At 40.7% G+C, this 122,270-nt stretch overlaps 6 protein-coding genes, 4 non-coding genes and 1 pseudogene across 12 annotated transcripts; 3 read left to right on the top strand and 8 right to left on the bottom strand.

The window, feature by feature from the left end:
* Positions 1-3,324: 3,324 nt before the first annotated feature.
* Positions 3,325-11,660, bottom strand: mdm4 (MDM4 regulator of p53). 3 transcript variants are annotated; one of them, XR_007449370.1, is made up of 12 exons: positions 11,465-11,660; positions 10,752-10,839; positions 9,647-9,721; positions 9,330-9,463; positions 9,166-9,215; positions 8,623-8,687; positions 7,275-7,371; positions 7,028-7,188; positions 6,688-6,885; positions 6,470-6,538; positions 4,735-5,855; positions 3,325-4,654 (listed from the first exon to the last, which is right to left on the bottom strand). XR_007449370.1 is itself a non-coding variant. In XM_049576491.1 (11 exons), the coding sequence occupies exons 2-11, from the start codon at positions 10,821-10,823 to the stop codon at positions 5,286-5,288; spliced, it is 1,491 nt and encodes a 496-aa protein (XP_049432448.1). In that variant the 5' UTR covers positions 10,824-10,839; positions 11,465-11,660; the 3' UTR covers positions 3,325-5,285. The 3 variants fall into 3 exon arrangements, 2 of the variants coding, with proteins under 2 accessions (XP_049432448.1, XP_049432459.1); XM_049576491.1 differs by having other exon boundaries at positions 3,325-5,855; XM_049576502.1 differs by having other exon boundaries at positions 3,325-5,855; positions 6,688-6,870.
* Positions 11,661-13,330: 1,670 nt separating this feature from the next.
* On the bottom strand, positions 13,331-36,602 carry LOC125892408 (sortilin-like; annotated as a pseudogene).
* Positions 36,603-38,727: 2,125 nt separating this feature from the next.
* psma5 (proteasome 20S subunit alpha 5) lies at positions 38,728-43,543 on the bottom strand. Its single transcript, XM_049584879.1, has 10 exons — positions 43,448-43,543; positions 43,089-43,139; positions 42,512-42,578; positions 42,265-42,391; positions 40,193-40,260; positions 40,002-40,109; positions 39,791-39,849; positions 39,576-39,678; positions 39,305-39,391; positions 38,728-39,080 (listed from the first exon to the last, which is right to left on the bottom strand). The coding sequence occupies exons 2-10, from the start codon at positions 43,115-43,117 to the stop codon at positions 39,003-39,005; spliced, it is 726 nt and encodes a 241-aa protein (XP_049440836.1). The 5' UTR covers positions 43,118-43,139; positions 43,448-43,543; the 3' UTR covers positions 38,728-39,002.
* A 512-nt stretch (positions 43,544-44,055) lies between these two features.
* trnae-uuc (transfer RNA glutamic acid (anticodon UUC)) lies at positions 44,056-44,127 on the top strand. Its single transcript has one exon. It is a non-coding gene; the product is annotated as a tRNA-Glu (tRNA).
* Positions 44,128-46,451: 2,324 nt separating this feature from the next.
* LOC125900986 (matrix remodeling-associated protein 8-like) lies at positions 46,452-59,012 on the top strand. Its single transcript, XM_049596357.1, has 12 exons — positions 46,452-46,724; positions 47,348-47,374; positions 47,476-47,781; positions 49,864-49,965; positions 50,054-50,187; positions 50,321-50,500; positions 53,026-53,167; positions 57,657-57,815; positions 57,905-57,929; positions 58,017-58,102; positions 58,186-58,257; positions 58,362-59,012. The coding sequence occupies exons 1-12, from the start codon at positions 46,673-46,675 to the stop codon at positions 58,382-58,384; spliced, it is 1,308 nt and encodes a 435-aa protein (XP_049452314.1). The 5' UTR covers positions 46,452-46,672; the 3' UTR covers positions 58,385-59,012.
* A 2,025-nt stretch (positions 59,013-61,037) lies between these two features.
* Positions 61,038-78,503, bottom strand: per3 (period circadian clock 3). Its single transcript, XM_049596255.1, has 22 exons — positions 78,330-78,503; positions 73,455-73,892; positions 72,052-72,212; positions 71,823-71,941; positions 71,438-71,636; positions 70,775-70,826; positions 69,450-69,598; positions 68,911-68,989; positions 68,702-68,808; positions 67,629-67,785; positions 67,316-67,424; positions 66,949-67,077; positions 66,745-66,853; positions 66,540-66,651; positions 66,246-66,385; positions 65,985-66,146; positions 65,521-65,772; positions 64,556-65,424; positions 64,250-64,442; positions 63,924-64,110; positions 63,345-63,495; positions 61,038-62,586 (listed from the first exon to the last, which is right to left on the bottom strand). Exons 2-22 carry the CDS (start codon positions 73,751-73,753, stop codon positions 62,464-62,466), a joined length of 3,858 nt encoding a protein of 1,285 aa, XP_049452212.1. The 5' UTR covers positions 73,754-73,892; positions 78,330-78,503; the 3' UTR covers positions 61,038-62,463.
* Positions 78,504-79,993: 1,490 nt separating this feature from the next.
* Positions 79,994-90,396, bottom strand: vamp3 (vesicle-associated membrane protein 3 (cellubrevin)). The gene is made up of 5 exons (XM_049579302.1): positions 90,277-90,396; positions 84,408-84,486; positions 82,574-82,732; positions 82,321-82,372; positions 79,994-82,049 (listed from the first exon to the last, which is right to left on the bottom strand). Coding segments are annotated over exons 1-5 (309 nt in total). The 5' UTR covers positions 90,279-90,396; the 3' UTR covers positions 79,994-82,032.
* Positions 90,397-96,116: 5,720 nt separating this feature from the next.
* trnar-acg (transfer RNA arginine (anticodon ACG)) lies at positions 96,117-96,189 on the bottom strand. Its single transcript has one exon. It is a non-coding gene; the product is annotated as a tRNA-Arg (tRNA).
* A 566-nt stretch (positions 96,190-96,755) lies between these two features.
* On the bottom strand, positions 96,756-96,828 carry trnar-acg (transfer RNA arginine (anticodon ACG)). Its single transcript has one exon. It is a non-coding gene; the product is annotated as a tRNA-Arg (tRNA).
* Positions 96,829-97,870: 1,042 nt separating this feature from the next.
* Positions 97,871-97,943, bottom strand: trnar-acg (transfer RNA arginine (anticodon ACG)). The gene has a single exon. It is a non-coding gene; the product is annotated as a tRNA-Arg (tRNA).
* A 630-nt stretch (positions 97,944-98,573) lies between these two features.
* ccdc3b (coiled-coil domain containing 3b) lies at positions 98,574-114,603 on the top strand. Its single transcript, XM_049579184.1, has 3 exons — positions 98,574-99,373; positions 104,128-104,302; positions 111,830-114,603. The coding sequence occupies exons 1-3, from the start codon at positions 99,021-99,023 to the stop codon at positions 112,121-112,123; spliced, it is 822 nt and encodes a 273-aa protein (XP_049435141.1). The 5' UTR covers positions 98,574-99,020; the 3' UTR covers positions 112,124-114,603.
* Positions 114,604-122,270: the final 7,667 nt, after the last annotated feature.

Below are 122,270 nucleotides of genomic sequence, written 5' to 3'. Positions count from 1 at the left end.
AGTTCTGTAGCCCAGCCATGCTGCTGCTCACTGGGGCTTTTATCGCAGGGTAATCCCCTACAACAAACAGAATGGCCGGCATGTGCATACGCAGCTGTTGCAGTCTTAGTGCAAGTGGTGTCATGTTAAATCACAGGAATGGACTGAGCCCCATGAGCCATCCGCTGCCCTTCCCTTCACTGGCATCCCGCTCACTGCGAGGCTCCAGCACACATGGACAAACACATATACATACTCATACCTACGTACATAACCCACTTCCCACTAACATACTTTGCAGCACATGGTAGCCCTAAAGTTATTCACTGTAAATAACCCCGTGCTCCACTGCTTCAAAACAACCAGATTATTTACGGGACTTATATTCCGATAATGCCACAGGCTGTTTGATAACTCAAGATAGGCATCAAAGTCCAAAAAACACCCATCCTTCTGAGACTGCCAGTTTCACTTGAGTTAATCATAAAGGTATCTGATAATGTGACAGGTTAATGCCAGGCCCTCATAAAATCTATCCACTTTAATTTGAAGGCAATTTACACCCTAATGTGGCCCAAGTGTAAACCACAATCTGCATAGCTCCTCTAGGAGACATGTCTGAATCCTGTCTGAGGCCAGGGATGTACACAACAGTGTTGTGAGATCTGAGTGGACAGCTATGCGGGAAACTATGCCCTGAACCCAGCCTCCATATCATCTTCCATATCAAACTCCCTGCTGTGGGTACAAGGGAAGAGACAAGCCCAATAAAGGTTCTCCTCTTATCTCATTTTCATGTCTCACATTACCTGCTTTGCCCTTAATTCTACTCCTACTTTGAAATTCTCTTTGTCTTTATGGCTTTTTCTGTTTCTCCAGCTCCACTGACCTTCTCCCGTGTCAGCAGTGGGACAAATTTAGCGGCCTGGTTTCTGGAGCGACCAAATAGTCGGACACAACAGAGGGAAAGTGTGGGTGGTGTGTGTGTGCATGGAGGTGAGAAAAAACAGTCCTGTCCACACAGATACGGTTACAGATACCCAGACACACAAGCAGAAGAAAGCAAAGGAGGGCAAACAGGTATGCAGATGCAGGAAGAGTAACACAGAAATACTACAGGTATTTATAAAGGTGCTTTAACAGGACGAGAAGGACTTTAAGAGCAGTAAAATGATAAAAATGGATGAAAGTATGAGAGCAATGTTCAACAGAGAGCTTCCATCCTAACTATTTTCCCTCCAGGAAGTATTGCATACGCCATAGGGGATAAAGGGAGAATGTGTTAAGTTATTCTGGGATGTTGGGATGGAGGTGCTGTCGCCATGGAAACATGCAGATCCCCTACCACTCCCTGGTCTGCGCCATTCTAGAGCTGCCAAGCTCTGGGTGCCATGTCACCAGGGGTGTTATGCCATTCTCCGTCTCTGCGCTCTGTGACGTGCCAGACGCCACGGACAAAGCAGTATGCCATTCTTGAACTGGAGGCAGAGCAAGGGAGAGTCACAAGCACTTAATACTGTAGGACCAATCACTGGCAACTCACGCCCTACTACGTGATGTTTACCATTGGTGGAATGTAACTAAATATTGTATTAATATTTATCAAAGTTCTGTACTTGACTACAAATGAAAGAAAATTTGATTTACTTGAGTATTTCCATTTTACGATACTTTTTATTTCTACTCTACTAAAATAGTTTGCCAGTTATATTTCACAAATTAAAGGTCCAGTGTGTGGGATTTAGGGCCATCTACTGGTATATTCATAATTTTGTTTTTATTGGTATATAATCACCTAAAAATAATAACTGTTGTGTTTTACCTAAGAATAAGCCATATATGCAGTGGGTGCTCTCCCACATAGTCTGCTATGTCATTTTACAGTAGCCCATAATGGACAAACTAAATACCAGCTCTCCACCTTAATTCTCCTACACATTCGGCACATGGGAGGAGTTTCACTTCTGCAGCCTCACCACTAGATGCCACTAAACCCCACACACTGGACCTTTAAGATTTTACATCTAAACATGCAATGATCTTATATGAAGCACTGCTGTAGATTTAACTACCCAACAGTATAAAATCTTACAGCTGAAAGGATTAGTTGATCAACTGATTAGTCGACAGACAGAATTTTTTGATTATTTTTTATTTGTTCAGCTCATTCCTCTTGTAAATATGTCAGTTCATGCTTCTCAAATGTAAGAATTCATGCTTTCCTCATGTTAAGTGAAAGCAAACTAAATCATTTAGAAGCTTTGGACTATTGGTTGGACAAAACATGCAATATGAAGATGTTCCCCTGGGGGTCTGAGTAATTCCGAGTGTTTCTATTTTTTTTTTTTAAGTTTTATAAACCAAAATAGTTTGACAGAATAGTCATTGGTTGTAGTTCTACATTAAATAGTTAAAAAGTTAAAAATTTGCTCCATCTCAAACAAGTACTTTGGAACCAGTGGTTTTGAAAAGAGTTACAAATTTGATGACTTTAGACTTGACCTGACAAAATAAAAAAAGGACTTGTGACTTGACTTGGATTTCAGCACCAATGAGCCATGACTTCACTTGGAGTTGAGCCTCTTGGCTTGAAAATACCCGATACTTTCCCATAAACTTAATTCAACTTCTTGCTTACACATTAATGCATTAGGAATAATAATCCCAGGATATAATATATAATTACAGTTTGGAGTCATTTTTCTGCAATTGGTACATTTAATTTTGATACTTTAAGTATATTTTCTTGATAATTATTATCAAGAAAAGTACTTTTACATGGGGAACATTTTCACTGCTGAACTTTTACTTGCACTTGAGTGTTTTTTTATAGCGATTCCACCACTGTTGGGCAGTTTTTAAATTGAAACATGCCCCCTGTACAGCACACTGAGTAAAGCTACAGCTTTAATAATCATTTCGCCTTTCTGTGGGCTTTAGTAAACGCAGTGTGGTTTCAGATGGTCGAGAGCTTCACAGGGGACTTTCCACACTCAGGCAATATTCCCTAACGGGTAATTATTATCTATATAACACCCTGGGGTAATATAGCTGCAGTATCTATGCACAAGTTATAAAGCAGAAGTGTTACAGCACCACATACTGTAGAGGATAGGGTGTCTGTCCCAAAAATAAGGCGGACACGAGGAAGCAGGACAGTGAGTAAGCAGAGGCGAGCTGCAGGTGCTGGAGCCAAGTCAAGACGAAGAGGACACATGACAGCTGGCCTGTCATACAATGACTTATTCTTCAGCCAAAACACACACACACACACACCACACCACACACACATAGCTCGCTTTAGCAGTGCGTACTGTACATGGTTAGAAAGTGAAAATGAAACAATTCACTCTTAACTCTTTATTGCTTTACAAAACAACATATTTTATTCCATGACAGGTAGAAAAAAACAACTATATTAGCTGTACCATGTTTGAGCACATTATAGTCTTTATGTCATTAATAGTCTGTCATTCTGAGCCAGTATCACTGGTACAATATGTACTGGGCCATTTTTATGAGGTCTGTATCTAGAGGAAGGTTTTATCATCTCAATGCACAATATTGGCGATAAATACAACAGGCTACATTAATCATTTATAGTTTTTATATCGCTAAAATAGCTCGCACACCAGCTCAGTGCCGGCTCTAGTCACGACGGGAGGCATGCTCTATATATGCTTTACATGTTATCACTGGTACTGTACAACTTTTGTGGGCACCAGATACAATATTGAGACTTCTCCCCACCTGCTGGCAGAAAGATTAAGCGCAAGTGAAGAGCAGATCAAAGAACTAGAATATTCCCTCTACGCTAAGCAGAGCCAAGAGTTAAATGCTTACTGTCACTGAACATCTTACTTGTGAGCATACTGTATTTGTAGAGAGCTCACACACTCACTGAAAATTATGTGGTCCAGCAGTACAATCTTCAAATAATGCAGAACCATCCAAATAAAATCTATAATATACAAATTAAAGTTCAGAGTCATTACATGGCAGTGTAACGCTGAAATCAAACCTCCAACTCCCAATAAGTACTACATCGTCGCTTTGACCGAGGGTAACCCGTTTCATTAGAGACTTTTCCTTTATCGTTCATAAAATATTCATGCTGTAAAATTACACATTAGAGCTCTGTAACATGTGCAGCCTTCTTCTGCGTCATTAGAGGTGGTGGTCATCTAAACAATTAAAACAGAATCATAAATAAATTAAATACAAAATATACAGAAATTGTTCATTTACTATATGTTGAGGAAGAGATGTGCCCTCTCTGACTGATAACATTTAAACATTAACTGACAATTATATGACATAACTTACTGCAGGCATTACTGTCATCAGAGGCTTGGCAATTGTAAATACGGTATTGAATACATATTAACATCAAATTACTACCCCAAGAGGAAATTACAGTAAATACTTCAGCTGTGCATTCCTAAGCAGGTTAAATTCAATTCTACATTTTTAAAATACTATGTTGAGAAACAGGACTTAAGCCACCACATTTGTATTTTACATTACATTCAATTATGCTGAAGCACATTTTTTTAAAAGCTTAAGAGGACACTTTCATGGAGCTGCAGCTGCTGACTAGAAAATCATAGTTTTAAATATTTCTTTCCTGTTCTTCCTTCAATCTTGTCTTCATAACTCAAATGAGCCACAATACCTAAGAGGATATAACAAGGGTTAAACAACCAAACAAAATAGCCTAGCCGATGCTCAAAGAAATGTTCTTGCAGTCAATACCTGCACTGATCTTTTCTAGTTGGTCCAGATGATGACTGAAGTGAAACTATAGGGAGAGAAAGTCAAACAAAACTAACAGAACTGAGGCAGGCAATACTCATTTTAAATAGCACCTTTCAATGCAATGCAAATACAAATGAGAAAATTCACACAGCCTGCAAAAACAAGCCTTCATGAAATCAAATAAAAGCTCACACCAACGGTGCATTCCTATGTGTTCTCCTTATAAATAAATAAATACGTATGCCTTTGTGTGTCCCTTATTTAAAGTGTGGCACCAAAACAAACATTTGGTATGACAAACTCTCGTGTCCAAGGTTTCATCTAACAATACTTCAGAGGCAGTGTGATGCAGAATAAACCATGCAACCAAGAGCAAGCTTCACCAAGTGCTGAGTATACCTCTGTAGGTTTGAGGGGTAAGGTGTATGTTTTGTGTGTGAGTGTCTACGAGCAGAGTGCATGCATCTTTATGGTCAAATGTGTTTGAACATGTGTGTTGTATTTTATGTTGTTGAGGTCCCCAGCCTGAATGATGTGTGTGTGTCTTTTTAGAGAATGAATATCTTAATAACTTTTTGAATGATCTTCCCACATCCTGGACAAGGAGCCTGGAACTTGTGCAGCCTCCTTGCACATGGGAAGCAGGTTAGCAGGTGAGCTGTGCGCCCGTGTATTATGTTTCCGTTGCGTGGTCTCACTCGACAGAGCTTGCAAGGCTCCAACAGTGCCTCAGGCCTAACTTCTTCAATCTCCATTCCCAGATTTTCCTGACTCTCCCCTCCTGAGAGTTGCTCATCCTTGTGGAAGCTGGAGGGCCAAGGCCCCTTGCCTTTCCCTGTTATCATGGTGGGCAGTGGTCGGTCAGCAGTGGAGTGAGAGGGCAGGATGACGGGGTCAGAGACTGTCCTGCTGCAGTCTGGGACGTCAATGCCTGCGTCGCTGTCATCTTCCTCGTCGTGTGTGCTGAGAGAGCTGCATGCTGGGATGTCAGGGACAGAAAGGGAATGGGCGAGTCGGGGGACATCTTTGTACCAGTTCTTACGTAGAGCCCAGCAGCGAACACAGTACCTTTGGAGAGGGGTGTTATACTTCCTGCACTCTGTGCACTGCCACGCATCCTGAGGGAAGAGGTGCAAAGTCACACATCTGCTTTGTTTAAAGGTCCAGTGTGTAGGATTTAGGGGGATTTATTGGCAGAAATGGACCACCATGCTTCTACAGTGGCTCAGAAGTGACAAACGAAACACTGGCTCTAGATAGGGCCATCTACATTTTTGCATCGGCCACCAAAATTAGCAGCCCCTCAATGACGAGAGTGTCAGAGAAACAGGTTTTTTTTAACGTTAAACTGCTTTATTCAGTGTTTTCACCGGTTTAAATTACCAGGTCCTTTTGTTTTGAACAGGCACAGACCTCTGCAGATAAAAACCTCCTGAGCATCTGGATTTTAACTTATCAGGGAAAAATTGTAAGCACACATTAGCAGTAGCTGAGCTAGCTGCCGGTCTTTGTAACGTCAAACTGCTTTATTCTGTTTTTGTTTTTTTTTTTACAGCTTTTAATCGCCTGGTCCACTTGTTATGGAGAGGAAGAGACTTTTGCGGATAATCTAACTGTAAAAACTTCCAAAACAATGAACAAATAAATTCTAATCAGGAGAAATTTTAGTTGGTTGTGGATCCCAAATTTTACAAACTGTGACTCTAAAGGAGAAAAAAACCTAGATACAAACCTGTGTTGAGATCTCTGTATCAGTGTCATCGCTTAAACACTGTGAGTCCTCATCAGGATCCTCCTGCATCTGAATTAATATACGAGACAATTTATCAACTATCTCATAACATTATCCTCTATCTCCATACATTTATTTCTCTTAAAAAACAAACAAAATAACTTAAATCAGTCGGTATGAGCTTGAACAACGGCGACACACTCCTAAAAAGTTTTTACCTCTCGATCTGCTTTCTCCTCCTTCCCGCCTCCATCATCATCCTCAGGTGGAGCCTCCCCTTCTCCCGCGCTGCCTTCCTCCAGTGCAGCTTCTTTCATCTCCACGCTCACTTGCTCACTCCCGCCCTCAGTCAGGAACCAGAGGTCGTCAGTGGTGTCCGACACGATGGCCGTGTCCTCCTCCTGTGCAGGAGACAGCTGACACATCAGTCAGACCACCACTGTTAAACTCCAGTTTTTGCCATTTGCCAACAATTATGTCTGTTAAGTGTTTTTAAGCTTGAAATTTCCCAAATTTACCCCAAACCAGCTGTTAATAACGTCACATGAGGTTTCTTACTTGGTTTGTATGGATGTCAGTAGAGCCATTGCTCCTGCGGCTGTAGTTACTACGGAGATTACCCAGAAACCACCAGGGCAGGCCAGAGAGGTCCCATTCGTCCAGAGTAACATCCAGTTTGGGCCGTTTGCAGGCTGACCGTGGCAGGCCTTCAAGGGAGTCTGGAGAGGTTTTGAACCGTTAAATTCGGCATTTTGAGCAGGTCCTATCTCGGGCATGTTGCAAAACATACAGACTATTTCCTTACCATCGTCTGGCTCCCGAGGTCGTCGCTGGGAGGTGGTCTGCAGGAGAGGCCCTTCGCTGCCAGCCTCCAGCCCTGCTTTGACCACAGCTCCACACATCTAGAGAGAAAACGTCAAGGACAAAAATTAGAACACAGAGCCATAACTGGGTAAATGGAGGACTCGCAGCTCCTTTTCAAGATGGCCTCTCAGTATGGGGTGGTGGTACAAGGAACAAGGGGCTGGGCAATTAGGGAACGGGCCGGTGGGGAGGGAGGTCAAAACAAATTTAGAAGATAATAAGGCCACCTAAATCATGTGGAGGATAAAAAAAACACAGGCGGACAGAGAAAGGTGAGGCAATGAAAGCCAGCATACTGATTAACAGAGTGATGAAACTAGAGGGTCAAATTTAAAAAACTCCAGTTCAAATATGTAGTATGTGTTTGCTAAATTAAAAGGACTTAAGTAATGACTTATTCTAAGATATTATCCATAGATACAAACTGTACAAGTTAAATGTTCTTGTACAGAATATATTTATGGGAAAGAGTTCACAATCGGAAAATAGGATGTTTTCAAGTAAGAAAGGAAACAGAAGCAAAAATAAATTAAGAGTGCATGTAATGTTTGTCACTGATAACTATTAATCACAGCTGATAAATTAAATATGGACTTTTGAAAAACACACTGCAAGTATGATCAGATGTTAAATTTGGTAACAACCTTTAAGTGGATTTAACACATGCAGTAATTGGAATTATAGTAACTCCCTCGATTAATGACTGTGGCTCAACAATGGTTAGACAAAGTCTTAACATTAAGTGGATTTTGTAGGTAGTTGGAAAGACAGGTGTAGGAACACGGGGTTGGGTAAAGAGGTTTAGGGTTATTGTTAGGCCTGTGGCTGGATCGGGAGCTGCGAACCTCCAGTTCGAAGCAGAGAAGAGAACTCTGAGACAGACAGAGAGAGTGACTCTGCCCACCCCATGCACTGGGTGGTGCTGGTGGATCGCAAAAGAGTGCTGAAAATACCACCAGACCAAACCAAGGATGGGGTTGTACAGAGACGGTGCCACTCTGTACAAATGCACACCAGCGAAGACAGCAGCCTTTACCTCCCCTCCTCATCGCACACAAGCAGACAGCAGCTCACTTTAAAGGCTTGGTGGATCAGTGATACACCAAAACCTACTGGTCTCAGTCCAGCATTGTGAGCAGTACACATTAACGTCTTATGACAACAAGATAATATTCATCAGCAGCTTTACACTGCCAGTCCTGTCTACTTGTATTCACAAGTGTTGTGTGCAGTGAGGTGGGACAGGCTGGGGGTCTCTGTTTCTCCTTAGCACCATGCTTCAGTTTTACCTGACCACGATCCTCCACTCCGCCCTCTACACATTCACGGCCCACAGAAAGATTCTCTGCAGCGTCTGCATTTCAGATAAGACACAGTAACAGAAAAAGGACACCCCCACCCTTTAATTATGGCATAATACACTCTCTCACTAAGGCCCTCTTCTGTAGCTTTGTAGGACAACCTGGAAAATGGTGTTCTGGTCCCCTAATCCCCAAGAGATGCACTAACTATCACAAGCACTCACACATGTATGCAAAAAGAAAGCTGAATTCAGAATATATGTATATTTTGGAATGTAACAGTAAGATAATCACCATTTACCCAGGGATCTGCACTTCAAAAAGTATCATGTTAAAGATGCAAATGAATTATTGAATACATCAAACACAAAGGGAAGAGGACAAAGACACAATCGAACTTTAAGTCATGTACTAACTATACAAAACATATTCATATACAACATGCTCTTTGATGGTGCCCTCTGACAGAAACATTATTTCACATAAGAAATGTATAAAGCATATAATAAATTCCTGCAGATAAATACTTACCAGAACAACCAAGCACGACTAAGTATTTCTTGAGCATTTCATACACTGGGCTGTTAAAAAAAAAAAAAAAAAAAAGACTTTAGAATGGACCACCTTATTTTAGATGTATAATCAAGCATTACTGAGTGTTGAGCAGAAGCTACATTTTTGATGCTGGTGAATACCTCGGGTTTTTGACGGAGAAGCTCTCCACCTCCAGCAGCTCTCCCAAAGGGTCATCCTGGCAGTGGACGATGTGCTGCCTCTGTTTGTCATACAGTTGCTTCCCCATGATGTATTGACCCAAGTAGTGCATCACCTACACAAAACACAGATATTTGATATCACAAGGCACCTACAGCATACACTGTTACCGATAGGAACTCAGAAGAAAGGAGTACTGAGCACTGAAATAACCACTTCTCAGATAACGCCTTGTTAAGAGCCAGTGAAACAGGCTGCATACTAACAAACATACTTGACATTTCACCTGACGGCTCACCTCTTTGAGTGTGAAGACTTCTTCTTGGGCTCCGGCAACACGCAGAATCTGCAGGAGAGGGGCTTTTGGTTGTACCTGCGAGGGGAAAAACAGTACAACCACTTAGCATTAAATATGAGCTACACATACTGTTGGATAATTGGACAGCACTCATTCTTGAGTATTGGGACAAAACCTTATTTTCTGGGTTTTCGATTTTTAATCTTCAATTAGGCTGGAAAAAAATATATTTTTATAGATCAGTCGTGACTTTTAAACCTTGTAATGGGCCAGCCTCCTCATGATTTCTTTTTTTCTCAAGTAGCAACCATGGTGAATGTCAGAGGTAAGATCTGACAGAGGTAAGGTCTGACACAATCAAGTTATACATAAGAGTTATAAATGTATTCATTTCACAAGATGTAGTGAGTAGCCTTTTTATTTATGAAAGTTGTTAAGTGTTCTCTTAATGCTTATTACAGTACTCATTTTTAAACCATAATTCTTATTAAGTTTTGACTGAGAAAGGCCACAAGGTGACATGGTATGGTTGAGACACACCTGATACCTAGATTATTTTATTAATTTATCAAAAATAGAGAGCTTACCAGATCTTAAGTATTCCTACCTTTTTAGAAACCAGGAAGGGAGAAATGAGTCCTAAGGCTATAACTAACCCCTTTTATGCCCTATTAAATTATGTTTTTGTAGAAATCTGACAGAGTTTACACAAATCTGGGACACATGTTTAAAGAGCCAACATTTTCACAAAATAACTAAATAAATAAAACAAGACAACAAAGATTATCATAGTACATTTTTTTTACCTTAATGTTATCAGTATGTACTGTTTGTTTATAGGTATGAATTCTTGTCTGGGACAAGGGTGTTTTATGGGAAAGGGAAAGATTAGAAGTTAAAAACATTAAAGCAGATCAAAAACATTTTATAAATCATATTATCTTCATGCATAGTAATCCTATAAAAATGAAATTTTACCCCAGAAATGATATTAGCGTGTTGATAGCTTATACTTTTTAGGGTTTTTTGATGGGAAATGATTTGTCCCAATGCTCAAGAATGAGTAAGGAGCAAAGCAGTTGCCATAGTTACTGTTAAATATTACCTGATTTCCATCTCCAGGTAGTGTCCTGCATGATGAGCCTGATGCCGGAGGCTGGGCTGATAGGGAGCTCATAATAAACCAACAAAGTCTAAAATACAAAAATATAACATGTAAGATAAACCAGCGTTGCATTTCCCGATCAACATCATCATCATCACATAACGCTGGTGTCCTGACTCAGAGGTTACATGTAATACCAACGCCCACGAGGCCAAATCAACTTATTATTATCAAATTATTGTGAACTTACATATATTTAATAACGTTACATTTAACAGCAATACCTACGACGCCAAACCAATTTAGCTGTGTCCGTTATCGTTGGTCTAATCTGTTTGAAGCTCAACACACTGCACCAAAATGAGCTAGCTTACCAAACAGCTGCCTGGACGGGTTCGTTACACCACTCCACCATTACTTTTGCTTTTACCATAGCATTTAACGTTACTGTCCTAAAATAACAAGGCCAAAGTTCCTGTCAAACCGAGCTACAGTACCGTTTAGTAAACGGATGAGACAATACAGCACAACTGCAAACTAGCTAGCTACTGGCATGTGCTAACTGGAACATCTGGGTGACACTGGCAGGTGACAAATCTGCTATCGTTACTAGCAAACGTGTTAGCTAGCTAACGTAACGAAAGGGGCTAACGTTAGCAAAGTTAGCTGGCTAGCTAGTTCCTCAACAATAGGACCGTTGAAAATGGTCTCACCGGGATGAGTTGACATTACTTCGCAGCTGCTACATTGTTCCTCGCGCACCGCTGCCTTAACAACCAGTCGACATCTTGTAAATATACATGAGGTTGATAAATATTTAGATTTCCAAGTGTAGCCTACTCTAACTAACAGCGGAGAGTTAGCATAACTGAACTACAGATTCAAAACGATGAATATGGCCACACTACTTCCGGCTGCACGTCTACGTAAGCAGAGTATGGCGCCCCCTACTGTTACATAAAGCACTTAGGGTGACATCATGCTCTTCCAGCAGGCTCCCAGAGATGTAACTAAATTGAGAACATTCATGCAAAGTTATCAAATAGTTCCTGTTGCTTAAACAGAGGTGAGAAGTAGCTGGGGACACTTAGGGGGGACACTAATATATCTGAAAAACATGCTATGTTTCATCAAATATGATGCTCTGCTAGAATGTAAACATGACTGTTATGAATGCTAATGCCACTTCCTAACAAGGCACCCATTTAAAGGGTTTTTTCAATAGTGACTAAGGGCTTTATTATTGGTCAATAAATCAGTATACCATAAAACTTAAATTAGTAGCTCAGGCTATTATTTGCCTTAATCACTGAAATCAACAGGCTTATATTTGGGACAGGCATGGGACAGGCCTTTCACACAAAACTTGCTCAGCAAAGATCAGGAAATACAATGAAATTGTTTATTTAAACCAGTATGACTATTACTTATTTAAAAATTAGGCTTCAGATAATGTATCAACTATGAATCATTAATTTGATCTGGTTCAGACAGACAGAGCATCACAGAGAGGGTGTGTTATGTCACCCAAGGATTACGGCATCCAGCATACCGACACAACACCACTTTATCCCAATAAAACAATACTCACAACTTGGATTCATTTTCATGAAAAACCCCTTCTGATTCTTTTGATCTGAGGTAATCAAGGAATGGACACATAATTTGAGGTAGCCAACAACCCACTTTTATACATCCAGAAAACCTATATAAAGACAGTTAAGTGCTTGGCGACCAGACCAGGCCTATAATTGAAACAGGTGTTCATTTCTCAAAATGTGTAGCCATACCTGGCTAGTAGAGGGACTGGGCGTTTATTTGAGACTAGGCTTTTAATTGAAGTTTTACGGTAGTTTAATTATAAGCTATATATAAGAAAACAGTTTGGTTGCCAGGCTGTGAAAAAAATCCATCGTTGGTGTTTTACTTTTAGAAATGGTAGTAATGCAGTTACACAGTTAGCAATTTAGAAATGCTTAATAATAGATGTTGGTGGTCATGTCCTCCAGTAATTCAAGATTTATGAAACATTAGTGAATAATTGTGATGATCACGAGCTATTAATAATGCTTTAACTCTTTATAAAGGGTGCTTTATTTTAAATGGCAGCCTACCATAACTTTGTTTGCTATTAAGTAAACACTGAGTTAATAATATAACTCAACCTTCAGTGAGCAGCTAATGCAGATATTTTCAACCTGCCTGTTCTTATTCATAGTGGTTGTTCCATCATATTTTATTACCTCAGTGTTGCCCCATAGTTGTGTTGCGACAGTGGGAAGGAGGGCACTGTGTCCTTGCACATTTTCTACAACAACACCAGCAGTATACATACATACAGTGAACATTGAGGCCAACTGAAATACTTCTCACCCATTAATGCAATAGAAATACAAGTTAAATGTTACCACATCTTCCAGTGGCTACTTGAACTTTCTACATTCTAATAGGCCGTACTTTGCTATGAACATACTTTGCATGTTTTTGAAATTGACTTGACTTTGAATCAAGTATTATTTGGTTTGTAAAAAGTGTCCGTTAACAAAAACACAGCTCAAGAGATGTGAGAGAGATCGTGTTATTTAATTCAATAAATGAAAACAATGCTGAAAAAACATTTGTGCTAAAGAACAGTTTAATTCAGAGATACTCATTTCTGATATTCTAGCAAATAGTCAAGAGAACAAGATGGAATGAAGACTCATGGCCTGAATACTTTACAAAAATTAGATGTACAAGGAGGCACGAATGCAACTTATTTTTCTTTCACAGATCTGTAAATACAGTGCAAATATAAATCATTGAATCCAGTAAATAGCTGGGTTTGTCCTTACTGAAAGTTGTGTAAATAAAGAAGCATCAAACATACAAATTTGCTCTCATATCTGACAAAGTCCACCCAACATTCCTTGAGAATATGCCTCTGTATTAGGCCAGCTTATTAAAATAGCTTATTCGCTGGGATATTATTGACTCTGCTGGAAAACACAAGCGTTGGCTGTACACCCTGCACGTGTCAAAAGTTACGTAACAGAAATGGCAGCCAGCAAACATCTCATCCTTACAAGTCATATCACACAGTGAAGTGTCAACTGGGAAAATCATTGTAACGTAACTGAATATAGTTTACGCTTGTTACAGCCACGAGACGCATGAATCTGATGAATTAGTTCTGTTATTGTGTATATTTTGCATTACCTGTGAGATCATTAAATTGGGATGCACCAATAGATCAGAAGGCTGGCTAACAGTAGCTTTACAAAGCAGTATCAATATAATTCTGTAAATGTTTGTAAGCTGTACAAACAGCATGTCGTGACTGTTATTCTGCTGTCTTGCTAGTAACAGAAACAAGCCAGCGTAGTCTCTAAAAACACTTGATTATCTTGGTGATTATGCCTGCACCTGCATTAAGATCATTACAAAAATGCATATTGGTATTGGCTGATGAGGCAAAAACATCAGCCATATTAAAAAACAAACAAACAAAAACATTAAAACACAACAACAGCAACATACTGGTGCACCCTGCTAAGTTAAAAAAAAAAAAAAAAAAAAATCTGAAAGTTCAAGTAAAGGGTTTGGGTTAGCATTACCTCTATCCTATTCTCCTATAATGCTGGGCTAAGGTTAGGTTTCACCTCGACAACCTCACCTCTACAATTAGAAAACTACACAATAAAAGTGCTTTGGCAATAATTCAAGTCTTTCATTTTCACCACACATACAGGGGAGCAGAAGATATCGCTTGCATGAAGCTGCACTGTATAAAAAACTAGTTTGCATTTTCTTATCTTCACAACAATGGCAGGCTCTTTTAACATTTATTCCAGAAGTCTCACAAGGCACTACAAATGAAAGACTAGCATTTATTTCTTAGTGACTTATTTTATTGTTTTTCTTAAAGGTATACTATGCAGGGTTGTCAGTTACTGCTAGTGAACATGCTTGCCAGTCAAAGTAAAAGCCAACCTCAGATTCACTCGCATTTGGTGCTATATGCATTTTTCCTGCTGATTATGGTCTGGCACTTGGTCGCTACCTTTTTTGTAAAGGCCCGACCTCACCTTAGCGCTGTGGGGGTACACGCCCATTAACGTCCCAAGCACAGAAAATAAGGAAATGAGGAAGTAAGTCTTAAGTGATGATTGAGAGGGGTTACGACTGTGTGAGTCTATACGTTGTATTTTAGGAAAATCCTTCATAGTATTTCTTTAAGCACTAGATACTACTTAATAATCTAAAAAGTATTTGTACTTATTTTGATGTTTTGGTTACTACTCCATTTTAGTCTGACTCATCCATCAATTTAAACTACTGAATTGTAGCTGAAATGATAAAAGCTAAAATGTTGACCTATTGTCCTGAGACCCCGTGTCCTCATATGAGGACATCACATTTTGGGTTTACTTGGCCTTAGACTTCATTCTACTTAACTTAGGTGGTAGTAAGAGCACAGTACACTAATCAATGTAAAAACGAGATGGCAGCCATTTCTGCCAAGTCAGTCTGCAGCTGATCCCGACACAAAACTGGACAAGGTCCAAAACCTGATCACATTTTATGGTTGAAACTTGTTTATTTATGATAAATAATGTTTGCAGTTTGATATGGCAACAAATTTAACCAATCTTAGCAACAGTAACACTGACGCTGTTAATTAGGAAGTACTCGTTCGAGGACAGTGGGACTTCATCATCGTTTCATTTGAGGACATTGGGGCTTAATTATTGTTGACAATGTTTAGTTTTTTATACTTATCAGGTCCTACTGATTCCAAATAGCTAGGAGAAATTAAAAATGCATACTAAACAAATGTTTGGGTCTCAGGAGGCTATGCATGAATAATAATAATATTTGACTATTAAATATTACCTACTTTTAACAGTGAAAGTTGCTTTAAATACAAAAGAATAGTCTATTAAAAAGTTATTGCTGTTATACTGTATTAAAATAGCCATCATAGTGTACTGAAAGGTTACTATCTAAAGTGCATCACTTGATTAGAATTCTGGCCCATTTCTACCAATAAAAACTAAATACTGTGTAACAACGAAAAACACTAGTCAGAAACAGTGACTCGTAATACTAAAAGAGGCACTACTGCTCTCAGTAGCTGCTATTAAAATTAAACATTCTTATTTCTAAAAACGTGTGACTAGCAGGTAACTCAAACAACTACCTAAAAACATATTAGTGCTTAATTTTAGTGGCTGGTGAAGCTGACAAAATGAATGTTAAAATGGCCGCCGTGTACAACAGGATCTTGTATAAAAATACTTAAAGGACAGCAGACGTAGTCTCTGAGCTGAAATACTGTTTATTATAATGTTCTGTTGCTTGGCTGTTCCCTAACTCTTTATCAAAAATTCTGTAAGCTTCTCTATCTATTCTGTATTGTGCTCCTGCAGTGCATCCCGATATGAAAGGCCATCTTTTCTCAGGTCAGCATGAAAGGAAACATACAGAGCACAAACAGAGTGCGTATTCAGACTCGATGGTCTTTACAGAACTCTTTGTGACAGAAACAACAAAAGCTCTCCAGGGACCCCAGAGGCTCTCCTCTGTTCTGCGCTGGGTTTGTCCCCCTCCCCAAAACCAATGGTTGGCCTTTTTTTATAGGGAGACTCAACTGGTGCGAGGAAGCAATGTGAGTTGCTGCTGAGTCCTCCAGCCACCAGGGGATAGCAAGAAGTGAGAAGCAGATGTTAATCAGCATGTGGGAGCAACAGGAGTGCCCAGGCGTCATGAAAGACTGCGTTAAATTTAGTCTTGGAGTGGGAGAAACGTCCACGTTATTCTAAGAGGTCCTGTGAGGAGACACAAACAACACAAATAAGTTAATAGATGATCATGACTAAAAACAGGGCCTTTAAACAGAATCAGATACCTGATCTGAGTCTTCATTGTACTGTGCTTTTCCTGTCTCCATGTAGTGAGCATCAACATCATCGACTCCTTCTATTTTATCAGCCTCAACATGTTCCCTCATTACAGAGTATCGGTGCACGAGGAACCTGATGAGGACACAGTTGCATGTTAGAAACAGACAGAGATTAAATACAGTATTCAAAGTGTTTATTTGTGTGTGTGGAAAGATGAAACATAGTCAACTGACCGTCCTCCGCATACATATTTCTTAACCAGCCAAACGCCTGCAACAGCACTCGTCAGAAGCATCGCTATGACAACCATCACTATGACAGCAGTGTTGGGTGAACCGTTTTCAGTCTGTTGGAGTTACAGAAACAGAAAGGGCTGAAAATGTGAAGAAAACAACCTTTGAAAATGCAGCGAATCGTGATTTATCAGGTTTAGTGTCTCTAGGCTGTAAATGTGCTCACATTGAATGAACTGAGATCGTCCTGCTGAACCCTGACACACTGTATCACTGTCATAAGGACCTGTAGCACTGCAGGTGTTCACACAGTCCCCTGGGCACTAATGGAAGCTGGACTGTCTACTCACTCTGCCTGATGTCACTATGAATTCTGCTTTGCCAGCTATTAACAACAGGATTTGTTCAGGAGCTGGGGGATGTCAGGTTGTAAGAAAGAATATAAAAAAAAAACTTGACAATCCTGATACAGCCCAGGTCATCTGAGCTACTGCATATCTTACTGTGTTCAGGATTTAATTCACAGTGTTTCCATCTTCTTGGTTTTATGCACATTTTTTTATTTGAGCGTTTAAAAAAAAAAGAGTGGAAATGCAGAAAAATCAGAAAAAAATCTTGCAAAAGTAGTTTCACGATTGGCTGAGTGTATTGCTAAAAGCAAAACACTTGTCGGTTCAAGTCCCCATCTGGACCAAACATGGAGTGTGGACTGGTGGCTGGTGCCTGGGCACTGCTGAGGTGCCCCTGAGCAAGGCCCCAACCGCTTGGGATGCCTGTCCATGTGCAGCCCCCTCACTCTGGCATATCTCCATGTAATGCATGTAAAGGTCCTGTTTGTGCATGTGTGTGTATTTCGGACCTGTGTGTATATGTATATGGCAACGGAGTGAATAAACTAAATAAACTAAATAAGAATTAAACATGAAGCATGTGAATTAAACATCTACTGAAGAGACAAAAAATTGCAGGAGATAAAAATGAATGCAGCAATGAGAGGACTGCGACCTTATTCAAATTAATATATGAGAAAAACAATGGTATAAAAGTAACAGGCTAGAGTGTTAGCGCCACCAACTGTTTATCTCAATGCACCCAACTAATACTTGCATAATGGATGGAAACATTAATTTGCATTTTTTTTTTTATTTTTGCAGATTTGTTTTAGAAATTTAGTTAAAATTTGCACTACAATTGGTTGGAAACCCATTTCACACTGTTTCTACATAACCAACTCACACCTTCATGCCAAACATCAGAGAGTCCCCTATTGATTCTCACTGTGTCCCAATATACAGTTAACTAGTCTCTGTTGGGTCTCTGAAAATCAAGTATGTTCTATGCTCTTTGTGAAAAGTGTCCTGAAATAACTTTTTTTTAATGTTTTGGTGCTGTACAAATAAAATTGACCTAATTTGCTTGGACTTACCAGAGAATTTGGATAAAGAGCATTGCTGGTGCACATCCTCTTCAGGTCTGTCTCCTTCCTGTCTGGCTGGAATCCTCCTTCACACTGGTCTCCTGGAATCTTCCGGTAGCTTACAGAAGGGGAGACGAAGAGACTTGTAATGCATGACAAATTTCAATGAAAGGGACACAGGGCAGGCAAGGAGAGCTGGTAAACTACAGATAAGATTCATACCAGTAACGGAGGGAGATGTTAAGGCAGAAGAGCTGCAGAAATGGAAACATATTTGAACTGCATCCTCACAGAACAAAGGCTTTATGTAGGGGTCCTAGATGACATTCGACACTTAAGGCCAGTTCATAGTGAAAGCCTTTTTAGAAGCGTCCCTCCTGCATCTCACGGTCAGATACAGTTTAATTACATTGAATATATTGAGCCACACTGACATGTGGCTCACAGAGAACCCCCAGTTTTTTTACACTTCCAAGTCTATTCATGCTGCATTTGGTAAAGCATTATCTGCATAGACATCTGTTATAATCACACAAATACCCCACTGTATATGTGTTTCCTACTTATTACCAATACCTACATTGATTGATCAAGGCTCCCAGTTGGTCTGTGAGCTTGCCAGTTTCACTACAGGCAGATTCCCCTCACTCGTTATGGTGGGCGGGGGAATATAATCAATGAATCAATAAATAAAGACAGTGTTGATTTCTTCCCGTTGAGCCGACATGAAATTTCTGCTATCAGCATCCACTCAGCTCCCCAGAGCTGCTACTGACAGACGGCTCAGACTTTAACAGAACACTGAGTCAGTGTGGACTGGATGACAGGAGGCTTACGTGGCACTCACATCTTGCTTACGTCTGACTTCCAAAGGGGATTCCCAGTTAGACTTTAATTGAATCATCTGTAATGGGTTTCTGGAAGTGAGGTGGTGAGGTCAGGTCACCGTTTCTGTCAACACTTGTATCTGAATTACTGTTGGCTTGTCTGTTGTGCATATAACGCAGAGGTAAGACATGTACCTTACATTATCAGAATTATGCCTGTTTCTTGTCTCCTAAAGTACAGGCGAGGAAAGAGAGAGCAAAGATAAAGTCATGTGTCCTCACCCGCTGGTCTGTAGCTGTTCGGTGGTGCCATTTAAACAGAACTCCAGAGGACGACCCTTCAACTCCTCCTGCTCCACACACTCTGAGCTGTTCTCTGGACGATAATATCCAAAGTCACTGTAAGACAAAACAAGTTACTGAGACAAACTGTGTCTGAGTCTGTTCTCTTTAGTCTCATGGTTACACTAAATGCAGTTTGAAAATATACTTTTTGGCATTTCACAACAACATACCAGTGATAGTCGTCCACTGTGCACGGACAGGGGGACAGCCTCTTAGTAATTGCATAGTCCCTTCCGTTCCAGCAGACAGAGTCTTTCCTCAGACGTAAGAAGGTCTCTTTATAGCCCAGAACACAGCCATCACTAGCTCCACTGGGGTCTGCAGAGTGAGCCAGCCACTGCACATAGTCCCCTTCACTACCTGCACAGAATATATAGACACTAAGTAAGTCCTCAGGTGAAACACCAGCCAGTCATCACTCGTACTGTATTCCCTCACATACTCACAGTCTCTGGTGAGGAGCTTCTTGAAGTCAATGGTAATCACCACCCATTTACTGAAATCGTTCCTGTAGCCCCATAGGCTGACGTTCATGGAGCGAGAGCCCGGCTCACTGTCCATACCGCTGAAGTGAAGTGGGTCGTTGGTGAAGTTATATGAATGCCAGCACTGCCCCTCATCTGTTGAAAACCTGGAGGTGTAGGGGCAAAGAATGAGAGAACAAAAAGAGCCCATGAAGCAAAAAATAAACTGTTAAACTGACAACTGATTTAAAAAAAACTAAGTATACTAGTTATACTAGATAACTACTAGTTATATTTACTTGATCTGGTTGACAGGTGAGTTGGTGTGCTCCACAGCCACCAGCAGCCCTCCAGAGTCCAGTATAGCGTAATGGTGTGGGCCCCTGAGAGCCAACATCCACGAGTAGCCCCCGTCATCAGACACGTACACGTCAGGGGAGAGAGCTGACTCTGCGTCTCCAACGCTCCCTACAGAAATAGAGGACAATGGTGTTTTGGGACATTTAAACATGCAGTGAAAGGATTAAGGGTGAAGAAATCTGTGTGTTTTTCTTACCGTGGGCCAGAATGAGGCCCACAGCACTGGGCTGTGACAGAGGCAGCATGGGGACGTTCATCTTCATGGTGGTGCTGTAGGAGGCGTGGATGTGAAGTCTGCACTGTAAGACATGATCATTAGGGTAATGTTGGTTTAAAGTCAACAAGCTCACTGCAGACACTCATACTAATTCCACAGAAACAAAAACAGGACAGATTTAATGACATGTCAAGCACTGAAACAGCTTGTAACATAAAACACCCAAGACATAATGAAAAGTACATGCACACAAACATGTATAATGCATATTCAAATATGATGTATATAAATCTGTGGGTGTCTTACTCTGTTAGGCCTGTTGGTGGAGGTCTCAGTGTCACACTGGCTGTTCTGCGGTCTGCGCAATGTCTGCCATTTTGCTCCTTGGTCAAAGGTGATCACCGTCTCCACAACGCCATCTGCAGTCAGTAAGATTCACCTCAATTACCATCAGGATCCATATAGATATTCTTTACATGTTTAGCCCATAGCCTGCAGACTATAAAATACAAACTTTACCTGACCCTTAACAATTTATTAAAACATTTTCTCAGTTTCTGGACTGATGTACTGCCTACTAGTTCATATCACTATAGGAAGAAAACCAGAGAGAGCACACCTCTCTGCCCTTCCATGTGCACACAAGGAAAGCCTGAGGCAGAGGGAGCAAATTTCCCTGCCCTTCCATGCGCCTACATGGAAAGCTATTGCTAATGTATGGTAGGCATTAAAAAACATACAATACGTACATGTGATGAGATGTTCAGTGTGGTTAACCACCTGTCCCTAGTGTCATGTGACAGCAAATTATTTTTCATTTGAATACACTTTTCACAAATTAGGAAATCAATCCATCAGTCCAAAAGCAGCACACTATTTTGCCCCACATTAAGTATGTCTTGATGTATGTATTATATGCAACTTAACGTAACTTTTTGAAATTAAATGGAAAGATAAGAATATCATATTTTAAAATGTTGACAAACATTAACTACATGAGTCATCTTAAATGCTGAAGTATTATGTAACATGCTGCTGACCCACCCTCTGTGAGTACGCTGGTCATGTAGACGCCCCTGAGTGAAGTAATGGCAGTGAAGTCAGTGTCACTTCCTGTGGTCGTGTAAAGGTGGCGCTCCAGAGACTTGGAGAACACAGCTCCTCTGTCATCTGACACGTAGATGGTTCCAACACCAGAGTCTGGACGACACAGTACACACACAGACACAGCACATGAGTTTGGAGGAAACACTGTATGACAGCCCAGAGGCTTCTGCCCAGTGATCCCCACGGAGAAACTTCCTGCAGCTTCAAGATCTTTCTCAAGGACATCTAATCAGACTGTCTGCATGAAGGTCATTGTGCCTTATAAACATTATTGTTAATCATTAGCATCATCTGTAATTATCAACGTTGTCAAAATCATCATCATCCACATCAATCATCCCTGTCCGCATCCTCACTGGTTCTGACCTCCAGGGTCGTCCACGTGCATGAATATCATGTCCTGATTGGCTGCCAGGATGGAGTAGAACTGCTCGTGGTTGACAGTAGGAAGCTGAGCCATGTTCCACACCTCACCACCGTCCACTGACACGTGGATCATACGCTCTGTACCCTACACACAAACACAAATGACAGAAATATTAAATGTTAAGCCACGTTAAAGGGCCACAAATAATCTTACACCTGCTTGATCGTGGGAGTTTGTTACACATTAATCCTGAACATATAATAACAATTTCCCATTTAAACCTCCTGTTAAGGTATATATACATATCTGGGCAGTGACATCCAATCTACCTGCCTTTGCATTTGTACCTGCTATAAGTAGTGTTTTCATTGTCTCAAATCAACCTGCCACAGTCTAAATATGTAAATTAGAAAGGTGGGTCTGACAGTCAGCAAACATGGCTCATCCCAAGTCATGGAAAGCAATGCCATGGACAGGGGTCACTTTGTGCTGGGGAAAACTATCTCTACAGCTACTAAATGGAGCTTTAGCCCGTCATCTTCAGCCAGCAGGAAGAGACGGAGTTAGGTTTTTATCTTCAGAATGTGGTCACGCTGTACAGACTGCATCAATCGACCTGGCTGAGATCTGATCACAATACGTGAGTAAAAAATACCTCCAGATGTGGCCTGGCTGATCTGATCACAATGCATATTGCGTGCATTTACACCATGCATTAACATATGTTTTTCCTTAATCTCACTACACATCGCATGTCGACAACAGGTGAAAATGGGGTCAAGGATGGCTAGATACCACTTGTGATAAGTGAGAAAATATGTTTTTGGCAATATGAATAAACTGGCCCTTTGAGTCTTTACCTTCTAAAATGCACAGAGGAAGGTTAAATCTGTACAAAAATGTTACTGAGTGTCTAAATATATACAGACCAGGAGGGCACAAACAGGTATTACGCAAAATGTAAAGGCCACACACCTTTATGGGGGATAGAAAACCAAAACCTATAGATGTCAATGCAATTTGATGTGTGTTTGGATAACAGTTTCGACAAGTTTGTGCACATTTATTTCTTTTTAAACAAACATTTGTTTTATAGACATGCCTTTTAATAATTTTGCGACCTTGCCTGAACCTGAGTATTCAGGATATCTTAATAAATTAAAGTCGATCACTGTCATCTCCATTGAGTCTTCCCTAATTCAAGTGCATCAATGACAGAACATCCCAACTTCTTTATATATTTGATTGAATCACCAGGTATTGTAGGCTAATTATTGTCTGTAAATAACCTACTGTTTGACCCATAGGCTGAGGTTTAGTTGGAGACAATAGTCTGATGCTGCTATGACTGTACTGCAGCAGCCTGGCATTCAAGCTAGCTATCCATCAGTAGTAACTGTCACCAGCATCGATCAGCCATTTACCACACTGGCTTTGGTTATCGTGCTACCCAACAGTTTTTCAGCATTTTCTTATTTCTCTTCTTATGTGACAGCGTGTTTCTTTCCCCCAAAAGGGGCCGTGGCCCTGGCTAAGACGCAATGCTGGTCTGGTCTATTGTGAATGACCAGACCATGTAGGTATATAAAGAAACATTATACACAGACAGGGTTGCGTGAATAAACACACACAAGTGCATATTTCAACAAACTGTATGCATCAGAAAACGATGCAAGGCAGATTGGAACACACACATCCTGCTCTTAGATTGAACACTTGCACGCACACACACACATACCATGCCAGTCATGATGGAGGCAAAAACAAAGCGCCCTCCCAGTACAAAGGAGTAAATTCTTGTTGCAATGGTCTTGAAACTTCGACCATAGTCTGCTGTCTTCTTCAACTCCAACATTCCTTTGTCACCTGAAAGAAAGTAGAGTTACTAAGATGTAGTTCAGAATCTTAAATATATGTGTGACTATACTATCTTCACTTACTGCACGATCCATTGTAGTTTGTTGTGAAGTAGATGCTGTTTTTTGGACCCCTGTGTGTGAGAAAAAGAAACGGTGAAGAAAAGAATCTCGAGGAAGGAACGATCTTAGAGTGCTCGCATGTTTTTGAACATCTGAAAGCTGTCTGAGTTCAAATGTAAATCCACTTTTGGAATTTGTAGCGATCACAGATTATGGTTGTGGTTTCTTCTAAGTGCTGTGCGAGCGAGGCACATATCGACCCCCGGGCGGCGGTCCAGGCCCTCTCTGGCTTTGTTCGCTGCCAGAGGGGACGGAGGTTTTCACACTGCAAAGATTCTGCCGGTTCAAGGACTGTGGGCTGAATAAGAATGCCGTTGCTGACTCATGATTCACTCTGACAGCAGCCTCAGCCTCTCTCTCTCTCTCTCTCTCTCTCTCTCTCTCTGCAGTCAATTTAGGTTGGGGCCTAAATAACAGCTGTGGTCACGCAGAGCTATCACAATGTTCCCACAATGCAGCGCTAACAACCGCAGGCTGACACTACAACCTCATGTGAACTCTGGTGCCCAAAAGAAACCAGAGACAGGAAAACGATCCAAACTGTGGGGAGAAAAAACAGCTGGAAAAACAAAAATTGGACAAAAAACACACACAAACACACTCCTGTTGTAGCAAAAACAAAGATGCACATGGTGGCTGTTTGGACACAAATATGGACAGAGCTGTTTCACACCCTGTCAGTGTGTTATGTCCTGCTTTGACAACTTTTTTTTCACTCTAAGCCAATTAAGTAAATTATATTATATATAAAAGTAGTGACATGTATTAAGGGACTGTATGAAAACTATTATTGGTGAACTTGGTGGTCAGAGAAGGAGAGGGGGTTTTAGTTCTTTACTGAGGGGAGGGTGGTCCAATTTTATTTGGAGAATAAAGAATCTTTAGAGGAAAGGGTATATAAATTTTCCATGATGCAAATATATATATTTCATTTCATCCTTTTCCACCGAGATTTAGTGTTTACTGATTTACTAAAGTGTGTGTGCCATGGATCATAATGGCACTTTTTGCCATAAGAAGAGAACATTAATCATGTCCCAGCTATAGTACCAAAAATCAGTTTAGTGAAACAGTAGATGTGTGTCTTTTTAGTTTGAAGATTGTGCCATTTTTATAGTGGCCAACAGTTGCCTTAGCTTCAGTCTGCATTACAGCAGAACTACAGTTAAGTTAAATGCTCGATGAAGAGTTAAAGGGACAGTTCAACCCAAAATCAACAATACATTTTTCCTCTTACCTGCAGTGGTATGTATCAGTCTAGACTGTTTTGGTTTGAGTTACTGAGTGTTGGAAATATTGGCTGCACAGACATCTGCCTCTGATTTTTGGTGCACTCAAAGCACCAAAAATCACTGCACAGAAGGAAGAGTGTGTCTGCTCATGGATGAGAGGCTCGTGCTCCTGACAGCACGAGATGTGAATATTGTTGGTGTCCTCTTCAGCTCAGCTGTAACATTAGCTAGCTCAGTGGTGCTAGATGAGCTAGTTGGGTAACGAAAAGGCCTAGAAATGTCAGACAGTTAAGGCCAGGTTAATGAGAGCAGAATGTAGAAACAGTTCTCTCTCTCTCTCTCTCTCTCTCTCACACACACACACACACACACACACACAGACACAGACACAGAAAGTTAGGTATGATGTCTTATCTAAGGAGGAGTATAAGAATGTTTGGTGAACTGCTCTGCATGGCTCTCTCATTGTTGCAGTAGATGCACACTTCCTTCTGTCCAGTAAAATGGTTGGCAGGTGTACTTTGGTACAAAGAGAATAGTTCTTACATGAAACTGCTCACAACAAGGTATGTGGATTATCTTGAAGAAGTGGGTCATGATTTCTGGAATCTGACATTGTGGTTGAGTTTTTCAAATGTTTTTGGGCACTCTGAGCACCACAAGCTGAGTGCCATTAAATGACAGAGGGCATCTTCACTCTACCGTCAACATCACTATAACACTAATAACACTATTCAACTCAAACCAAAACTATCCAGACTGATAAACAGCACCACAGGTAAGAAGAAAAATATGTATTTTTGATTTTGGGATGGACTGTCCCTTTAATGTATAATATCAGGGTTGTCAAGAGGAAGGACCAAGCCAAATATTAAAAACAACATTACTTTTTTTAGCCATAAGTTTCAGGCCCCCTCCTCCCTCCAATCATTTTCTTAGAATCCCTTATGTTTGTCTTGGTTCCTCATTATGCAATCCACTACATGTTTAGTACCAACCACAAACCACAGGTCTCATGTGTATTTATAAGCTATTACAAAACTGACAGATGTAGAGGACATTTCTCACCATCTGACCAAACAAACACTGTCATGGATTTTCCTCCAGGTGGCGCCAAAGTCCTCAGACAGCCACAGGTCCAACTGGAGGGAAAAAGGCTTAGTCAGTAAAAAAGTGTCCATAGACTTTGGAGTATTCAGTTATACCTAATTAGGAATTAAGTAACTTGAAATAGGTATCCAATTAAGGGAGGTAGGAAAGTCTGGTGTAATTTACTTTACTAAAATTCAGACCTGCCGACAAAAATTTGAGGAGGTTTGGATTGATCTAAAGAGGAAAGGCTACTACCGTGATACTGAGCGTCAGCAGTGTGTTGCAGTCTCCAGGGTTGTACAGCATCTGAATGAGGGGCTCAAACGGCAGGTCGGTTGGAACAAAGGTCATGCCAAAGTCCTGCGAGCGGAACAGTTTAAACCCTCCGATTTCTGACACGTCACCAGTGAGCATCACCTAAAACACACAAGTTAAGTGGAGCTTTATGATTTTCTGTCACTATGAGGCAAAGGAATGCACTTCTATATAGATCAACCACAACAAAACACAAAGGTCTATATGTGCAAGGTCCTGCATCTTCAGCACTTCAGAAACTAAAAATAACACACTTCAGCTCACCTTGCCCGAGTGGTCGGGACTGATTGCGATGCCAAACTCGCTCTGAATGAAGGTGTGGTTGATCAGGTGCGTCACATCTGTGAACGTCTTCCCATAGTCTTCACTGACACAGTGACAAAATTGCAGTTAGACCGTCAGACCACAGCTATGACAAACAATTTTCTGTTTCTACTTAGTGTTGCCATCAACCACTTCTCACCTCCTGTAGAGGTTCGACTGGCCGAAACGCATCATGAACAGCGGCACCTGAAATGTCGTCAATACCAGGAGCACCTGGGAGAAGAGAACAGGGGTTATGTAACAATCGCCATACCATCTTAGACTCTTGGTTTCGTTTTTTGTTGTGTATTTTCACTCATATAAACAAACTCACCCCCGATCCATCTCCCACCCAGGCCAGTGACAGTGAACCCATGGTCCTCACTTTGAAGGTGAACTGGAAGAGAAGAAATTTTTAGACAATCAGTGAGTAATCCTGGCTAAAGGCTTCTTGACTAGCCCCATGTAGGACTATTTGAAGTACTTCTTAGCCTCGTGATATTGTTTGTTTAATACTGTTTCAGGACATCAACTAAGGAACACACACATAAATCCAGAGTCTAGTTTGAAATATACAAAACACAAGAGTGTTTGCGTGTGTGTGTGTGTGTGTGAGTGTGTGTGTGTGTGTGAGTGTGTGCGTTTACGTCACACAGAATGAATTGTTCTTACTGTCCAAAGTAACTCGGCCATTTGGATGCACTCTGCGTGTGTGACCTACATTCCCGCCTAAATGACAAAGCCGAGGCCAGAGAACAAGACAATTACCGATGTCCCGAGCACAGCAAAAACACACACACACACACACACACACACACACACACTCACACACATTCACACAGACTCACATACATACAGTAAAAGCAGACCAAAAGTATTCTATTCTGACAAGAAGAGAAATGCAAAATCCTCACTGTTTACACATTTGTTCATACATTTCAGAGGTTATGAAAGACTTAAAGTTAAAAATAAAATCCAAACACAAAACCTCAGTGTTGCATAATATTAGAGGTAATGAACAGAAAGAGTTTGGACCTGAATTCTTATTTCGCAACAAGTGCACTGACCGCAAACAACATTCCAAGCTATTCATCCAGGGTGACGTTCAAGTGTTTGGTCATTTCATCAACATATTTAGCGACTGAAGTTCTCTCCCCTCCTCTCTGTTACTGGCAGGGGCAGAGATGTTTACAAGGTGAGCCCAGCCCCGGAGAGTCGGCATACAGCTCTATAAAGCCACAGGAGACGGCCAGGTCTGGCTGCTGGAAACTCCTTGTAAATAGGTCCAGTGGAAACTGGCCTGTCCCCAGCTGTCCAAGTGTGTGAACACAACTTTCCATCACTCCTCTACATAAATCATTTCATCACACCCTCCCTGCATCCAACTGTTCCTTCATCTCTTCATCAATTGATTGCATGACAACCTCCCCTCCTTTGCTGGTCAGTCTGTTGATCAGTTCAAAAATGTAAAGCATGACGTGTCCGATCCTCCCAACAGTCTCATACCATTAAACCAGTGTTTTGGCTTCAAATCTGTGAAGGAGTACTGTTACATGTTGGTTTTCCCTCTCTCCATCTTTCCTACTCTTCTTTCTTTCCATCTATGTAGAAGTAGGCATAATTGTAAAAAACAAAAAAAATATTAAATAGTTAAGTGTTATTATAGCTTGTGAATGTGGGTTAAATGTCAGTGTTATGGTCACATGTGAGATTTAAGGTTTAACTCATACTGACATCAGTGGTCAATGTCACTCTAGTAAAGTGTTAACAAAAGACAAGGGTAAACTATGAATATTCCTCTGCCCTCCCATCTACACATACATGCATTGACTTCCAGTACTTATACTCAACAGTATAGCAGCTGACAATCAAATCCCCAGTTTTATGTGACTAAAAACAGCCATTTCCTGGTCTTAGCCTGATTAACTGTGCTCTATTATCGCAAAAATAACATGTATCTAAGGTTATATCTGATGTTTTTAAAATGTATTTATTTTGTCAAAAAACGATGTCGCCCATTTGTCGGTAATAAGTACACTGAAAGTTAGGATTTCGATTAAACTAACCAATCTATCAATCAATCTTAATATATGTCAGCTTTCGCTTTGGAGAACAGATAAGCCTATCCCTTAACTAGATAAAATATATGAATACTGGAGATTTAATTTTGCCTTTAAGAAAAGTCCGGACACTAACAGCAGTCTCCAGGGTGAAAGTCCTGTGTTTATCTAACCAATCAACCCCGACTTACAGCCTATGTAGACTTTGTCGTTCTTACGTCACCTTACTTCCTCCTTTGTCATAATTGCCACTTAACAATAAACATAAATATAGGAGGTAGAGTGGGGCCACACTACATCAAATCTATGCTCGCAATGACAACTGATGACAGCCATTTAATCGACTGATAATATTTGGGGCAGGTGGGGATGCTGAAGGCTACTTTTAATGCTCAAAATCTCATACTTAGTCTCAACATGCAGTATTTTTTGAAAGGTATAATGTTTACTGTGTTCACCATGTGTTTTAACATGTAAGCATGTTAACATTTGCTAATTAGCAAACACAAAGTACAGCTGAGGCTGGTGGAAATGTATTTATGTTTATGTTCAGATTTTTTAAAACTCAAACATTGATATCAAAAACCTTCTATCCTCTCTTATGTTAACCCTAAAGGGGAAACCCATTTAATTTGGTCATAATCATAATGCAAACAATGTTGATAGGCTGAACGGAATGGCAAGAAAAGGAATGGCAAGAAAAAAGTTATCTAGCCAAAAAAAAGTCAAACTACACAAGTTTCACACTGACCACTTTTAGGGTATACAAGAAACTAAAAACACGGCCTGACATCTGGCCTAACCCCAAGAATCCATCCTAAAACCTGAAAATGAGTTAGCATTTTTGCACTCCCAGTTCCATCATCTCGAAGTCAGTGGGTATTTTGAATGGGTTTTTGGTTAGATGCCTGGAATAAGGTCCGTGGTTAAGAGCTTAAGAGACTTTCATGTTTTGTTCTAGGACATAAAATACATCAGTAAATACCACACTCATGAATTTTGAAGCTTTTATGTATCTTAAAAAAGGCGGTTGCTAAGAAGTGGCTAAATGAGACTACAGAACGAAATTCACACTGAACGCAGCTTTACAGCTGTGCTATGGGGGTGACGTTAAGTCATGCAACTGTGGCGTAGTTTTATAGCCTAATGTTAGCTTCGATTACATTTAGGCTTTAAAGTTTTTAAAGTAGTGTTCATTTGTGAAGATTATCTTGCTAACCAAATGTGTAGGTATCATCAATGTTTAAAAAATTAAAATCAAATGAAAAATCCGATAAGCTTTTTGACGAGGGATCCAAGGCGACACCAATTTACACCAGCAAGGTCACTGCAGGTCAACAGGTTTCATGTGGTGTATTATCTCTGGCCTTAGGAAATGTTTCTGCCAGTTGCTTGTACACCTGTGTTAAATCTGTTTTCCGCATCTGTTCCTCTGAAACTCCTGACTGGAAAAATGCTGACTTGACCGGCTACAGTTCACTGAGACTGAAACCCAAACAATCAACAAATGCACTTTAAAGCAGGCCAGCTGAAGCAAAGGCTGCGAAAGTTGTGTCTGAGTGAAATCTGCTGTTTTATATGACTGGGAAAGGGTAAGGCAGTATCGGAAAAGGGAGTCAATGTAAAGTTTAATAATCACTCTGTTCTGTTATGAGATGGGGAAAACAGAAGCGTCGAAGGAGACGGTGAAGAGAAAAAAGATACATGTTAGTCAGCGAAAAATTCAAGAGATAAATGTCTGACCTGGCTAAGCGTGGCCTCACAAACCAGACATGACCTCATGCTGTATCACATGTTGAATTTAGGGTTCTGCTCCTAAAAGGCTCCTCTAAGCTTCATCTGCACAGTAACTCATGATGCATTCAAGGTGTGTCGGCCAACTCAACTTTAAAAGGTGTACAATAATGACGTGCAAGTGAGTATCCCATATGCTGCTGTGGGTGAACAGACACATACATCCATGCAGACTCAGTAATACACAGTGTTGGTGGGTGGGAGCACAGTGAAGTCCTCTCTCAGAGGTCAGACACCAACACAATGAGCTCCTTATTCCCTCTGCTCTGGGTTTTAACCTTTCTGCTTCAGCCATGTTTACACACATAAAACTTCAGAAGAGGAGGTCAAACACTCTGGGCTCTGATCTAACACATGACGCTGTGTTCTCTAATCCTCTGATGCTTGGCTAAGTTTTGTGGGCAGAGATATAAGCTGGGTTGCATTAAAGTCCTTCATTCCCTTATTATTATTAAAGAAAACCAGGACGAACATTTTTTTTTTTAATTTGTTGATAGAATGGTCAGTCTATAAAATATTAGAAAAAAGTGAAATCATGTCCACCAGAAATCAATCTACTGCTAAAATGATTTGTTGCTTTATCGGTTATTCAATTGGCAAAAGGTTATTTTGATGACTGATTAACTGCTCAGCTTGATTTAGCAGTGCTAGCAGCATTAGGGCTTTGGGGAAGGCAATGCTGTTCTGTTCTATGGGTTAGGTGCTAATTAGGGCTGCAACTAACATTTATTTTCAGTGTTGATTTATCTGTTGATTACTTTCTCTATTAAATGATGAGTTGTTCAGTCTATTAAAGGTCAGAAAATGATGAAAAAGGTTGATCAGTGTTTCCCAAAGTCCAAGATGTGAAGAAGTGTTTTGCTTTGTTCACAACCCAAAGATATTCAGTTTACTGTCAGAGGAGTTAAGAGACAAGAGAATATTTACATTTTAGACGCTGGAATCAGAGAACTTTGACTTTTCTGTCCTTAAAAAATAACTAAAACCAATTAATCGTTAATTGGCAGATTAGCTGGCTATCAATTTAAAAGCTGACAACTAATCAATTAATCAAATTGAATTACTAGTTGCAACTCTTGTGCTAAATAACATATATTAGCATGCTAACATGTTAAACTAATATGATAAACATGATAAACATTTCCTGCTAAACATTAGTATGTTAGCATTGGAGCCACTGGCATGGCCAAGTAATACGTACACTCTGACTCTGCTTTCCTCGGAAGCTGCAGCTAGGAATGACATCACAGGTCTGTTAATAGATGTATTAACAGACCTGGATACAGCGCTGGGGGTGGGCCCCCATTCATTCCTTGGGAAGTTGCTCAGCGGCACGTGAAGCCAAAAAAGCTGTGTTTCTGGGGTATGAAAATTACCTAGATGATTGGTGCTGCTTCCTTATCATGGGAACTGCCCATTGGTTCGACATCCCATTGTTCCGACCATATTAAACTCATTGTTCCGAAGTCCGTTCCGAAATCATCATGATGCCCTGTGGTTAAGGTCTGGTTAGGTTTAGGCAGAAAAACCACTTGGTTAGGGTCAGGAAAAGATCATGGTGTTAGGGTTAAAATGAAAAAGAAAGTGACAAACACATAAGCCGTGAGCCTGCTCTGCCTCAAGCCGATCGCGGCGCACCATACGCCCGCCGTGAGCCGTTCAGCACCGCGGACAGTCGGACTAATGGGATGTCGAACCAATGGGCTGTCGAACCAATGACATGGACCCCTTATCACTGGGCCCACAGAGCAAGCACACTAAAGACTTCCACCAGCAGAACCAGCTACCTCTGGTTTAGTGATACCCTAACTTGAATGGGGATAAAGTGCTTTAATCATGTGGCTCTTCTAGACTTTACAAATGTTATTGAACCGAATGGTCAATGGGAAAAAAGTCTTTTTGGACTCAGTGGCATTATGTGACAAACTCACAAGTTGTAATTCCACTATAATTCCATTAAGAAAATTGGCTTCAAAGCCTGGCACACTTTGTAGGGGCTTGCGTCACACCTAAGTTGATTGTGTTCCAACACAAAAAGTCGGAAAACCAAGCTGTTGGTTGCAATGCCAGTTCAAGCCAGGATAGCCACTGTTAGCAATACGAGCTGATATCAACACATCCCACTGTATTTTGTGCATCCAAAAACCGTAGCAACATGTCCACTGATAGAAGTTGGACAGTACTGTTTGTACGACTTTTTTAATGAGATTAAGACATTGAATTAAGACAGAACTGCTAATAAACAGTACATTACTACAGCTTTCCCTACTGTAGATGAGCGAAAAGCCATCTTTGATTATGAGGTCGGGGTTGGTCAGGTTCCTCCAACTTTCCAAGTCCAACTTCAGAGGACATTCCAGTTGAAATTTCCAACTGGGAACTTGAAAATTCTAACATCCTAGTACAAATGGAACACACCATACATCTTGTTCACTGTCTCCTGATGTTTTAGACCAAAATATTAAGTTATCAATCAAGAAAATAATTAGCTGTTTATTGGTTTCAGCCCTTATTCTATATTTATTGATAGAGAACAGAGGAAAAAGACCAAATCCTGACATTTGAGAAGCTGGAACCAGCAATGTTTTGGCTTTTTTGTTTGATGGATGACTGAAACATTTAAGTTAACGATGATTGTGGTTGATTAGTTTTCTGTATGCTCATCAACTGTTAGCACTGGTGGATTGTGGTACACAAAACACAGATTGTACACATACTTGATCATTTCTCCGCTTTCTATGACTGACGATGACAACTTTCAAATACAAGTCTACATCCGACTCTACAAGCGCCTCTCTATTTTCACTAGTTTGTTGATCTGAATGGACGACTCTCCCTGTGTATCAACAAACCCATACTTTCCATAACTCTCCCCCTCGCCCTCCATGTGGAACATCAACTCTGCTGCTTTTCTTGGTGCTCCAACAATTGGCTACGACCCAGTTACGTTTCACCCTGAAAACAGAACATGTTTTTTCTCTACGTTCTTCTGGCCGGAGGGGACAGAGGACGGAGGGATGGAGCGAGGAGTAGAAAAAAGAAAAAAAAAGAAACAGCAAGCCAGTTTGTAAACCAGACAGAGTCAGCTAAATGAACCTTACACAAACATACAAGGAAAAAAGGGAAAATGAGGCAAAGTTTGGGCTGGCTGACAGAACACATCCTGTGTAGTCTATCAGGGCCTAAAATAGCATACAAATAAGCGTAGGAGTAAGTTAGGCTGGTCTGATCTAGCAGTTTCCACAGCAAATTAAAAAATAGGGGGTGCACACTAAGTGATCTAAATGCTCAAACTACCTTGTCTGACCTAACCCTGCAGCTCGGATAACAGAAAACTTAAGTCCCCACTGACGCTCAGACCAAGTCCAGCAGAAAAAACGTGGGGAATGTTTGTGAGGGATAAAGGCCCAGAGGAGACGGGAGGGGTCTGCTCTCTCTGTGAGCACGCCGAATCGTTTTCATGCTCAAAAAGCTAGCCCAGGTGTCTAAGCCACAGAAATGATGTAACGTCCACTTCACCCATCACTCACATACACTCTCTCTCTCTCTCTCTCTCACACACACACACACACACACACACACACACAACAGGAAGACTGCCCTCTGAAGCTTTGGACCAAGCTGTTATTCTTGAACATTCCTCTGGACATCTGGGTTGTTCTTGATGTGCTTCCTATTACAACATGTTCAGTACTAAAATAACGGAAGGTGTCCTTTGGTCTATTATAATGTGGGATCAGGGCTAGAGTTCAAGACTGGAAGAAGAAAGAGACAACAACAACAAAAAAATATTGTTCAAGCTATCACATCAGATTCGGATGCTAAAACCAATTCTAAACATACAGATATCAGCTGACTCTTCTAAGTAGAGCTGAGGGATGTATTGATAATATATCCATACAGTAATATGAGACGAGATATTGTCTTAGATTTTGGATATCGTAATATTGTATGTGTTGTCTTTTCCTGGTTTTAAAGGCTGCATTACAGTAAAGTGATGTCATTTTCTGAACTTACCAGACTGTTCTAGCTGTTCTGTTATTTGTAACAATATCATTGAGTAAATATTTTGTAAAGGCACCAACCCTACAATAATGCTGCAATATCGATATAGAGGTACTTGTTAAAAAACATAGTGATATTTTTTCTCCATCTCACCCAGCCCTACTTCCACAATCCTTCTGTTACTAGACTGAAACAGCACGATTAAATGTTCATGAATTTCTGTAGTCACATCATTCATTCAACCTCCATTATAAGTCAGCAGGACTAATGGATTTGACCCAGACTGCCGACCTACATTTTGGCTAATCAATTAAAAGAGTAACAGATAGAAAGTCAAAAAATAAATGGGAAACTATTTTGACATTAGATTATTCAAGCAATTCTTCAAGCCAAACATTTGCCAGTTTCACCTTCCTCAATATATGCTAATTTTCTCTGCCATGTATCATTAGAGCTATTCAATGGATTTATTCTCAACTACTTGATAATCGATTAAGTGCTTTAGTCATTTTTCAAGCAAAAATGTCAAACATTTCCTGGTTTCAGCCTCTCACGTGTGAGAATTCGATGCTTATCCTTCTCATATATTACAGTAAATTGAATATCTTTAAGTTCTGTGAAACTGAAGACATCACAGTGGGTTTGGAGAAATTGAAGATATATATTTTTCTCTTTTTCCTACATTTTATAGCCTAAACGACTCATCAAAAAATAATCTGCAGGTTAATCAATAATGAAAATAATCACCAGTCGCAGCCCTAAATTGGACATCTTTCGTTTTTTACTGTCAGTTGGACAATACAAGCTATTTGGGCTCTGGGAAACTTTTTACCTACATTTTAAAGACAAAACAGTTTCTTGAGAAAATAATCAATAATGAATCATTACTTAAAAGTGTGCATTAAATTCGATCAGGGCCGCAGCTGATTATTTATCAGTTATTCTGTTGATCATTTATCTAATCGATTTTGGTCTTGGGTCAGAATATTGTGACACTTTTTTGTGTCTGACCAGCTCTCTAACACAAATATAGCCATTTTACAAAGTGTTATTAAGACAAGGAAAAGCAGAAAGTCCTCACAGTTGAGAAGCATTTCTGTTTGAAAATCGACTATTACGATTAATCGATTATTAAATAATACAAATAACTACCATTAAATACGGATTATTCACAGCAGGACTCACTTACTTCATCCAAATTGCATGGAGCTCTCAGATCATGACCCATTCATGTTGTTGCCATGGTAAATGATGTGTAAAGTGAATGTGTTTGGGTGAAATGTTTGTTAAGTTGTTTACAGCGAGGACATTATGAGCAGCTTCATGTGCTGAGTGACCACACACACACTGCAGTAGCCTGTGAGTTAACACCAACTCCAGTTAAAACACTTCTTCACTCCTTCAGTTCAGTGTTGTTAAAGTGTGAGTTAAAACAAACCTGTATAGGTCACTTACAGAATGGGTGTTGTTTCGCAGAGCTGACTCTGCTGCAGGCAGAGCTGTACATGTCTGTTCATTCAGTCCTGCGCTGCGTTTCGAAATCTCCGACTTCTCTAAACTATGTCGCTCCTCATCACTGCCAAACTCCCTCTGCAGCCTCCTCAAGTCTGACAAGTTTACTCCCTGGTGAAAGCCTGTAGCCAGCGCACACCAGAACAACCCGAGCACCAAAGTGAAAGACACGGAGTTCATGTTTACAAGCAGCCTGCCCAACTTCGGACTCAAGGAGAAGCTTTTCTGTCCCAACAGTTGGCTCCACATGCCCCCCTCATCCCCAAATGCATCTTCAATAACGGCCCATCCACCGTGGCAGAAGATTGGTCGGGACCAGAATAACCTGCACGCTCATTGGACGACAGGAATCTTCCTCAGCTGAGATGTCAAGTGTTTCCTGGTGTTACACTGCCCCCTGGTGGAAACACCGCGCACAGACCGGGACAAGTTTTTTTTTTTTTTGCTTTTAATGGAGAATTTATTCTTTGAATTTGAATTCCAGGCAAACAGAAGAAATGGAAAACAAAAAGTCTGTTTTGTTCCTATAATAGTTTACTTTAAAAAAAAAACAAAACAAAAAAAACAACTAAAATATCTTATGAAATCTTAGACATTATTTTAGAAATTCCTGAATTTGGAGCCCTGAAATGACAAAAGACAAAAATATAACACCTCAAAGATCATAAATCATATTAAATAATCAAAATGGAATATAACATTAAAAATAGCATTGCAATTTTAACCTCTAACCAGCTAGTTTAATTTTTTTTTCTTTTACCACCAATCAGTTTTCTTTTACCCTGTCATTTCTAATTAATTGGATGATGTGTGGGAAACAGGACGTTAAAAGTAGGGAAATAAAGAAATCATTAATCTGTGCAAAGACCCCAAAAAGGAAAATGGAGTTGAAAATTAGAATGAGTAATGAAAGATAAATAGAAGAGTGAAATTAATGAAGGTTTAATTTATTGTATTAACTTATTTTGATATTATTTACTAGGAAAAACACCTGATTGGAACCTTCCACAGGAAAAAAGGTTGATTAGTAACACATTAAAACATCGTTATTTGGTATTTAAGGGGCATCTTAGAAAGGCTCAGTTGTTACAAGCAAGGATGATGACTTTGTGAAACAGTATGTGGGCAGATAACAGTTTAAGAACAATGTTTCTCAACACACAATTGCAAGGAATTTAGAATAATGCCATCTAAAATCCATGATATCATCAAAAGATTCAGAGAATCTGGAGAAATCTCTGCATGTCAGGGGCAAGGCTGAAAACTAACATTGAATGCCTGTAACCTTTGACCCCTAAGGTGACACCTGAATTAAAATTTTTATTTATAACTACATGGGCTCAAGAACATTTTGGAAAACCACTTCTGGTAAACACAGTTCATTGCTGCATCTACAAATGCAAGTTAAGACCGTGCAAAGTGAAAGTCATGTATCGACAACATACAGAAACACTGCCATGTGTGTGGGCTCGGGCTCCTCTGAGATGGACTGACACAGAGTGGAAAAGTGTGGTCTGATGAGTCCATATTTCAGATTGTTTTAGAAAATCATTGACATTATGTCCTCCGGGCTAAAGAGGAAATGCACCATCTGGATTGTTACCAAGTTAAAAACCAGCATCTGTGATGGTATCAGAGTGTGTTAGTGTCCATGGCATCATGGGTAACTCTCATATCTACGTAAGAAGGCAAAATGAATGCTGAAAGGTATATGTGGGTTTTAGAGCAACACATGCTGCCATCTAGATGTATTTTTCAGGGACATCGCTGCTTCTTCCTGCAAGACAATGAGACACATTCTGTGGCTTCATAGTTTCCTATTGAACATGTGAGGTTCATTGTGAAATGCAAAATGCAACAATGGAGACCCTGAACTGTTCAGCAACTTTAAGTTATCTATCAAGCAAGAATTCAAAACTTTGACAGTTAGTGTCCTCAGTTCCCAAACACTTTGAGTGTTGTTAAGGGGAAAGGTGATGTAACACAGTGGTTACTATGCCCAACTTTTTTGGAATGTGTTGAAGGCCTTAAATTCAGAATGAGTGCATATTTACAAAAAACAAAGTTTATCAGTTTGAACTTTAAATATCTTGTCTCTGTACTGTATTCAATTGAATATAGGTCAAAAAGGATTCATAAATCATTGCATCCTGTTTTTTCCCCCACAGCATCCTGACTTTTTTGGAATCTGTGTTGTAATTAACTATTTAACAAAACTAATTTCTGGTAGTGGACCAACTTTCAGAGCCCACTGTTACAACCAAACATTTATTTTCACCAGCAGTATCACACTAGAATTTGCTGTTACCACTTTGATGTGATGTGTAAGTGTTATAAAGTACAATACTTAGTCTACAGTAAGTTCCCATCAGACTTGAAGCGAGGACATGAGAGATACAGAAAAATGACAGAGTCAGACCATTTTCTGAATACAACAGTTTAATTGTAGTAATGATTCGTAACAAAAAAGCCCACCCTCCCCCACCCCTAATGTTTTCCTGCCGCTTAGCTGTAAGCACTGGTCAAACTGCTGTACAGAGTTGCACAGACACTGAGAGACAAGAAGTAAATTAGCACATTGCAAGGAGAAAACCTCTTATGCAATCCAACAGATTCGGAATGCAGCGAGGAGAATGTGCTGATGGAAAGTTGTGGTTGTGTTGTGACATTGAGCCCAGGTGAACTTCCATGTCCTCTCCTCTCCTGCTCAAAACAAGACTTCTGAGTCTTCTCTGCTCTAGATATCCTTGATTACATCCTCCAGTTCCTCTTTGGAATACATGTGGAAGGTCTTTCCGGGCTCTACCGTTGCCAGCTGCAGAAAAGACCCGTGCAAAGTTAAATGTGCTGCGGTTGAGTGTTTTTTACCACACAAAAGTAAAGCAAAAAACACATCTGATGTGGTTTGCACTGGGCATTTGAACTGATGTGGTTTCAACTACACATTTTCAGAGACAAATCAAACCTTCAAATGGCTACAAGGACCTTGATGTGATGAAATTAAATATTCAGAATCTGGGAGAGGAATGAAGAACAAACCTCAATGTTGGTGGCGTTGAGCTTCTCCTCCATCACCTGCTTCAGGATGGTGAGAGACGACTTGATGGCGTCTTTTAATGTCATGGACTGCAAGTTACCCCAAGGGAGAGGGACAAACAGGAAATAAACAACTATTTAATCCTGGTGATTTGCATTTTATTATTTCATTAAAAAACTGTTTACAAAGTCATGCGCAAGATAGCAGCTTGCTGACATTACAGTGTGCTTAGCTAATGTTCCTGTTAAATACAAATATGGAGCAGTTTAGTACCTTGTGGTACACTTCTTGCAGAGAGCTCTGCGCACCCTCAGACGCTGAGCCGATGGCCCGAGCATCACACTGCACAAAGGTTCCTGATGGGTCCATGTGGTACCTGCATCCACAAACAAATAACAGTAAAGTTTCTGTGAAGTAGAAAGTAAAGATGAACATGCTTCTTCATAAAATGTCAAATATATAGAGCACAAATAATAATCGTTACGTACAGCTGAGGTCCTTTTTCATCAACTCCCCCGAACAGAAGTGCTACACCGAATGGTCGACTCTGTATGGATGATGGCACAGAGGAACAGAAGAGTGAGTGGAATACAGATTATACTTGTTTACTCAAGCACCATCAAATGACTCTAAAAAAATCTTTGACTTGAGGGTTGAACAGATAAGAATTTCAGTATGGAAATGAGCTACGTGACTAACCATGGCACCGGGATCAGCGTCCTCCTCTCCAAACTGAAGCGCCAGGTTGGACACAGCCTGAGTCACACTCTCCACTGTCATCGTCTCGTTGTAAGTGAACCAGTGGTTCTGGGGGAGGAATACACACAGGTTAATCACGGGTAAAATTCAAGGTCAGTCACCAGTTTGAGTTACACTGTGTTCATTCATACCTGTGTTTCCACTCTTGCTTTGTCAATTAGAGTCTTGGCATCAGCTATCAAGCCACTCATGGCACAACCTTTGAGGTAGAAGGAAAGGACATTAGGAAACTGCAGGTCCTACAATGCCATCCACCTTATTCCTGAGGGCAGTACTGTAATATGATTATGGGTGCAACTTCCAGTGAGATAGCAGAGGTCACAGTTAGCTAGTTAGTCCCATAGACAGTGTATGGTTAATCCCAATGGCTAACTGCTGACAGCAGTTCTTTTTGACAGTAATTCGCCTTCAATTTAGCCAATACTGTTTTGTTTTTGACACGATATTTAACCAAGATTATATTTGTATTTTCTAAAATGTCCTTGCAGAGCTCTGGTGCCTGTTGTGCTGTCCGTGTCTGCAACATTACGAACAACAAGACCAAGCTAAAACTTGTGGCTTCCACAACAGTGTTGACTATGCACCTAGAACAAAAACGGATTGTTCTTGTGACCAACAGTGCAGTTTCCATCGCTCACCACCCATACGGCATAGTGTTAATACCGGATTGTCCTGTACTGAAAAATAAAATGCTCTCTCCCTTACTGAATTGACACATAATTTGTCACATATTTTCTTGCACACTCTACTCTAATGCATACACTGCGTTTTCACATGCTTGGGGTGACATCAGAAATAAAAACAAACAAACAAAAGAGTTTAGAGAGCGGAGAACTATTAAACCAGAATTTGAAGAAAAGAATGACACCTAGATTGACAGGTCTGTCACTCCACATCAGTACATGATATCCCAGTCTTTCCCTGTCTTACTACATTCTCACTCAACCAAGATTTGAAAATAAAGTCAGCAGCATAACAATACTTTGAATTATGTGATTAGTCATCTGGGCTGAAAATGTGTTGTTGATTTGCCATACGTCTTTTATAGTCATATAAAATGAATGATTGGATGATTACTACTGCATTTTATAACTGGTATTACTGAAGTGTGCTGCTGAAATTGGCATTATGCTTCACTCAGTACAACTCAAGATTTATTAAATCAGTAGCTATAAAAATGAGTAAACTATGTTATTAGGGCAGATAAGTGTCTGTTAATGAGTCGTAAGGAATGATACATAACCTTTTAAAAAGGAGTAGATGTTTACCATAAGCTACTTCAGGCTCCATTAAATTCGACAATTTCTTAACACAGCAAGGAAAGCTAATTGCTAATGTGCTTGGATAAAGAGCAAACAATGCTTTGAGATGGCTCAGACATGGCAGTATGTATGATCACAGTATCCTGTCTGAGTTGTAATAGGTAGTAAGTTCCACATGTTTTATTTCACAGTTGCTTTGGGAAAGAGGATTAGCATAAAGTTAGGTACAGATGCCACTGGAAAATGCCGGTTTCAGTTCAGCGCCAGAAGAAGCACCCATAATTCATGCAAGGTATCATGGGGGCTAGAAATAAAGTGAATAGTCTAAAGCAATCAGCACGGTCAAACTGGGAGAAATGTGATGTCATTCCATGTTAACTGAGGGAACATTAGTATGTAACATGAAGGGGTGTAATAGTTGCCCTTGGTCAAACTCTGAAGTCCACATGTGAGGGACATGACTGAAACAGCATCCCATCAACTAAACAACATGACAAAGTTCGGTGTTTTTCTGGGGAAAAAAAAAAAGAATCCAATGGTTCACAAAATATTTAGGCAGCTACTCAATGGTATCATCCTTGAGTACTGCTAATACTTTCTTTCCATTGTATTCCTACCATTTTTTCAATCTTTTATTACTTTGCACTTCGTTGCATTTTTCTTTTAAAATATCCCTATGTGTTGCTTTATTTTGGACCATTTTAATTTTACCTTACTTTCACCTGTTCTTCAGCAAGTGTAACATGCATTGCATTTCAAATGTGTGAAACACCCAATACAAGTACAGTTTAATTGAAAAGGGACTGTTTACTCAATCTGACTACTTCATGATTCCAGAGGCCAGCAAATGACATTCTCAAGTGAAATACTCAGGTACTTGTCTTCTGTCCATGTCCAAGTGTAAGGTCAGTAAATCTGTGTCTGATTGTCTTGCCACTTACCGATGTGACTGTCAATCTCCACGATCTTTTCAATGCTGTTGGGCTCCATCAGCGGAGAGGTGATCCTCTTCTCCACAGCCAGACACACGCCCTCTGATGTCTGGATGCCGATGGCTGTGGAGCCCAACTAGGAGAGCAAAGCATCCACAAGGAAAAACTTATTAACTTTAAGGTGTACACTTCTTCCAAGTTCAGTATACAATGTCACATGGGAGAAGTAGAGCCTATATTAGTAAGTAATACTCACTTTGATGGCCTCTATGGCATATTCAACCTGGAACAATCTTCCTTCAGGAGAGAATGTGTTCACACCTCTACAAGATAGATGTGAATAATAATAAGTGTTATAAATAATGTTTATCAGTGCAACACTGGTGGAAAGCAATGTGTGCTGCCAACAAATACATATATGTGAAATATGTTGGAGTTAAGTCGATTTGTTTATGAGTCACCACTTTAAAATACAATTTGAAAGCAGTCTTTATCTACCCATCTTGAGTAGAACACTCTTAAACCCAGCATTTTAATCTAACTAAGGTTTTACTGGTTAAATAGAAAGATTTAGAAATATAATAGCGATACCGAAAGTGAAAGCAAACGAACTTGTTGCCGTGTGACTAGCTAACTGCTAGCCGATCACCTGCAACAAACAGCTACAAAGTTACAACAACAGTCGAACACAAAAGTACTTCAAGATTTCCTTGAGCTGCCAAAAGTAAAAAATTATCTCTTCAAACGACTTAATGTAATTGAACTCTGTTAACTTTGCTCGTTTACCGTGAGAAGCGCTCAAAAAATGACAAAGCAGTTTGTGTTGCACCTACCTGTCATATTCCGATCTGGTCAAAAACATCTTTTAACGTTTAACACAGGACCTGCAATGAGAGAAGACTGTCTCATGTTAGACTCATGCACTACAAGCATTAGTTAAACCAATTATACAAAGTGAGGGCGATTCTTTGCTTCGAGTTAGCCGTGACACCGGGTGATTAGCTAGCTAAAGTTAGCTGCGGTACTGAGCAAGCATGCTAGCTAACTGACGCAGCCAAACACTGAAACCGGACGGAAAATGTTCACAGAAGTCAAACTTCAAAACTCGAACATTATACTCATGTTCAAAAGAATATATATCGATAATTCTGCGACATTATCCAAAATAATTGTACTTCTTAGACTCAATTACCTCCAGTCACAAACCCTTGAATGAGTTCGCTTGTTTCAGGGGAAGCGTCTGAGGTGTAACATCTAAACGGGCCGGTTGACAACAAATCGGAAACGAAGGTTCCCCGTGTGCAGAGCAGTTCCTGGTATCACTCAAAGACCGTATAATAAAGATATTACGTGACATACATAAGAAATATATATTTATATACAGTCAGTGGGATCACCAAAAAAAAAAAAAAACAAAGATAGCAGTTTGTTAGCAACGAGGACAAGGTATGCTTTCTGGTGTATCAAATAATTTCATAAATATGAAATAAAATGTGATCAACGTGAATTATTCTATATCAAGAACAGCCCCCTTCATGCATATAAGATTAGAGAAGACTCAATCACAAGGTAACATGCCATTCACTTTTACAGGATTTACACTTGTCTGGATGCTACCACACACATCACGACATCAGTATAGATAAATCATTATGCACTCGCAGTCTGAGGGAGCATGATTTATCTTATGTGAAAAAGCATGGATAGTACCAAGATCCAATTATAATTTGGATGATATAATGCCATCAATGCGGTAATAGGATGAATTTCTACCGGTAGGTGGCCTTAGCATGACATCAGTCCCATATGGTCTAGCGGTTAGGATTCCTGGTTTTCACCCAGGCGGCCCGGGTTCGACTCCCGGTATGGGAACTAGCTTTTAAGGTAAGAGAACTGTAGAGTTGATAATCTCTACAAAACGGAGGAAGAAAAATCCCGATTGACAGAGATCGAAGATATCTCTGCTGTTGCAATGTATTGATAACGAAAACACCGTGACAGTGTACAGAGGAAGAGATAGACCTTACAATACTGATATCACACATCACTGATGACAAGATCATGGTTGTGCATGTCATAGCAGGAAACAACCACTTGGTGTCGTCTCTGAGCTAAAAAAGTAGTGGTAGTGGAGCAGTGGAAAGCTGTGACTACTAAGCTACTTAAATTGCAGTTCAATGTAATATGCACTTTTACAAAATTGCTTAAATGTGTGGATTCATTTATGGAGTTAAACTTTAAAACAGACGATGATTTAGGACAAATTGTAGCCTTGTGTGAGTCTCCAGACCAACAGTCTGATATGATCCCTTTCCCCTGCTTTATTAATAATATTACATGTAGAGATCAAGTGGTGGAGAAAAAAAGCATTCAAATACTTTGATACCCTAATTTACAAAACATTCCTTACATGTTTTGCATATATGCATTCAGATACAGATTCAGTCTTCATTCTGTGTTATATTATTATATCATGTTTGTACACATGTTCATAATATACATTTTATTTTATTACCTTTGGAAAAGTTTCAGTAATGTATAATAATGACGACAACAACAACAATACCACTACTACTACAACTAATTATTATTATCATTATTATTATTATCATTCTTATCATTGTTACTGATGCTCTGATGCTCAATTACCCTTTAAGTTATTCAAATTCCTTGAGCGAGTAAGGAACCTCAGATCAAAAGAATCAGAAGGGTTTTTCATTAAAATTAATTGAAGTTGTCAGTATTGTTTTAGCTGGACAAAGTGGTGTTGTTTCTCTGTGCCAGGTGCTGTAATCCTCAAGTGCCATAACTCTCTCTCTCTGTAGATCAAGTGAATGATTCTTAACTGATATATACACTGATCAGCCAAAACATTAAAACCAGTTGGCAGGTGAATTGAATAACACTGATCATTTCATTATAATGCAATGTTCTGCAGGGGAACCTTTGGTCCTCACATTCATGTGGATGCCCCTTTACGCACTCCACCCACCTAAACATTGTTATAGACCAAGTACCCTCACTGTTTGCAACAGTACCCCCGATGGCAGTAGCCCCCCAGCAAGGCAGTGCACCATGCCACACCACAAAAACTGCTCAGGAATGACCCAAGGAACATGACAAAGAGCTCAAGGCATTGATCTAGCTTTTAATTTCCCCAGATCCCAATCTGATCAAGCATCTGTGGGACAAACCGATACCCCAGAGGTCCTTTGTACGACCCCCGACAGGTCATAGCCAAGTCCGATTTACAGTGGATCCTCTGACCTGTCGGGTCCTGGAGACAGGACCTCTGGGTGTGTCCTGTGTTGTCTGGGATCAGGGCGTTGTCGAGAGATACTTTGAGTCCTGTGGATTGTGTCATGCCCGATAGATGTTCGATCGGATTGGGATTCGGGGAATTTGGAAGCCAAGTTGACACCTTGAGCTCTTCGTCACATCCCTTGGGTCATTCCTGAGCTGTTTTTGTGGTGTGGCATGGTGCATTGTCCCGCCTGGAGGGCACACTGCCATCAGGGAGTGCATTTGCCAATAGGGGGGTGTACTTGGTCTGTCATGTCATTTGGATGGGTGTAGCATGTCAAGTGGTATCTACATGAATGCCAGGACCCAAGGTTCCTCAAAAGAAAATTGCATTGTAACAAAATGATCAACGCTACTTCACCAGTCAGTGGTTTTAATGTTTTGGCTGATCAGTGTATGTGAAGCCTAATTTTTAAATAAGTAATATTCATACAGGTTTAAATAAACAATTTGATTATATTTCCTGATCTTTGCTGAGCAGCAGTTTGGTGTGAAAGGAATTAAAGGCCTGTCCAAAATATAGGCCTGTTGATTTCGGTGGTTTAAGCAAATAACAGCCCAGGCTATTCAGTGAAGTTTTACAATACTTTATATTCTGTTTGGCAGAGTTATCTGTAAGAATGCATAGGCCTGTACTTTGACATTTAAATATGCTTTTGATTCAACTTGTAATATAAAAAGTGAAAAGTAGATTAAATGTAGCTGTGGTACAAGTTTAGTGGAGTAAAGTATTTGCCCTCTAAAATGCAGTGAAGTAGAAGCGTAAGAGAACGTATGGTATACTCTGGCAATATTCACAGCCTGTGTTCGCAGATATCTCTTGAGGCATAGTACTGTTATAGTTAAAGTTTTGAAGAGGAAGGGTGTGCATGCAGGCCGGTGGAGTCAGGTTTCATTTCCCGGGTGGGATCAGCTCAGCCCGGTCCTGTTTTGGTTCTACAGTATGTTGAAGCCCTAACGTGGCGCTGCCTGTTGCTCCTCCAACCTGTGGAATCTGACCCAATCAAGTCCTGCTGCTGCTGCGGATGGATAAACAATACGTGTTTTCTTACCATCGAGACACTCTGCCAGGTGCACAGCCTTGACAAGTATCAGTGCCATTACAATTATCAACATGAAGACCGAGAGGGAGGACAGCATTCTTCAGGCTCTCCTCTTGATCCACAGTGAGTAGGCTGCAGTCAGTGCAGCGTTGTTTTACACTGAGGTGTGTGCAGAGTGTGTATACCTTAATAGTTTTGTTTTAAAACAACTGCATATTAGTGCTAAAAATTTGCCCTGGCATAAATTAGATTACAGTGTACAGTCTTTTTCCTAATTTCCCCCTCTTGAATAGATTCAACTTAATATGTAAAATACTGAAATGAATGTGTTTATTACTTTGCCAATATGTAAAGAAAGAAATGATTAATCTGAGAATTTTCAGATTAACATTAAAGCCAGATTGGATGCTGTCCTGCTGTTCACCTCATGCTTCACACTCACACACACATTCCTGTCAGATGAGTTTTACTGACTCAGTGTCCAACGCATCAAAAATGTAGGACAGTCATTCACTTAACTGCACATTATGAATATTAGTCAAAGAGTAGACTTTCCACTATTGTTTTCAATTAGGCATGCTTCTATTTCTAAACAGCTGCATTACATATGCTGATCGGAACAACTTCAGCTGTAGTTTAATCTGAATCTAGAGAGCTTTCCAACATGCAGACAGCATACACTGGCAGTCTGACAGAGTGTGTTTAAGTGATTATCCTGTTCACTTTTCCTAATGTTTCTCTTTCAGTCCCTGTGGCCTGCCTCTTTGCTGCAGGTATGTTATATTTGGGTTCAGTTATAATTCACTTCTATTCAGAGATTTGGTAAATGCTGATTGTCTCATTGTGTAAACTCTACACCCTCCCTGTCCCTCAGTGTCAGCTCAGTCTGACAGCAGCAGCAGTGTGGTGGTGGCAGGTTACAATGTGAGCGCCCCCGCTGGGTCGAGGGTGCTGCTGCAGTGTGTGAGCGGACGCATGGTGTGGACCAGGGACAGGGTGAGGGACAGGCAGAGGGTGGTCCACTGGGACATGTACCGGGCCCGTCCTGACTACGCCATGGAGAGGGTGCTGGACATGTACTCTGCAGGGGACCAGAGGATCTACAACTCCTACAACCAGGGCAGGGTCAGCCTCAGCCCAAGAGCCTTCAAGGACGGGAACTTCTCTCTGATCATCAAAGGTTACACCAATTGTCTTTGACTGTTATGCCTTTATGTCATTTTCACAACCAATCATTTTAACAGGTCCAAACGGCTTATACTTGTACATATTAAAGGGCCAGTTCATCCGAAAATCAAACGTACATAGTTTTCCTCATACCCGTAGTGCTGTTTATCAGTCTAGATTGTTTTGGTGTGAGATGACAATTGTTGGAGATATTGGCTGTAGAGATGTCTGCCTTCTCTCCAGTATAATGGAACTAGATGGCACTCGGCTTGTGGTGCTCAAACATTTGAAAAACTCAACAGCAACATCTCTTTCCAGAAATCATGACCAAGTCACTCAAGAAAATCCACAGACCTTGCTGTGAGCAGTTTCATGTAGGAACTATTTTCTCTCTGCCAAACTACATCCGCCACCCATATCACCGTACAGAAGGAAGCGTGCATCTGCTGCTAGCTCACCCAGCACCACTGAGCTAGTAAATGTCACAGCTCAGCCAAGAAGGACGCAATCAATATTTACATTTCGCATTGCGCATGAGCCTCTTGTGGATGTGTTATTTTTTTGTCCCAAAGAGTGTTCTGCCTTGCTCCCCTACCATGCTGTGATTGGCTAGTGCTAAACATGTATGATAAAGAGAACTGCATACAGTGTTGAAAGTGTGGCCCCGTTCAATTCTGTGAAAGTTTCTCAATGGTACAAAAAGAAAAAAAAAAAGTTCGACTTCCAGGTATAGAATTACCTGGATCTTCAGCATCCATGAGCCCATAGAGAAAGCACACTAGCGTTTCGTTTAACCCCACCTCCTAACTGCTTGGTCTCGAGGTTGATTAACATGAATGAAAGTAGGAAAATTATTCAGAATTCTGCTATTAGTGAATTTTACAACTTTAAGGATATAATGATCGGGGCGTCGGTGGCTTAGTGGTGGAGCAGGCGCCCCATGCATAAGGCTGTTGGCGCAGCGGCCTGGGTTTGAATCCAGCCTGTGGCCCTTTGCTGTATATCTATCTCTATCTCTCTCTCTCTCTCTCTCCCCCCTTCACAATTCACTATCCTGTCAAAATAAAGGCAAAAATGCCCTAAAAATATCTTTGAAAAAAAGGATATAATGATTTTTAATAAGGGCTACTTAAGTATTAATACTAGGAAGGTGGTGTACCTCAAAAAATATAATTCTCCACTGACTTACAGACATATCTGTCACAATGTAAGTCTGTAAAATTAAGTCTTATGGGCCCAATGGCATAAACAAGTAGGCCATTTTGTCAAATTGGCTTCAAAGCTTAGGTTCTATCTGGGGGGTTGGTACTAGGCTACCAGAAACATTGCTCAGCCTTGCTTCTAAAATTTCCCAGTGGTCACTCACAGTATTGCTGCAAAAGCCCTTCGTCCACCATTATAAAAACACATCTGTAAAACTGTTGATCCCACACCTTGCACTGCAAACGAGGTCAATTATAACTCTTTCTATTATCAATTTTTGATGCATGGAGGTTTAGTATTTGTTAAGCTTTACCCAAGCTGAGAAAAGTGATTTAGAAATCTGTGACATCATCAATGTTAAGTCTATGAGCCAAGTGGTAACTCACAGGCGGAGCCAGCAGGAGAAACATTTATGTGCCTAGTCAGTTGAACGCCTACCTCAAAAGTTACCCAGAGGCTAAAAACTTTTTTGGCATATGCGCCAGACAAGCTGTTCTCATTGGACTAAATAGGCACCATCTCTCGTCTGGTATTTAGTTACTGTTACACATCAATGCTTGGTTCCAACCCTAACCATGACCTCTTTGCCCTAACCCTAATTGCGTCTAATGTGCACACATGGCAAGTACTAACCACTCATGGCGCAGTAGTGTAAGCCAATCACAGCACAGCAGAGTGGGACTGTAGGTGAAAAACTATTAGGAAAAAATGTGCAGGAAAACCTAGTATTTAAAAAAAAAACAGTTCTGTGAGGGTTTGTTCAAGTGCTTGTGGTAAACTTGCAACATTCAAACAACAAAACCACTGAGCGTTGACTAAAGCAGCAACAACTGTGATTCAAAAATTTATCTGAGTCTGATTGATTTTTTTGTGTTTCTGCATATGATGACAGATGTGACGATGAATGACAGAGGTCTGTACTCTTGTAACCTCCACCATCTCTACTGCCACCTGTACGAGACAATCAGAGTGCAGCTCAACGTCACAAAATCACGTATGTATAACACTGCACCAACTATCAGCATCTTAAACACATAGCAGGTTTAAAGATGACTCAGTTTGGGATTTTTTTGCACAAAAAGGTCGTAAAGAGCAGCGCTTCTGGGATGGGCAAAAGGCGGTGTACGTGGTGCTGCTTGGTAGTACTGTGGTGCTGCCGTGCGTCAACCGCCGTAATGTGTGGACAGACTGGAGCAACGAGGAGGAGGACCAGCAGGTGTGTGGAGTGCCTAAGATTTTTTGTGGGCTTCTTCAGAGAGCTAGTCTCAGGCTAGATTTACTTTTCATTCAAAGGAATTATGTGGTACTTACTCAAAAATGTAACTCTTTCCTATGTTGGTTGCTTCCAGGTGGTCCACTGGGACCGTCAGTCCCCTGGAGTCCGCCACGATCGTGCTGACCGGCTGGTGGACCTGTACGCCTCTGGGGAGCAGCGTAGCTATGGACCGCTGTTCCTCCAGAGGAAGATGAACATCAGCAACCAGGCCTTCTCAGAGGGAGACTTTTCACTTTCCATATCTGATCTGCAGGTGTGTGTGTAAAATGAGAGTAACTTATCAGAAAACACCACAGGAGCTTGATGTTTCAGTACACATAGTAAATATATACGGCAAGAGGTTACTTCCCTCTGACTGAAGTCAGAGCTGTGTGTGTGTGTGTGTGTGTGTGTGTGTGTGTGTGTGTGTGTACACATGTATACAGTGCTTCCACAACACATGGAACCTTCATTAGTAATGCAGCTCTCTATCATCCTGTTGAGAAAATACAGTTGGCAGTCACAGTAGCATAACAAACAATACAAGATCTGTCCAAAAGCACTTCCTACCAGCCCCCTCTTGGGAATTTGTAGTGATAGCAAACGGAGAAAAGTTTACGGTCATGTTTTAGGAATCTCAACAGTCCTTGTGTTTATAGATAGAGCTCATAAATCAGAACATATAGGTTACATACAGGCTCAGCGGGCCCCGGGGCTTAACAACCACACTGTGGAACGGGGCCAATTTTCCAGTCAGCTACAGGCAACACTCAGCTGTCTGTCACACCAGTTCTGTTCTTGTTTTATGTTTGAGAATATAGAAGTAGAATTAATTAGCTCTAACATAACACTAAATCTATCATCCAGGCAAGACACTGAAGTTCTCAAATTGAAATAGTAATTACTTAAAGCAGCTACAAGGGGGTTTTAACTTGTTATAAAGTCTCAATGTAATACTGATATCTTTATATGACCTACATGAGCAAACGAGGCCATGAGCAAGAAGATTGGCTATGTCTGAAAAGTTATTGTTTATGCCTGTCAGCAGGTCAGATTTCCTCCTAAATCAGATGAAACTGCCTCCAGCAGGGAGACTGGAAGAGCTTCTGTTTACATTTTCTCAGGCAAGGTTTCAGCAAAGAGAAAAGGAACTGACCACAGAAAAAAACTAAGAGAGACAGTGATAGAGCACAGGAGAAAACACTGGTCAGGCACTTGCTAACAAAACAAATGCGGTCACATCAAGATCTTTGCAACACAAGGCAATGGTGCTCATGGAAACACTACCGTTTGTGTCCCCAGAGTTCGTTAAAACCAATAGAAATGAAAGTTCTCTGTAGCTGTTTTAACTCAATGATGAGAATTAGCAAATTTCATGTTTCTTAAGTGAACAGTACAGGCTTGTCTTACTCAGTTACCTATGGGACTCTGGCACCACGTCGAACATTTCAGGCTGCTGGTAGATAAAATGTTACATAAAAATATAAGCATGTAATATCAATACATTAAACTGTCGCTCCACCACTTTGATTCCCATTCACCCCAGCTATGCTTTCGGTGTGCTAGCAAATGTAAGCATGCTAACGTGCTTACATAAACAGTGGAAACATTACCTTCTTAACATTAGTATGCTAACGTACAACAGTCATTGTGATGTCATGGATAGCTTGAGTGCTAAATAGTCACAAAGAGAAGCTATGGATGCAAATATGTAAGTTAAGCCTTTGTGATAGTGACCAGGTGCTAACGTTACTTTTTTCATGCTAAACACAGACAGTGAACATAGTAGACAGTTAGCTGCGAAAAATAGCTGCATGTCAGCAGTAATTGTGACTGTGAGCACAGTAGCATGTTGGTGTTAGCATTTAGCTTTAAATAGCTCTGTACCTAACAGGTACCTAAGTACAGTAACGTTTCAAGGTCACAGAGCTGCTGGTGTGGTCTTACTAGAGAATACCCACTTTTAAAAAATATAACATTATAGTCCAAAACCCTAAAAATAAGTTATTTTCCTACTTTCAAAGCTGTTTTGCAGTCTTTGTCAGGCATGGAAATGTTTATGGCAACATTAATCTCAACTGTAACCATCAAACTGTCAAAAATGATTTAATTTAGGCAGACTAAGGCAGTGTTCCCACAGTCATGGAAAAAGGCAGCGTTCCCACGGTCATGGAAAACCTGGGAAAGTCATGGAACTTAATAATCATGGTTTCCAACCCTGGAAAAGTCTTGGAATCAGTAAAAATCATTGAAAGTTCGGATAAAATCATGGAATTTTGTTGTGTGTAGTGAATTTGGTACAGTAATCTTCCATGGATAACCTTACATGTAATGCAACATAATGGCAAATTTATTTTCTGTAGCTGTTGACGTAACGTTATACGTCAATTCGTTACATTTTGTTTACCATTCCATAAATTTCTTAATTTTCTCGTTGCGCTCTGTCTCTCTCTTTATGTATGCCAGCTAGCTGAAATCAGATTTGAATAGAGTTTGAATGTGATATGTTGGAAAAATACCGGGCAAGTGGGGCAAGAAAAAAAAAGTTATGGGTCCTTGAAAAGTCATGGGAAAGTTTTGAAATTTTGTCCATTAAATTTGTATGGGAACCCTGAAAGGTGTTGGGTGTTTCAGAAACATTTACCAACTTAAATTCTTGTGTTACTGTACACATTTAAATCAGTCAGCCCTGGTGTTCAGTTTCTTCTTCAGTGTTGCTGTTTACATTTGTCACAGATTCTTTCATCTGAATACAGATACGGTATAATGAATGTGTGTTTGTGTACACTCAACACGCAGCCCACAGACCAGGGGATGTATTCCTGCCACCTCCACCACCATTACTGTGGCCTACATGAGAGAAGAGAGTTTCAGGTCACAGTGGAAGCACCAGTGATTCAGACCACCCTGCCAGCCAAAGCACTGCCCAGTGAGGACAAAGGTAACACACACTCACCATGCTCACACAAATACACAAATACATACCCCAACCCACACACACAAACACACACAATCTCTCTTCTGGGCTCTAGTTATGGTGAGCATAAGTGCCTTAGCAGAGAGGATGTTTTATGGATTAGTGGATTTAAACTATCATGTGTACAATTAATATAAAAAACACACATCTGTTATTTCCCTCACTCTCCCCTCTGTGCCTTCTCGTTTTGTCCTCATTCATCCTCGCCATGTTTTGTCCCTGCCTCAGACTCTCCGAGCAGAGGAAGAAGGGATGAGAGGAGGAGGGGGGCGGGAGAAAAGCTCTTATTTCTCAACTTTTTTGGTTTGTTTCAAGAGAGATTTCTTTCTTGCACCGTCAGCTTGTCTGACGCCAGACCCTGGAAACCACACACACACACTCCCTAACGCCCCGGCCCTCTAAACCTCACCCTCATCACTTCTCACCTTCCTCTCACCCATTGCGTTTCACTGTTTCATCATTATGCCGCTGCTCAACACACTTTTGTCATTATTGCTTTGTTCCCATTTCTCAGTGCTTTGACCTGCCGGAGAAATTCTTTCCCCGTTTGCTAAATATTAGAAGGACGGAAAGAAGAAAGAGGACTGGCATGTGCCTACCTCACATTCTTGCAGAATGAGAGAGTGTTTTTGGTGCCTGTGTCTGTGTTTCCAGTAGGTAACTGAAGCAAAGCCGATAATGGCAGATGTATCAATGTGGGAAAATCATTCAGAGAGGTTTAGAAATGAGAAATGCCTGTGGTCAAGCCCATCTCTCTCTCCCCATCTCTCTCTCTTTCTCTCTCTCTCTCTCTCTCTCTCTCTCTCTCTCTCTGTGTGTGTGTGTCTAAGAGCGTGCCAACTACGATCTCATTTCAGTGGAATCTCTCGGATACAGTCTTTGGACTCAATTCCAGCTCTGCCCACACAATTAATCCTTCACTCCCGGAGCTGTAATAATACAGTAGGATTGCACCATGGGAATTTTAGGGGTTAGAAAACAAGATGCATAAATGATTTTTCTCCAGCGTGTGTGAGTTTGTACAGTTTCCTCCTCTCAGACAATAGAAGTCCACTGTATTTTATCATCTTATCTGCTCCTGTTTTGCCCTCTGTGACTGTCTGCTGCCCTGTTGACTTTGGCTCTCTCCTCACATTCTGGAAAAGTTTCACTCTTCCCTCTGTCCAGACTTCTTTCTGTTATTTTCCCCCTTTGAGGATCCCACATGCTCAGGTTTGTTTATTTTCATCACGCTCCTTTTACTTGCTCTTTTCCGTCACTTTCTTTTTGCCTTTTCTTTTGAAGAAAGAGAACTGTTTTCAATGGTTTTGCTTCATCTGCGCGGCAGCTGGCAACACAGAGAGACAGAGAGGGATGAGGTTTTTGAGAGGGGGATACACAAAGAGAGATGGAGGGACGGGGGTGAGGAGTCTGTTGATGAAATAGGGGAGAGGAGATGTAGGTCACCCTTCCCTCTCTCCCTCCCTCCATCCCTCCCTCCCATCAGAGTTATTTCTCAGTGCAGTTTGAGCAGGGAAAGGACGGGGCAACCAGTCTAAACACAAACACATCTGTTCCCATCTGGGCACAAGTCAGCAGAAAGTGGCTTTAAACAAAATGAAAGGATCAGAGGATTTGTCATGTTAATCAACATGTTGTTTTCCTGTACTGTGCAGACAAGCAGCTGTGTATGTGGCATGAGTTTGTGTTTGGGATCAAGGTCTTTTCTAGCTTCGTTTTGCGAGGTGAACCTCTGGAGAAACATCTCACCGTCCCCTTCCTCTCCCTTGGCTCTCCTCCACTGTTCCACCCCGCTCCGTCCTTCCTCCACTCCTCTTCCTCTCCTCGCTTTTCTGTGTTTTGCTGCCAGGAAAAGTAAATCACAGCATGACTTTCTGTCTGGATCTCATTTTGGCTCAAATATGTTGAGTCTGAGGTCCACAGCTGCTTCTTGCCTTGCACTTTTTTAACGAGGCAAAATGAAACCAGGCTTTCCCCCCGTCTGCTTTTCAACACTCACACAGAACCGCACTTATCACCTAATGCTTAATTATTGCTCTCCGCCCTGGAAATGTGTTCAGCATTTTTTTACAGCTAGGAAATGTCATTGCATGTAGAAAAAAAAAACAATTTGCAAGGTGTTAGAGCTTACGTGGCATCACCCACACATGCAACAACAAATACGCATATGCAGCCACATGTACAGACTGAAAATGAGTGTGGGGTGCCACTGCAAACACACAGACCACAGAATGCTCTGGGAACAGGGACAAGATTGATTTGAACAGGAATTAAGTTTGATAGTTCAGTCCCTTTAGTGTTTCAGTGTCCAAAACAAATTGGTAACAAAAATAAGATTATGAAATACAAAGTAAAGGCCTTTGATGATTACATAACAGATACATTAATCATACATTAAAAGGGAGAATATTTTCCTTCATGAAATGATTTCATTGTTTACTGCAGAAACAATCATGTAGTAAAGTAGTAACCTAGTCACTATATCATAGAAGCTTACAAACCAGTATTAGCAACCATGCTAGCTTCCGTGTATGGCTGTATTCAGCACTTAAGCTAAGCAAGCACATGCTGATGGTTGGACAGTGATGTTTACACTGTTTTTTATCTTCACCATGTTAGCATGCTAACATTTGCTTATTAGCACTAAATATAAAGGTAAGCTGAGGTTAATGAAAATGTTGAGGGTCATATATTGAACTATTTGACAACTTAAAAAATGTATTAGATAAAGGGATGACTAATGTTATTACAATTAATCCAAAGGGCCGTAAATCCAAAGTTTTACGGCAATCCCTCGCAGAGTTGTTGAGACATTTCACTCAGATTTATCATCAGGGAACATGAATGCCTGGACCCAACAGCTATCGCATGACAATTTAGCCTCTGGGGACAACAGCCAATATTTCCGGGGTGCTGGTGTAGCCAAGCAGCAACCTCCAGGACTGAAAAAGGAAGCAAACATGGAAGCACAGAAAATTGAAGTTCTTTTAATGGCCACTTGAGGCTGGCTCCAGAAGCCAGTCAGTTCTCATAGACCCCTATGTTAAAATGCCCAACTATACAGCTGAAATAAACATGTTTACAGCCTGGTCCAAAAAAAAGATTTTGTTCTCAAAGCTAATTTCCCCTTTCATAACAACTGTACAAGAGGTGAATTTTTTATATAACTCACCTGTTAACATTTTATAAGGCTTGAAGTTATGCATAATTAAGGGTGGGATGCTTTGAGTGACATACTGTCTGCCAATCCACCCCTCGCCAGCCTCTCGCCCAAATATGGTCACTTCTGGCTCCAAAAAGCCAAGATGAGGCTTCACTCTTGAGGCTTCAAAAATGACAGTCCACAAACGATGGGTAACAGCACAGTAGCTACGTCCATTATTTGTACAGTCTATGGGTGTCGTCTGCAGACATCCCGGGCAGCTGTAGCTCAGGAGATAGAGTGTGTCGTCCACTAATCGAAACATTGGTGGTTTGATTCCTGGCTTCTCCAGTCCGCATGTTTAGGCAAGATACTGAACCCCAAATTGCCCAACTTGTGATTGTGTGTGAATAGTGAATTGATGACCTTGTATGGCCACGATTATACAGATGTGTGTGTGAATAGGTAAAAGTGGAAAGTAGTGTAAAATCACTTTGAGTGGTTGGAAGACTAGAAAAACACTGGTTACATGCAAGTCCATTTAACATTTACCATCACAGATATCTCAGCCAAGACTTCTTCTTTGGTGTGCCAGTAATTGGTTAGTGTCCAGTTGATAAGTAGCCTACATATGAGAATAGACTTTTGGCTAATCTCTACAAATATCTGCATTGAATTACAGATTTTAAAAAATGAGCTAATAAAAAGCTAAATTGTCGTCAGATGCTAGCCGATGGATTCTGAAATTGCAGTTTGGCCGATGTGCTCCTCCTCTTTTGCTCTCCACAGGAACTGTTCACCTGTAGGCAACCAAAGCCCACTCGAACATGATTGGTTAACACTCCTCAGACTATTACACACACTTCCATTACCAAAATTTTGTACAATTTCCTACAGATTCTGCTTTCATATGCAGATATCTGTTTATAGAGATTAGATGTTGCGATATTTAACAGGATCTTAAAGTTTGGCCTGCTGGTGGCGCTAAAGGAAAAGTCAGAGTATCACCAAAGTCAGACAGATCCACAGGCACCACATTTCATTGCAATTCATCTAACTGGTGTCTTATTGTTGAGATGTACCAACCAGCACTGCTAGTGCAGCTAAAAATGTTTTTGTGGACCTGTAGAAACTCCACAAATAAAGTAAGTCTGTGTTACTCATGAGGTGCGTAATGTCTGTTCAATGTAAATCTGGTCTTGATTATTACATTTGTAAACCTCAGGATGACACACTGGTATGTTTTTGAGAGAAAGGATGAAGAACAGAGGAACACTAGGTGCTGACTGTTGTGATTTCTGTGTTACTCAGACACCACTAAGGCTGAATCACCGCGAGTCATCAATGTTATCCTGCCAGACCAGAGACACCACTTTCTCCTGCCACTGGGCTACGTCCTCACCTCCTTCCTGCTGCTGGCATTCATTATCCTCATCATCATCCTCATCACACGCAGACGGAAGAGCAAAGGTCTGACCTGCAGTGCCTCAGTCTGACTCTAGATTTACATTGAATTTACATTTCTGAATGAAACTCATCTAATTTTCTTGTGTTTTCAGAGTATTATCCACAGGCATCCATGAGGTGAGAACACACACACATACACACACACACACAATCCCTGTCCTACCGTTAAACACACACTCAGGCATTACTGTCTTTTCATGATAGGTCCAGCAGGAGTCAGAGCAGCTCCGAAGAGTTTGAGATGGATGTTACTGAAGTGAATGAGTGCACTCAGGAGGAGAGGAGATTCGGTGAGTCAGAGAAAAGACAAATAAAGTAGCTTTGGTCTCGACTGTGTGTTTATGTGTTTTGACTTTCCCCTCTGTGATTTTAGACTACAAGAACAACCTGCTGAAAGAGAAGGTCCACATGAGCACTCAGCCTAAAGTCATTGATCTTGACAAAGGTAACACACACACACACACACACACACACACGCATGTAAAGTCAGAGATCAAGAACTGCCTCGTTTCATCCTCTCTCACCTCAACTTTTCATTTCTTCTTGCAGAGATGGAGAAATTTTCTAAGTGAGGAAAAGACAAATTCTGGAGTCACTGGCTGGTCCAGAGGCTGCGCTCCAAACTAAACACCTCCACACTGCCTTCTGTCCCGGCGGGAGAGATGGCGACAGACAAACTGTTGTGAAATGCAGAACACCAGTACAAACAGCTCACATTGAGGCCTTGTGTGTTCAAATTGTCAGTATTGGAGACAAAGAAAAACTGGTTTTGTTTTTTGTAATTGTACTTGATCAAACTAAACAGACTGGACTTGGACTACTGTGCACGGCACCACAGCGCCACCCAGAGGGGAGTCAAACCGAGCCTTGACTGTTAAATGACGGAGAAATGTGTGCACAAATAGAATAAAGTTGTGATTGAGTGAATTTGAATTATCAGTTATTACAGCTTTGATCATTATTCCTCAAGTTTAAAGAATACTTTAACTTTGTTCTTCTCTGTTTTACTCACATATCCATCTTGGCTTAACTGACTGGACTGAAGTGCTACTGTCAGTGTGTACTGCTTCCTCAAGGCTATGATTAACTGTATGCTAACTGACCCATCCAGCTGTATATGTACAAATGATTTATTTGATGCTCAGACTGTATTTTTTGTGGACTGTATTAAAATTCAATGTTGACGCTGAACTGAAGTTATTTGTGATTGGTTAAAGGAGATAAGGTCTTTTTGTATTCAATCAATTTAAATAGTATTAACTGTAAACTAAATGTGGACAAAAGAAATGTTTTGTCATAGGTCAGGAAAAGCATGTGTTACTAATAACATCTATGATGGCTCTGCTCTGTTCAAGTGTCCCAGTAAGCCATAGCAGTGTGACAGTGAGTCAGCATGAACAGTACTGCAAACATTTTAAGAATACTCTCAGAGAGCTCCTAACTTAGCCTAAACTTTTTTAGTAAGGAGTCCTAGTTTGGGAGTGATTTAGGAAAGTTCTCAGAGCAACTCAGAGCAAGGAAAGGAAAGAAACTTTGACCTTAGTGAGGAGGTGTGGTTGACCCTGTTGCTAAGTATGAAGCATTGTTTTCACATATGTGATGGGTTGTCAAGACACGCCTGTATGTGAGCCTGCAAGGTGTGGACGCCCAGTGGGAATGAAATGAACTGCTGACTGTGAAAGTGTTGTCATTGTTAGTGTGATCACTCTGCTGATGCAAGGTTGAGACAGACTCAAATCATCACTGCTGCACTGCTGCATTTTCCCAGTTTTCCAAATATCTTAGTGTTGTGAGCATTTTATTTCTGGTGTTATAGCTTTACGTGGGAAATATGTGCGTATCCCTAATGACATCAGCCACACATATTATCCCTGTATTATCTAATCTGTGAAATGTCATTTACTCACTGTCATCCAGCATTTGGAGAATATTTTTCCAACCTCTTTGTGTTTCCACCATTTTCTCGTCTGATTAAGAAACTCTTAAGCCTCTTAAAAGTCCTCCTCTCTGCTCCTTACATTCCTAAGGTTTTTAACCTTAGGAGCTTTTCTAAGGGCTAAGGTGCTCTGTAAATAACTTTTATCTTAACAAGGACCTAGTCTTAACTTTAAGGGGAAATTCTAAGAAAACATCACAACTCTAAAAATTTTGTTAGAATTTCATCACTATGAGCAACTCTTAATACTAGGAAGCTTTGTGAATATGGGCCCAGGACCTTGAAAACAAAGCAGCTAGATGGAATTCAACCAGCATTAATTTTACTGTTACCATGTGTTTTTCCTACTGTGACAGGCCAAACGTAGGCCCTTAGTAGTGCCCAAACTTAAAAAAACAAACAAACCAGTTATTCGTACATTGAGAGGAAGATAAGCTTCATGTTTTGGATTTGACTGACATGTCTCTTAGGCCCTGTGTTGTCTAAACAGGGCCTTAATCATTGCCAAATGAGCATGACACATACTTTTCTCCACAATGAATATTTTCAATTCACAGGAAAACCACAGGTGGCCCAAATAAGATTACCAAAGGCTGTGTTACAGCAATTAAGCCAATTTAACACAACAGTCTATAATGTTGGCTGCACCTGTGTTTGACAGATAGGCTGTCGGCTTTATCGCCTTAAGTGTGTCAGCTTAGAGCTTTTTTGAATGTCTTGTGTTGAGCCTGCATCTACCGGTAGCACTGATGAGTGTATGATTTTCTCCATAGTAATAGGTATCAGCATGGCTATTACTTATGTTTGTGTATTGTGCTTACAGGGATACTTTACCTACAATTTGACCATTTTTATTTAAGTTATTCACCTTGTGTTGCACGGTGGTTCAGTGGTAAGCACTGTCGCCTCACAGCAAGAGTGGAGTTCGCATGTTCTCTGGGTACTCAGGCTTTCTCCCACAGTCAAAAGACATGCAGGCTAGGTTAACTGGTGACTCTAAATTGGCCATAGGTGTGAATGGTTATCTGTGTCCATGTGTCAGCCCTGACATAGTCTGGATAAATGACACTTGGATTATATACTGCATCAGTTGTGTGAGAGTTTGTAAACATATATTTTGATAGAGTTTTGCTGTTGTTGAATGCAGTCCCCCTCTATTCCGTTCGTTAGTGTAGAGGCATGTGAGAAAAGCATGTTTTCTTCACAAATTCAACGTGACACAGGGTGAGTAACTGATTCACAAGTAGTTATTTTGTGGATCAAAGATTCCCTAAACAGACAGTTAGACTTATGTAAATGTTAGGTACACAGTTCATTTATTCATTCCTTTGTGTCACAAACAAACAGTCCCTGAATTCAAGACAAATGGCTTTTTATGAACTTCGTTAAGTTTGTTTTGTGTCCTTTTTCTATAAAATACATGGTACTGTCATATACTTTCAATCTAAAAACGGTAAAAAACCCTGGTCTGTCTTACACTGTTGAACAACTGTTATCGAAGGAAGCAGCTTTCAATTGGTCAGCGCGCACTCTCTCTCTCACACACACACACACTCTAACATACGCTCACTCACCTGCTATCTGAAGCCAGTACGAGAAAAAGAGCGACAACATTCACAGAACTACAATGGGTTAGATCATTTCCCCCGTGTCTGTCTCTTTCTCTCTCTCTGACACACGCACACGTGCGCACACACACACACACACACACACACACACACACACACACACACACACACACACACACACAGTCAAACAGACACAGAGCCTAAGAGGAAACTCATTCAGTAAGTAAACCCAGGATCAGAGGACATTTGGGGCCAAGCTGTGCGTTTACAATTAAAGGTAAGCTACAGGTACTGTTGGGTGATGACCAGGACACTGGGTGGAGAAAGGACTCGCTACAGGAAGTGTTGGACATCAGGGTGGACTTTTGTTGTAGCACTAAATTCAAATTGAAATGATCATCACATTTGCTGTTGTTTGTGAGTCAGAGTAACATAAAAACCGATGTTCTAGACGAGAGGAACCCAACCTATGGAATAAGAGAATACACTCCAATAACAATTAACTTACAAGACTAGAATCTGAACATTATAAACACAGAGCAGCAAATGTGTCTTTGTCTTCATGTCCATCAAAAAAAATCTACCATGTGTCAACCATGGTAAGTTACTATGCAGTTGAAGGAGTTGATGTGGTACACGTATTGTACAACCTGAACTCCATGTCTCTGGAGAAGAGTCTGGTGTGTGTTCTGATACTCAAACTGGGCCAGCACTGTCTTTGACTCTGTCTCCCAGTCACTCTCATCCGACAGACCCAGCGTGTGTACACAGTGCACATGTTTAGGGGCAGCAACCATGGGACCATCATCCTATATTGAATGTCAAGTGGTCTGTAGTGCCAATTACTGGTCAGTCTTAAATACAACCTAAACCCCTGCAGGGGTCCATGAACACAAAAAGAAGAGAGGTATAATATTTATGGTCCGATAAAGGCAGTCACATTAGGCTGACAGAGAAAATGCCCATTTCTTTTGCCTCCTCCGTTTCTCAGGGCCTGGTCCAGCCTCCGATACCTTTACAAAACATGTAAAACTAAAGCATAGGGACCCACTCCTCCACATTGGTCAGAAGAGATGCATGGTGGGAGTTTCTGAGGTTTCTGGCAGGGCTGGTTTGATGTGAGATAGGTGGTTGGGGTCCTGGTCTCTCAGGTGTCAACGACAGATCCGATGGGGTCCTGCGGGGGGATCTCCAGAGGGGACGAGCTATCGGGGGCTGTGGGGAGAGGGGAGTGGGCGACCCCTGGGCCCGAGTTGCAGCCCACACAACCCTGTGAGACACAAAGACACATTAAACATGTGTTTAGGTGAGCACAAAGATGACTATGTTTTAGTTGAGTACATGTGTTTAACAGTATTGAGGTCATATCTCAAAAAAAGTAATGCATTACTGTACTTACTGACTACTTGTAGAAAGTAATTCATTACACTACTCCTTATATTACTTTTGCCTATTCTGCAACATCAACTAAGATGCACTGTCACGTAGCTAATCAGAAGTTAATGTAACGTTAAATCTTACATGTAAAGGATCAGGAGAATCAAGACGGCACTGCAGTAGGCTATAATTGCCTCAAAATAAAACTATATCAATATATAAAACATTATAAAAGAGGTTGGCCTTCCTAACACCATTACCATACAGACTTAAAAGGAAAAAAAAAAATACATTTTTAAATGGCATATGAACTGCATTTAACGGACCAGACACACTCACTGGAGTTTCTTGCTCAACAAATAATCACTTATAGTCGATTCATCCAGCTTATTTGACATGTTTATCACTGAAGAGCCTCTCCACAGGTGCACTAGACGGCGTTGGATTTGTCAAACCGTTTGATGGCTTTTTTAAGACCTTACATAACGCAAATAATGACATAATTGTTTAATAAGTAACTCTAATGTGTTTACTGAATTTAGAAACAGTAACACCTTACATTAGTGCATTAGAGACAAATGTAATGTGATTACAGCATTGCTTTACTTGGTTACACATTAACAACTGACACTGGTGAGCGGAGATCCCTACCTGTGTGTCTATCTCCTGCGGGAGAGTATGCTGTTGGATCCAGGGATGGACCTCAGCCAGCTCCTCTCTCTGCTCCTGGCTGAACCAGGGCTGGAGAGGCTGGAGCACTCGAAGCTTCTCCCTGTCCTCTGCCAACACCTCGGTCTGGTCCCTATAGAGACAAGATACAAGGCAAGGACAAAGGGTTAAATGACATCCTACACATATAAAACAAAACTTTTTTTTCTGGAAATTACACTCAAAAAAGTGAGACTGTCTTATGTTCCAGGATTATACAATGTCATTACACAGTCAAATCAGTAGAGGGCGCCTGTACAGCTAAAACTCATCTTTGCCTTGAGCAGCAGTAAAGACACAGTGATAGTTCAGAAAAATGACTTTCTCAGCAGTTTGCCATGTTTGAGAGGTTGCTATGATGCTAATGTTAGGATAAGAGGGAAATGGAGAGTCATCGAACAACTGTCAAGCAGCCGTACTGTGTCACAGAATGGCATTAAAGGCCAAAAGAAATGCCAAAGCGAATGCTGACATTTATTTCTGTACATCATGAGTGGAATGGAACCTGAAAGAGATGTGTACCTGGTGTGGATCTGGTACGTCATCATGACACGCTCAGGCGTGTGCTGGATCATGCCCCACAGTGAGTCATCCACCCGAGTGTCAAAGTTGTGTTGGTGCTCTGGCGGTGTCTCCTGGCTCTTACGGGCTTTGCGTGATGTGTCTGATGAATCGTTGCTGGCAAAATATTTGCTGCTGTTGCTGCTGCCTGTAAGCCAAGAAATTTTAAATCAATCATTAATTAATTTTCTGCATATTGTTGTCAACTATAATTGTTTTTCACAAATGCTGTCGAACAGTGGTTGTTTCTGTGTCTACTGTCTGCGTGTGTGTGTTTTCCCTGTTACCTGTGTGTGAGGTGGAGGTTCCATTGGAGCCTGATCCAGAGCCAGATCCCAGGGAGCCTCCAGACTCCCCTGACCCAGACCCTGAGGCGTTAGAGCCGGTGCCTGACCTGGCATCCTCCTGCAGCAACATGTCAAGCAGCTCACTGGATGTAGACTGGGCATCATGGTTCCCAGACTCACTGGGGTTATCACCCTGAGGGTAAAGGTTTAACACTTAGAACTATGCCAAGTACTTAAGGTGTGATTACAAGAGGAGAGCGACTGTATGTACTGGGTATCAAGTTGTACTAGGCATGTATGACTGACCTGGTTGTCATGTTGTTCATGGAGGCTCTCTGCGTGGTTGTGCCCGGTGCTGCTCTGTCCTTCATTTGGCTTTGGCAGCTCCTCCTGCAACAAGTTCAGCTGCAGAGGAGAACTTGAGCGAGAACTGGAGAATAAAGCCCGAGGCCCAGCTGCCTCCTCCTCTTCCCCGACAGAGGAACTGGCTCTGGGTGAGCAGAGCAGAGGGCCCATGCAGGTCTGAGCGAGGGGGTTAGGCTGGGCTTGGAATTGGGGCTGAGGGAATGGGACACTGCCAGAAGCAAAGCTTGTCATGGTGACAGGTGCCTGAGGCAGCATGGAGGGCGCGGACAGTGGGTAAATGGACGGGTAACCTGGAGTGAATGTTGGGCAGTTGGGCAGGATGACAGCCATGACCGGAGTCATGTAAGGGTTGATGCCCTGGGCTGCAGCCATGGGCTGCAGGTTGTGAAAGTTCTGGATATTCTGCAGATTCTGAAAGGGCTCCATCTGGATTGGCTGCATCCCCGGCAGGCTCTGAGCAGACTGCATGATGTTGAAGCTGTAGCTGAGCTGGGTTTGGTCAGGAGGCTGCAGTACCATGGGGGTTGGTCCAGGCAGCTGTTGTGGTCTGGGCGGTTGCTCCGGGCCAGGCTGCGATGCCATCATGGGGAAGAATGGTGCCTGGAGTGGAGATGTTTGGCTGAAGGGTGCCCCGATTTGGGGCTGGGAGGACTCTGAGGAGGGCCAGGAGGAGTCTGGGACATGGCGAAGGGGGCCAGCCGGGGAAGCGTAGCTGTCTGAGGAACCCTGGGGTTTGGGGCGCTTGTGTCTGGGCTTTCCTCTCCGAGAGCGGTTCAACCCACCGGCGCTCACTGGATGTAGGTAGTCGCCTGTAGTGAGATGGACACAGGTTGCACAAAAAGCTTGATCAAAACCAAAGAGTCCCATTAAAAATGATATCCAGTAATCAAAAAGAAAATACATACCTGGGTGGTGGGAGTGAGCCATAGAGCTGTTGTCCAACTGCAGATATGAGCTGTAGGGGCTCTGGAGAATGCGATGGCGGAATCGATCCACATACTCTTGCTCCTCCTTCTGGGTGTGAGCTGACAGCACCTCCTTGGTGAGCCCTACAAACCTTGGTTCCTCTGTGGCTGGGCTTGGGGTGGGACGGACGGGGGTCGGAGCAGCATCAGCAGGCTCACTGCCCATTGGGGCGTCCTCCAGTGCCGTGGCCTCTGTGGGAGAACATTGAGGAAAAAAACATGTTCAGTAGTTTACAGGTATTTCTTCCCCCAGAATTTCTACACAAGAGTGATCCAAAGCTCTAAGAAATAAAATGGAACACCATTTGCAGTTTATTAAAATGTAAAATTTGCAGAACAGTTGAAAAGGGGCATCTGAGCGACCCCATGATCTGACACAAAGATGTAAAGGTATGTTTATGTACCTGATTCAGGCTGTGGCACATGGACAATGGTGCTGCTGTATGAACACTGGCTGGTGACAGAGACTACACTCATGGCCTTAGTGGACATTGTGATGTCTGTCAGAGGCGCTCCAACGACTGCTGCTGCCGTCGGGGCCACTGACGCTGCACTGTCCAGCACCACTGGAAAGTGAGGAGAAGGAACAAGGTAGGAATATTACACAAGGAATATTACAAAACATTAAGTTAAGTGATTGTGTGATGCATGTGGTCTGTTTGTACCATCTGAGCTGGCCTGGGCTGTGTCGGTGGCTTCAGCAGGCTTGTCGTCTTCTGAGGTAGAGGATGAGGAAGAGGAGGTGTCCAGGGAATGAGAGTCACTCTTCCGTTTGAGGGCTGGGCCTGTACAACTCTCCAAATATCTGGAACACACAAACGCACACAGTTAATAGTCTGACAGGAATTGGGTGCTTTACCACATAATAAACTGAAATAGAGTTTACTGCTAACTGTCAGTTATTGACCACTGAGCCTGACATTGTGATTTAAAAGCCACCACAACCAACCACCACACACCTGATGATGTTGTCCACACAGTTGATCTGCTGATAGGATGGAATATGTGTTTGCTTCCTGCTTTCTTCATGATTTCTGACCTCAGGGTTGGAGACCACCGGCGGCATTCGTGCTGGGAGAATTAAGGGTCATTTCAGCAATATTAAAATATTTGCACACTTTATATCAATATATCTTTATGTATTTGTACTTGTGGCAGCATTACCTGCAGCTGGTTTGCCAAGAAGAGCAATTTTGTGGTTGGTACCCAGATAAGCCTGCTGGCCCCAACTCTTGACTCTGTTCACATCAGCACAGATCTGCTGTAAAGTCATCTGAAATAACACACACACAATGTATCAGCATGATTAAGCTTGGCAGCAGGGCTACCACTGGCTTCCTGGCTTGTGGTATCACTGTGATGTCTCACCGGCTCCCGGTGAGTGTCCTCCCACAGGTTTCCATTGCTGTCACTTGAAGAAGCCACGCTGATGTAGTGCTCATGAGAGCCGTTGCTCCCCAAACTGCCGTAACCGCTGGAACCATTGTTATGAACCGGCTGTGAAAGAGAGACACAAAAAAATTGAGGAACTCTGACACACAGTTAGAAAGATAAACAAAAAATAAAGTAAGAGCTGTGTGTGTGTGTGTGTGTGTGTGTGTGTGTGTGTGTGTGTGTGTGTGTGTGTGTGTGTGAGATGGTGAATGGCCACTTTTACTTGTTTTATGTTGTGCTAAATGATATATATGTGATAAATATTTAAATGATAATTGTTATTTAGTGGTAAAATAATGACCTGCAGGAAGAGCTTGTAGATATTTGCTTGAAGATCTTTAATCTCTTCAAAGGCTACTGGGACATTGTCCTTTGACGGAGCAGCAAACACATCCTCATTCAGTGAACTCCTGGAGGCAAAAGATGACAGCACAGTGATGTCACTTCATTGAATGAGTCTCTTAGCAGCAACAACACTTTCCCATAAAACATGCAGATAACAAGACAGACAGTGCAAATACTAAACCCTCCACCTGAGCACACAGAAAGCACTGAAACTTTATTTGTGATTATAAAGCTTTGATATGGTTTAATTTTATACTGTCGCTACTTACGTCCTGACTTTATGCCGTCCAATTATGAAGGCCACCTTGCGGCTCCAAGGGTTGATGAAACTGGACCAGCTGGTGTCCAAGGTGATGTGGTCTCCATTCTGACAGCGCAGACGCATCGGAGAGTGCTCAAATGGAGACTGGCCCGCATACTTCAACACTACATGTGCCACGAAGAGTTTGAGTGAAAAACAGAACAACAGGGGAGGGGTGACAATATAAGCCTAGTCCACACAACCTAGTTTTCATAAGATAAGATAAAGGTGCATCTTATCTTATGAAAACTGGGTTTTTTGCCTCCTCTGCTCTAAAAAAAGAAACAAACTGTCCATACCTGTACTGTCATAAAAAACACCTCCGTCCAAATGATGACACAAAAACACAGTTGCAGGGCTGTCAAGAGCATGCTTAATCAAACAGCCAGCAATGTAAACTTATCCTAAAGCCACGCACTGAACAAGAAGTTAGCCTATCACAAGCCTACACAAACTACTACCAGAAGGAATCCTGGAGCAGTGACCTCTATAGTTCATTCTGATGCATCTGTTCCTTGATATAGTAGAACAGTAACATACATTTATGTGTAAACACGTAAAAAGTCCTGTTATTAATGTTAAAGCCAACACTACATCAACCATTGCACAACATGCTGCCTCATTTGTGAGGCCTCACAAAGGAGATAACGGCGAGCACACTGACATTGCAAGCCTAAAGCCCTGTTTTCCCTGTCAAGGGGAAAGGGTCTGTTTTCAATGACCTAAAATGCATTTCGCGTGTGAATGGAAAACCAAAATGCATAGAAATAGCTACATTTTCAAATATACTTGTGCACCTGTGGACTAGGCTTGCATCACTGATGCAGTCGACAATAAAAATAAACAAAACACTATGTGAAACCTTGTGTGGATCCCACTTAAGGGAGCAACTAAGTACTTGTGTGTTATTTTTTCTATAAATCAATTAATTGTAAAAGTGTGTTCACTGTCAAAATCAATGACAAATTGTCATCTCAATATACTAAAACAGTAAGGTCTATTTTCTTTTTTCTATTTTTGTCTCTGTCCTTGAACATGTACCTTTTCGGTGCATAGACAGCATGAGGGGACGGTCATCTGGGTGAATGAAAGTCAACAATGACGTGCCAATCAGATCCTGGGGAAGGTATCCTAGCAACGGCACAGCCCTGTGGATTATGACCATCAAATTAGATTCATCAACACATTTCCATTTTTAAAGTTCAATGTGAAGTCTGATTGTACATGGTTATGTTTGTGTGTGCACCAACCTGTCATCCACCTCCAGGAACACACAGCCGGGTGAATGTGTGGTGGTGAAGATGCGCTTGTCCATGGGGATCCGAGGTGCTGTGTGAGTGGATAAGATCAATGTCAGGGATACATGTTCAGAACCACAGTGTTAGGGCTTCAAAATAATCACTGAGTGTGCTCCAGTGTAATAGCCTCAGATGTTCATCTGCCACCATGTAGTGTGAATTAAGGTCTCAGCCAATCAGGAAAGGACACCAATAATGGCTGTATCTTGTTTTCAGCTTCATGCTGTTCAGTGTAATTATTGTAGTTTCATATAGGTGGAATAGTGGCTAACTGCATAATAAATATGATCATTAGTGCATGTTTTCCTACTTGTGCATGTTGCAACATCTGATTACATCTTCTTTTCTTACAGCTCTTATTGGACTGTCTGTTATGATTGCATAATTCCATCTCTGGGATGGGAATGGATAGGCACTAAGCAACAACGTTTACTATTCATCAGTAAAAGGCTGTGTGAGTTGTGTGTAGCTTGTGGTGCTAATAATTATACCTTCATATCCGGAGATGATGCGTTCAGCCAGCGCCAGGCAGCACGGCTCCTCCTCTTCCCCAATGCTTCCTGTTCCCTGCACTGTCAGCAGGTAGGGTGTAACCCGAAATGGGTTGTAACGCATCTCACCCTCACGGTCCTTTCCACCCCTAAAACATGGAATGATATTTTAATTTCTGCTGTGAAGTAAACATAGGCCATTTTACTCATTTAATATTATACACTGGGAGAAAAAGCAGACTACAGTCAATTCTACATCTTTCTTCTACAAAACAAACATTTTACAACAATGTATGCTAACTCTACTGTAGTTGTATGACTTACAAAGTCCTACGGGGTTGGCAGGATGTATGAGGAAATTAAAACATGACATTCCACTATGCTTTATTGATATCTAATGGTAGAGTCTGGTGATTGTTGGTCATTTGAGATATAATGTTCTTAAAAAGTTAGGTCTTTGAGAGAATGCACTATTTGTTTGTTGTGCTAAACCAAAGTTCATATAGTTCCAATGTTGAATACCTAAAGGCACAAATACAGCACACACACAGAGATCATCAGGACATGGTTGACTAATCTTAATTTAACCAACATATTCTGGCCATGTCAAACAAAAACATGCTCTGATGAAGGCCACCAGGCCAAGATGTCATCGTGGTTTGTTTGACATTTACAGAATATACTGGTGAAACTGAGATTAGTCAACCCTGTACTGAAGATCTCTGTAGTAGTAGCAGTAGTAGTAGTAGTAGTAGTATTAGTATCAAAAACTCTCCAGTCAAATACTACCTGCATTCAATCTTTTTTGACTCTCTGCAGGATCAACATACTGAACTACTGTATGCTGTTCACTGAGCCATTAGACGGTTCCTACATTTTACCACCGATTTTTAAAATGGCTTGACTCTTTTATTAAATCCATTAATAACTGATAATGTTAGCCATGTAATGCTAACAGTTAGCCCAGTCACTGTGTACGCGCAGATGAACTCACTGTCCTCACTCTCTGTCATGTGGTGAAGTAGAGTATAGCGTATGGACAGAGTTGGCAGTTTAGAGTGCCGAGATATCACCAAGACATTCAGGTATGGTTATACTACAGACTACTCCATTCACATTATGGGAAATAAAATTCTCTTTTGGTATCGGTCTCACTTCAAGGGTACTGATATCCTAAGTTTTTTTTAAAACTGTACCCACTGTGCCGCTTTTTTACTTTTAGTTATTCATGACTGAACAATCTGAAAGAACCTGTGGGGTTCATATTTTGTGAACACCCAGATTTATGGGAGGCTGAGAAAAGGAAAGATCCTTGAGATACTAACCTGATTCTGCAGAAGAAAGACTTGACCTGGGTACAGTCAAACAGGACCCCCGCTGTCAAGACAAAGAACAGAGAAAAGTGAGTTATCTGCAAGTTATTTACAGTTTTATACAAAACTAGAATAACCACCTCATAGCTGTACTGTATGCCTCTGCGAACTAGTCAGCTTGCAGTTACAGTTCACAGCCATGCCTGTGAAAACATGAGTGCTTCACACACAATTGGCATAGATCTGTGTGACCAATTTAGTACCTGACCAAATGTCTCCCCTTCTGTTCCTGATATGATGTTGAATAATCACCACAAGAGTGTTTTTACAGAATATGATGTCACAATAAAGTTTACTTTTGACCTTCTGGATATAAAATGTCATCACTTCATAATCATATGCTATCAGGTATTTGTGTGACATGTTTAGTGAGGTCACAGTGATCTTGACGTGTGACCACCAAATTCTAATCAGCTCATCTTTGACTGTAAGTTGATTTTTGTACCAAATGTGAAGTAATTCCCTCCAGGGGTTGAGATATTGCCTCCACAAGTACGGGACAGATGAACTGACATATGTACGGACAACCCAAAGCATAATTCTCCTGGCCACAGCTGTTTAAGTATACATATACAGTAACATGTTCAAAATGTAATAAATGTGGTCCAAACATACCCGTATGCGAGTTGCTCCAAGGTGGCAGATGCGGCTGAGCCGTGTGCGAGTAGAAGACATTAACATCTTGGTGGTAGAGCAGCTCCACAAACTTGGCTGACTCCAGGAACTTCCTCTTGCAACACAGGATGCTGGGAGCCTGCTCCGATGCGTACAGCACGCGGCCGCTCGACAGAGAGAAAACCACCGCAAAGGAGTCCTACACACAGACACAGAGACGTACGCACGCACATGTGGAAACACACGCACACAAGCAAGCCAAGTCACAGACACACGCAAAAGCAGTAAACACACATACACTCACACACCCGCCCTGGCGTGAGGCAAAAATAAACGTGCAAATAGGTATGCAATTGTGAGTGTGTCTGAGTGAGTGTGTTTATACCGTGTTTTTAAGGGTGTGTTCAGATGTGACTCTCTCCAGCTCCTCCAGGGTGCAAACAGTGGCATCTCTCCTCTCATCCTGACCGTTTCGCATCAGCAGTTTGTAGTATTCGCTGTTGGCTACAGAGGACAACACAAACACACTGCTTTGAAACAACACCAAATGATACCAGGTTTGTTGGAGAAAAAAACAAAACCATTTCAAAGCACAACAGAGGTGTCCAGTTTACCTTGCACTTGTTTGACACAGTTGAGTGCGTACTGTAAGGCCTCCATAGTGCTGGCTTTGCTGCGACTGCGTTTGTCTGATGGAATCCTCTTCTTCATCTCAGCCACCGTGACCATCACCTCTCTGTGGGCCTGCCCTCTGCTACCATCTGTATTCTCACTGCTAACACACACATTCAGGTAGGTTAACTCAACAAAATGCAGTGGCATACAGAGAGGTTTTCAGCCATGATATTCAGAAACTAAAAGTTGGAGCAGATCACAAGTTCTCTGAGAGTTTGTTCCAGATATGTGATGCATTAAAACTGAATGCGGCTTCTGTTATAGTTTTGACTCTGGGTTCAGTAAGCGACTTGTCCTCGACAATCTGAAAGGTCTGGCCTTTTTATTATGAAGCAGCAGATCAGAAATGTAGGAGAAAAAAAGTTCCTCTTTGGCTTTCACACTTTAGTCTCAGGGCCCCAGGAAGTGCAACAGGCTGTGAAGCCAATTTTCCAATTTTCATAGTGGCCAAACAATGTAATTACATCTGTCATGTGATGCCATGTAGTTGAAAAAGACTTTTCTCCAATCACGTACATGGCAAAAAGTCGCCTGTAAATCAGTGGGAATTTTTTTGTTAGAATGCCTCACCTGCAGCAAAATAACTCACTATCAGGTTTTGATAGATTCATTTCGATAACATTTGGAAAGTCTAAAAAAGCCACATGATAGAATCATTTCATCCTCATTCAAGGTAGTGGAGCGCTAAGCCGGAAGTAGCCGGCTCTGCTAGTAGAAGTCTTTGGCACACAGTGCAGAAGCAGTGCCAGTCATACAGGTAATGTTACACCCAGCAGTCTAACTTTTGTGGCTTTGTGCACCACTTAGCAACTTTCATTGGCATGAGCATGGCACCACCTCCAATGCTGTATCCAGTTCTTTTTATACATCCATGTTTAGCCACGCTCATCTTGTCACACTTTCCTCACTTGCAAGCGTGCAGATTCTGACCAATCAGGTGCTGCCTAACGGTGAGAGCTCTGTCTGATTGGCCAGAGACTTAACAGCATATCATGTATCAGACAAAATAGCGCCTACAGATAGAACGTAATTTAATATGCTGTTACTATATTCAAAGTGCAATACTGCAGTCTATCGCGATATATTTATCCTGCAAGCTGATATGCTGATGAAAGAAAAAAAGAGTAAATTGCTAGGATGTAAACAAAAGCTACTAAAGGTGTCAACATCTTCATAGGGACACAAGCTGACACTGTTGATAGTCACCGATGCAAGCGAGAGGCAACTGCTTTAGTATGCTGTGTTGCATCTTAAAACTTGTTTTGCAGCAACTCAGGTCACTGTGGCAGTATGTGTGTAAACACATGCCAATGAGTCAAGACACATGCAATTAGGCAAATACCTCTTGGTTGACGCTGAGGTGGATCCTGTCACACTACCAGGGCTGTGATTGGCTGAGGAAGAGAGGTCATGAGATCCGCTAGTCATCTCTTCATCTTCCTGCCCCACTTCTCCACCAGAAGCTCCATTTTCCTCCCCCCTGAGGCACTCTGACTGTTCCTCTCCGTCCTGCTGTCCTGACGACATCCTCGTCTCCTTTTCTCCTCCTCCTCCTCCTCCTCCTGTGGCTGACAGTGATGCAGGCTCCTCCCCATCTGGACCACTGTCACCTCCAGGCATCGCCACGCTTTGGTCACACATCAATAATAATTTGTCCGGTTACAGTGGTCAGTAGGAGTCTTTATGTGCTCAATGAGGGGAATGGGTTCCATGTGGTGACAATAAATTAGTGTTCATTCAATCAGTGCTGAAAGTAGGATGTGAGGATCTTTCTTGAGCACTGTAAGATAAAGGAAATAAAGAGAGATGATGACAAACAGCATCAAAACAAAAGGTTCACGGGATTGAATTCACAACATGGAACAAATAACTAATGTTATATGTGACAGAAAAAAATAATCTGGGAAGTGTGGAGCTTCATTAAAAGACATTTTCAAAAATTCCTGTTTTAACGTTAAAAAAAAAAAACAAACAAAAAAGACAAGGACACTAGAGCCTCAGGGTTTGTGAGGTAAAATGTGTTACAGCACAGATTGCATGTTTATAGCAGTGTCTTCCACTTTCTCACATTTGAAGGTGTGAGAAGGCTGGTTTGTTTAACAGGCAGTGACCAGAGTGTGACTGTGAGGAAACAGAAACCAGAAACACTAACACCTGGGGGGCAGGTATGACAAGTGCATTCGTCCAGAACCATTTGGTAAAGGCCGTTCGGTTCAGTATGCTACATCCTCAGTTATCCACGCACCTTGATCCAAAAGAATTACTGTCAAAATAGTATTCTTATGTCTACTACTCGCTCGTTCAGAATGGAAATTCAGGAGTGTGAGTTTTACCCCCAAAGTTTTGGCAGTGTCAACTGTAGCTTGCTACTCAGCTTAGCCCAAGTAGCTGGGTTGGTCAGGTTGAACGATTTATGTCAAACTGTATGCCAACATTGCTCAACTGAAGTCACACATATGTATGAAAACATTTCAAACATTGCATTTACGATGCCATCCCCTGACAAATTGGTTATCATTTTAGTGGACTAGAGCAGGATGGGAAAATTAGGTATGGCCGCCAGAGAATACCGGCAATGGTAGACAACATTGCTATTCAGTTTTTAAATATTTCAACTTCTTGCCAACCTCCTGGATGGACTTTATAAACAGATGTAACATAGCTCCTTGATACCGGGAAAAACAAGGCAAATTGGACCATTATTGGACGTTACTAGAAAAATAACTTGAATTAATAAACACAAAATTATCTTATTTAATATATTTCATTCCGTTCCTTGTAAACAATCAAAACCATCACAAAAAATCATCATGCATGTTTCATTTTACTGTCTGGCCATTCTGTCGGACTGTGTGTTTTTCACATGGTCTTTCACATGGTGACTTGGTCATTACCTCCCCTAATGACCAAGTCACCATGTGAAAAACCCCCTACTGGGGAGGTAATGATCAAGTCACTACACCTGCAGAGCAACCTGCTCAAACCCCTGCAGACACATTATGCTTCTTTTGTACTATGACACTGTAAAATGTTCCTCATTAACCCTTTACAAGTGATAATCAGTGATCATTGTGTCAGTAGGTTTAACAGGTTGTTTTGCAGCTGTGAGTGGTAACACAGATGATTGCATTCCATTTAGGTGTGCTAGCGCCAGGATGGCTTTAACTAGGAAACTGCAGCGTAACTGTTCAATGTAATTAGTTACACCTGTGCATTTCCTGCTATGACTTATCAAAAAGTCTGCCATTTAAAATGTGTGCAAGCAAAACAAGTCTGATGTGGCAAAAGCTCCAAATGTAAAAGCAAAAAACAAAAACGCAGAACCTCATATGAACAACTGAAATTGTCTGTGCTGTGCTGTAATATTATGTTTTTCATTTCTAAAATGTGAACAAACACAATCTGCCTTGTTATCTAATACTATTGTACTATCTGACTGTCAAACTGACTCACTGCTTTCTGACTCATCAGCTACGATTCACACATATGAGCACATTTCATCCATCAATACTGCCAGCACCAGGTACAACCCAGCCAGAGCCAGCCTTTGCACACCACCAATAACACAATAATAATGTGATACTCCACAGAATAATAGCCGAGAAATTTTCTTCCATCTCACCTCCAAACCAAATGCAGCTCAAATCCTCTGCAGACACTCAGAAGTGACATCTTATTTAATGTTTACAGACAGAGTGACCCATCCACATGGGTTTAAATTCACTGTATTTATAATTCAAAATAATTGGTTTTATGATGTATCTCTTCAGAAAGCAAACATAACATAATGAAACATTACAGAGAAAACAAAGGCAAACCATTTGCCTTCTCTAGCCTGCCTTTTTTTCCCGATCTTTTTTGGCCATCCAAATATCAGTAACAAAAAATAAACAAAAGCTGCTGTTACTATCACAAACACAGCAGTGAGTCAAGATAAGTGAAACACAGACAAAGAGGGAGACACACTGAGAGATTAAAAACATGAGCCAGTGAAAATATCCTGCGTCGTTCAACAGGTCGTCACTGCAGGATTACATAACCAGCTTGCTCAATTCAGAGCATATAAGCCATTCTCCTATTACTTGAGACATTACATATATTGGTGCTGTGTGCATAAAACACAAAGACGCAACCCTGTGATCAACAAACCCGTAAATAATGCCCTGGCCTTAATTTTACAGCACATTAACAGACTTGATAAGGCCATGGTCAAGGTGCAGAGGCAGGTTAGTAACTTGTCCTTTTCTCCCCCACTTCTCAGGGGGGAAAAGCGTGAGTTTGACTTCTTGTTCAAAGCACACTGCAATCTAACAACTTCAGTTAAGTTGCACCACAAAAAAATGGTGACTGGAACATACTATCATTCCAGATTGATTGACCAGTCATTTACTATGATGATCGAAAAATAAATAAAAAAATATGAATGTTTCTTGACACTGTCAGGGATTTGTATATGTCAATAATGCTTGTAGACATAGGAGTAATATTCATACTTAAAGTTGAGAGACAAAAGATTTGCACAAAGGTAAACTGTTAAATTGCTTTTCATCTTATATGGCTAAAACAAAAACAACATTTATGAATGGAACTTTAAAGTTTAACAAAAAGTTAAACTTTAAATAGGACAGGACTGCACATTACTCTGCTTTTAAGAGTAGAGCTTTGATTGACCTAAGTAAATAAGGCACTTCAGGTCAAGTGGGAATTGCAACATCTACTACTGCTACACTGAAATTCCAGGTCAAAGAGCCATGTGCCATGCAGTGTTTGTGCTCAAGTCAACTGAATTGTGTCTCCTAACTGTCCTCTATCTGTCTCTATTTTTTTTAAATGTTTGTTTGATAGCTTAACATGTATTTTTTGGAAACTGTCAACTTTCACTGCATATGGATGCGACAACATAAAGAAAAAAACTCCCCCAAAAGCTTCTCAGACATACTCAAATCATCAAAATGATCTGAACCATCTCTGGTGGAATAAAACCAGGCTGGGCTGAGCCATACTTACATGTATTAACACAACACCAATGCACACAAAATTCCTGCAAACACAGAAGTAAAAGCCTAGCGAAATATACATCCCAGGCCAACAACAATTGCTAATGATTTCATAGTACTATAAAATGGTATTTGCAGACTGGCAAAATGTAAATGTGGTCTGTCTACACCTCAATGTTTCCATTTATTTCTTAAGGGAAAATGCCATACATGGGTGAAAATGACTGACCTCTGACAGCAAGTTAAATATTTATGGGTTGAGGTACATGTAGCCAGAAGTAGTATAGTGAGCCTGTAAGTGTACCTAAATATAGGTCACCTTAAGAAGCCAGGATTATCACTTCAATAAAGTAAGCATACACAAATACACCTGATATGAAAGAGGATTCAAAGTCATCCCTCATATCTGTTTTACATGCCTTCATCCACGGAACTTTTCAGACCTCGACCACAGCCCCTCAACCTGTTCCTATTCAAAACAAACCTGACACTCATTTGACGGCTCACCACCCCCTCCCAGTATGAACCCAGTAACCTCAGTAAACCCAGTAACCACCACTAGCGTTGCCTGTATATCTTAAGGAGATCCCGGCAGCCACTGCTCCACTAAAACTAAAGCACAGCCATTATAACATAATTAAAATGACATTATTGTGTATATTGCCACACAGCTGACCAGCTACAAATGGCAATTAGCGATTAGCGAAATAATAACATAAATACAGAATATGAACATTAGTAAATGCTGGTACTGGCAGAACTGTAAATAAGCTCAGTTATTACTATGTAATGCGGTCTGATAGCTCGCCGGTGTGTTAGCTAATATGATAACACTTGTTATTCATGCAATGTAAGCGTGTCAGAGCAACATTAGTTACAATCTAATAGTGGCTCTCTAAGCGCCACTGCAGCCCCTTGACTTACAGTGTAGCAGACATGTTATTTAGCACACAGTTACATATTAGCCATACATACTACTGACCACCGCTTGCAGCCAACTAATTGTTCACTGTCTGGAGATGTTAGTATCCTGGAACTACACAATACACACTCACAAGAGTACACTGGGACTAAAGAACACAAGACAACAATTACATTTCATGTGTTTACATCTTCTGTTCTCTGTAGTTGGTGCCGTGGGCGAGGTGGCTAACGTTAGCTTAGCTTGTTTAGCCAACTCGCTACCGACACCTTCTTCGGTCCTTTGCTAAAATATTTACCTTTTCGACTCCAGGTGTGTGTCTGCTTCAATATCCGACAAATATCATTCTATGAAATTGATAAGCCGTATAATAAGTACATGTATTTCTTAAAATTATGTCCCGGGTAGTAACAGCTAAGCCGTCATCTGTTCCGAAGCGCTTGACACATTTCTGCAACGTGAAGCGGCCGCAATTAACCCCGCCCACTCTGCAATGATTGGACAGACGAAAATTGCATCTGTCGTGTGATTGGTCAGAAGACCTGGCAGTGGGCGTGGATAACACAGCGGTTTGTCATGGCTTGCTGGTGGTTCACGTGGATCCCCATGTTACACAACAGAGAGACAACAAGCCCGCTGTGGGCCGTGCAAGCAGACTCACTATAAACCCGCTGCATCAGACCCTATACTACTGAATGAATGAACAGAGCCGCTATGAGGTTCAGCTGATGCACGTCACACATCTTGATACTTTTGATAAAAACATAATAAAAAAAATTGATATAATGATTGTTGAATGTAATGGCAAGAATCACAAGAAAATGGGCAAAATTGATGATTGGTTTAATTGTAGTGGTTTGTGGTTATTTGCCTTGGCCTTTGGTAAATATTGTTGGATTTTTTAGGACTGGTCAGTTAAAAAAAAAAAAAATTAAAAATGACTGAACAAAAGCATATATCTGCCCCAGTGCCTCAGACCCTCAGGGGGTCAAAAGGCTCAAGGTTCATCATGGGATATTTGTAGTAGTAAGATTAATTTCAATAAGGATCAGTTGAGGCCCACAGCTTATTTTTGCCCCAGGCTCACCCGGAGGGCCAACCCAGCCTTGATGGCAGTAATCTGCACAAATACTTTTTGAGTAATATTACATGTAAAAATAATAGTGACAAAAGCAGAGTTATGAAAAGGAATCAGTTAATCTCATGGGGCTGGCTAATATACGGTTTAAAGCTCTTGGGAGAAAGCTAATGAGGTAAACAGGTGGTGCTGGTAATAATAGATCACAACCCCCTTTTTCTATGGAAAGTTCTCAGTAATGATGTAATAACACATGACAATTGTTCTTATAATCTTTCTGGTGTTAGTGACAGTGAGATGCTCAGCAGTGTGGATGATCTTTGATTTAGTGAGGAGGTATATATCTTGGCTGTATCCTGCTCCTACAGAGGAATGACGGACAATATAGCCATCTACAAAGGGTGGAAAAAACTGTGAGACAGCAAGCCGGCAAACTGCTTCAAAGAAGAGTCACAAAAAACACTGATGAAGCTTTGTTAAGTTAAATTGGTTTTATTCAAGCAAAAGTCATTAAAGGGCCAAAGAGTAGAATTGCACTTATTTCCAAATGCATCCCCAGTGGGCAGACATAAGCATGGGCTGGAAGTCACTGGGTCTTAAAGAGGATGATGAAAATTCCATATCTGTGATATAAGCCTGGTCTGCGAAAGCATTCCCAGTGGTCTTTTAAGATATTTAACAATTTCCTTAATGACTACAGTCTGGCTAAAACTAAAACTGTCAAAAGAGCCCATCCTTGTATTAGTGTTCATTTTAATAACCTTTGTATCACGCATACACTGTAAAGGCCAAATAATTGCTTCTGTCTTATAAACTACTGAAAAATGCAACTGCAGAAATGAAATTCCAAGCAGAGTGAAATCAATATACAAAGTAATCCCAAATTGTTTATCTCATTAAAATACATTTATTTTAATAGGATGGAGGCAACAGCAGGGAATGCAATCATCCAGTGTTGGTATACAACACTGTCATTTCCCAACAAGTCATTTCTCTACACTCAAACACTCATATTGCTTGGCAGCAGCAGCGAGCCCCTGCACAAAAAATGCTTTACAGTCTCCCTAAGGTTAGTTCTACATATAATAGATTGCAAAAAAAAAGCTACAATTAGAAGCATTATAAAACTACAATATCACACATGTGAAGTACTTTGCATTGATGAGGTGGGATAATGCCAGTGTGACTAAACAAAAGATTTTTATTACAGGTTAATACGTTCAGTTGACTAAGCAAGAAGCACAGTATTTGTTTGGACAGTTCAGAAGGCACTACTCTTTTACTGGCTGGTATATATGATCAATAAGGCCTGGCTGTATTTTGGCTGTTTTCTACTGGAGAAACCTATTAAGGCATCTGTATAAACATTTTCTTACTTTTGTGAGCTCAAATATATAAAACAAAGGCAAATGTTCTGGCACGAGCACCAGATTGAGACAATTCGACACTCTAAACCCAGTGTAGCACTTCTTTTAAAAAAAACTTGGTGGCAGTTTCTCTGGCCTAGCTTAGGCTAGAGGCTGTACATCTAAGCATAAAGCCACTTACCAAAACACAAGCTCATAATAGTTTCCACTGTAACTAAGCCCTACCTGCAAAGGAAGATGGACATGGTCAGGTATGATCTGGTGGTTCAACAGTGAGTTACTGGTTAGCTTGTTTGTTGTTGGGTGACCAATGACATTGTTCTTTATTTAATCCAAAATCAACTGTCTAACATGGAGAACTCACTTAGCACTGAACAATGTGCATAAATAAAACAAGGCATCAGATCCCACCATTACCTGGTCAACTGTAGCCATTCATAAAATGACAGACCAGCATTTTTTTTTTTGAAAAAATGAGGAGAAAAATCAAAATATAGGCATCTGACAGAACAAATGTAATTATGCTAAAAAGGAGCATCTTCAATAATCTCTACAAACAGATATCTGCATATGTATGCAGATATCTGTAGGGAACAGTACAAGATTTTGGTATCAGAAGCGTTCTGGTTTGTAGTCTGAGTAGTATTGACCAGTCCTGTTTGAGCAGGCTTTGGTTGCCTACAGGTAAGCTGTGTGGAGAACAAAAGAGGTGGAATGCATTTGCCGAAATGCAATCTTAAAACCCACTGGCTAACGTCTGATGACACATTAGCTTTTTTTCCTAATTTATCTGCTTTCATATGCAGATATCTGTTCATAGAGATCAGCAGACATGTTGTCTGGACCTGTCTGGAGCTGCTAATCAAACTGTACACAGTGACCAGCACGCAGGAGAGGAGGTCTTGGCCCAGATCGCCACTGGATGTACTGGATCTCCCAAAATATTGGCTGTTATCCCCAAAGGCTATATTGTCATCAGACGGTAGGTGACGAGTTCAGAGATTGTCTCTTCAGTGATATGCAGGGTTATTGTTACAATCTGGATAAACACAGAATAGCACGTCCTTAAAGGCACTTCTCTTAGCCTGGCACACAAAATCAATGGCTATTAATAAAACATAAAAAAAGTAAATATAAGCTGAGGAGAGTTTACAACAACATTCTTCACTTCTAGTCCTGAGGTTGGAGTATATGTGTGTGTGCTTTGATTTCTTAATAGGTTGTGTTTGACTTTAATAATCAACGTTTCTCTTTTCTTTGGCAAGTGGCATGGAACTCTCGGACAAGTTTAAAGACGTCTGGTATGGTATAGTAATGCAGTGTAAAACAGATATCATGACAATCCTTTACTCAGGCACATGCACAAGCACACACACACATACACACACACACGGCAATCCAGGACAAGGAATGAAGACCTCCTGCCAAGGAGAAAAAATGTGTGGAGCTCAGTAGCCAGTAATCACATGAAGTCTTCTTTGAGACATTAATTATGTACGTTGCTCCTCTCCTTTTCTTCATTTTGTCCTCCACCCCTCCTCGTCCTGTTGCTTTTTTTAGGAGTAACTCCAAACTGTGAATGAAGTAGGTAAGAACTTTTTAGATGAAAGACTTCTATGAATTAGCTTTACCAAGCAATGTCAGTAAATGCACTAACTTACAACAGTATCTCAAATTAAAACATACTATATATTCACATGCAGTTTGTAGATATCAAAAGTCTAGATATATATTATTATAATTACACTTTATATTAGGTGTCATGAGCAGTAACTCATTTAAAATCATAGACACTGTCGACACTGTGAATGACAAGCGTCTCTAAGCCCAGGCTTGATACTCACTAACAATGATGAGGATGATGATCACTATGACAGCTATCAGGATGCCCCACATCTGTAAGGAGTAAAGATAAAGTGAATCAGTGCCACACACGTTACTTGGAATTAAGATGTCTGTTAAGTCACTGGTTAGACTTTTTGTTTACAATATAACTACTTTATGTCTGTTTTTGTGTTCATTGTAGATCAGTTAGTGTTATTCTCATGCACAGTGGGAAAATGGATGTGTTTTCTGGACCAATCCGTGTGAAGGCACCTTGCAGTTCTTCCACCAGTACTTCCTTTTCAGCTTCGCAGCGCTGGTCTCGAACTGGGAGGCTCCAGCCTGCAGTGCGTCTGCTCTGTCATCCAGTTCAGACAGCTTCTGGTCACGTTCCAGCACCTTGTCCACATTTACACGCATAATATCCACCACCTACTCACACACACATTAACACACACACAAACAAGAATAAAACACTTGGTTTAACATCAGTCTTGTTCAAGTGACTGTCCCCTGGTGTCCTGGATCTGAATGTTTGGCTAATCCAGACTAAACCTCATTAAAGATCAACCTCACACTGCTATAAAGCAGAGCTACATTTTCAAAATACACACATATTATTCTTATGGTCTAAGAGAGTCCAAGAAATATAAGTAAAAATGTAAAACTCTCTCCCAAATCCCAAATCCCAAAACTAGAGTGCTAAAACTCAAATTACTGATGTCAAAGGGTATAAATTTAAGAGGTGCTCCATAGATAATGAATTGGGGAAGATATTATAGATGACACTAAGCACCAGGGGGGAGTGTTCTGAGTATATGGATATATTTCTGTTTCAGAACTGAGCTCATTTGGACATAAAAAAAGGCCCTAACATTCTATGGGTCCACAAAATCAGGCTTTCATTCACTGTCTCTGGAGCAGCTCCAGACTTTACACCCTATGACATCACCATGTTGAGACTTGCGTCACTGTTTTCTGGCTCTGAGAGAGATAGAGTAGCTCATATTAACTAATATTGATTGAACTTTCCTAGACCATGGAACAAACATAGTGAAATTGTTCTTTTAAGTGATGCTCTCCTTTAATTAATTATTTTAGAATTAACAGATTGGAAATATAACCATACTGTAGATACAGAATGATGGCATCAATGCTGTAAGAGCTGACTGAGTAACCTCTAACAACAATCGAGAGATCACACCTTACTTTGTAAAAAAAAAAAAAAAAAGGTAATGCATGCTTCTGCTAAACTACAGAGTTCACCTAGAATCAGAGAGACATGCATGTGCACACACGTGGTATCACAGACTACACATAACCCATATGTTCCACTGATCCACAAACCCCAGAACTGCCCCTCCTCTCAGACAGAGCGGCAGGGTGGAGACAGAGAAATGTGTAGCAGGTCTTACATAACCATGGAGGCAGCGATTATATAAACCTCTGGCAGCCAATTGGAGGCTGTGTGTGACATGCTACGGTTAAAGTTCTGTGTAGGAGGGGCTAACCTCAAGAGGGTCACAAGTGAGAAAGAGAACAGTAATGAAGATTAAGAACTGAACATTTAGAGGAGTGAGACTCAGCAGCCATTTTTTCCTGGTAGCCTTACTGACATGGTTTTGAATATAATTTTCCTCTGGCATGTGAACTGACATGTGCAGGTAGACTGCTACTGATTACATATGGCAGTGATTCATGACATTGCTGCCAAGGGTTATGTAAGTCTTTGCTCCAAACGTACATTAAGGAAGAAGGAAGTGATAGAGTGGCTGACGACGGAGAGAGGGAGGGGGACGACTAGAATTAAATAACCTGAGCAGGCTAGGTGAGAAGATTGGCACACAAGATAAAATTGCCTCTGAGTTTGTCGACTGACGTAAATAACATGTGAATGGCTTTGACATTTAAACATTTAATGGTCTACATGAAAGCTTTCATTGAAAATTATAGACAGAAATCAAGAATTTGTGTACTAATGGTAGAACATACATAAACTGAGATTATAAATGTATTTTTTTGGGGATTATCATCACTATCAAGTAGTGGGAAAATATAAGTCTGGGGCTTTAAGTGGACCTTGTAGGCCAGTCATCAGTGATCATACCTCATCCACCTGGGCCTGGGTCTGCTGTAAGCGCCTGTTGCCTGACGCTGCGCCAGAACCTTCCGGACCGCCTGCTGACCTGGTGAAATGATGACAATTACATGCAGATATTAGCCTTCTATGAGATTTCATTAAGAAATACTTTGCATACTACTTCATTGAATCTGCACATGAACTGTTAAGACACATGTGACTAATAACAGCTGGTGTTGAGAGGAAGCAAACAGCCTAACCAAAATCAGTTTTTGTCACGCTTAGCCTCTGGTCTATCCAGAAGCTGTATAATTCCTGAATCAAGTTCAAAGCCATTGGAAATATTGTGAATGTAGTAAATGAATGAGCTGGTGATTGCAGTCCTATGCCTAAAAGTTAATCTGGAAAAAAAACAAACATTGCAGTTCACAATACAGTCTAATATGTAACCCGCTGGGATGCGGGTAAATGTTTGCTACACAGCACAAGGAGGAGGGCCAGGCAATTACATAACAAGTTGAATATGATATGATTAAACTCTGTCACTGATATTGTAGACTTACATCAAGTGGGCATATAACTGACATGACCTATTCCTGCTGGGCATTGTCTGTTAAAGTTTGGGAAGGGGAAGAGGTGAGCCATTCTAGCCATGTCTTTAATGTGAATATTGATATTGCACTCATGCTCTATGTTGTCCCTCTGCCAATAACTGCAAACATTAAGCAAATTGGTGTGTTTTAACTTGCTTTAGTGATTCATCATGTCTGTCTGGTGGCTGGAGTGTGATACAGAAAAAAAAAATCACTGAGGGTGGATAATATGAGAAGGGAGATTAATTTGTAAAGCAAGACTACAGGAGAAATACATTTGAAAAAAACAACAACTGTGCAATATTGACATGACATGCATCCAGCCCATCTCAAACTACAAGCATGCCTCTGAATTTTTGTTTTTATATCATCTGAAGCTTGCCGTTTCATTATCTTTCAACAACTTGAGGAGATTGTTTCTAAACATGGACACAAATATAAACCATGGAAACAGGAACAAGGAAATGATCTGTTTACTTTAACTATTTATTTATGGTTTTCAGATGTGCTATGCATCCTTGTCCCTGCAGCCCTTTCTACAGTGGCTAGCCACTGCCCCCCTCTGACTTGAGGCAGCATTGCTCTGCGATGACCACACGTTTCCTAAGAAAGATAAAAGATGAGTGAAAGTGGGGGGATGGGTTGAAGGCCTTTACAGCAAACTGTAGGGATTATTATGCAGGATTTATCATGACTCAGTACAAGAGACCAGTGTGGCAGTTTACACCATGTGCTCAGACTCAGCCAACATTAAAAGACAACCAAGACAGCTGTAGATGAATCTCTCCTCTACCTTTACATGCAAAGCAGTCATTGCACACAGCAAGCAGGCACACCCATACATACTACAATATAAAAATAAAACCCACAAAACATTTATTATGTTCAAAACATCTCTTATCATCCTCTGAGGCAAACAAAGCTATAAAGGAAATTGCAGGTACCAGCTTTGTATGCCTTTTGGATAAAGACAGGGACATCAAAGTAAAATATCAGATTCATATTAAATCAAGGTATGAAACAAAAGTACAAGCTAAAAAGGGCCAAAGGACCTGGTAGTGAGAAGTACAAATTGATCCATTAACATTTAACTGCAGATTACATCTGCTGCACACCAACTCTCACAGGAGGGTGACAAACCAGATCATCCACACCTGCAATGACTTCCTGACCAGGACACCGCTGACATGCTCAAACCCTCATGTGGTATTAAAGAAAAAGGGCTCGTCTTACTTTTGGAAAACACCGATAACTGCTTATGAGGAAGCAGAGTGCAGCAGTAACACAGGATGTGTATATTCTAGCCAACTTTCCTCCACCTCTTTTAAAATCCCAGTGAATTTACCAACCCAACCAAGCCTTACTTGTGCTACAGAGAGCATAACATCAGTGCTTTAGCTTAGTATCAATATGTGAACAATCCTCATGTACACTGCTGCATGACAAAACAAACCTATTTGTCTAACAGCCGGTTGATCCTGCAACCCAGCTGTTAGTTGTCAAAGAGCAGAGTGGCTGAGAGAGTACCCTTTTGCACTGCCTGTTCAAGGTGGGAATATCGTGCCGTTATGCCGCATCACTGTGCTTTATATAAGGTACAATCACAGAATAGGGGGACAGAGTGGTCTTGCCTTTAAGCCACCATTTGAGGTAGTAACCGTGCTGAAATAGTGTCTGTATAAAACAGGATAAGCAGCAGGACAGGACCACGGGCAGAACAGACTGACATTCTGTTATGCGTGCGACCCACTGCAGGAGATTTAAAAAGTAGCTGTTAACAGTTAGCAGCTAACTCAAAGAAGAACAGCGGCTGTAACTGTCCACAGCAGAGGATAAGATCAGCCGCCATATAACAGAGAGGGTAAATAATTAACATTGCCATGTTTTGCCATTGTTATTGTTTATAAAGCACTGCTGTCAACACAAATGTTTCACAACACACTAGAGGCAGACGCTGTTGTGCTACAGGTAACACCCAACATGTCTGTTTTGATTCCACGATGCCAGGATGCAGTCTATAATCATATACTCGAGCGGAATGATGCCGTCATCATTTGGTGCTGTGTAAAAATGCCACAGGTGCATAAAGAAGATTTTGTTAAGGTTTTGTAGCAGCCTAAAAGTGTGATCTCTGTGTAAGAAGGTCTAGTGTAACCATCAGAGCCAGGAAGAGTGCATAAACATCTGTCAGCATTTCAGAGTGCAGCTGATGCCCCCTTTAAATATAGCATTGGTGTAAGAGTGAGATAAAACAGCTCATGTACATTCCAGCTGTCTAGGTTAAAACAACACAGGAACATATTGCAGTCAACTCTGTGGAAACTATGCTGATGCAGGCTGCCAAGTCTAACCTACTACATTTCCTGAAGAGAAACAATCCATGACGTAACTCCTTCCAAAAGGAAGATAAACACCAAACCTAACAATGGTGAATAGGTGGGCTAAATTAAATGAGTATGCTCCCCCGTTAGATGCCTTCAAGAACCCAGAAAGGCAAAACAAGTTCATGTTTACAGGTTTGGTGACACAGGTTGGACTAGAGCTGCAGGTAAAAGGTGTAGGTGTAGGTGTGGGGCTGTAGGCACAGAAATCCTGATTTGTTTGACCAACAGTCCAAAACCTAAAGACATTTAGTTTACTATCATCAAAGACTTAGAAAAAACACAGGGGAAAAAATACTTTTGATGAGCTGAGGTTCTCAGTCAGTTAGTAATTCCTGCTGCCTGCCCGTCACCATACAGATGTACCACTGCCACTTGTGTTTTTATCAAATGTCGAAGAATTTTTTGGTAGAATTTCTGCTCTTTATGAGTGACCATGTCTTCTATTGACCTTTTACACAGCAGATATTCAGACTTGTCATACTATAAAAAGCAAAAGCGCAGTCACTAGCCTCTTGGTTGTATGCCTCTGCGAACCCATAAAGTGAAGTGAAGAAAATGCTTCAAATAGGCTCTGGATCTTGCTGCAATTAAGGTACATATTCTAAAATATGTATGCTTCACACACATCATCAACCCGACAGCACAGAAGATCTACAAATACCACAGTTTGAAGGTGGGCACCCAAGATTAGTGTCACCAATTCAGTATTCAATCAAATATCTCCCCTTCTGTTCCTGACTTAAGACACTGAATAATGCCCAGAAAAGTGTTTTTGCAGAACATTATGATGTCACAGTGAATTTGAGCTTTCATTTTTTTGTATATAAAATATTGACATGTCATCATTCTATCCTCTCTTATGGCCACAAATATCTTTTGAGAGGTAATAGTGACCTTTGACCACCAAATTCTAAGTCAGTTGGTCTTTGAGTCCAAGTGGATGTTTGTGCCAAATTTGTAGAAACTCCCTTAAGACCTCCTTGAGATATTACATTCATGAGAATGAAATGGACGGACATATGGACAACTTGAAAACATAATGCCTACTGCCACGGCAGCATAAAAATGGATGATGACATCATTTCATTTAAGTCATACCAGGTTAGCCAGCTTGAAATTGGCCTGGTGTAAACAACAGCAATGATTCATGATATTAATAATTACACCTGCGCACTTCCCCTACTGCCCTATTGACATGTCACAATGTCTGCCACGTAAACAGCCTATTGACTGCATAGTATAAGATGTGTTCACAGACTTAAAACTTAAAGTCCAAAGTCATGGCAATTGCATGAGATTTTTTTATGATAGGACTTAGCTTCACTTTGATGTTTTACTGTTCACTTGTTGATGAAAATGCCATGTAAGAAACTGGTTCAAATGGCTATATGCTTATCACATACATCCATTTTCTATGCCATGACATCCAAACTGACTAAACAAGGTCTTCCTGAAGCAAAGGAGCAGCTGATTTGTAGAAAAAAAAAACCTGTCTGCTATTACCTATACTGTATCAATTTCTACTTATTTGTTAAACCAAACAGAAAAAAGATGTTTAAATTTGGCTAAACATGTACCTACTCTACTGCAGTGTGAAAGTGTAAAAGAAACTGTAATGCATGCAAACTAGGTAGCTAAGACATTGTGTCATGTACATGTGTAGTGTGACTGTATTGTGCATCATAGCGAACCGTTGGCTGATTGCATCACCTAAGGCTGAGCAATGTCAAAACACTTAAAAAAAAAAAGCAACATGAAAAGTGACAATCTTGATGACATGATTTGTGCTATCCTAACATAAAATCCAGTCTGTAACACCGCCCACCACTGAATCAATAAAAACACCACAAAGTCTATTTCAACGTGCAAAATCTGGGTTGCAAATCTGAAAAAAACCCTGGAAAAATCAACTGACTGAAAATCTGACGTATTACTTAAAGACTGTTCACAAGGCCTCTAAACCTGGAGCTGACTTAAGCATGGAATAGCATCACCCACACAAGTACTATTCAAATATGGATAGATTTGATCAGGGCTGCAAAATAACTTCGGAACATACAGGATATTGTTTTGCCCTTGTACATTCTGAACTACATTCATATTATTTAGACCGACTTCCTGTGTTGGGTGGTACGTATGAGGTTGTGTGGAAACGGGTGAAGGGATGGGGGAGGTTATTGGAAATAAGGAAACGGGAATTTGATTTGACTTGCGCTGTTTTTCTATTCTAACCTGACCAACGTGTGATAAACAATGAATGCTAACAATAAAACACCAACCAGTCCTAGCCACACCACTGCAATTACCCTTTTATCAACACTATGCAATTAATGACTAACGTTAACGTTACTGGCATGTTAGCCGTCAATACATGTACTGCTTTAGACGTGTTACCACTAACTTTACTTGTACTTCGCTTTAATTGTAATGACTCCCAATCACAATTGCACTATTAAAAACCACAACTAAACTACGTAATGTTTCAGCTCGTTTTTAACTGTATGTATACACGGAGGTGGTGGTGGTTAAGGCAGAAAGCTCGAACCCAGAGAAAATGCTAAACTAGCATTGGCCAGCATTAATGTTTACGCACTTGTGGAAGTTACACAAGCCTGCAATCTATATTTTTCTTTAACTGTGTAACTTTTCTAGCAAGCGAACGCTGACATAGTTCTGTTGGGCAAAACTGTCAAGCTCTGATCGTTAATGTAACCCTGTGCTGGCTAACGTTAGCTTAGCTAAATCTGAAAAACTACCGTCCTAGCACTTGTTGCGTGCTAACGTTAGTTGCAAAGTTTTGGGCGTTGCTTTTCTGTGATCCTGTTTCACCAAACTACCCGGAAGGCCGGTATGTTAGGCAGGTTAGACCGAGTAACATTTGATTTTTAACAACTTTTGGTAGAAAGATGATGGACTTACATTATGGCAGGTTATTTCTTTGTACGATACCGCCGCTGTTTCTTGTCTGTGAGCTAAAAGCTAAAGTGTCAAGCCGTAACAGTTACTGTCGTCGGTTGTTATGCTGCCTTCGAGTGCTATGGGAAATAGGAAAAATAATACGTATGCAAACGACAGATAATTCGTGTACTAAATAAAACCAGTAAGTGAGAATTTTCTGTTTTCTTATACATGTGCAGAGATGTGATGGCAAAATAGGAAGATAATATAGCCTGCAGAATAACTTTTAGTACAATGAATATTCATAAAACCCGAAATTGTGAAGCCAATTTCTCTATTTGTATTATTCCTCATACACTGTGTAATCATGCACATATGCTGCTGCAATACTAGATTCTTCAAGTAAAATATCCTCCAGGAACAAGCTCACATTTTTTGGTACATTTTGTTGTTTAAAGATTAAAAATATCGTATTTACAACTAGAAGTGGAAAAGTGTGAGCCTACGATTAGAACTTGAAGGCAGCATTAAAGAGGCAGTACCATAGCCAGTCGCCCCCTGTGCATAGCTACAATTATTAACGCATTACATTAGATCATAACATTTAAGGGAACTTGCACTTAATATATGGCAAAGTAGGATATTAGTTATTAAAATAGAGGAGAAACACCTCAAATCTGTCTGTTTTCACCCTTCATGTATTCTGCTGGTCACCTGCCCAGTAGATACGCGAGGAGAAAGCGACCATCAAAGCCCGTGATCAGCACGTGACAAATAGGAACTAAAACTTTGCAGTGTACATTCCTTAAAGTTTGGAGTATCCTATGAAACGTAGCCTTTTTCACAACTGACAAATTATTTGAAGTAGTCCACGTGGGCAAAAATGACATGATGTAGTTTGTAAGTGTGATTTAGTTGGAGAAAGCAACAAAAATGTTGGATCATCTTTGTTGCTTGTGTGCATTCCTCTGACTTATAAATAGAAACTACTCAGGGGACAATGTAATGCTTTGTTTCAGAGTTCACCAATCTAAATTAAGTGCAAAAGGCTACAAGAGCTGTGCTATTTTTCCTGGCAGGGAGTGAGGTGTTTCCTGCTAAAGCCATTAATCAGTAGGTTGGTGTTGATTCCCTGGATTGTTTTAACCAGTAGATAGACTGAGTGCACCAAATCATATCAACACAACAACAGTGACAATGCAGACAATACACACAGCTGAAAATTGCAGAAAGGAGTACACACAAGCACAGGCGTAGATTTCAGGGGGGTCGTAGGGGACCCAATCCCCATTTAGAACATGTGCTTTTATGCCCCCAATAAAAACATGAGCAGAAGACTTTTATTTTGGTGAAATTAAAGACATTTCCACTAAAATTGATGCTTCCCAAGACCCGCAGGTGTGTTTCAACCCTCTGCAAAAACAAATTTCACCCAGTGACAACATTTACAAGTCATCACAGTACAAAATAAAAAACAATAAATAAATAAATAATTAAAATAGCTCATGAGTTGTGTTTTGGAGCTCTTGAATGCAACAGTACAGATGCAGTAGCCTGTCATCAGCTGTGGATTACTACTTCAGGGCACTTTGAAATTCATCCTTACTCAGTGACAAATTTTTTTATTTCTTTTGGAGGATTTGGAGGGCTCCTTTACTAGAGTTCAGAGACATGGATAAACTAAAACCATTGAAGCTGTTCTGGTGGCTCAAAGTGGCCCAATATCTTACTGAGATCATTAATGTTCCAGTCCTTTTGTTAAACCCATCCATATCTACCATTTACCACAAAATGAGATATAATTCGTAAACATACATACAATATACATTTATTAAAATGTTCATATGGAGATTCCAGTTGAGAATAGTTACATTGCACTTACGACGTACGACATACGACATGCACATAAGCTTAGGTAAAATATATTTTTATATGTCACTTGTAAAATACTACAAAATTGATATTGATTGATATTAATATTGCCGTACTTTTAAAAATCTTAATAAATGATACAGTGTTTACAAGATATTCTCAATTCTATCTTCTAACATACTGGACACCTACTTTATTCTGTCTTTTGTTTCCAAGTTACTGAGCTGTAACAATTAACAGTATCAAGTAGGCTGCTACACTTACAACAATAACTGGAGGTAACAAATAAGAAATGTTTGTCATTACCTTTCTTAATATGTTAACTTAAACAAAAATAAATTATACATGCAAGTTAATCTGTAAAACAAATCATCTTAATTGTATAAATCCTTTGTTCAAAGATTCACATTAGTGATTAGATTTTTCATGTATTTCTAGTTGTAATGTTTTTTACTGATATACAATCAACCTAAATTGACCTTGATACCAGGATGCGTTTGAGAAAGCCAAGCTTCCCTTGTTCCAACAACAACATATTCGTCTTGCGCTCTCCCTCTTGGTTACATCCCAGATCCTTCATCCACCACAGCTTCCCCTCCAGGCCTCTGCTATAAGACAAAAGAGTTTCTAGGCTTTATACATAAACACCTTGTGCAATGTTATATAATGAAGAACTTCATGAAGACAAAATGAAGTTGAGATTCAACACTAAACCTTTACAACTTACATAGTTTATTTCTTTTTGAGTGGCACCTCCATTAAACAGCACACTGGAACTCTCCTCCTGTAAATAAGTTTTAATTTAGTTGTAATTAAAATTGTAATTATTCCACACGTAGTACATAACACACAAGGCAGTGATTGCCAATAGTATCCATGAGGTCCCTCCTAGGAACAAACATAATTTATAGCATGAGGACTTTGTGAAACAAGTAAACAACATGTATCTAAATGTTTTACAACTCGACAGAAATCCTAGTCGATCACATTCCGCCTCTCTGCTGGCTTTCATGCTGGTCACCTGATATTTGCAGCAGGTGCACTAAGTAACAAAGTCAATGTTAATGGCCTGCCCTCACTCCATCTTTTCATTTCAAGGCTGGTATGTAGGAACACAGTGATGGATAAAGCCTCAGTGCCTTGCTTGATTAGGTTACACCTTATCCCTGTTGAACAGAGGAGTGCTTCTCAACCCTTGAGGTCCAGGTTCTCTGGACATGATCTTTATTCATGTGCTCCATGTGGATAGAAGCTCCCTCTGTGCAGAGACCCAGCTACCCAAACAGAGTGATGGCCCATTTTAAAGTGAGATCTTCCTGTTGACATCGTCTTTAGTTACTGACTTCTATGCTTATTTTGAAAAACGAGAACCCGTAGAGAGTAATTCTGCATGCAGATTTTTAGTCTGAATTCATTTTGATGTTTTTTTGTTACTTCGTTTTAGTCAAAAGCTTGACCTGATTTAGTTTAAAGTGGAACATGGAGAGATAGTAAATTAATAGACAGAAAAGAAAGTAATGAGTTACACTATTAAAGGAACAGTCCACCCCAAAATCAACAACACATATTTCTCCTCTCACCAGTTGAGCTATTTATCAGTCTAGACTGTTTTGGTGTGAGTTACTGAATGTTGGAGATATCAGCTGTAGAGATGTCTGCCTTCTCTCCAATATAATGGAATTGGAGGGCACTCAGCTTGTGCTGAAAGCAAAAAAAAAAGCAAAAAAAATACATTTTAAAAACTCAACAGCAATGTCTCTTACCAGAAATCATGACCCAGTTATTCAAGATAATCCAGAGACCCTGCTGTGAGCGGTTTCATGTATGAACTATTTTCTTTCTACCGAGCTACATCTGCCAACTGTATCATTGCACAAAAGGAAGAGTGCATCTACTCATAGATGAGAGGCTCGGCTCATGCTTGTGACAGCATGAGATGTAAACATTAATGGCATCCTCCTCAGCTCAGCTGTAACGTTAGCAAGGTCAGTGGTGCCAGTTAAGCTAGCAGTAGATGCACACTTCCTTCTGCACAGTGATACAGTTGGTGGGTGTAGTTTGGTAGAAAGAAAATAGTTCCTACATGAAACTGTTCACAACAAGGTCTGTGGATTATCATGAGTAACTGGGTCATGACTTTGAGAGAGAGACATTGCTGTTGAGTTTTTCAATTTTATTTATTTATTTATTTGTTTTTTATCATGGAGCACCACAGGGCGAGTGCCATCTACTTCCATTATATTAGAGAGAAGGCAGACATCTCTATGGCCGATATCTCCAACACTCAGCAACTCACACTAAAACAATCCAGACTGATAAATAGCACTACAGGTAAGAGGGAAAATATTTATTTTTTTGATTTTGGGGTGAACTGTCCCTTTACAAAATAATTTGTCAACATGTGTTTCTCCAAATAACAGCATACTAAGACTAACTTGATGTATTTTCAGGTACATTATTGTTATATTTAATCCTCTATTGGCATCAAATGTGATAGACAGAAAAAATGACAGAGAACTTACATATCCTACATCTTCTGCTTCCATCTCCTCTCCAGACTCTGTGCTGCAGCCTCCAGGAAAACACTCAGACTCACGCTTCTCTCTTATCTTTTGAAGGAAATCCATTGCTGTTGATTTTCTCAGCAGTGCTGTCTCATAAACAGGTGACACACATGCATTAATTTCCCAGATAATAACCAAGAGATCATTTTCTTTCTTGAACTATCAGTCATGCTGCATCATTAAAACATCTCACCTCCCTGGCAGACGTAGGGGATCATGAGCATCACAGTCAGCAGTGTTGCAGCCATGTCGTCATGCAGACTCTTCATCTCTCACACACTTGAGTGTTGAGCCCCCTTGCAGCTCCTGGCACTTTGTGACTGTCACCAGAGAAGTCCCCACGCCCACCGCCCTTCCAGCTTCATTCAGGCATAGGATGGATTTGTACTGAGCAGTGGGGAGGGAACAAATGTGTGAGTGTGTGTTGAACATATTATAACTATCTGTACTGTGTTTTGAAGGCCTTGTGAGAAATAAGACAAGTGTTTGTGTGATGGTTTGTGTATGAGGAGTGCAAAGTCCTAAGAATAGATTTTGGCCTCTGAAGAATTTTTAAAATTTTGAAGGTCAGTTTATAATATAGAGACTTTGTATTTGCTGTGGTGAGTAGAATGATGACCTCAGATTCACTTTTACTCACTGATAGGGCATCCAGACTTAAGGTAACAGAGCTTTAAACAGTGAAATAATTTTCAAATCAGACGACCCTCAGGTGAAATCTCTACGCAGTACTTGTATTAAATGTCCTGCAAATCATGCATTCTATGTGATAGATCAATTAAGAGAAGCAGAAATTATTTCAAAAAGGACTGGCAGCAATGTAGGCTATTTTACAATAATAATAGGCTCTGTGCACAGAGCCCATTGAGACCAACTGCACCGTGACACTCAAGTCATGGAGGCCTTGTTTCTTGACCATGCTGCCATCTACAGGTGTAAATTAAATGTACTCAGACTACATGGGAGACATTTTTTACAGTGCACTCAGCACAGTGCAAGCACCCATATGACTCGCACTGTGCTGGATCATGGCATTTGCTAAAAAACACTCATGATAAAAGTTCAGTTCCTATTCAGCTTAGTGATTCAAGTTATATAACTAAATCAAGTATTTATGTCTCACACTAGAAATATTTATTAAAACACTTGTTACCTGGCATTAAGACATGATGAGAATTTTGTCCTGATAAACAAGTCTATATGTCAGTGTACATCACTGGTTCCTAACCCTGCAGAGCTCAACCTATCTTGGACTGATTTCCGGCTGAGCCACCAGCTACAGTACAGAACATTTTTATATGACCTTTTGACAGAGCCCTGTTTACGTGTAACATTTTTTCCGTATTTTATTTTAACTGGATGTTAATGTGTTACATGATCAGTAGAGTGTCCTGGATGCTCTGCAACAATGTAAGAAAAGAGCAACGAGCCAGCCAGGAGTCGAACCTAGAATCTTCTGATCCGTAGTCAGACGCGTTATCCATTGCGCCACTGGCCCTGCGGAGATCTGAGGTAGAGTATGCCTTGAGTAATGACTGTCAGGATGACGGCCTACAAATTGGAGACAGGCTTTAGTCTTGTCTCTTAAAAAATACTGCAATCACATTATGACTCACCCAAGACAAAAAATGATTAAAGTATAAATGTACAAATAACTAATAATAAATCATAAACATTTGCATAAATAAAATAATAAATAATTGAGAAGTTGTTAAACAGGACCTAACATTTAAATTTTTTTTGCATATTTTTACATTTTTGTACAGCTACATTTGTTTATTTCTTTGTCTTGCAATTATCTATTTATGCATTTCTTTATTCTTTTTTATTTGTTTCTGAATTCCTGTATTTATTTATTTATTTATTTATTATAGTCCTACTTCTGTCATTTCAAGTTACATAGCCTATAGCACCCTGAAAAATTCTTTTATAGAAAATAGCCACTTCATAAATATGACAAGGCCGATGTATGCTACTTTATACGGCATCGACTTTAACTGCATGTTGTGGTACGATTTTTAACTGCTTGTGTTTATCCAAGTTGTACATCTACTGATTAAAAGCCGAGCCAGCCAGGAGTCGAACCTAGAATCTTCTGATCCGTAGTCAGACGCGTTATCCATTGCGCCACTGGCCCGATGATGTAAGAAGAATTGATACCCCGAGTACTGACTCGCAGGAACCCTTCCCTTGTGATGCGGTGTCTGCCTTTGCTCTCAGCTGTAGGAGACTCACATTGGTGGTCTTCAGAGTACAGATTTCTTTCTCCATCACATTCTTCTCCTGTTTTCTTATGGGCCTATTGGAATACCTAAATTATTCTAAGTATTATTTGTTGTGTAAAATAGGCTAGTGTAATATAAGAGTAAAATATATGTATATATATATATATATATATATATATATATATATATACATATATATATATATATATATACACAGAAAATACCACAGATGCAAGAGGTTATTACCTAATTTGGTTAAGTATTCATGAACTCAGCAACTAGTAATGGTTGCTCTGCTCCCCACACTTGTAGCTGATGTGCTTGGGTCCCCTGGACTCACACACATGATATCAGGCCATTTCACTGGGCTTCTCTTTCCTGCAAAGCTACCTGCAAAGGAATTGAGTAGCATTGGTGTTAGTAAGAAATGATATAACATGCAGCTTTGTCATGCTTGCCCAACAAAACTCAAGCACAGTTTGTTCTCTGAAATGGAGTGTGTGTCTAATATTTCTAATTCAAATGAGAATGTGCAACATTTGGTTGCCATTTGTCTGTAATACAGTTAAACGTCCTCCATGTAGGATATAGAGGGATTTAGTGCTACTGGCACCTTTGCAACCAACTGAAGCTTCAGTGTTAGGGAGCCAAATTGTGTGCAGAGGTCTCATCCTCTCTCAAACAATGGACACAGTGATTAACTGGTAATAACACTGAATAAAGCAGTTGCATGTTACAAAGCAGTGTTTCTCCTATGCTGTTTGGAACATTACAGACTGCCTGCTAGGATGAGAGGAGTCACATGCCTAGGATAGCTCCAGTCTATATTACTGTATTGTACATGATGCAAACAGCCTTAGCGAGACACTGGAGCAACATCATGACTAATCTGAAGGATGATGTTATGCAAATTTTATTGCAATTGTTCATGGTTTAGGTGAACTGATTAAAAGCCGAGCCAGCCAGGAGTCGAACCTAGAATCTTCTGATCCGTAGTCAGACGCGTTATCCATTGCGCCACTGGCCCGATGGAAAGATAATAGTTTTGCCCCAAATTCTGACTTACAGGACCACTTCCTTTGTGATGTGATGTTATTTCTCACTGCAACCGAAATCAACCGAAGCTGCTGTTAGATACAGCGTCTGCCTGTGCTCTCAACTGTAGGAGACTCTACGGACTCACAATGGTGGTCATGTATTTAGGCCTGCTGTGGCTAATTGGGGATCCAATCCAAGAAAACTTGGAGTTGGCAAACTGTAGACTGTGTCATTTCCATTGTGTATATTGCAGTGCCATTTTTGGTAACTCTACCTATTATGATTGGTCAATTAGTGATTGGTTTTCACAACTCTTGGTTGTGGGACTGCATCTGACTGGTCAGATCTTGGTAGAATATTTGGTAATGGGGCCAGAGATGCCACTGGCTTTGTCTTATTGTCTTGCTGGCTGTCTGGCCCTACCATACCTGGGCACCAGCTGAACATAACAGCACAGCAGGCCTGCGCATTTTTCACATATTTCCTTTAGAGCCTGGACCGGAAACGTTTAGGTAGAAGCTATTAACAGTGAAATAGCCAGGAAAAAAATCTCCAGAGGAAAGTAAACTCCACTGTGTGTCCACATTGTCACTAGAGGGTGCCAGTCTTTCACTGTTTGCTGCAGAGACTTCAGGACGGTTCTTTGTTGCATTTAATGCCACCTAATTTCACTAATTTGAAGGTGGAGGATTTGTTGTAAATTTTCAGAAAGTTTTACTTTGGAAACTTGAATGCATACTCTTTATCTGCTCCCTCTGATCTCATTTCAAAGGTGAGAGGCACATTTTTTGCAGGGGATGCTGCTGGTGTGAATGGGCTGATCCAGTGATCGCAGGTATAGTGGCTAGAGGAGGGAGCAAGGGCCGCACAGAGCGGAGAAGTTCCCAGCTGCCCGGGACTGTTTTGTTGTGTAAAACCTTTGTTTAAATTGTGATTCAGCACTGGTGGAAGTATGTGTATGGAGTGAAAGCCCTGCAGTTTTTTCTTTTCGTGATTTCATCCATCAGCAGCATCGTGCGCGTCGGTGCGCCTGCCTGACCCGCAGTCGCCTCATCTCTGTCGGATCATGTGGATTATTTTGGCGTTTATTCTGACAGCGACGGGTGCTGATGGGAGCTGGGGATGTCAGCTGCCCCACGACTGGAGACCGCAGACAGAAGCGTGCCGTGCCGAGCTGGCGCAGATCATAGTCTATGCCAAGGTGTTGGCGCTGCACAAGGAGTCTTACAATGTGTACAACTACCTACCGTCCGACAGCGACCTGCTTTTCTCCGCCGAGATTGAGCTGCTGTGTGACCAGGCGTGGGGCAGCATGCTGGAGGTCCCTGCTGGCTCCAGGTTCAATGTCACCGGCCTGGGCTACTTCACCTGCTTCTCCTACAGTGTCCTCAAAAACAACAATTACTATTTCTTTCTAAGGTGAGAAACACAGATGTGCCCTCAATGTATGTGTTGTCACAGATGCATTAAATTTTACTGGCCCCTAACAGAATGAATGGAGAGACTTTAAGCATTAGTCAATAGAGTTATGTCTTAAAAACAACATTTTCATGATTAATTTCCAATAAAAGAAACGCCTGCATCAGCTAAACTTTGTCCCATAGACCTATGACCTATTGTGTTAAAAGCTGCACTATGAGCTGCCTAGGCCAAACTAGAATACTTAACTTGCACATACATATATATTGGACTAAACACTTGCATTTATACTCTCATGCATATACATACATACAGGCATGCACGTAGCCTACACATGTTCATCTGAGTGTCTACATCAACATACCACACACATACAAGCATACTTACACAAACACACACACACACACATGCTCTCCTCTATGCATGCATAAATGTATGTACGTGCCTGTGTGTATGAGAGCATGAATGTGCAAGTAGTATCAGTGAATATGTATGTGCAAGTCAAGTATTCAGTTTTGGCTGAGGCAGCTCGTCCTTCTGCACAGTGTGTTGAAGTTTTAAAGGTTTGTCTCTGTGAGTGTTGCCCAGAGAGGATATGACATGGATGACCCACTTGCAGCCCTTTTTTTTCCCTCCAAATTTTTGTGTCTTTTCTGTTTAAGAGAAAAGATGAAACTTGGAAAACGTTGCAGAAGTGTCTCTGGGTGCTTGAGGGACATTGCTCGATGCCTTCTTTTGACTGGAGTGCTTGATGGCAATTTTTTTTTCTGGGGGTGGTGGGACAATTTTTTCATTGGTTTACATTCATTATGGAGGGGACATTACATATAAAAATGAAATAAAATAATGTGTTGACATTGCATAACACATCTATGTCTAGGCACTAAGGTGATCCTATGCATTATGAAATGTACATAAATTCACTTTGTGACACAGGATAACACACTAAAAGACAATTATTTAACACTAACCAACTGTAAAAAGAAACTGCATATTATAGTTCACTCTCTATAAATGTGGGAAACAATGTATGGTAATCTTAGGATATAATGTTAAGGTGTTTGTGGCAAAGCTGCATCATCAGTCCCTCCAGCACGCTTAAGATGTTTGATGAGGATAGTTGATTCACCGTATGCATCCAATCATATTCATCTTTATTCTTTTTTTTTTTTTTTTTTTTAATTTTATTACAAGATTTTCTGGGCATTGTTGCAGTCATTCAATAATGAAGAATTGAAAGGAGACAGAAGAGGGGGATGGGGAGGGAGAGAGGGGGGACACTGACTTGAACAGAGGATGTGTCCACTAGTCCACCTCAGTAATGCTTTTCCTCTGAGTATGATATAAGATCCATGGATTGAACCTCACCTCCTCCTGGCCCGTCTCTTCAATGAAAACCAGCAACTCTTCAGATCTGTGCAGAGATCTGTCACGTAAGGACTCTCACAGGATTCAGTCCATTGTCGGCCAGTAAGGAAACATTGAGCAGTCAAAAGCAGAGGATTGGAGGGTTGGCACCATCCTCACATATTCTCTTTTAATCAGCATCTGCCCATGTGATACCATATTGATTTCAGGTTAATAATATATTTAGTAACCTGCCAAATGTTCCACTCAGGTTTAAAAGAGTATGTGGCAGGTTAATTCTTAAATGTCTGTGTTGGATAGAAACAACACTGTTACTCAGGAAACGTCTATTGCATTCCACCCAGTGTAATTACAGAGCCAGACATTTCCCAACAGCTTGAAGGTAAACTTGGTCGGTATAGGACCACCTTTTGTCCTGCTCAAACACACCAGTTTGCCACTTGATGAAAGGAACGTGTGCTGACAGGCCTTTACTGATATTTCTCTCATACTCTGCTTTTTCTCTCAAACAGATGAAGAGTTAGATATTCAGATTGGGGGGGAATGCATTGAAAAGCATTCCTGAAGTTTAATGTCTGGCCGCCCCTCATGAGGGTCTGCAGCACACAGGGCCAACAACAATAGTATTCTTTATAGCATATGTTACACATCATTATGCACAGAATCGCGCTCACATTGTGTGATGGTGTATTGCTGGGTCTTTTAAGATGACTTCACTGGCTTTAGTTAATTACACCCCCAGGGACGACTTTGCTGTCCCCTGTTGTGATGGTGAAAACATCCGGACGTGATCCCCATAATCAGCCAGGCGACCACCATGGGAAACTTCCTGAAGCCATAGACCAGTCACAACAGAGTTGCAGATGATAGACCTGATGATGATAAAGAAGCAATAACTGCTTCAGTAAACCAAAGCAGTGATCTTCTTTCAGTGTGTACTAAGGATTTGATGGAAAGAGCAACTCCCTAAAAACACTCAGCCACATTTTCCTTCAGCACACAAAGCAAGTAGATTTATGGGAGACAAAATGTACGGTAATGTTTGTGTCCATCTTGTTGCTTTTACATTTAAACTTTTGTACTATTTAAACACACGTGACACAAGATGCTAGTTAGTGAACATCGGTGCTGGTAGGCAGATTTCGTTACCTTTGGGCAGAGTGAGGCTAGCTGTTTCCATTCTTTATGCTAAGCTAAGCTAACTGTCTCTTTGTTTTAACTTTATATTTGCCATACAGATATGGGAGAGGCATCGATCTTCTCTTCCAAAGGACTTAACACACCAGGGGCGTGAGAAATAAAAGACATGAAAATGTGAAATATGCAGCTGTGAATAATTTGCATGTAAACTATCCAGGGTCACAGATGTGCCAAATTAACATAGGCGAATATTTCTCTCCTGTTCACTTCCATTCAGTGCAAGCTTAAGGAGTTCACGTTTGCTGAACTTCGACTGGCAAAGTCGCAGACTCAACCAATAGCAAAGAAGTACATGTAGAGGAGACAGTCATTGTTGCCTTTTCTAACCAGCCAATATTGTATGAAATTAGCCATGAAAAATACAAACTGCCTCACATGAGAGATGCAGCCTGGCTGGCAGTGAGTTGGGAGACAAGCATGAAACGTAAGAAAATGAAATTTAATTTTCATATTTCACAGCATTTATTAGCAGGCTAGCTAAGTTAGCGTTGCATGTGCATCACACCCAGCACTGCCGGCATTTAATACTAATATCACCTTGATAGACGATGGTCACTTGTCTGCATTCGCCCATGTGTAACTGAGGCCCTCATACAGTAGCCATGAGAATTCACAAAAGTTGCAATAGTTCTGGCGGTGTCATGACGTCACTGCCAGAGCTATTGCTATTGAACTGTTCTCATTCTGTGTGAAAGTATTCCTAAAAAAACAGCATTTCACAAAAATATATTGATGTGCAAATTAAAGGCAGAAAAAAATGACCCCTTGAGTCTCAGAAAAAAATCTAATAAGAGTATTTCCCAACATGTTGGAACTATTCCTTCAGTTTTTCATTGAGGATCTAATTGTACCTCAAAGAGATGTATCACTATTGAGATTAAATATTAGTTTTCATGAAAATTGAATGAAATGTAATGTGGCTTAATAAATCATCTTTGCATGTCCCTCTCATTGACATCCTAACGTGAGACTCCCTCTCATAAACCTAAAACAGATCAGTATAGAGTTTCAAAGGAGTGTTGTTGTGGCAACTCTGCAACACTGAGTCACAGACACTGTATGAGGAGGCCAAAACTGAAAAGTTCTCATCACAGACTGCAGTGGATGTCCATTTCCCCCAGCAACACTTATCTCAGACAAAAATAGTCTTTCCAATCAATCATGAATAAGCTCCCAGGACCGCACAAATCAGAGCCGAGCACAGAGAACCGAGGACGTCCCTCAGGACCTTTAAATGAGACTGACTGACTGCTCTGCTCAAGCTATAAGTTTGCTGTTAAAACTTATAATGTCTCTGTCGAAGGAAAAAGACTCAAATGCCAAACCGAGAACTGAGATGAAAGTCGAACATAAACTGTCACTCAAGTTTTTGTAATACGTTGAGGTGCAGGCTACATGTGCAACGTATGAAACTAAAATATGTTAAGTTTTTACAAAACATTATAAACGGGATTTATGTTACTATTGTTGTGCTTAATTTGTTTGTTTATTTTTTGTGTGATGTTTAATTATGTTTCCATCATTCCATTGTTTCCATCCAAACAAGCTCCTCTGGAGCCACAGTTCCTTCTGACCTCCTGATCGCTTTGCTTTAACAGAACCTTTGACCTCCTCTGCTGAAGCAAAACGTCAGCTTTCTCTGAGCTCTTTTAACACACACAAACACACACACACACACACACACACACACACACACGGTCTCAGATAGGGACAACCTCACTTTTGATGTCCCTCGAGGGACACAAGATGGAATCCAGATGTATGGAAACGCGCTGCTTCAAGACTTCCTCCCTCACACACTTCACATCGTCAGAGAAGATATGAAACATGCACAGTAAATCCCTTTGGCTTGTACTTTGCTGGCTTGACTCATCCACATAATGCTTGAATTTGCATAAAAATAGAGGAGGGTCTGCTAACAATTCTGCTCAGATGTTTTTTTTATTATTATTATTATGGACATATGTCTGTCAACTTAATAGGATGAATGGATAAAACCTGTCTGTTTGATTAAATTTGAAATCCCGATGACATGAAGATTGAGTATCAAATATTGTTGTTGCTCACAACTTCTGTATGTGTGCATCTGCTTCTGTTTACACACATGCACAACTTCTTACGGTATGTTAGTTTATGCCTTTGTTCACATCTGTATCAGTACAATCTTCTCCTTCTCTGCCATGCAGGATGGATGAGAACTATAATATTATACCCCATGGAGTGAACTTCCAGGACCCCATCTTCCCGGACACTGCAGAGAACCACCGCATATTTGCCAGCCTCTTCCAGTTTGCCAACTGCACGACTGGGACCCAGGTCCACAGCTACACCCCGGAGTGGGAGGCTCAGGAGGACAGCCGGGTATGTAGCCCATCAGAACCACCAGTATAAACTGGCTCCTAGTGTTGTTTGCCCCCTTTGAAGTGTCTTTCTCACACTCAGTTAGTGATAAGGACATCATTTGATTTAGTTGTTGTGCGCTCATGGTGGCTACACAAATGGTTTGTTGAGAAAGAGTGGCTCGAACCACAATAGCCTTAAGTACTGTGGTGCACACATAAAAGGATTCAGTATTACATCCTGTTGTTTTCAAAGGAGCACTATGAAGAAGTTGGCAAGTTAGATACGTTCTTAAAGCATGGGAAACCAAACGCACATTTCCTGAGGTTTTGGCTATACAAAGAAGTAACTATGTTTAAAGGAAAAATCTACTTAAACAATATTGTTTTTGCCAGCTCTTTGGCAAACGTTTTGTTGTTAAATGGAGTATTTTCGGATGCCCAGAGACGACAGCAACTCTAACACAGAAGTGAGTGAAATCATGTGGAGACATGTCCAGCCCAACTACAGTGGTCTTTGATAGCTCACAAAACACTAAAGTCAGATTTGGGTGTCAGTCCGTCAGGATCAAATACCAAGGGCTGTTTTACGCAGATGTACAACAGTCACGCAAGTTGAAATTGATCACACAAAAAACATTTGTAGACCAGAACACAAGTGTAGCCACAAGATATGATGAGTATTGTGTAAAGAGGATGACTTGGATCCAAACCAACTCTCTATCTTTTTATATGACCAGTGCAAAAATTTAATGTCCATCCTCTTGGGGATACCGACATGAGCTTGTTGAAATGTAGAAAATCACTGACTAAACTAAAACCAGGTAAAGTGGATATACCATAAAAGGAAATTAATGACACAATAGCTACATGAATACACAGGACAATGCAGAATTTAAAGGTCACTACTCTTTCTAAACACACAGTAATTTATGCCACCAGGGGTCATTTAGGTAAAAGACCAACAATAGATGGACTTTATGTAATATATAATTATGTTGTAAAGTAAGGTGGTATCATGGGAGTTGTTGTCTTCATTTTTGTTTCTACATAAACAACCGCCATTGCTGATAAAAATCCGAATTGACTTAGAGAGAAATCTGGTTAACGGATAAAAAGTTTTATTGGTCAAAACAAGTGACACAGCTGAGCGAGGCAGCTGAAGAGCTACAAAGCCACCAGACTCCACTGAGAAAAACAGTTTCCAGTTTACCGCTGCCTCACTTGGTTAGTTTGTGCTGTTTTGTGACTTTGTTGAATCCAGACTGAATACGAAAGTAACACAAGAACATTGTCAGGTTATAACATTGCTGTATGCATTAGCTTGGTATCTGGCATGAGCCACTTGTGATTGTAGCATATCATAGTAAGCTGAATCAGTATTGAAATATCAAATCAATAAATTAGGTCTCAAGGGGATTACTGTGTTGCAAAATCAATGCAACTATGCCTTGTGGCAAAAAATGCTGTTTTCATGTAAGTGAGGATAATTCTGTAACATTGTATGATTTACAATGAGGTATCATCCAATGTGTCCTCATCCCAAGACATCACATATTGCAGCTTTGTCTTTGGCCTTTGTTGTCTACATATTACTCACTAAGTATCCTTCTATGTCTGCTCTTTGGTTTGACTCCACATTCAAATGGGAAGTGAACACCTGGCTCCCAGATGAAAATCCGGGGTTTGCTTCCACTGTTTGTGTCAGGTGTGTGACACCATAATTACTGACAAAGTGGCGGTATTTGCAACTTCGGAATAGGAAAGGGCTGTATCATCTGGTGTTTCCTGTATTTCCCTGGAAGTTAGAACCAGAGGAAGTTAAGGGGATATAATGCCATTGACAGGCAACCAATTGAAACACACCTTTTCTTGAATAAAATTGTTGTGAACAATGGTGGCTAATGCAAGTACACAACTCAACAAAATATGTAGCATAGGGCTCGTCAATTTCAGACATTTTAATGTGGAAATGTTACAGACTATGTCTTTAATTCCTATGACAAAATGACCTTAAACAATAAGCTTCAGCTCCACTGTTTAATTGATGGAAACTCCTTTTACCTAAACACCACTGGCAATCATTAACACCTGGCGCTACTCGACCCTAAGTTTCCTGCATCTCGTCCCAGAGTCCATGTGTCAGTATATAAATGGTTTCCAGTCATACACCACTGCTTTATCCCCTTTAATGAATCTAAACCTTTGGCCTAATCCCCCTGATTTAGGTCACTCTTCTTCTGTCTGTTTCCAATCATCTGCTGACTACTCATAAAAGCAAAAATCCGCCATGGGTACAGAAAATGAAAACATGGTTTGTATTTCCATTAACAGCAAACTTTTGGGTCAGGCCTGTGATTATAATTACAGAGCAGCATTTAGATATCAATGCTGCTTTCTTGCATCATTCTCGTGATTAGATTTCCTCCCTGCAAAATAAAAACAGACTTTTGCTGGTACTGTGTAACCATTGTTTGGACAACTGACCTAAGCCAACAGCAGCAGAACAGATCATGCCATACGCATCACATAATCTAGTGTCAACCCAAGTAAATCAAATGGCATGTAGTCATTTTGAAATTTGAAGCTGAACCGTATCAGCAATAAAAACATTATTATAAGCATTTTCCCACAGTTTTATGGTCCCAGCACTTGTGTAGAAATATGAGCTTGGAAGGGCTAAAAGCACTTTCCTGAACTGATGACTTGATACAAAAGCAAAACATTGCCGCTCACAAGATCTGAGTTTCAGTTAACATGGTCTAACTAAAATTGTCTTAAATAATCAAGATGTGAAGACACCTGTCTGTTTGTCCTCAGAAGGGTTTCAAACATGCCTCCTCACTGAGACAAAGCTTCTGTCATGCATTAGTCCTGCATAAAACATAAACTCTTTTGTTTTGTCCTTGTTGCAGTTTAATTTGGATGACATCAGAGTTGATGAAATTTGGCAGGGTACAGATGGTGTGCCACATGGATCCATTTTGGGGCCTGTAAAATGCCGGAGTTTGAAAGATGTGGGTAATTATCAGGCAGGGAGCATCTAATGAAAGTGTGAAGTAACATAGTTGCATCATGGGAAATGTAGGAATCAGTGTTTTGGGAGCTCAAACCCTCTGTGTTCTACTGACAAATTAATCTCTATGCCAGTGGTAAGATTTTACAATATATTTGATATCTGATTCTCTTTTAATACACTGCTGTTATTGATATTAGATTATTAGTGCAATTAAAACAAAATGTATGTTGTTTTTGAGATCCAGAGATATCAGCCCACTCTCATTCCCAGGTTGCCAAATACCATCACTTTTTCATGCCCTTTGTCATGTGATATTGCTGCCAAAGGCATCCTTTAACATCTTTATGAGATGCACCAGGCTTTCATCTAACTACAATGTAAATCCATCCACAGCAACACTTGACGTGACGTAACCCAGCAAATCTTTCTAAACCTAACTAAGTAGTTTTGTTGCCTAAAGCTAACTGACTCTTTACTAGGTCCTTTCCCTTAACGCTGACTGGCCAATCATAGTGTAGCATCAGCCAGCTTCAACGTGGGTCTGACAACAACACAGCTGTGCTCCAAAGACTCTAATGAAGTCATTTCAGATTCCCCTTAATGACAGGCTTTTGTAGATTGTGAGCTAAACAGTGTGCCTGGGGCATGTGTAATAATGATACTCATCACCTGAAGAGGTTGGAAGGAGATACACATTTCCTCCTCGTTCCAAAACCAATATCAAGCCCTGAAAGGTGTAGGGTTAACTAGCCAGCTAGCTACTGAAGGTATAGTCTACTGAATGTGAACACATGCTACCTTTGCTTTTTAATGATTAACACTGAATAAATACCTACCCTGCTGTACAGGGACCAATGAAGGGAAACAGGAAAGCTTTGTGGATATTCAAACAGCTGCATGTCATCACAGTGTGTGTGCTGATGAACGTTGTTTAGCTTTTCAGCAGTAGTTAGGCTTTAGCTTCTAACTATTGTCTTTTCAACCTGTTTTTGCTGCTGAGTGAGGTTGACACCTGAATATATCCTTAAAACACATATTAAAGACCCCTCTGTCTGCTTCTCTCTGGACTCGCTTTTTAGTTTTTCCAAAAATTTTAAGTGCAGTTAATTACAGTGTGGGCTCCATGCTAGCTCCGGCAGCTTGACGGACCATCACAAAGGGGCAAGGCTTAGTGAAGGGTCAGTTACAACTGTTTCACAACATTAAATCACATCTTACAAAAACGGGTTGGATGGCAATAACTTGAATATCTCCTGTAACTCTCTTTGTTTCCTTGAGAGTCAACAAATATTTTGGCATCTGGCTTGATAGCAAATAGGGTTGGGCAATATATTGATATGATATTGATATCGTGATATAAGACAAAATATCATCTTAGATTTTGAATATCATAATATCTTAAGTGTTGTCTTTTTAAAGGCTTCATTACAGTAAAGTGATGTAATTTAGTGAAGTTACCAGACTGTTTGAGCTATTCTATTATTTGCCTTTACCCACTTAGTCATTATATCTACATTACTGATGATTATTTATCAAAAATCTCATTGCCTAAATATTTTGTGAAAGCACCAATAGTCAACCCTACAATACCATCACAATATCGATATCGAGGTATTTGGTCAAAAATATCATGATATTTGGTTTTCTTCTTATCGTCCAGCCCAACAAATTCAAAGTTTAAATATCACAAAGAAAATCTTGTTGCTAAACTGTGACAGAAACTTGACCTTTTGTACAGAAACAAAGCAAGTCACTGTAGGAAGCATTATGAAGAGTTGATTTATAGATATGTGACTGTGCCCATTCATAAGCCCTTAGACTCTTAAAACTCTCTGTTAAATTTTTTATGATAAATGAGATCAATTTGCCCTCCCTTATTCAGAGACATAATAACCACTGGTCTATATTTATCTACAAAGCCCTTGTTGGAAAATTGCCCCATCATATCTCATCTTTGCTGCTCTGGAACTCTGGCCTATATTTAACCTGCCTGGATGATTGGTTAATGCTTATGAAACTATATATCAGATCTAATGTAGGAAAGACTGCTTTTCCTCTTAGTGCAGTGGTCTACTTGTATTACTGCTTTAATTGCATCTTCGTTATCATCCATTATTCTGTCATTGTTCGGACTCTGTTGTTGTTGTTATTCTTCTTTTTCTCAATGTGACTGTAATTAGCTTCTTTATCAAGCTCAGCTCCAGACATGTGGTACAAGAAAGTCTTTGTTAGTACTCTTACATTGTATGGGTCGGGTATTAATACAGCTATACCATTCTTCTCTCCAGGTTTTAATGTGACATTGATAAAACACTAACACTTATCACTACCAAAATAATTCTTCCACCCAGAGGCAGCTTTATATTGTATGCTTGGGTCTCAGTCTGGGCTCCAGACCTTTAAGGCCAATTACCTAAGTATTTGTCCACGCTGCAACTTAGCCTAAAACAATACAGTTAACTTGGACACAGGAACCAACTGAAGGTGTCTTGGGATTGAGTGATAGTCATACCTGGGTGCACAGAGCGGCGATGTGTCATTTTACACCCTCTGCTTTACATAACTTGATTGTTCTGCTCCTGAACTTCATCTTTTGCATTATTAAGTTTCAAATCCCTCATGAGACATAAGTAAGAGCACATGGGAAAAATCCACAGCTAATATTACAGCGAGTAATGCACTAACCAGTGACGCTGGCCGGCAGCCAGCAGCACATTTTTAACATTTCCTCAAAACCCTCAGCGGTTGTTATCTGATGGCAGGAATATACATCAGTGTTTCACGCTGGCCCCATGTGGAAGCATTAGGATCTGTGGAGGAAATCCACACTCAGGCAGACAGGCATGCAGTCAGAGGCAGCTGGAGCTCATTTTTCCACCTATAGGAAAAGGTGCGGGCCTTTGGACCGGCTGTCGCAGGTTCGCAGGCATGTTGGGTTTCATCTCGCAGTGGAGTCTTGCTGAAACAGACAAAGCATGTTGTGTAATAATTTTACCTCAGAGTTATCTTGGTACCTACCCAGAGCAATGTGTGTTGTCTGTTGGCGGATATATAAATGGGCTGGTACATAAAGATACAGGCATACAAGTCAAGGTAACTCTTAAAGGAATACTTCACCTCTAAATGATCATTTGTATACTATTACTCACCATGTGTTGCACGAAATTAACTTGTTTTTCTTGCAGTTTTTCTCTGGTGAATGAAGAATCCAAAAAGCAGACAAAAATTCTTAATGAATTACAGTCATAGGGGTCTTTGTTTTACAGCAGCCAAACTCTATCACAACATCTGTTACGACTTCACAGACACATGCAAAACAACACAACTCATATAATATAATCCAAGTCTCATTTATTCAGTCATATGCTCAGAAGTTCCCAAATAGACAACCCTTTCGAACGGGGAACTTAAATAAAAGTAAAACTTATCTATGTTCTCTCCAAAGCCAGACTCTATTGACAAAAACAGTGATTTTACATCACTGAACACGGGAGCTGCTGTTCTACCACTGCCTCAATTATTGTGTGACTTTGGAGTTTTAAAAGGGTTTGTTCGGATTCACCAAAGTCACTCAATAACACAAACAAGTGACTGATCATGATCATTTGTCTATGGAGTCTGTTCAGTTCCCCGTTGGAAAGGGCTGTCAGTTTAGGAAGTACTGAACATTCAGCTGGACAAGGAGACTTGGATTATAGTGCAATTTTGTGAGTTTGAAATATTGATTTTTTTTTTATATAGCTTTGTTGTTGTTAAATGTGGATCCATCTCAAAGGCAAAGCTTCAGTTCATCAAGAATGTCTTCCTTTTTTTGATTCTTCGTTGACAATGGAGGCCTGGGAGAGAAACAAAGTTTTCTTCACAACTTTAACATAATACAGTGTGAGTAATTGACATGCAAATGGTCATTTGGGGAGGTGAAGTGTTCCGTTAGGATGTATTCCCATGAATTATTCCACAGCATGAAATGTATAATCTAAAAAATACTTAACAGTTAATGTCTTAACTTTTTCCTCCTCCTGTTTCTTTCTTTTCAGGCTACAAAGCAGCCCAAAAACTGACACTTTTTTGACTCTGTCATACACAAGCAGTGGAATATGCTGAAAGACTTACGAGCTGTTGGCACTGGTTGTCACCCCTAAAGAGCGTGCCAGAAGTATTCTCTCATATGACTTATTCAAAGAAAATCCAGTATCAAAAACAGCAGATCTGTCAGATGCTACGTCATAAATGTAAAACATACTAAATCTGACACCAATATTTAGTATGAGCCACACTGGAATAAAACTCCAGATAGGATTTCGGGCAAAAGGCAGAGCAAGATGAAAAGGTCTCTTGGGAACAATGCTGGCCTTCTTTGAGCAAACAACCTGAAAATAATTGATCAATAATATGACAGTTAAGTATTTGAATCGGTCACAAGCTAATTGTGGTTGCCAATTAAAATACTCTGAACGCTTTCCCTGATATTTCCAATGTATTTACTGTGAAAAAAAATGGAATAAACAATCACTTCTTTTCTCATTACAGTTGTTGTGCTCTGCGGTGCAGAAGGCCCTTTTTGAGGAGGAGGAGAGGGCCTGGGTTCTCTCCCAAAAGGTGCGCTCCTTGGAGAAAGCCAACGACCACCTGAGGGAAAAAGTGAAGACCATGAAACGTCTGCTGCGCCAGGCCCAACGCGAAACAACGAAAGAGCAGCAGACCCTCAACCACAAACAGCTCTACGAGTCAAAGGCGCCCCAAGCTCACCCCGATCAGGACACGACTCAGGATCAGAGGAAGCAGCCGCTAAAAAAGGTCCTGTCCAGGACACTAAAAAACTAGAGTGGAGATCAAATTAGGGTAACACGGTGGACTTTAATTTTTACTTCATTGCATTCTCCATGTCTTCAACTTCATTAATAAGCTTATTTTAAAACCAAATTTGGCCCTTTTGTTGGTCCAGTTTAATCTTAATGGTAAAATTGACCTGTGCCATTGAGACTGTCACCTACAAAGAGACCATTCATGCTATTTACACCCCTATCCCTATACTTCTAAGTACTGTGTGTGTGTGTGTGTGTGTGTATGTGTGTGTGTGTGTGTGTGTGTGTTGGGAGGGCAGGGCTCACTTGACCTACTTTGTGTCCCCAGATGAACTAAAGTGAAGGATTAACGCCCTCTGAGATAAAGGATTCAAATGGTTTCACAGGAGTAAAAGATCTTTGTCTAAATCTCCTCAACTCTTATTTCACCCCATTAATCCAATATGATTGTTCTCTCCGAATAACTGTGGGCGAACATCCCAACTTTTACTTTTGTCTTTTATTAGTTTAATTCAGTGGCAGCACAAACGTTTTCCAAACATCAGACAGAGCTCTCAGCGGGCAGATGCACTGTTGAACAATATGTGGACAATGTCAAAGCATTAAAAAAAAAATGGATTATCTTGTTTCTTCCTGTGCTGGACACATTATGCATTGTATAGATATTAGACATTGTTTCTTACTTCAGAAATGCTATCATCAAAATCAATCTGTCTTTTGGGCCTCGGCTCTTGGACGGGGTGATGAACATGTCTTGTCTTTTTTGTAATGTCCTGACTGTGTATATGACCGCATAGTTACAGAGGAGCAGCTGTGCCAAAGTTTGAAAAAAGCCGCAAGGCCTAACATTACATCATCATTCTTTTCTACCGCTGCCTGCTTTTCATTTACTTGCATCTATTTATACCAAAGAAACTATCCTAAAGTGTATGATTCTTTAAATTCAGTGAATTGTTTCCCAAGAGTGCCTTTTCCCCCCAAAGCTCTTCCTTTATGCAAGTCTGTTCATACACGTTGCACTGAATGAAAGTGTAAGTTTTTTATTTGAAAACAGGGTGCTGAGCACTCATTAAGAAATACTTCGCCAACAAAACTATCATTGGTATATCAGTTACTCACTTTTACTTTGAATTCATAAAGAAAACTCACATGCCTCCAGGGTCAATAAAGAATCCAAAAACGGAGAACGTTTTTAATGAACTGAAGTCAACAGGGGCCATGTTGAACAGCAAAGCTATATCCATCCATCCATCCATCCATCCATTTTCATTCGCTTATCTGGGGCAGGGTTGCGGGGGCAGTAGGCCAAGCAAAGCACCCCAGACGTCCCTCTTCCCAGCAACATTTTCCAGGTCCTCCTGGGGGACCCGAGGCATTCCCAGGCCAGATGCGATACGTAATCCTTTCAGCGTGTTCTGGGTCTGCTTCCCACCAGTGGGACATGCCCGGAACACCTCTAACTGGAGGCGCCCAGGAGGCATCCTGATCCTGACACAAAGGAGCAGCGGCTGTGCTCCGAGCTCCGCCCAGATGTCAGAGTTCCTTACCCCATCTCTAAGGCTGAGCCCAGCCACTCCACAAAGGAAACTCATCTCGGCCACTTGAATCCTTTGTCTCATTCTTTCGGTCACTACCCAAGCTCATGACCATAGGTGAGTTTGGGGATATAGATGGACCAGTAAATCAAAAGCTTTGCCTTCTGGCTCAGTGTCCTCTTTACCACAATCATCCGGAGCAGCACCCGCATCACTGCAGAACTATATCAACACATCAAAACAAACACACAACTCATGTAGTATAATCCAAGTCTCATTTATCTAATTGTATGCTCAATACTTCCCAGACACATGCAGTTTCACTTAAACCATACTATTTAAAACACTTGCACACGAGCACCTGGGCAAATGCGCGTGTGTTTAAACTCTGCTGGTGAATTCAGTTGAGTTTCCCAGGTGTGCCCTGCGTGAGACTGTTTATGCCTAAGTGTTTTTATTAACTAACATCTTACTTAAAATGCACGTGTTTGGGAAGAACTGAGCAAACAACTGGATAAAAGAAACTTGGATTATACTGCATGAGTTGTGTGAGAGTTTGTAAACAGATGATCTGATATTCGCTGTTGTTGCGGCCTCCTATGACTCTATTTCAACAAGAATTTTCTCAGTTTTTGGATTGTTCACCATTAAAGGCTTCAGGAAAATCTACGAATTTTTCGTAAATTGAACGTAACATAGGGTGAGTAACTGATATACAAATGGTCATTTTGTGGGTGAAGTATTCCTTTAAGTCCAGCCAGTGAGCCTGGCGAGGTACAGGATTGGCTTTTTCTGTGTCAGAAATGAAAGTTCTGCATTTATTGTACTTTCTTCATTTGCTTTTATTATTATTTTTGCTTTCTCTAAACTATAAACACATGGTTTGCTTTGCCAATAGCATAATCATTTGTGTAACAGTTATTGTAGCTTTTTATAAATAAATGAACGTTTACAAAACGTCCTATGTGGTTGTTTTCAGTTGGTGCCATCTGCATTACACGCAGTGTACATGTACTGTATGTTACATTTTGGGTGGAATTTGAAAGAACTATATTGAACTATTTCAATATAAACAGTAATACATCCCCATAACATCTAAATCTACTGAGCTTTTTACATATAAATCCAGAAATACAAAAACAATATTCGGTAAAGTTGTAAAAGTAGTTTCCTGTGCACAATCACAGTCTGTACAGAGGGAACAGGGATGAAACTCAGTTGTAGTAGCAGTCTGGAAATGCAGACGGTAGTCTGGGTGCATTTAAGACTTCTGTTTTTATGCTTTTATCTCTTGCTTCATTGACGGATCCAGGCCTGTCCATTTGGATACAGTTTCATGTAACATTTGAACCAGTTTCATGGTATGACTACAAAGAACAGTGTAACATTATTTTCTCTTTTCGTCTGCACTATATTTTAAAATAAATGTGTCTGGCCAGACAAAGTAATGAATTCAAGTAAAAGTTTCTAACCTCAATTGTAACATTTCTTGTTTTCCATGTATTCAAGTGGGAAATGATAAATGCTTTTTGGCAGGCGGAAGATGTTTGGTGTGATTCGGTGTTAATAAATCAAAAGTTTTCAAAGAACCTCAAAAGCAACATAAATCCTAACGATGAACTGGCCTCGTTTTGACCTCTTCTTCTAAAGCTTTTGTCCAGTTTTACGTCCGGTGCACTTTCAGAGAGAACACAGGACCATTTGAGACGCGAAATCATCTTGGCAGATGAAATTTTCAACACAATTTCCAGGAGAGCTGAACCAAATTTCTTCCATATGGTGGTGTCGCATAAAGAGCGAGGGAATGAGAGGCAGGGGTTTACATGGCGAGGGGAGAAACAAAAAAAAAGGGGACACATTTCAAACATGCTTTATGTCAGGGACTCTCTCGCAGGACAGTTCTGCAGTAAAGCTGGATACGAAACAGGCATTTACAAGCTTTCTTCCCGCGCATCGTTTGACCTCTCAGGCAAAATGAGAAAGTGTTGCAAAGCACAGCTTCTCGTCTTGTCTCCTCGTTAGCTCTTTCTTCTCCCCGTGAAACCTTCGCATCAGACAACCTTGCCTGCAGCCAACTGTCAAAATCCCATGGACCCGGGCCAAAGATGATATACACACACTGCTTTCTCAACATAAACCACCGTGCACAGCCAAGCTGCAAAACAGATGTCAGGCAATATGACGGCACAGTGGTGGTCCCTTCCAGAGGACCTGGCTATCTGTGGACATGGTTTATTTATCTAGCCTTGTTTTATATTTTCAAATGCTGTTACTTTCTCTGGCTGCTCTGGTTTCTTTTTTTTTTCTTCTATTAATAATCCCAGAGCATCCGATTGGTTAATACAGTATATCTTTTTCCTTTTCTACCCCCCTTCTTCCCTTTCTGTTCATGTTTTCTTAAGCAGCTACACTTTAGTCTTTCACTCTGTCTGTCATTCATCGCTCTACATGAAGAAATCCACCAGAGAGGTTTCTCACTTTGAGCTCTCTAACCTGCCTTTGGCTCCATTGTTTCTGTAGGTAATTCTGCACTTGGAGAGCCAGTGTTTCTTTTCAAGAGAAGAAGACCGGCTCTTTGTGTTTTCAATTAGTCACCCCTGCTCCATTAAAAAAGAAAGAAAAAAAAAAAGACTCTAGAGTCGTCCAAGTGGCTCTGTGTGGCTGTGCCTCAGCTAAATGTTAATGATTCTTCTGTCTTTCTTTCTTCCATTTATCAGTGTTTACACCTCAGTAACTTTTGTCTTTGAAGGTTAAAATGTGCTTTATGTAATTCATTTGTTTCAGAGGGGCTTTATGCTCAGAGCATATGCACTGTCTGGACGCACTTCTCATCATGGAGGTGGCTGATACAGCAGCTAGCAGCTAAAAGTGCTAACTCCATAAACAGCACTAAACTATGGCAACAGTGCTGACAGAGCTAATAGTGCTAATCGGGGGAAACCACAGGGTGGGTGCTATGCTTCTGCGACGACGCCATTCCAATGGTAGCAGTAACTGCTGCATGAGCACTGTGCAAAGCCGCCAGTGGGATACACATATGCCACTAACAAGCACACGCAGCTGAATCTTTTACCACAACAAAGAATGCAGTAAGCTCAGATTTCAACACACAGAGGTAGCCTGACTTTATTCTCTGCTCAGGACACCATTGCTCTTCTTCTGTATGTAGTAATTTGCTACTATATTATATGAATCCTCTAAAAGTTGCACACAGAATCTTTAATGAGGGCTACCAGTTGCCACAAATTCTTCTGTTGTGCTGTTTATTAGTAATTGGTTGAGCAAGTAAACATACCGGTGACTTTTTTAACTTGAATATAGCTTCATTAGAAATCTCTGGGGTGCACTAACTTGCTTAACCCCTTAGCAAAATTATTTTTTTAACCCTAAAATTCCATCAACTTACTCATGAATGTTGATTAAATGAATGTATTTTTATGGATGTGCATATAATAAACAACTTGTCTGTTGGTGCCTCCTTCATCACACGACTTCAGGGTGCACAACTGTTACACCCATGCTAATATCCTAAGTTAGCCTATTAGCATGCTAGCATTTGATAATTAGCAATAAACAAAGTGCAACATGGCAGATGATGGTAGATGTTTGGTTGGTTAAGACACTTTTTATTAAGCCATGTAGTGCTCACATGTAATTTGTAATATGGTATTAGGTCGTAATCATTAGTTGCTGTCCATGTAGAGTGACCTACATTAGTAAGAAAAGTTATTTATTAGCATTAATCACGAAAGCAAGTCAGGCAGAGCAATATTCTAGTGATTTTAGTGAATATACTGGTGCAGAAACAGCAATTATCATGTTGTTTAAATGCTTTGAGCAATAAAATACAACACATCTTCTTTGTAGTGTCCATGTTGTCCTCCGCATTAAGACGTAAAGCTCATGAACGCACCGAAGTTGGAGGAAAGACCTCCCAACTCAGGAAACAGGACCATCCAAGGAGCCCTTGAATGTAACACAATACTTACTGAGATATCTGGACCAAAGTGATGGATAAAAAATGGAAATCTGCATGTAATAACACCAAAGTCTGCAATTCATATCAAGCATTATATGAAATTTTATGTGGCACCCAGGTGCAAGTCAGTGATCTCTTAGTTTGCACCTTCCTCACAACTCTGTCATTCAGTCGTCTGCTTCACAAAGTGAACATTACCCAGCACCTCTGTGAGCACGGCTCCGATGAGAGTGGAAACGCTTCCTCATCATTTTTTCACACATGACCAGCCATACTCTGGCGAGGAGGAGGTGATTTTTCATTGTTGCCTGTCCACGTCTGTTTCAATAAGAATGACTGATGTGTGTGTTTGCCCTCAGAGACCTCTGCTGTTCCAGTCAAACTAAAATCACAATACCATGCTTTTAGCTTCAGCCTCGTACTGTAAACTCAATCTTGAGACCCCAGAGAGGGAAATGCAGATTTCATGGAGACAAAAACAGTGACCTCAGTATTTTACTTTAAGGCTACAATAATGACCATAACACCGGATTCAATTCCACAGCCCAGTAATGGCATGCAAAAAGGCCATGGTTCACACTTGAGAATTTGGATTTCACTGTTGTTTTTTCACTCTAGGAAATCATTTCTCATGTCCACAGTTTCTGACTGAAGAGTGACACACAAATGACACACAAACTTAATTTCAGGCTGGAAATCGCCTAGGGAGAACTAAATGTGTTTGCATTTGGTTGAGTTCTTCTGTCATCAAGGTAAACTGCTAGTTTCCACCATCACAGACAGCCTACTTCAGCCTGCGTCCTCCGCTTCCCCTCCCCCTTCCTTTCTTCCTTCACATGTAATTATTCCATTCTTCATCTGGCTTGCTGACGAAGTCAACAAGACAAGCAGGAGGTATTTGACTTCATGTGTTTGTTGTTAGCGCTGCCAAGCAGTTTTTATATCTAATGGTTAGACTCTGGGATGTTGTGTTTATGTTGCTGTATTTTCCACACTGAATGTTTACAATGTTTCTGAGAGATTGCTCAGGATTTTAGTTCAGGGTTTTTTGGTCTTTAATCTAGACTGCATGTGAAGTTTTCACATAGTTTCCCAAGAGAAGTATCATTCTGTGGGGTTTTTTTGTGAATCCATCAGTTGTATGGGTTACTGTTGACTGATGTTCCTGTTTTATTATCATTCTGCATGAGATGAAAATGTCTGTGTGACAGCATTGGAGCAGGGTGGATCCTGCAGTGTGGCGATGACGCTCAATTGCTTATGGAGAGCGAAAGGTTTGTAGAATATCAGTCAAAGGTAAATCTGTATTTTATTTAGTGGCCAAAAAACTGAGCAAAAAAAGAAAATAACCAAAGGCAAAAAAGGAAAAACTTTTTGAACAACCTGATGATAAAAAATAGATATTTTTATCTGAAAAAACAAATCCTTCAATTCAACCATTACTGCCCGTCAACTGATAAACTAATGGATTGTAGGGTAATAGATTATATGCATGATTTAAAACACTTTAAACTGATCAACAACCATTAAAACCACCCCTTAATAAACCTCTCAAAATGCCTTGAGGCAGCTGTATACGACATTCGAAGCACATCTATGATCCAGAGTTTGAGCTGGGATTGTCTGCACTTGGCTCTCAACATGGAGGTTGTTGAGCCGGCTAGCAGCTAACGGTGTCAACAGCGTGAATGGCTCTTAAATTGACAACAGTGCTAACAGAGCAAGCGGTGATAATGCTGGGGAATGGGAGGGTGGGTGTTCCACTTCTGCAACAACGCCGATCTGCCATGGCAGATTGGGACAGTGTTATTTGCGGCAGTCAACGCATGAGTGCAGTGTTCAGCAGTGATGATTAGCTGGCCAGTGGTATATTCACACAGGACTCACGTGCACTAACATGCATGCATGGCTGAAACCGCTACCACCACACACAAAAAAGACCCAAAGAAGGATCGTGACTTCATTCTCAACGCAGGAATTCATCACTTCACTACATTTTTACATCGCAAAAAGTGGTTTGCTGCTATATTGATGCTCTGAATGTGACATACAGAACCTTTATTTTTTCAATTAAGGTTGCAAAGGAGTGTATCCCAGCATATATTGGCCAAGACACAGGGTACACTCTGGACAGGTTGCCAGTCCATCATAGGGCTGACAGAAAGTATTCACACCCACTGACAATTTAGAGTCGCCAGATAACTGCACCTGCATGTCTTTGGGCTGTGGGAGGAAACCACAATACCCAGAGGAAATTAGTTATAATATTTTTGTTGTTGGTGTTTCAAAAAAGTGTTTTGAAATCAATCAGTTCCATTTGATATGAGTCACTGGGCATGTTACGGCAGATTGAATCTGCAGCTCTGCAGGACTTGGACTTTACTTGCACCTTGGTACAAACCCATCCTGTGCATATCTTTTGAGTATGAATTACTGCCCGAGAAAGGTTTCAAAGCACAACCCTGCAGTCTACTCATGCACAGTGTGTTTTTGCATGTATAGAGCATTCGTAGATGGGGCTTCAGTGGGAATGGGAAAGATGAATCTGGAGCAGCATTGGTTCAGTGGTAAAACTGAAAATTTTCTGCATTCCAGTTTGAATAAAGGGTTTAGTAAAGAGGCCAGAACATTAAGAATGGGCAATTTTAAGCTTTTCGTATGTAAACAAGAATTAAAATCGGTGAAAATGTGAACCGAAATAGAAATACTCCAGAGAGAAGCTGCGGCATCAGACTGCTGACCTGACAAGGGTGAATGACCGAATGAATTTATGAATTAAGTTGGGTTATCTGGAAGTCATACACACGGACACACACATTTCAGACATTTGTCTGTCGGCATCCCAAATGACTTCGTCCCCAGTGTGACCTCAGACAACCCCAAATTCCACTCTGCATCCTGTCTGATGTCTGCTTTGATCTTTTGTCACCACAAACAAATCAGTCACATCACATTCTGGATGTGCAAAGGTGTGGAAACAACGCTCTTTCATGATTTTCCTCTCCATCTGTCCTGCTCTTTTCATGTTTTCTTCCTGACAGTGTGTTTCCTTTTCATCTGCCGTGGTCAGGGTCCGTGTCGTCTGACAGACAGAGTCGGGGTAAGCTCTCAGCACAGGCCAGTTTCAGATGTATTACTAATGCAAGTAACATGGATGTCAAGTTTCTGGCGATGTTTGACCCTAATTGCAGGCTGAATTTTCCCCAAAGTGGAAAATTAGTGGCTCTCCTCATGCTGCCAGATACTCTCCATCCCGCTCTCCATCCTGTTTGTTATTACCAACTGTGGTTTGCATAGTCATGCAGGACTTTGAGGTTCTGCAACTTTTCATAAAGTGCGGTGCTCTGGCTTTAGCAGCTGCTGCGTCGGTACTCAGAGAAGGCTGAGAGTTCAGTCCATGTTTTTCACAGAGATCCCTGAAAGTCTTTTTGTATTTTAACAAACTTTGAAGAACTTTGAAACTTTATGTTGCAAAGCACTTTCACATCATCTCCCCCACGCAGATCTGCGAAAATGAGTCACTCACAGTGAGCAAACTGTTCACAAACTGCACGTCACTCATCTCCAGGGCACAAAGAGGAGGGTGATCTCACTGTTTAGTTGAGTCTCTTTCCCTCCGCTGTGCTCCAGCACCCCGGGGACTTTGACTCGCCTAAACTCAAACAACCTGGTTTTGCTCCTAAAACAATGTGAGGCCAAAGGACCGAGAAAACATGGAACTGGAAAATCTTTTTACAATAATGATTTTTGTCTGTTTTTCCGTGTTTTGGTCCAAAGAAAATATTTGGCCAAGATGCTCTGAACTATCTGACGCTGCATCCAAAACAAACGTACAACTGAGATATAAAGAAAAGATCCCAGTGATTAAGTGAAGAGGGAAACATGAGTCTCTGTGTGTGTTTGTGTTTGTGTGTATGTGTGCCTGTCTATATTTATTTGGTATTTTGCTCATAAAGCCACCCTAAATCTATCCACACAGCTATTTGTTAGTTAAGCTTTCAGGCTGCATGCCACAGTGTGTGTCTGTTGGCTTGTTCAACACACAGTCTGTAAGATATGTGTGTGTGAGAGGGTTTAAGTCTTGTTAAAAAGAAAGTCAAAGCTGGATCACTTAACAAAATAATTAATTATTGTTATTTTTAGCTACTGCAAAACCTCAGCTGTTTTGGCAACACACTCTTATTTAAAATCAAAACACACATCATATGACATCATACGCTGATCGTGCTAAATCTGCATAATGAGGTTACATTTTGGATGTTCTCCTGTGTGTGATATGGAAATAAACAGCATATCTGACTAGACATAGCGTGTTATTGAATTTGTTGTTACCTCCACCCAGCAGGTTTTGTTTTAATTTGTTTATTTGTCTGTTTCTAATCAGATTCTGATTGAATTTGCTGTGAAGTTCAGCCATGGGACAAGGAAGAACTGATCTGATTTTAAGTGCAGATGCAAAATAAGAAATATAGGTATACAATCTATAAAGGAGTTTGGGTTTGGGGACCTCAGAATTGCATCTCTGCTCTTTGTAGATGATGTAGTTCTGTTGTCTTCATCACACCGTGACCTCCAGCATGCACTAGGGGGGTTTGCAATCAAGTGTGAAGCTGTTGAGATAAGAGTTAGCATCTCCAAGTCTGAGGTGGTTC

This window comes from Epinephelus fuscoguttatus, linkage group LG1, assembly GCF_011397635.1.
Source record: "Epinephelus fuscoguttatus linkage group LG1, E.fuscoguttatus.final_Chr_v1".
Taxonomy (NCBI): domain Eukaryota; kingdom Metazoa; phylum Chordata; class Actinopteri; order Perciformes; family Serranidae; genus Epinephelus; species Epinephelus fuscoguttatus.
This window is presented reverse-complemented; position numbering and strand designations above follow the sequence as displayed.

What these genes read in the sequence shown, in the direction of transcription:
- mdm4 (XM_049576491.1), bottom strand. Translation starts at nt 10,823, where the DNA reads ATGAGCTCCCTATCAGCCCAGCCTCCGGCATCAGGCTCATCATGCAGG. An exon ending in GAGTGGAGGATCGTGGTCAG is followed by an intron (nt 7,372 to 8,622) that starts GTAAAACTGAAG and finishes TTTTCTCTCTAG; the next exon opens with ATGTGTGGAGCTGTGGTCAA. An exon ending in CTGACATCCATACAAACCAA is followed by an intron (nt 6,886 to 7,027) that starts GTAAGAAACCTC and finishes CTGATGTGTCAG; the next exon opens with CTGTCTCCTGCACAGGAGGA.
- psma5 (XM_049584879.1), bottom strand. Translation starts at nt 43,117, where the DNA reads ATGTTTTTGACCAGATCGGAATATGACAG. An exon ending in ACCAGATCGGAATATGACAG is followed by an intron (nt 42,579 to 43,088) that starts GTAGGTGCAACA and finishes TCTATCTTGTAG; the next exon opens with AGGTGTGAACACATTCTCTC. An exon ending in ACGCTGATCCCGGTGCCATG is followed by an intron (nt 39,850 to 40,001) that starts GTTAGTCACGTA and finishes TCATCCATACAG; the next exon opens with AGTCGACCATTCGGTGTAGC.
- LOC125900986 (XM_049596357.1), top strand. Translation starts at nt 46,673, where the DNA reads ATGAAGACCGAGAGGGAGGACAGCATTCTTCAGGCTCTCCTCTTGATC. An exon ending in GGCCTGCCTCTTTGCTGCAG is followed by an intron (nt 47,375 to 47,475) that starts GTATGTTATATT and finishes CCTGTCCCTCAG; the next exon opens with TGTCAGCTCAGTCTGACAGC. An exon ending in CTTCTCTCTGATCATCAAAG is followed by an intron (nt 47,782 to 49,863) that starts GTTACACCAATT and finishes ATATGATGACAG; the next exon opens with ATGTGACGATGAATGACAGA.
- per3 (XM_049596255.1), bottom strand. Translation starts at nt 73,753, where the DNA reads ATGTGTGACCAAAGCGTGGCGATGCCTGGAGGTGACAGTGGTCCAGAT. An exon ending in GGACGGCATAAAGTCAGGAC is followed by an intron (nt 67,425 to 67,628) that starts GTAAGTAGCGAC and finishes TTTTGCCTCCAG; the next exon opens with GAGTTCACTGAATGAGGATG. An exon ending in AGCCCAGGCCAGCTCAGATG is followed by an intron (nt 66,147 to 66,245) that starts GTACAAACAGAC and finishes CTCACTTTCCAG; the next exon opens with TGGTGCTGGACAGTGCAGCG.
- vamp3 (XM_049579302.1), bottom strand. An exon ending in CCCAGGCCCAGGTGGATGAG is followed by an intron (nt 82,733 to 84,407) that starts GTATGATCACTG and finishes GTGTGTGAGTAG; the next exon opens with GTGGTGGATATTATGCGTGT. An exon ending in ACTGGTGGAAGAACTGCAAG is followed by an intron (nt 82,373 to 82,573) that starts GTGCCTTCACAC and finishes TACTCCTTACAG; the next exon opens with ATGTGGGGCATCCTGATAGC.
- ccdc3b (XM_049579184.1), top strand. Translation starts at nt 99,021, where the DNA reads ATGTGGATTATTTTGGCGTTTATTCTGACAGCGACGGGTGCTGATGGG. An exon ending in AATTACTATTTCTTTCTAAG is followed by an intron (nt 99,374 to 104,127) that starts GTGAGAAACACA and finishes TCTGCCATGCAG; the next exon opens with GATGGATGAGAACTATAATA. An exon ending in AGGCTCAGGAGGACAGCCGG is followed by an intron (nt 104,303 to 111,829) that starts GTATGTAGCCCA and finishes TTCTCATTACAG; the next exon opens with TTGTTGTGCTCTGCGGTGCA.